Source organism: Vicugna pacos, chromosome 16 (genome assembly GCF_048564905.1).
Source record: "Vicugna pacos chromosome 16, VicPac4, whole genome shotgun sequence".
Taxonomy (NCBI): domain Eukaryota; kingdom Metazoa; phylum Chordata; class Mammalia; order Artiodactyla; family Camelidae; genus Vicugna; species Vicugna pacos.
Genome location: NC_133002.1, coordinates 47,286,627 through 47,391,971, shown reverse-complemented (window position 1 = coordinate 47,391,971; position 105,345 = coordinate 47,286,627). Strand labels below are relative to the sequence as shown.

The window sequence follows — 105,345 nt, the reverse complement described above, 5'->3', positions numbered from 1 at the left end:
AATAGGCATTTCTCCAAAGAAAAACATGAATGGCCAATAAGCCCATGAAAAGATACTCAACATTATCAGTCCTTGTAAATCAAACCACAAGGAAACACCACATCATACCAACTGAAAAGGCTATTATAAAAGAGACAGTTACAATTGTTGCCAATGATGTGAAACTCCCATCCACTGCTGGTGGGAATGTAAAATAATGCAGCTGCTTTGGAAAGCAGCCTGGCAGTGCCTCAAAATGTTAAACATAGGACCAACATAAGACCCAGCAATTCGACTTCTAGATATCAAGAAAAATGAAAAAATGTGCACACAAATATGTGCACAAGTATTCATCGTGGCATTATTCATAACAGCCCCATATGGAAGCAGCCCCGATGTTTGTCAGCTGATGAATGGGTAAACAAAACAGTATATTCATACAGTGGAGTTTATTCTCCAATAAAAAGGAATGAAGTACTGATACATGCTACATGAATGGACCTCAGAAACATGCTAAGAAGTCAGACACAAGGCCACATGATTCCATTTATGTGCAATGTCTTGAATGAGCAAACCTATAGAGACAAACAGTAGCTGAGTGGTTGCCTAGGACTGGCTGCTGGATGGGGTTGAGTACAGTTTCTTTGAGGGGATGATAAAATGTAAAATTAGATTTTGGTGATGGTTGCATAACTCTGGGTATACCAAAAACTGATCTATACTAAAACCAGATCTGTACTCATCTGGTATAGATCAGTTAGATGAGGCTGAGGACAGAGGCCTAGGACTTCCATGGGAAGAAAGTTGTCCCTTGCCTGGCTGAAAAGACCTGGGCCAGTGGGTCATTAGCTCAGCTGAGCTCCCAGGATCTAGTGGCCTTGGGTTGCTTCCAGGCTAACCAGCTAAAGATGTGTCTGGCTGGGAACTGAGCCGTGGAGGGTGTGGAAGTCCCAGGAGCCCTGGAGTGGGGGTGGGGAACAGGATGGATCCATTGCTCCCGTTTTTAAGAGACTTCGCTTTCACCCTGTTTCCCTTCTTGTGGAATCGGACCCCAGACATCTGCTAAATGAGTTTGTGCCTCGTTCAACGAGTGCTCCTCGTCTTGAACCAGTGTGGAGAGGGTGGCCTTAGGCCTGCTCAGTGTTACAAAGATAGGGGACAATTCTAGCACCACCTTCAGGACCCCCGACTCTGTCCCTCCCTGAGGACTGTGCCTCTTTCTGCCCCAGGAGCCCTGGGTGGAAAGGGCATTGGAGCTCCCCTCAGATCTGAGGGTGACTGCCTGCCCTCCCAGCCCTCCAGCCCATCCAAGGCGAGGCCGAGGCATGGGCTGCTCCCTGGTGGCCAGACAGGGAAGGACTCATTCCTCCTCACAGGTAAGGCGGGTGGGAGCCTAGCAGGGCTCTGACATGTGAGGGACTGGATTGGCTGGGCAGAGGGACAAGCGATCTGGAGGTGTTCTGGGCTGTGCAAGCAGAGGGTCAGGCTGGCAGGAATGAAAGAGTAGATGAGATAGGAGTGGAGAGACCGACCAACCTTTTACACACATATACATTGAAAAAGTAATAAAATGTGTCATGTGGCAAAAGGATTAAACAGTATAAAACGCCCTATTTTAAGTCTTCTGCCCCAGTGTCCCAGTACCCCCACTGGAGGCAAGCACTGTTTACATAGCCTTTAAAAAACACACACACACACACACAAATGACATACACTATACTCACTGATGTGACCTTTAAAAAATTTCAATACAAAAAAATACAAAAAAATACGTATATATTTTGCAGAACACTCTGAATCAGCACCAACACATCTCCCTCATTTTCTTTTTTGGCAAATGCTTAATATTTCATCCTATCAATGCAACTTAATTTCTTCAACCAGCCCCCTATTGTCTTCAAAGAGCTCCCAGCCTGGTGGAGGATAAAGACAGTGTGACACACCCAGTGAAGCGCCTGCTGAGCATTTATGAGCTCAAGCTGTGAATGTGCTACCAACCCTCTGGATGGCGCCCCCAACCTGCTGCTCCTGCCAGCAAACCCCCACACCATTTTGGGTAAATCCAGATCCCAGAGAGGAATTCTGAGCCTGACACTGGACCTGCTGCCCTGACATACGTGTTCCGTAAGATCCAAATTGATGGTAAAACGGGTCCTGGGAGGAGGAGAGTGACAAATCTTACCTGCAGCAGCCGGTGTTTGGAGGGGGTGTTAGAGGGAGTGAAGAGGGGCCTGAGGGGCTGCAAGCTTCAGCTCCATGAGGGCCCATCTCTCTGGGCAGGTCTTGGAGCTGCTTCCTGGGAAAGGTTGAGAACCTTCTGATATTAAGAACTGAGTGGAACAGAGGCTGCACCTCCTGCACTAGCTGCTCACTGAGCTGGGAATAAGGCAAGGGGGCACCGCAGCTTGAGTCTGCAGCTGGTGGCAGGGGGCGGAGAAGGGCAAGCTCAGTGGACTCCCACGGTCTCTTTCAGTCCAGGCTCTGGACTTTCTGGCCTGGCAACCCTCCTCTGTCCCCTTCCCAGTCTCTAAGCAGCTTCTCTCAGACCTGACAGTCTGAAAAAAATCTACACCTGCCTCCAAAAGGACTCAGAATCCTTTTAGAAATTTCAGTCTTTAAAGAGCCCACCACTCCTGGCCACCGCACAGCTCCATTCAACCCCTCCCTGCAGACAGGCAGCCTGAAAGGTTGCATTTCCTGGGGGATAGTGGCAAGAACACTCATCTGGGAGTTAGGAGTTCCTGGTTCTAGTTCCAGACCTGTAGTCCTACTGGCTATTGATCTTCTCAGAGTCACTTCCGTTTGCTGGCTCTCAGTTTCCCAATATGCAAAATGAAGATAAGCCTGGTCCTGTCCTCCTGCTGCTACCACCTTAAGGATCCCATAGGGATCTCTTCACACATCCACTAGGCCCTGCCCCAAGGCCAGTCCAGGCTCATGTGGCCCATCCCTCCTTCAACTTCCTGATCTTTTAGCTCCTCAAATCTTCCCAGCTCTTTCTTTACCCTTCCTGGAACTTCATATATGTATTTCTTCTGCGTGGAATGCTTTTCTCCTCCTTCTTCCCCTCAGTTCCAACTTAATTCAGATTAAGTGTCACTTCCTCTTGGAAGCCTTTGGCTGGGTACCCTTGCATTTCTTCACAGCATCACAACTACAGTTGACCCTTGAACGACAAGGGTTTGAACTGCGCAGGTCTACTTATACACGAATTTTTTCCAATAAATAGTGCTACAGTGCTACACGAACCTCAGTTGGTTAAATCCGCGGATGGGGAACCGCGAATACAGGAGGGCCAACTGTAAATTTGTATGTTGACTGCCCGTGGTTCAGCACTGCTAACATCTGTGCGTTTTTCAAGGGTCAACTGTACAATGTAAATTTTTATAAATTTATATTATATAAATTTTTGTTTATATATATAAGTTTCTAGGTCTCTCTGGGAGAGGAGTGACAGTGCCCGGTACAGAATCAACTCCAAATACTTATTGGATGGTAAAGTGATTTGCAGGTGAAAGCGCGTTGTACCTGAAGGCGCCAGTGAAGGGCTGTGAGTCACATCCGGCTCTGGACTTCTAAAGTCACTTGGGTCACGCGCTCTGGCACCACGTGTGATCAGAAAACACCCACAAGGGCTGGTCTGGGACCCGGAAGCTGGTCGCCCAACCGCCGGCGGGTGCTGTACCTTCAATTCCACGTGACCTGAGGCCCGCAGCTGATTGGACGCAGCCATCCTGCCCCCGGTCCCAAGTCCGCATTGTTTCCCTGCGGGGCCGCCGCCGGACTGAGACTGCTGGACCATGGGGGCGGTGGCGGTGGCCGCGGCTCTGGGGCTCCTGCTCCTGGCCACAGCGGGGGGATCGGCTGGGGACGAGGCGCGGGAGGCAGCGGCCGTGCGGGAGCTGCTGGCCCGGCTGCTGGGGCCTGGGCCGGCGGCCGCCTTCTCGGTATCGGTGGAGCGCGCCCTGGCGGCCGAGTCCGGCCTGGACACCTACCGCCTGAGTGGCGGCGGCGCGGGGGCGCAGGTGCGGGTACTGGGCTCCACGGGTGTGGCGGCCGCCGCGGGGCTGCACCGCTACCTGCGCGACTTCTGCGGCTGCCACGTGGCCTGGTCCAGCTCTCAGCTGCGCTTGCCGCAGCCGCTGCCCGCCGTGCCGGAGGAGCTGACCGAGGCCACGCCTAACAGGTACCGCGGCCGACCCGGTTGGTAGGCTCCCCTGCAGCTGCCTGCAGCCTCCAGCCCCCGGGGCACCGGCGGATGCTGACTTCCTCGACCCACACCGGTGCCAGGCTGCTGGGAAGCGCTGGTCTTAGGGCTGCACGACTCTGGCTTCAGATCCCAGCTCTGAATCTAAAAGCCATGTATCCTTGAGCAAGTTACTTAGCCTCTCTGAGTCTCAGTTGGTTTATCTGGAAAAACGATAAAATGTAAATAATGACATCTACCGTGCCGTTTTGGCTGTGAGGATTGCATGGTGATGAATGTAGAATTTGTGGTGCGTAATTGGAGCGCATTCCTTTCCTATACCACCTTCTCTTAGAAGATGCTTACTGAGGAATGACACCCAGCCCGCTCACAGGCCTCTGTTCTAGCGCTTGCCCCACTGGAGATGGGTCCACACATCTGTCTCCCCATTAGACTGTGGGGAGAGAGGGCCCCCTTCCAAGACAGGCGCCAACTTTGCCACTTGGCACTTAAGCACTGTACACAGAGTAGGAATGAGAATGGAATATGCTCTCCAAATATATGGGGGTGCTAAATGGCCCTGGAGGAGTGCTGGACACAGGTGAGTGGGCACCCAAGAAGCTCAAGCATCCAGGTCTCAGCTCCACCTGGGGTGGATCCCAGAGTAAAGCAGTAGCAGGGCCATATCTGGAGCCATTCCCCGGTGGGCTAAACCTGGGGTGGCATGGGGGTTTGTCCACGGCCAGGCTCCAAGCTCTTCTAGGGCAATGGACCCTCAGGGGTGAGAGACATCCTCTGTGCCCCCAGGGACGTGCCCCAGCTCATGCCTCTGCCTGCAGGTACCGCTATTACCAGAACGTGTGCACACAAAGCTACTCCTTCGTGTGGTGGGACTGGGCCCACTGGGAGCGGGAGATAGACTGGATGGCGCTGAACGGCATCAACCTGGCACTGGCCTGGAGCGGCCAGGAGGCCATCTGGCAGCGGGTGCGTGCCCACCACACCCCTGGCGTCCCCACCTCCCCCACATCTGCGTGGTCTCTGGCACACAGACAATAAGGGCCCCAGAAGCACTGGTGGCTTGAGTGATGGCTCCAGCTTTCCAAAAACTTCCATGGTTAAGACAAACACACAGGAGTGCTTACCAAGGCAGAACCCGGCACCCTACTCTTAACACCCAAGAAGCTGGCCTCCCCTCTCTCCCCACCCCCACATCAATCAGTGTGCTTTGATGGGTTCTGCCTCATTAGCAGGTCTTGATTTGCCTTTTCCTTACCCTCCTTATTCATGGCCCTAGTTCTGGCTCCCATCCCCTCTCTCTGGCCCCCCACCAGAGCCTCTGAACAGTGTCAACCAACAAATAATGCAAATAAGTTTATTTGGAGTCTTACTAATTGCAATTTGGGAGACACAGGCTCAGGTAGCCCCGAAAGAGTGTTCCAAGGAAGAGAAAGAGGCACTTATTTAAAAAAAAAAAAAAGCCATGAGATTGGTAAAAGTTGCCTGACGAGACTTGTGACTGATGACACATATTAGAAAATATTTGTCCTTAGGGAATCACTAGCTGTTTTAGGGTTGGGGGTTCGTGGGTAAGTAGATAGACTGTCACCTGTAATTTTAGGGTAAAGGTCTGATAAGTATCTTGAGTTTCTGGCAGTTTCCCTGGATGACTTTATCAGCTCAAATGGCCACATTCCATCCAAGCTGAGATGCGGCATGTCGCACATCATTAATGGCCTCCAGGCCCCATTTCGGAGAGTGCTCTAGGCAATACCCACTCCATTCTGATTTTCCTTTCCTGGCTTTCCAAGTCCACCAGAGTGTCCTTTCTGAAATGCAAATCTGGTTGACACCTCCTGCCACTCACCCACTCAGGAGTTCCCCTGTTGCCTTCAGGCTTTGCCCAGCGTGGGAGCTTCCAGACTTGGGCCCTGAGGGTTCTGGCCACACTTGGAGCTGTGTTAGCTCCCCGCAGAGCCTCACTCAACCATCATTCTAACCCTCCTTGCTTCATGAAGCTTTCTAAGGCTCTTCCCCATTTTGGGGGGAACCCCTTCGTGCCTCGCTTCACCACTCCACAAGGGTGACGTATTAGCAAACTCACCAGCTCACAGATCTATTTCTCCTGGGCTCCTCGCAGGCAGGGATGGAGTTTTATCTCGGTAGTTCTAGGGCACAGCACAGAGAAGAGGTACATGTATGTTTGTTGAATGAATGAATCAATGAATAGAGATGAATGTATTTTTTTTTAACGGAGGTACTGGGGATTGAATCCAGGATGTCATGCATGCTAGGCACGCGCTCTACCACTGAGCTATACCCTCCCCACCACTGTCCCCCTAAGATGAATGTGTTCCTATGTGTGGGGCTCGCCCTCCTCCTCAGGTGTACTTGACCTTGGGCCTGACCCAGTCAGAGATCGATGAGTACTTCACTGGTCCTGCCTTCCTGGCCTGGGGACGCATGGGAAACCTGCACACCTGGAGTGGCCCCCTGCCCCGCTCCTGGCACCTCAAGCAGCTTTACCTGCAGGTAAAGATGGGGAAGGGAAGGGACACAATTGGTACTGGGCAGTCACAGGCCTAGGGAGGGTGGTATATGGCCCACCTCAAGGCTCCTAACTGGACGATGGGGCTCTGTGTGCTCTGGGAGAGTGAGGGCCTCCCACCCCAGGGCCGCACGCACCACTGCCCTCCCGTTCCTCCCAGCACCGGATCCTGGACCGGATGCGTGCATTTGGCATGATCCCGGTGTTGCCGGCATTCGCAGGACACGTCCCCAAGGCTCTTACCAGGTGATGTGCCCCCCTCACCCCCAACTCAGCTCAGAGGGAGAATGTATTTTCCCCTGCAAGACATGATTTAAGGAAAAAGATAAGCTCTGGAGGCAGGCCTGAGCTTGATTCCTGGTTCTGTTACTAACTGGGGCTGATTAGTTACCACTCTGGGCCTCAGTTTCCTCATTTGTAAACTATATTTGTCTTGGCACAGAGTCTTAGCAAATGGCAGCTCTCAGTGGTAGTAGGGGCACAGTGGTCTCCTCTGTCCTTCCTGCTCCTCTGTTCTTCTGTGCTGCCCACCCATTCTCTCCTGTGGCTAAGAAAACTCTTCAAGGCCCAGCTGAGACCTCCCCTCCTTCAGGAAGCCTTGCGGGGAACCCCCAGCATTGATCATCACTGCCTCCATGGTGCCCCTATGAGCCCCTAGTTCCTGCTGCCCTCATAGCACTCAGCACATGCTGCTGGCCTCGCTGGCCACCCCTTGGCCTCCCCAACTGGGTGGCAGGAACCTTATTGGCACATCCAGCAAATGTCCATCAGGCTGTCTGGGGCTGCCAGACCAGGCTCAGCCCCTGGTGGGAGATACATTGCCAGGGGAATACGGAACAGTGAAAGGGCGAGAATATACCTGGGCCCACGTCTCTGTCAAGGTCACTTCCACTTGGGGAAGGGGGGCAGCAAGGGCTCAGAGCAGAGGTGGTGTCATTTGTGTCAGCCGGTAGGTGCAGGAGAGACAGCAAAAGCTTTCCAGACAAGGTGAAACTTAAAGGATGTTGAGGAATAACCAGATGCACAGACAGGGAGGGAGGGGGAAGGACTCCAGGCAGAGGGCACAGTATGTGCAAAGGCACAGAGGCATGAGAGACCCAGGAACTGCAGATAGGTTAGCGAGGCTGCCATAAATACCGTGTCAGCCTCTAGTAACTATCTGAACTATCACACGTTCCCCCAGGGTGTTCCCTCAGGTCAATATCACCCAGCTGGGCAGTTGGGGACATTTCAACTGCTCCTACTCCTGCTCCTTCCTCCTGGCTCCAGAAGACCCCCTATTCCCCATCGTGGGGAGCCTCTTCCTGCGGGAACTGACCAAAGAGTTTGGCACAGATCACATCTATGGGGCCGACACTTTCAATGAGATGCAACCCCCCTCCTCGGAGCCCTCCTACCTCGCTGCAGCCACCGCTGCTGTCTACCAGGCCATGATCACAGGTTCGCTGCCAGCAGGGGGAGGTGGGGAGGGAAGCCCCCCACTCCAGACCCTCAAGGAGATGGGGATGGCAGAGGTCAGTCAGGGTGGGAGAAGGGCTGGGGATTATAACACCTCACTGTGACACACAGCACTTGACAGTTCCCTTCTACACACACATCTCATTTCATCAAACTGAGGTTGAGAGGTGAGCTCTGGAGCTGGGCACGCTTTTCAAACGCTAGCACTGCTTGCCTGCAAGACTTGCAACAACTTATCTCCCTCCCGGTGCCTCAGCTGCTTCCTCTGTAAAAGGGGGCTGCCTCAGGAGTAGAATGACACCCTGCCCAGAGTAAAGCATCTTTTAGTGCTGGCTGTTGAAAATGTTTTATTTGGTCTCCACCTCCATGCAGACGTAGGTCACGCAGGCCAGAGGTTAGGTGATGTGCCCAAAGCTGGTAGGTGCCTTTCCTGGTGCACTAATGGGAACCCAGCGCTCCTTCCTGCCACTTACACAGCAGGGGCAGAGAGGGGCCAGGTCAGGGAGGGCTTGTGGACGCCTCAGTGTCAGCCAGGCAGGGGACCAGTTGGCCCAGGCTTCCCTGAGCAGCACTGCTCCAGGTGCGATCCAGTCAGACCAGCAGCAACAGCTACTCAGATCTGCGGATTCTCCGCACCTCCCCCACCTCCTGAATCAGAATGGCGGGCGCTGGGGCCCAGCCCTCTGGGTAATTCTGTTCCTTCATGAAGCTTCACTGCACTATCCTGGCACTCCCAGTGGTGGGGAGGAGGAGGTGGGAATAGTATGTGTGATGGAAAGGAATGCCCTCCTGGTTGGAGGGTTACAGGGGAAGGGGTGTCCTGGGATAGAGTCATTTAACTTCTCAGGACCTCTGTTTCCTCATCTGAAGAATGGGGTGAACACTTCCTTGCCCCCTCTCTTCTCATCACCCTCTTTTCTGTCCCCCCAACACCCCAATCGCAGTGGACCCTGATGCTGTGTGGCTGTTCCAAGGCTGGCTGTTCCAGCACCAGCCCCAGTTCTGGGGACCTGCCCAGGTTGGGGCTGTGCTGGGGGCTGTGCCCCTTGGCCGCCTCCTGGTTCTGGACCTGTTTGCTGAGATCCAGCCTGTGTACATCCGCACGGCCTCCTTCCAAGGCCAGCCCTTCATCTGGTGCATGCTGCATAACTTTGGGGGGAACCACGGCCTGTTTGGGGCCCTGGAGTCTGTGAATCGGGGCCCCACAGCCGCCCGCCTCTTCCCCAACTCCACCATGGTTGGCACGGGCATGACCCCTGAGGGCATCGGCCAGAACGAGGTGGTCTACGCCCTCATGGCTGAGCTGGGCTGGCGGAAAGACCCAGTGGCAGATTTGGGGGCCTGGGTGACCGGCTTTGCAGCCCGGCGGTACGGGGTCTCCCATGGAGACGCAGAGGCGGCGTGGAGGCTACTTCTCAGGAGTGTCTACAACTGCTCTGGGGAGGCCTACAGTGGGCACAATTACAGCCCACTGGTCAGGCGGCCATCCCTACGGATGGTTACCACCGTCTGGTACAATCGATCAGATGTATTTGAAGCCTGGCGGCTGCTGCTAAAAGCCACTCCCACCCTGGCCACAAGCCCAGCCTTCCGCTATGACCTGGTGGACATCACTCGTCAGGCGGTCCAGGAGCTTGTCAGCTTGTACTATGAAAAGGCGAGGACCGCCTATCTGAACAAGGAGCTGGTTCCCCTGATGAGGGCCGGAGGCATCCTGGCCTACGAGCTTCTGCCCGCTCTGGACAAGGTGTTGGCTAGTGACAGCCACTTCCTGCTGGGCAGCTGGCTGAAGCAGGCCCGGGGGGCGGCAGTCAGTGAGACCGAGGCCCACTTCTATGAGCAGAACAGCCGCTACCAGCTGACCCTGTGGGGGCCAGAGGGCAACATCCTAGACTATGCCAACAAGCAGCTGGCCGGCCTGGTGGCTGACTACTATGCCCCCCGCTGGCGGCTCTTCATGGAGACGCTGGTGGCGAACCTGGCCCAAGGCATCCCCTTCCAACAGCACCTGTTTGACAAGAATGCTTTCCAGCTGGAGCAGACCTTCGTCCTCGGGACAAAGAGGTATCCCAGTGAGCCCCAAGGTGACACGGTGGACCTGGCCAAGAAGGTCTTCCTCAAATTCTACCCTCTGTGGGTGGCTGGCTCCTTATGACAGATTAACTACACTTGGGCCATATTCTCCCCAAACTCCAGGCCTGGGCAGCTTCCTGGGCCCTGGACCTGAACAACCGTCACAGGAATTCCCCAAGCCTGGGTGAAGGAACTCAAGACCTGCCAGTGGGATCAGCCATGGAAGGTTTGGAGGGGGTGAGCTGCCTTCCTCCACCCCCAAATTTGGGATCAAAGAGCTGTTTTAGTACCACTTAATAAAGTGATGAATCACCTGGACCTGTGTGTCAGAATGTCAATGCCGCAGTGCCTGGGAGGACTTGGGGCTACAGACACTGATACTGGTGAGGCCCGTTCTGCCTGCCCCCTTGCTTCAGCTTCCCCATTTTTAATATCCCTGACCTTTGAACTGAGAATGCCAAAGCATTTACTTCCACATCCTCACCAACAAACTCTGGCAACTAGAATTGTCCTTGTAGGACAGAGGCTTGCCAGGGGAAGATCTTCCCAGGGCATCTGGTGCCCACACAGGAGCCCACACCTCCTGTTTGCAAAGCTTCACCCGCCCTCTGACCTACACCCAAAGAGGGATGTTCCAAGCAATAGCCTCATCTCTGACTTGACCTAGAGTAGGTTGTGGAGGGCCAGCCAGTGACCCAAGGGAGGGCTCAGCCTTGAGATTGTGTTGTAGACATAACAAAGGGTGGGGACCCCAGAGGGGAGGGGAGGGGCAAAGCAGGTGATATACATCCCAGAGACCAGAGCCCAGCATTCCTGGTGCCTCTCCCTATGCACATCTGCATGGAGCGCACCGTGGTGTTCATCACTGGCTGTTCCTCTGGCATTGGCCTACACCTGGCCCTGCGTTTGGCGTCAGACCCGTCCCAGAGCTTCAAAGGTACATGAGAGGAAGGAGAGGGTGGTGTGGAGAGAAGGGAGCAGCTGCTGGTCCAAGGGAGCCTAGATAGTCGTAAGCCCAGAATTCAGAGCCTCCTCCTCTCTCTGAACCTCCAGTGTATGCCACGCTGAGGGACCTGACAACACAGGGCCCACTGTGGGAGGCTGCCCGGTCCCGAGGGTGCCCCCCGGGCTCCCTGGAGACGTTGCAGCTAGACGTGAGGAACGCAGATTCCATAGCCGCTGCCCGGGCACGCGTGGCCGAGGGCCGCGTGGACGTGCTAGGTGAGCATCCCCGCAAAATATATGCAGAAGCGTTCCTCACCCTGTGTCCAAACCAAGATGTCCCGAGGCCCAGGGGGCACGAGGGGAGAGGCGGGGCGGGGGGCCGTGTGTGAGGCGGGCGACGTGGGGGTCTCTCTCTCCGCAGTGTGTAATGCAGGCCGGGGCCTGATGGGGCCGCTGGAGGTACACAAGGCTGACGCCGTAGACTCTGTGCTGGACGTGAACCTGAAAGGGACCGTGCGGATGCTGCAGGCCTTCCTGCCAGACATGAAGCGGCGCCGCTCGGGACGCATATTGGTGACCGGGAGCATGGGAGGGTTGATGGGTGAGTGCAAAGAGGCTGGGGCCAGAGGCGCGCAGGAGGCGAGGCTCAGCGGGAGAGGCCGGGGGTCTAATAAAAAGCGTGGTGAGACCGCTGCGGGCGCCTGGGGCTCCCAGCACATCTCCTCCGGGACGCGCCTCACAGCCTCCTCTCCCCTCCAAGCGCTTCCCTTCAACGCCGTTTACTGCGCCAGCAAGTTCGCAGTAGAAGGTTTGTGCGAGAGTCTGGCGATTCTGCTGCAGGCCTTCGGGATCCAGTGAGTCACCGCCCCGCCCCCGGGACTCTCTGAGCCCCGACTTTGGGAACCCCAGCACCTTATCTGGTTGGAGCGGCTCTCAGGCGTTCTCCCTGGCCCCTCCCTAGTGCGGCTCCCGTTTGTTGTGCGCCAATCACAGTACTAGGTGCTTGGTGCGCGTCCTCTCACTCCACCCTCCGGCCTCCGGGTGAGGTGTATGTATTGTTATTGGGCAGCTCAGGCCCAGAGAGGTTTGGTGATTGGCCCAAGGCCACACAGCTGTAAGTGATCCAGCCAGGTTGGCATTCTGACATCAGAGCCACTTTCACACCCTTCAGGAGATGTGGTGGCGCTTTTCGGGCAGTAAACCACGTTCCAACGCTCCCGTTATCCTAAGCGCCGGCTCCCTGCGCTTAGCCGCCCTCCCGCCCGGGCTCCCATCCGCCCCCTGCCCACTCGCAGCTCTCCGGCCCGCAGCTTGAGCCTCATCGAGTGCGGCCCGGTGCACACCGCCTTCTCCGAGAAGCTGGAGGGCGGCTTAGGCGGGGTACTGGACCACGCGGACGCCGAGACCCGCGACCTCTTCTCCCGTTACCTGCGTCACTGCGAACAGATGTTTCTTGAGGCGGCGCAGGACCCGGAGGAAGTGATCGAGGTGAGCGACGGGCAGAGCTGCGGGAGCGGGGTCTGCGCTAGGGTCTCCCCACCCAGCCCCCGCAAGCACGCTTCTTCCCGCCTCCCCAGGTCTTCCTCCAGGCGTTGCGCGCCCCGCGCCCGTCCCTGCGCTACTTCACCACCGAGCTTTTCCTGCCTCTGATACAGCTGCGCTTCTCCGACCCCAGCGGCTGCAGCTACGTCGCCGCCGCGCACCACGCAGTGTTCGGGGACTCGGATGGCGCGGGGGGCTCGGACGGCGCCGGGGGCTCGGATGGCGCCGGGGGCTCCGACAACGCCGGGAGCTCCGACTGCGCTGGGGTGGAGGCTGGAGCCGGAAAACGCTGAGCCTGAACTAGGCGCTCCTCTCGCGGCCCCGCAATAAAGGCTTGGTCCGTCGCAGTCTCCCGCGCTCTCCTTTGCGGCTCCGAGGGGTGTGCGGTTTTGAGGGGTGGAAAGGGGCTCCTGACTGCACTGCACTGGAGTGCGCAGAGGGTGGGTGATCAGGAAAGATCGTGTTAGCCCGGGTTATACCTGCGGAAACCAAGGCCGAGAGAGGGAAGGAGCTAGCCCAGGGTCACGTCTCAAGTCCCCCTCAGGGCAGACACAAGAGTGGCCCCTGGATTCTAGAGGGGCGTCTGCAGCAGTAGGAGTTAGGCGGACTTGGGTGTGGGGAGAGTCGGCTTGTGACTTGGCTCCCACGAGTCACAGGACCTTAGGCAATGTCCTTCCCCTTTCAGAGTCGGTTTTCTTATCTGTACAATGGATATAATTCCTGTCATAGAGTATGATGAGGATTAATTGAGATAATGCCCAGAAGAGCTAGTATAGAAGTCTTAATAGCAGGCACAAGCTATTATTATTACTACTGGTGGTATTACTATTGTAATTGTGTTCCCAAAGGGAAGTCAGATGTGTAAAGAGGAAACAAGGCTAAATGAGCCAAAAGGAGACAGCCCCACTCACCCCCAGCCTTGCCCCCTGCCCTAGATAACATTCAGCAGGAGAGGTGCAGCCCGGGAGCTGCCTCTCACCAGGAGGGCTAGCTGAGGCTCCAGGCCTGACGAATCTGTCCAGTTTTCTGGCCTCCTTCTGGAAGGGGAAGCTAGTGGAAGGAGCTGGAGTTGCAGAGCCAATCTCCTTCTAACTTCCTTTAAGGTTGGGTGCTGGAGGAGCAGTGGAGGTACAGACTATGTGGGGAGGTTGCAGGCAGAGAAAAGCGGTAGTGGTGCCCCTTGAGGGGACTTAATAAAGAAAATACATTAGCTGACTCGTCAGGTATGAACACACAACACTGGCCTTTGCAAGACAGTAATAATGTCCAAGGGCATCCTCTATTGGAGGGCAGCTTTTGCATTAGGGACCTGAGGACAGGCTTTGTTCGTTATCATTTAAGGCTTGCAAGGTGTAGTTAGTAAGGGCATCTGTGTGTGCTATAACATCCTCCAGGCCAATGGAAGGAACAAAGACAGTGGCCAAATGATTGTAGTAGTGGAAAACAGAACGTGCCCACCTGGCCTTGAGGAGAGGAGGTGGCAGCTTTAGGAACTTGACCTGCTTGTGCCTACCACACATGTTTCTGGGGAGGCAGCACTGTCAGGCATGAGGAGATGGACAGGAGGCAGGATATTCCAGACCAGGACTCCCACCTTCTCCCCTCCTTTAATGATGCACGTTCCATTCCCAGTATGTTTCAACATCTAATCTCTCACTGGTTGGGAATGCTGATGGGTGCCCCTAGACTCCTTTGGCAGTTGCCTTGGGCACTGTTTAGAACTCATAGGTTCTGCATTAAACAAGTCACTGTATTTCAAGGGCAATCAGGCATCCTTGGCAACCCACTATCCAACCTGGGCTCCACATTGGCTGCTCTTTCTATGCACCCAATCTGCTGTATCTACTCAAGTGTCAGTTGCTAGGGCTTGTACCCAGGCTAGCGTATCAGCTTCCTGATGGCCAGGTAATGTCGCACCCTGTGAGCCAGGATGTGGAAGACAGTGAGGACTGCCTCAGACTCTTGGAGACAAACTCAAATGTCTTTTCACACATCTTGACCCTACAAAGGGCTTATTTATGATCATCTATCCCTCCACCTCCCCTTGTTTAAGCCATAAGATTAATCCCTTTAGAACAGCCCAACTGTTAGCGCAAAGGGGTAACAGCTAGGCTCATGAGTGATGATGATCAGCCAAATGGTTCTCAGCTCAGCCCACTGGCTGCTGCAGTTTGTTCCTGTTTCCATCCAGATGGTGTCAGTGTTGGGCAGAATAGCAACTGCAGTCCATGTGGGTCAGTTGCCCCAACTACACTCATCTGTACACAAGGCATCATCGGGGATCCACTGCCTGCTCCACCCTACCCCTGCCTCTCCACAGGCAGCAGGGCCCACCACAGGTATAGAGGCGGGGGCATTTGGAGATCTACATAGTCTTCAGGGCCTATTAGCACTTGAAATTCTAGAGGTAGTGGGCTGGCAGACAGGGTGCCCCTCTGTTGTAAATAGGCCACTTATTCAACGAGGGGGTTGAACAATGGCAGAGGTGGGCTGATAGAACATGTACTCAACCCATCCCTTGATAGGAAAGGAATTTCCTATCATGAAATGCTGTTCCTTCGAGAGAGGCTCTACCTGGTGGAGTGCTATGCACACTACTGGGAGCTCTGGGGGTAAATCAGGTTTCTATCCCCTTCTGGAGCTAGGACTAAAATCCTAGGGGTCCTCTCTCCTTCTGCTGTCTCTGCCACCATGCCCAACCCATCTATTCTGTAGTCACAGACACATCTAACTCAAATGGTAGCCCCACTTGGGAGATGTCCAGAGCTTTGATCTGCTTCATTAGTATTTCGTCTTCTCAAGGGTGGCTTGCTGCTCTGATCCCCCATCCCACATGTGCCCCCTCTTTACCAGGCCTTGTCAGGGGTGGGCGCACTGTGCCAGGTGGGAATAAAGTCCTCCAAAGCCTCAGTCCTCCAAAGGCTTGCTTCTCTTTCACATTCTTAGCGGCTGGAGAGGCTTGTACCTTATCAATCATAGCTTCTGTGACAATGTGTGTCTTACCCCAGCAAATGACTCCCAAAAACCTTACGGTGGTGCCTGGGCCTGGAATTTTCTGAGGGTTTGCCACTCAACCTCTCCCTCACAGATGTTCCAGCAAAGCCTGCAGACTGTCCTGCAGCAGAGACAAGTCTTCACATGTCAACATTACAGCATCAGTGTAACAGGCCCATCTTACTGATGTGGGGAAGGAGAACAGGGACAGGTCTCGGGCTCCCATCCCATGGCGTGCAGTGGGACTGCACAGATAGCGTTAGGGAAGGACTTGAAAGGTCCATTGTTGCCCGTCCCACATGAAGGCAAATTGATCTTGTGACTCAGTGGCCAGGTGTATAGTGAAGAAAGAATTTGCTAAACCCAGTACGGCAAGGTACATTCCTAGGACAGCAGCCAAGGCATCAAAGATTGTGGCATCTCTGGGCACAGCCACAGGCATGGGGGTGCGACTTTGTTCAGTTCTCCCTAGTCCATGAGTCATCTGGCTTTTTCTACAGCCATACCGGGCTGTTAAAAGCACTGTGGGCAATTCCCACTCACTACAGTCCTGGGGTAGTTTCTTCTCTTCCCTTAAGCCCCATCCACCCAGGCAATTCACATTGTTTGACAGTTACCGCTCTTCCCCAGGGGTGGCAGACTTATTCCCAGTTGATGTTTCCCCCATCACTGCTTTGATTACTTAACTAGGAGGCAGAACTCACCGACAGAGGTTTGCAGAGTTTTTGATCTTCTAGGATGTTGATACCCAATACGTTCTCTGGTATTGGAGTGATAAAAACCTCATATTCTTGGGGTGTTGGGGGGCAGGGAGAACAATCAATTTGCTGTGTCAAAAGGACCTTCCTTACTATAACCACTTACCCTCCATAATTCAGTGGTGCCAAGGGTGCCAGAAAACCTCTGAGGGTGACCATGTACTAGAGTCCATCGGGCTCCAGTGCCCACCAGAGCTGCCACCTTTTGTTAATTTCTGGAAGATCAGCGAGTAGTGAGCTCAACACGAGGCCTGTGATTGCCCGCAATAGTTCCCACCTGGAGGCAATCTTGGCCTGCATCCTATACCTGAATGGGTGGGAAGCACCCACCCTGAAAAGGACTGTATCCCTGAGGTCTCTGCTGGAGCAGGAGGGCCATCAGGGATGATAGGGGCAGGTGGGGCAGTTCTAAATTGTTGTTCGAGTTTTAAAGCTTTCTACAGGCCGACCAACACGGTGCCGGATTGCTGGTTTATCTTTTCTAGTGGGGTCCTGGAAGCAATGAGGTCAAAACATATTTGCTTCCAGATTACTTTTACCAAATCTTTTACAGCCCTTTGGGAGAGCCCTTTGGGTTCTCCAACTCCCTCTCTGTCTTGGGTCTCTCCCGCAGGCCAGGATTTGTTGGTTTCCTCCAAATCACCAATGGATTGCCCAACATCAGAAATTTTGTGTCCCGTGACTGTGCCTGGCATGGATATTGGCCTCTGGTACCAGGTGATGGGAGTGGACTGGATTATCCTGGCTTTCATTCCTGCAGTGAATGTGGCCTGATCAGGGCCTTCAAAGACAGGGGCACAAATGGCCTGTCTAAGCCTCAACTCCCTAAGAAGTTGTTTTACTTCCTCTATAGATTTCCAGGGTCCTACATGCCCAGGGAGACCCCCGCATTGGGCCAAGCCTTCCTGCAGGCTAGAACAATCCAATCTATAAGGGAGTGAGGACTTTGAACCCCCAAGTCCTATGCAAATGCTACAGGAGGACAAGCTGTGTAGTGATGTTGCTCATTTTCTCTGCCTCCTGCCCAGTCAGAAGTGCCACCCTCCTGCCCTCATCCCATAGCTACACTAACCATGCTTGGGTACTTTCCCTGGCCTTTTGCTGGAATTTGGGAGCAGTATCAAGGATCTCAGTGGATGTTTATTCTGTCACCATGAACGTTTCATGAATTGGGGGTTGACCTGCTGGTTGGGGTCGCTGTTGCTGGGTTTTTGCTTTCCTTTGTATCAGGGATCCGATGGCATGGGGGGCTTTGTCTATTTCACCATCAATCACCATAACACCCTCCTCTTCCCTCTCCTCATTTTCCCAGGGATTCCACCACTTACCATCCATTCAGGCTTTGTCACAAGTGCTTGGTCTTGTGACCAAGACAGTCTGTGACCTCCTAGTTTTGCAAAATGGCATGGTAAGGTCTCCAACTCATCCTGCTTTCCCACCTCGCCTGCCAGCCCCAAAGTTAGTGGAGCAGGGGACATCGCATGTTCTTCTCTAATCTCAGCTCATCTTCTGACTTTCTAACTTGAGTTTCAGCCTCTAATTGGGCATCAGTGGCCAGTGACCTGCCCACAGCAGCGACCAGCCAGCTTTGCAGACATTCATCTCCCATCTCTGCCACGGCACACTGTGCGCGAACCAGTGCATTAGACCAGCCTGCGTTGCCCAGGGTTTCCCATGTAAGTGCCTCTTTCCCAAGGCCCATTTCTTCAGTCTTCTAGCCAGTTGGCCAACTTTTGGTTGGTAAACTGGCCCTGTACACAGAGGGCAAAGAGAGACTGAATTAAGAGGCCACTACTCCAGATTAGCAGGTGGCAGGTTCAATAAGCAAGAAAATTTACATATGAAGCTTGTCCTTGGCAGCCGCAAGACGAGTAGATCTCTGCACCAGCCTGCCCACCAGAATCTTCAAGTATCTATAGAGCCCTTAAATAGGTTCAGTCATGTATGCCGGCCAGTTGGTCTCAACAACATATTGCTCTCAAGGCTGTCCTTTTTTTTTTTTTTTTTTTTGGTGGGGTTGGGGGAGCACAGGAATTAGGTTTGTTTATTTATCATTATTTTTAAATGGAAGTACTGGAGATTGAACCCAGGACCTTGTGCATGCTAGGCATGAATTCTACCACTGAGGTATACCCTTCCTGCTAAGGCTGTGTCCTCGAAACAGCTCCCACTGTGGGAATTGTGGGCAGGCTACGTTCCAAGGACAGGGGAACGGCGAAGAGCCTCCAACTGCCCATGTCCAGCTCAAGAGCCAACTGGTGGTTATGTCCTCTAAATGACCTCCTCTAGTAGTGACTCTGTGGGCATATGAGACTGTGTGTCCAGATGTTTCAGGGAATTTCCCGACAGCCTTTGCAGTTTGCTTCTTCAAAATGGGTCCTCTCTTTAAAGCCCAATTTGAGATGTCTCTGCAAGAAGCCTGGTCTCAAGGACTTTGTGGCACTAAAACTCTTCCATCCTTAACTTCAGGGCCAGATCCAGGTTCTGTGGGGCCAGAGGCTTATACATTTTAGGGAGACCTCTTTAGGAATACAACAAGACCACAACATTAAGTATAAAAGTGAGTATTCATTTAGTTAGGAAAACACACCACAGCATATTATTGGAATCTTGTTCCCCTCTCTTTCGGGATCTCCATGGACAATTTACCTGAAATATTTCCTGATGGCAACCGGGCTTCGCTCCCTTCTGAGACTACAATGCCATCCTCTCCAGCACTTATTAGCCTCACCGTAAACCCTTGCCAGTGTCTCCCATCCTCACCCCTATCTTCTGCCAGGTCTACTGAGTTCACACGCAGAGCTCTCCCTCTCCTCGTCTCTCCGAAAAACCGGTGTATCACTGGTTCTGGGTGATGTGGAGAGCACTGCACAGGAGCCACGACACATGGCCTCTGTCCCTACCTCCCTGCATGCCCTTGGAACATACAGGATCTCAATTTCTCCATCTGTGAAATGGGGACACGGACAGAGTTGTCCTGTGACCTCCCACAGAAGGATCCTAAACTGGGAGAGCGCCAGGAGGGCTCTGGGGACGCCGAGTCCTAATTTAAGGGCTACTCTATAACCTCTCTCCGTCCCCATGATTTATTAAGAAGGAAAGTCAGGTGTTAGTTCTGCCTTTGCCACTGTTTCCTAGGAGACCTGGATCTCTTTTCTCAGAATCTGAAGGGAATCCGCGAAACGGGCCTTCCCGTACTCCGCCCAATCCCAGTCAGGGTGCGGTCTGAAAATAGTTCTAACGCGTCTCTTAAGTCTCGACTCTTTCGCATCAGCGACACGCGCCCCACCCCATGAAGAATCTCGCGAGAATCCCTCCCCGACGCGAAGTTGAGATTTTTGCCCTTTCTCGGGTTCCGTAGTTCGGAGTCGCAGCTCCGGAACTAGTGTTAACGGGTCGCAGCCGGAGAAGCCTCCGCCGTGGTACAAGCGGAACCAAAGCCGGGAGGTCTCAGTAAGTAGGAGACCGACCCGAGCCTGACCGTCCCCCTTTAGTCCCCTCCTCCGATTCCTTGAACATCTTGCTGCCGCTCAGCAAGAGTGCCCAGGATTTCTGGATCCCCAGTCCTATGGCTTAGGGGCTCCTGTCCAGTTTCCCCTACCCAGGATTTTGATTCAGTTCAGCGAATTCACTGCTCCATCTGAGAAATGATAAAACCGAGACTTAGAGCACAGCCCAGAGGCGCCAATTACCAGGCCCTGTCTCTTCCCCCGGGTTCTTCTCGATCCGCACTGACATCCCGTCCCTGCTCCAGGTCCCCTGTCTTGGGTCCGAATCCCCTTACAGTCTTCTGCTTTCGCCTCGTGCCACACAGTCACCCTCGCCTCCTCTCCCTGACTGTCTGCAGGCCTGGGCAGCATGGCCGTTTTCCGGTCGGGCCTCCTGGTGCTGACGAGACCGCTGGCCTCCCTGACCCCTCGCCTGGCTTCCATCCTGACCTCGGCAGCCCGGCTGGTGAATCACACGCTCTATGTACACTTGCAGCCGGGCATGAGCCTGGAGGGCTCAGCTCAGCCCCAGTCCAGCCCGGTGCAGGCCACGTTTGAAGTCATCGATTTCATCACGCACCTCTACGCTGGTGCCGACGTCCACAGGCACCTGGACGTCAGAGTTCTGCTGACCAATATCCGAACCAAGAGCTTTCTGCCTCCCCAGCCCAGCTCAGTCCAGAACCTGGCCCACCCGCCGGAAGTGGTGCTGACTGACTTCCAGACCCTGGATGGAAGCCAGTATAACCCGGTTAAGCAACAGCTAGAGCGTTATGCCACCAGCTGTTACAGCTGTTGTCCGCAGCTGTCTTCGGTTCTGCTCTACCCTGATTATGGGCCTGCAGTACTGCCCGTGGAGTCCCTGGATGTCCCCTTACCCTCCGCCATCAGGCCAACCTCCCCCGTGGCCAGGTCTGCAAAGCAGCCGGTGCGTGGCTACCACCGCGGGGCTGTAGGTGGCACCTTTGACCGCCTGCACAATGCCCACAAAGTGTTACTCAGTGTCGCGTGCATTCTGGCCCAGGAGCAGCTTGTGGTGGGAGTAGCAGACAAAGACTTGTTGAAGAGTGAGTGGGACTCTGATTAGGGCAATCTTAACCCTCCCCCAGGCCAAGACTGAGGAAGGGTGGGGCCGTGCATTACTTCCCACCCCTCCCAAATGTCACAGTGCCTGGCACTCCCTTAGTGCTAAGGGAATTTTGTTAAAATAAGAAATGCAGCTTTCTAGGTGTGTGGTCTAGTCACCACTCAATCAAAATCCCCCAAATGTGGAGCCAAGGAATCTGCACTTTTAACAAGTTCTCCACATGGTCAATCCTAAAGTTTGAGTTCCTGGGAATAAATGGATGAATAAATTGCAGATTACAGTGCCAGAGACCGTAAGAGGGGCCTTGTGGATGGCATGGTTCTTGGAATTCTCCATCTGACTCTGATGCCTACTGGCACTGCTAATTCTCTGCACACGTACCAGCCCTTGTAGGACTATTGTGCCTGCTGCCTCCTCCTCACAGCTCCCCCGTCACAGACGACTTCCCAGCTTACCCCTTTCTCCCTGCCCCTACCTCCCCTCTGGAGATAGGATGCTTAGGGACACTCTTCCCCCAACTGGCCCACACTCTTCCTCCCCAGTAAAAAGATCTCACTGTTTTTCTGGGCTCCTTCCCCAGGCAAGGTGCTCCCTGAGCTGCTCCAACCCTACTCAGAACGCGTGGAACATCTGAGTGAGTTCCTGGTGGACATCAAGCCCTCCTTGGCTTTCGATATCATCCCCCTGCTGGACCCCTATGGGCCCGCTGGCTCTGACCCCTCTCTGGAGTTCCTGGTGGTCAGCGAGGAGACCTATCGTGGGGGGATGGCCGTCAACCGCTTCCGCCTTGAGAATGTAACCCCTGAGGGAGACTGGTAGAGGGAGTGGATGGGGACGGGGAAGGCCATTGGGGGCTGTTGGAAGTACCATGACCCCAGAGGAGGGAAGAGGGGCTCAAAGTGGTGGGAAGAGGCAAGTTGGAACTGGTTCCCAGCCTGCCCTCAGAGGCAAGCCCTACCTCTGGGGTAGGCAGGGAAGGGTAAGGCAACAGGTTTGTCTAGCTTCGTCTCACCCCTCCTTCCCTCTCCTCACTCTTCCTTACCTCAGGACCTGGAGGAGCTCACCTTGTACCAGATCCAGCTGCTGAAGGACCTAAACAGCAAGGAAAACGAAGAGGACAAAGTCAGCTCCTCCAGCTTCCGCCAACAGATGCTGGGAAACCTGCTCCGGCCTCCGCATGTAAGCCCGCCTTTCTCACCCCCTCCACCCACCGGTGTGGGTGGGCCGGGGATGCTGGAGAGGAGAGACTGAAGGGTTCAGCCTCAAGCCTGAGTCTGGGGACCCTAGTAACTGTGCTCCCTCTTATCTACCCCTAGAAGAGGCCAGAGCTCCCCCCAGGTCTCTACGTGATTGGGCTGACGGGCATCAGTGGCTCTGGGAAGAGCTCAATAGCTCAGCGGCTAAAGGGCCTGGGGGCCTATGTCATCGACAGTGACCACCTGGGCCATCGGGCCTATGCCCCGGGCGGTCCTGCCTACCAGCCGGTTGTGGAAGCTTTTGGAACAGGTAATTACATGGGAAGGCTGGAGGTGGCCTGAAGTGAGGAGATGACCTGGCCCCCTTACCTAGTCCTCTGTCTCTGTCATCCAGATATTCTCCATAAAGATGGCATTATCAACAGGAAGGTCCTAGGCAGCCGGGTGTTCGGGAACAAGGTAAACACACACCTCTCCAAGGGCTCTGCAGCTGCCGCTAGACCCAGAGGTTGGGACCCAGCGGATCTCTCTAGTCTGGCCCGGAATCCCAGTTTCCACTCCTGTTCCCAAGTACCTCCTCGGGCTGGCTCCATCTCTGAAGGAAGGTAAAGTCTGCCCACCCCTGTTGTTCCCCTCCTCAGAAGCAGCTGAAGATACTCACTGACATTATGTGGCCGGTTATCGCAAAGCTGGCCAGGGAGGAGATGGATCAGGCTGTGGCTGAGGGTAAGTGGAGAAGATGAGGAGAGCAGCCCTGGGCAACAGTTAAGCAGATTCTCCCCCAGGAGCTTCTCTACCCCAAACCAGGCCAGACCATGCACTTTCCCTGGGACTATGTTTCCTTAACCCTCTGACTGGTAGCAAGTGGTAGGGGGCTGCTGGCAGTGACTGGGGTCTCTGCACAGGAAAGCATGTGTGCGTGATTGATGCTGCCATGTTGCTTGAAGCCGGCTGGCAGAACATGGTGCATGAGGTGTGGACCGTTGTCATCCCTGAGACTGAGGTATCTGGACCCCACCCCCATACCACCCCCACTACAGACCACATCTAGCTCTGAGCCAGTGGGCTGACAAATACCTTGTCTGCCCAGGCTATCCGACGCATTGTGGAGAGGGATGGCCTGAGTGAGGCTGCGGCTCAAAGCCGGCTGCAGAGCCAGATGAGTGGGCAGGAGCTTGTGGACCAGAGCCATGTGGTGCTGAGCACCCTATGGGAGCCACAAGTCACCCAGCGCCAGGTTAGAGCCCTGGGAAAGGCTGGGTTGTGGGGAGTCTCCAGGGAGCACCTGCCTGATCCTGTCCTCTTTTCTTCCCAACGTTCTGGCCTGCCCCAAAGGTGGAGAAAGCCTGGGCCCTCCTGCAGAAGCGCATCTCTGAGACACCATCAGGCCCATGACTGACAATGAGTTCTCTGTGGGGCCACATTGGCCCCTGAAGTGGAAAAGAGATCCAGCAGTGAGGACAGATGGGGGCCTTGAAGCTCACCCTAGCTTGAGCCTAGAGGGCTCTGAGCTAAGCAGGACAGGGCAGGGCTGGGCCTGCTGGACACAGAAGACTACCCGGCTTGCTGGTGTTTGACCGACACTGACGATGTGGCTCTGGGAGGAGCAGGCCTCCCCTGGTGTTCCATCCTCACTCTTCACAGGTCTGTGGTACCCATGGTGGGCTGGGGCCAGGGCAAACACTGAAGCTTGTAACAAAATTAAAGGTGAATGTTACCAGGTCCTGCCTGTATGGTGTCTGCTTCCTGCTCCAGTACCTCTGGTTATCTTTGCGACCCTTGAGCCCCAAGTACAGGGCTCAGGCCTAAGCTGGAAGCCGGGGGTGCAGTGGCTAAGAGTATGGCTTTTGCCATGCTAGTCAGACTGAGGCCAGCGTTGGCCCTACTGACTAGCTGTGTGCTTCTGGACAAGTTCTGGACTTTACAGGTACCTCAGTTTCCTTATCTACAAAGTAGAATAACTTGGCTAACAGGCTCTTTGAAAGCGTTGTTCCACAAGTATCCTGCCAGACTCTGGGCGAGGTGTTGGAGGAGCAGCCTTCAACAAGCCACGCTGGGCCTCTGGCCTCACAGAGCTTGCAGCCCCGCAGGATCGGACAGGGTGGCCAGGACTCAAGTCCGGGAAACTCGCCCCGGCAGCCAGCCGGCAGTGCGCGTGCGCGCAACTATCTGCGACACTGCAGGCAAGCCTTTTGAGATACACGTTTCACGAAATGTGCTTCATGTGGCAACGGCAGGGACACCAACCCTGAGAAAGGGCGAGGATGGACGCGGAGAACGGCCCCAAGACCGCCGCTGACAGCGGTGACGCCCTGCCGGACCCCTCTCCACCGGCTGGGGGCGGGGATATTGAGTGGCCTTCGGTCCGCGCAAGCGCAGTACTCCGCCCCGCCCTCCGCCTCTGGACCGCGGGTTGGTGGGTTTGGATCACGTGGGTGCGCCTTGCCTCTTCCTCACCGCAGGGGGCCCGCCCGCGGGCAGGTTTCCGGTTCGGTGGGTCGGAGATGACGGAGCCGGGCGCCTCTCCAGAGGACCCCTGGGTCAAGGCAAGCCCCGTGGGCGCGCACGCCGGCGAGGGGAGGGCGGGTCGGGCTCGTGCACGTAGGGGGTCCGGAAGACGAGGGGACTCCCTGCAGTCCCTAGAGCTCCCCCCGCTCTCCGGGCCCCGGGGCTGCAGAGAAGACAGCTCTCACCCGGCATGTGCCAAGGTGGGAAGACAACTGAGGCGTGTGCGCGCGGGTGTGAGGGGATGGGGCTGGGGGGTTGCGGGGGTGGAGGGAGCGGACGGCATCCTGCCGAGGGTCAGCGCTCCTGCGGCCTAGCCAGTCTTGGCTCTGGGGAAATCCTGCAATAGCCCGCGCATCCCAGGTGTGTGTGTGGTGTGGGTGTGTGTGTGGTGTGGGGGTGGTGGTGGTGGTGTGTGGGTGTGGTGTGTGTGTGTGGTGTGTGTGTGTGTGTGGTGTGGGTGGTGTGGGTGTGGTGTGGTGTGTGTGTGTGGTGTGTGTGTGTGTGTGTACACCCCCCGCGCAGGGCCAGAGGTCTGACGAGCTTCTCCCTTGCTCGGTGCCGCAGGTGGAGTATGCCTACAGCGACAACAGCCTGGACCCCGGTGAGTGCCTCCCCCACCGTCTTCGGCTCTGGAGGGAGGGACACTCCCACTTCAGCCTTATAGACCAGCGTGGCCTTGCCAGCCACACCTGAGCAGTCCACTGTCCCTGAGCTGAGCGGTTCTGAGCAGCAAGCTGGAGGACAGGGCAGGAAGCATCAAAGGGTGACACCTAGTTCTCTCTGCCCTGGAGCAGGGAAGTGATGGTAGTAGTGACAGCTGGCCACTCACCATCATCACGTCCAGATGCCACTTTGTGAGCCAGGAGGTATAACTGCAGGCCCGTGGAGCAGTGTAGACACTAGGGACGAGAGTATTGTGGCATGGGACGACAGGAAGTGGGTGCCCAGTTTGGCTGGCTTTTGGGTTGAGGGGAGAAGTCAGCATTTAAGGCTTAGGAAGCCATTGTGCCTACAGATGTCCGAGAGCCTAGCAGTGCCCTCTTCTCCTCTCCCTGAAACTACCTCTTAGTGATTGGGGCCTCTCTTTTTCAGGGCTTTTTGTAGAAAGCACCCGCAAGGGGAGTGTAGTGTCCAGAGCTAATAGCATCGGTTCCACCAGTGCCTCTTCTGTCCCCAACACAGGTAGGCAGCAACATCCTCCTAACCTGGGGGACCAACTATGCCATCGTTCTAGGATCTTTCCTAGGCAGGGCAGTTCCAGCCATCCACATGGGGGCGCTGGAGCCCTAGTGCTAGATGCAGGGTCTCCATCTTTCACCTCATCTAGATTATTAGGTTCTTGTATTCATCTGCCATCCATGGGTACGAGGTTCTTCAAACCAGCTGGGAAAAGTGGGCTAGCTGGGCCCCACAGGACCCCAGAATGACCTCTTCCTGCTCCTAACTCCGAGGGTAGACGACGAGGACAGCGATTACCACCAGGAATCTTACAAGGAGTCCTACAAGGACCGGCGGCGGCGAGCACACACGCAGGCAGAGCAGAAGAGGAGGGATGCCATCAAGGTGACTGGGGAGGCCTGCACCTCAGGCAGCACAGGGAGGCCCTGCGCACTTCAGGTCCACTCTGCCCTGACCCTGTCAGGCAGTCCCAAGCAGGCTTGGGGGCAGCTAGTCTAGGCCCTGGACATAAACATCTGTCTCCCTCCTTCCCTGCTGGCCCCTTTGAGTGTGTGAGCATAGAACTTGGTGTCGTGGAAGCTTTGCGTCCATTTGCCTTAATCCTCAGTTAAGGAACCTCTGTTTCCCCTGCTCTCTCCACAGAGAGGCTATGATGACCTCCAGACCATCGTCCCCACCTGCCAGCAGCAGGACTTCTCCATTGGCTCCCAAAAGCTCAGCAAGGCCATCGTTCTGCAGAAGAGTATGGCCAGGAGAGCACTGGAGGGGTTGGAGCCCAGGGGGCTGTGAGAAGGCTGGCACCTTATACTTGCTTTCAGCCTGGCCCTGGTGGGGTGGCTGTAATGGGAGATGTGGGGTCTGGGGTACAGAGAAACAAAATAAGCTTTGTCCTTCTGGTTAAGTCTTCCTCTGTGCTTACCCACTCTTCCCACCTCCACCCCAGCCATTGACTACATCCAGTTTTTGCATAAGGAGAAGAAAAAGCAGGAGGAGGAGGTGTCCACACTACGCAAGGACGTCATGGCCCTAAAGATCATGAAAGTGTAAGGGGGATGCTGGGCTGGGGGAACCAGTGCTTCTGAGGGGACTGTGGGGCCAACCTCAGTTCACACCCTCCCCTTTGTTCAAAGGCCACATCAAATAATACTGCCACTCCCCCAGGTGGCCACTTAAGAGGCAGGACTCTGCCTCCAAATATTGCAGATACTCTGGAAATGCTTGTTGGGTTAATGAAAGGAAGGTTGGAGAGGGTGGGTCACCACTTCAGACCAAGTACCTACATCTCTGGGAATCCCCTTCCCCAGGGAGTACGAGTAAGGCTGTTACTCCTCCTGGGCCAGTAGAGCTGCTGCGGCCCCTTAGCCCTGGCTTGCTTGCTTTCAGGAACTATGAGCAGATTGTGAAGGCACACCAGGACAACCCCCATGAGGGGGAGGACCAGGTCTCTGACCAGGTTAAGTTCAACGTGTTTCAAGGCATCATGGACTCCCTCTTCCAGTCCTTCAATGCCTCCATCTCCGTGGCCAGCTTCCAGGAGCTGTCGGCTTGTGTCTTCAGCTGGATAGAGGAGCACTGTAAGCCTCAGGTATGGGGCAGCAGCGGGCACAGGGTTAGGGTGTGTGTGGGGGGGGGTCTTCCCTCTCCCCTCAGGCAAAGTGGCCCAAGCCATTGTTTGTTCAGAGATAGGGCAGCAGCTTTTAGGTTTCTTGAGGGTATTTCTACAAGTCTGTATTCTTGTTTCCCTCTTTGCTTTCTAACCCAGATTTTCCTGTTAAGGTTTCATTTGGCAAGAATGGTTTGAGCACTCACTCATGTAAGGCCTGGCTCTTGGCCTTTGTTTAGCATCATGACCACCTCAGGCCCTCCTCGTTTGCCCAGCTTGTAAGCTCTGATCACTTGCAGCAGACTTACTTGGGGTTTGTTGAAAGATTCCTGGCCCCTAACCACAGGCTCGCTAAAGGACTTTTCCTCCAGGTTTCTGATTATTTGTGATAGAGGGTGTGTTAATGGTTGCACTGAGTCTTCTGCTTTTGAGGCCTGGTTACTTTTTCTGAGACTTGTAGCTGAGATTTTTTGTTTCCTAACATTTTTCTAAATATAATTTTTAAAGGTTACACTCCATTTACAGTAATTACAAAATATTGGCTATATTCCCTGTGTTGTACAATACATCCCTGTGGCGTGTCTTGCACTCAGTAGTTTGTACCTCCCACTTCTCCACCTCTATGTCACCCCTCCTCCCCTGCTGGTAACCACTAGTTTATTCTCTGTATCTGTGAGTCTGCTTCTTTTTTGTTATATTCACTAGTTTGTTGTATTTTTTAGATTCCACATGTAAGTAAAATCATACAGTGTTTGTCTTTCTTTGTCTGCCACTTAGCATTATGTCCTGCAAGTCCATCCATGTTGCTGCAAATGGCAAATTTCGTTCCTTTTGATGGCTGACTGGTGTTACAGTGTCTGTGTGTGTGCATACTGCATCTTTATCCATTTGTCTGTTGATGGACACCTAGATTGCTTCCGTATCTTGGCAATTGTAAATAATGCTGATAGGAATGTTGGGATACATGTATCATTTAGAATTAGTGTTTTTGTTGTTTTTTTTCGGATATATACACAGGATGGAATTGCTGGACCATATGGTAACTCTGTTTTTAGTTTTTTGAGAGATCTCCATGCTATTTTCCACAGTGGCTGCACCAATTTACACTCCCACCAACAGTGTACAAGTGTGCCATTTCTCCACATCCTCGCCAACATTTATTTATGTTCTTTTTGATGATATTTTGATAGGTGTGAGGTGGTATCTCCTTGTGGTTTTGATTTCAGTTTCCCTGATGATTAATGATGTTGAGCATCATCTTTTCACGTGCTTGTTGGCCATCTGTATTTTCTCTGGAAAAATGTCTATTCAGTTCTTCTGCCTATTTTTTAAATCAAGTTTTTTTCTTGATGTTGAGTTATATAAGCTGTTTATATATGTTGGATATTAATCCCTTATTGCTAATATTATTTGTAAATATTTCCTTCCATTCAGTAGGTTGTCTTTTTGTTTTGTTGACAGTTTCCTTTGCTGTGCAAAAGCTTTTAAGTTTAATTAGGTCCCATTTGTTTATTTTTGCTCTTACTCCCTTTACCTTAGGAGATGGTTCCAAAAAATTCTGCTGTGACTTATGTCAAAGGGTGTTCTGGCTAGGTTTCCTCTAGGAGTTTTATAGTATCCAGGCTTAACATTTAGGTCTTTAATCAATTTTGAGTTTATTTTTGTATGTGATGTTAGAGTGTTCTAATTTCATTCTTTTACATGTGGCTGTCCAGTTTTCCCAGCACTATTTTTTGAGGAGACTGGCTTTTCTCCATTGCATATTCTTGCCTCTTTTGTCATAGATTAATTGACCATAAGTGCATGGTTTTTACTTGTGGGCTTGCTATCCTGTTCCATTGATCTGTGTGTCTTCATTTTTGCACCAGTACCATACTGTTTTGATTACTGTAGCTTTGTAGTGTAGTCTGAAGCCAGGGACTGTGATTCCTCCAGCTTTGCTTTTCTTAAAGATTGTTTTGGCTACTCAGGATCTTTTGTGTTCCCATACAAATTTGTAAATGATTTGTTCTAGTTCTGTGAAAAAAATACCATTGGAATTTTGAATGGGATTGCATTGAATCTGTAGATAACCTTGGGTAGTATGGTCATTTTAACAATGTTAATTCTTCCAATCTAAGAACACAGTGTATCTTTCCATCCCTTTGTGTCATACTGTTTCATCAGTATCTTACAGTTTTTGGAGTACAGGACTTTTTCTTCCTTAGGTAGGTTTATTCCTTCGTTTTTTATTCTTTTTAATGCCGTGTTAAATGGGACTGTTCCTTTATCTCTGATACTTCATTGTTCATGTATAGAAATGCAGCAGGTTTCTGTGTATTAACTTTGTATCCTGCAACTTTACCAAATTCACTGATTAGGCTCCAACACTTTTCTGGTGCCATCTTTAGGATTTTCTATGTATAGTATCACATCACCTGCAAACAGTGAGTTTTACTTCTTCCTTTCCAATTCGGATTCCTTTTGTTGCCTTTTCTTCTCTGGCGGCTGTGGCTAAGACTTCTAAAACTGTTGAATAAAAGTGGCCGGAGTGGGCATCTTTTTCTTATTCCTGATCATCCTTTTCTTGTTCCTTTCCAACTTTTTTATTATAAAACACTTTAAACATACTGCAGCATTAAGAGAATTTTACAGTGAACACTCATATCCCCCCCAACACCTAAATTCTCACAATACCTTTTTTGTATTTGCTTTATCACGTAGCTGTGCATCTCTCCATCCCTGACTCCATCCTGTTCTAGGGGCATTGCAAAGTAAGCTGTAGACATCAGTGCTTCCCAGAGGCTTCTTTTTTTAACTGTCACCTAAAGAGCACACCTGGCCTGGGCAGGTGTCACTGAGCAGCTCCATGCCCTGAGCATCATCTCTCTCTTCCTCTGCTGCCCCCGCCAGACCCTACGGGAGATTGTGATTGGCGTCCTGCACCAATTGAAGAACCAGCTTTACTGACCGGCTCTTGGAACCTGCAGAACAGCCAACAAGAGGCCTTGAGTCTCCTACTTGGCCGTGGAGCCACTGGGCTTATGCGACTGGACTGTGACACCATACACCAGTCAGCTGCTTTCTCCTTGGTATTTGGCTCCCCAGCTCCCACTGACCCCACCGCAACCCCATCTTCAATGGGGCTGTGGTGTTTTTATTATGAAAGCTTTGATTAATTTATTATATTGACCATAGATCTCAAACCTACCTAGTCTTCCCCTCTCCTCATAAAAGTCCTTGGGATGGGTGTCTGCTCTGGGCAACCCAAAGAGCTCCTGGCTTCTCCCCTTTTTCTAAGCCTCAGATTTCTGCTCATATATGGCAACTACTGCCTGCCTGTTTTGGTCTCTCGGGCAACATTTAGCCCAAATTTGGCCATTTGGGCAGTAGGTGGTTCGGAAGAAAGGAGTAAGAGGAGATACTCCCCATAGTCATGAAGGGTGAAAGGGTGCCTCATGCCTAGGCTAGGGTTGCCTGGTCAGCCCAAGGTGAGGCCAGAGCTTTCGCTGGCCAGCTCAGGGTAGGGCTGCCAGGTTCCTGCCCTCATCTCCTACTCCACTGCCTCCCCTTCTTTTCTACTCTGGGCAGTAGAGGGAAGCAGACTACCCCCTACGCCTGCCCTCTCTGTCCCCACAGGCAGTAGCACTGCACAGCAAAGCCGAGTGGCACAGCACTACATATTAAATGTTTTTATTTTTTTAAACACCAACAATGCAATTTTGCTAAAGTTAGTTACAATTTTGGAAAATTAACAGGCCTCAAGACCACTCTCAGCATTTTTGTCAAGTGTATCTGGGTCCCCACCATCTCAGTGCTGCCTGCATTTCTCCCAGGATTTGGGCTGGGGTGAAGAGGGGTAGAAAGATACTCTAAAGATCTCCTGGGGTTTAGAGCCCAAGAGAGTCCTGGGTGAGGCCCTGAGCTCCTTGAATACCATGCATGGTAGCCTCTCTCTCTGCCCTTGTCCCCCAACCTCCCTTTTGCCTTCCTCAGGTTTGATATCCAGGAGGTTTGATTATCCAGAGGAAATTAAATATTTTTATATCAAATTATATTACAATAAATATTGCTAAATGCTTTCCTTTAGCATTGTTTCAAGTCTAAGTGTTAAGCTCAAGCAGTCAAAATGTGAATGATGAGTGTGACCATCCCCTCGGGGCCACCAGCACCCCCTCCCTCCACACAGCACTCTGGTGTATGCTCAAAGGAGGACAGCAGCAGGAAACAAGAAAGCTGACCTAAACAAGGCGGCCAGCCCAGGGCACCTCTGTTCCCAGTCCTGCTGGAGGGCCTCTCAGGGGTCTGGGAGCATGACATTATGATCTTCATCTGTCTCTATCCCGACTTCCTCCTGTGGGGCAGCGAGACAAGCAAATGAGACCTCCCTGGATGAAGGCCCCAGGGGAGCAAGGAAGGAAGAACACCACTTACAAAGAACTGCTTCTTGCTCTTAGGGTATCCTTCAAGGATTGCATCAGACAGCTCTGTTGCCTGCCAAGAAACAAAACCGCCCCTTTTCAGATGGGAAGTACTCGGCACTGCCTGACAGATCTGTGATAGGGGACAGCTGTTTCCCTGGTGGCTGCCATTTTCCTGGGCCTGCCTGTAGCTCCCATGCACTCACCATCCTCTTCCGCTTCCGCCACTCCTTGCAGTACCTCTGTCTCTCTCTGTACACCTAGACGGGGAAACAGATTCCTCTGACCCCCTCAGCCCTACAGCAGCACTCATCTTCACTGTGGGCCTGCACAGGCAGCCCTCCCTGCTACCCCTCCCTCCCAACCCACCTGCTCTTTCTCTTCTGGAGTCACATGGTTGGTGGCTGCTTTAATGTTCCTCAGTCTCTCAGTGTAGCCAGCACATTCTTTCTTCAACTCCTGGATCTCTTTCTGCATCTCCGGTGTGGTCAAGGCACTAGTTAACTCCTTCAGCTCTGAAACCACACCTCCCTGAGGTCACTTGCCACCCTGAGGTAGGTGACCGGGCATATACTTTGCTCTGGGTTCTAGACACAGGGTCCAGAATGCATCCCATATTCTGGAAATTAAGGCTTACAGAATTATTTGTTCATTCTAGTTTTCTTTCTTTCTCCATCTACAAATGGGGGCAGGGGGAGGTACGAAGTTGAGCAGACTGTAAGCTGTAGCCAGCTAAAGAAACAGGAATAAGGGATGTGAAGTGTGGGAACCGTATACTGACAATCATAGTGGGGGAGGCAAATGCATGTCTTGCCTATTTCTCTTCAAAAGCCATTGGCTGTTAGACATTTATTTTAATTAAAGACAACTCTGCAATCAACAGATCCTTAACTTAGTAGTCCTGACCTCTGGCCTGACCCTGACACTAGGGGCACCGTCCCAGGGGCTGCCCAGTCCTACCAGCCTCCATGTGGCGGCAGCTCTGCTGCAAGCTCTGCACGTTAGCAGTGAGGGCCACGATTTTGGCATCCAGGCCTTGGAGGTCAACATCACTGACCATGTCAAACTGGTCCTGCCAGAGACAAAAGGAAAAACAAGCAGACTGGTAAGACACACAGGATGGGAGCCCACATCTGGGAAGGCAACATTCACATTCATTCAATCTGGGACTCCCCAACTCTCCAGAGGGCCTGGGAAAATAGTGGGAGGGTACTTTTGAGAAATCATTCAGTTTAGTACTGGTCCCAACAAAAAGCTGTAAAAGAACAAGTTGAAACCTGATGCTTGTCCTCAAGGGGCTTCTAGGTTGGCGGGATACTGAATAGGACAGAAATATCTTTCAGTTTGCTGGTAAAACCACTCACTGGGCTGAAGGAGTAAAGATTTTTGTCAAGGTGATGATGCCTAATTACAGGTTTCCACAACAGGAAGACTCTGGACAAGTGCAGAGGCACGGTGGGGGGCATTTAGATGAGGGACTCCAGTGAAAGTCTGAGGAGCCCCTCCCATGAGACTAGTGGCTAGAAAAGGCCTGTGCTGGGGCTCAGTGAGGTCTTGTCAGTTGGCAATGGGAAGCAGGATGGAAAGCTGGAATGCCAGCCCGGGCAGTCTGGATTCTACATTCAGGGGAGGGAAACCTTTAGAGCAGAAGGCAGCAAACTACAGCCTGCAGGCCAAATCCTGCCAGATGCATGTGTTTGAAAAAAATTAACTGAAACATAGCCACATCCATTCATTTACATATTGCCTATGGCTGCTTCTGCTCTACAATGGCGGGCTTGAGTACTTGTGACACTTGTGTAGCTGGGACAAGAGACCATCTGGCCTGCAAAACATGAAAATGTATGCCTGGCCTTTTGCAGAAAAAAAAAAATCTGCCAACTTCTCCTTTAAGGGATCAGCAGTAGAATAACATAGTGAAACCTATTTTAGGAAAATTAGCCTTATGGTGGTTAAATGAGGATTTAATATCTCCGAGGACTTGATGTCTCTGGGATGTTTAGATCCTGTAGCGGGGCTGAGTAAAGGAAGATGAATGAGGGGGGACAGTATAGCTCAAGCAGTAGAGCGCATGCTTAGCATGCACAAGGTCCTGGGTTCAATCCCCAGTACTGCCTCTAAAGATAAATAAACCTAATTACCTCTCCCCTCCAAAAAAAAAAAAAGGATGAATGAGAAATGGGGTCTGCCCTAGAAAGAGCTTCAGTTTCATAAGGGACATAAGTAAAGAAAATAATGAGTATGCCTCAAAAGAGGTAAGTGCCTGAGGAAGGCAATTATTGAAATCCTAAGGGATTAAATAAGAGTTAGCTGGGCAAAGAGGAAGAAAGGACTCAAAAACTCTGGGCAGATATATTTTAAGTGGATTGGCTGGTTGTTTGCTTTTTAATTGAAACACAGTTGATTTAAAATGTACTAGTTTCTGGTGTACAGCATGGATGGACTTGGAGGGCATTGTGCTAAAAGAGTAAGTCAGAGAAAGAAATACTGTAAGATATCACTTACATGTGGAATCTAAAATACAACAAACTAGTGAATATAACAGAAAAGAAAGTCAGATGTAGAGAAGTAACTAGTGGGTACCAGGGGAGAGGGAAGGGGTAGGGACAAGATGGAGGTGGAGGATTAAGAGGTACAAACTATCAGGTATAAAATAAGCTATAAGGATTTATTGTACAACATGGGGAATATAACCAATATTTTATTGTAACTATAAATGGAATATAACCTTTAAAAATTTGTGAATCACTATATTGTATACCTGTAACATAATATTGTACATCAACTATACTTCAATTTTTAAAATGTGACATTGTAGTGGGGAGGGTATAGCTCAATTGGTAGGGTGCATGCTTAGCATGCAGGAGATCCTGGGTTCAATCCCCAGAACCTCCATTAAGTAAATAAACCTAATTACTTCCCTCAAAACAAATTTTTTTAATGTGATATTGTAAAATATATTAAAAAGAAAAAAACCTCTGAGCAGAGGAAACACAATGGGCAAAGGACACAAGAGTAAAACACATCTAAATGGTCTAATATTGATGGGTGGAGAAATAATAAGGATGAGGAGGCTAGAGGCAAGCTGGGGCCAAATCTCCAGGTACTTTTTATCTGTTCTAGGGAGCACCAGAGTTTTCAGTAGGGAAACGGCAAGGCTAGATTTGCATGTACATAGATCATTCTGGCTTCAATGTTTAAGATGTGTTTGACAAGGCCAGGAGATCAGTTAGGAGGCTACTGCAATAGATGAGGAACACCTGAACTAGAGCAGTGACATATGGAAAGGAGAGGACAGTCAAGAATGGGAGAAACAGCCGGACTTGATGGCTGACTAGGTATGTGAAGTAAGGGAAATTAAGAACAACTCCTCAGTCTCTGGCCTGGGGAAAGAGTGATACCACAAGGGAAAAGAATGCAAGAGGAGCCAGTTTAGGGGAAGAGATGAGCTATTCTGCTTTGGCAATACTGATTCTGAAGGGTCTGAAAGGCATCCAAGTGGAGGTCTGGGCCGGAGATACACAAAGTTAATGTGTGTTTATGGAGGGCGTAGGAGACAGAAGGAAAATAATTTGGCAGATGGTGGTTCTCATCTAGATGATTCGAAATAACTTCCAAGTGTAAATGGGTCTCGATAGCAACAATTTGGGATCTTCTGTCATATTTCTATTGTAAATCTATCATATTTCAAGTCTGGAAATCTCATGAAGTTTGGATCACAGTAAGGGGAGTACATACTTAGAATTCAAGTTTGGCTCGGGCCCTTTCAATGGTGAATTCCACGGGATGCCTCAATTCTCCCAAAGAAAGTTCATACTAGGGACGGATCCACCTAATGCCGTGCTGTCACACAGGTGCTAATCTGCACAGGTTTCCCTCACCTGGTCCGCAAAGTATATCTTCTGCTTGCCATACGTCTTCTCTTTGATCTTGCCTTGTTGGGCCAGCTGCTCTAGAGCCTTCACCACCGCCTGGCAGAGGGAAGGGGACGGAGCCGTCGGGGGAGTGACTTGGGGCCCGAGCGGAGGAATCTCAACAGTGATGGGGGCAGAACCTTAAAAGAGCCTTAAAAACTCAAGGTTAGAATGGAAGCCTCGAGAGGCCAGGAGCCCGGGCTGACTGGAGGGGGTCCCAAAGTGGGGAATCCCAGGAGAGGGTCCTCACCGCCTTGCCCAGTCCGTGTTCCCGCTGCAGGTTCCCGAACACATCCTGAGCGCTGTAGGGCCGGTTCTGCTCCTGCAGGTACCTCAGCAAGATCCCGGGGGCTAACCGAGAGAGACAAGGCAGGTGGGGGGGCCCTCAACCGACCCCTGTCCTCCCTCCTACCGAGTCTCCCCGCGCCCACGGCCCCGTTACCTCCCGCCGCGGCTTCCGCCCGGCCTTTACTCATGGCCTTTCCCGCCGCCAGACTCTGAAAACCGGAAGTTGCAGTTGCTCGGGCAACGTCGCCTTCCGGCGAGGCGCAGGGCGGGCCTCAAGCGGTGATTGGCGGAGAGAAACCTTGGCAAGGAGGGGAGCGGACCTCCCCGGGCACCGTAGTTCACGTCCGCCACGAGCTAGGGAACCCGGATCGGGCCCGGGTCTCTGTTGCGGGGTTTGGGGCGCGCTTCGAACCTCTCCCTTCCCGCCTCAGAACAAGACTGTAGGGAATCATGCCTTGAAGTTTCGGTACCCAGTTTCAGCGGGCGCTGAGCACTCGTGACCTTGAGCTAGGCCGAGTGTTCGAACGGGAAGAAATCCAGCAGCATCATCTGCTGGGCAAGCGACTTGCTCAAGGTCACAGGGCCAGTTACCCACAGAGACGTGTTCTGTCCAATGGCCCGAGGCTTTCTGTCGGTTAGTCTTAACATTTGTTAAACAGGAACAGGTGCTTTCAGGAGGGGGTTGTGAAAACCCAGTACAACGCGTAAGCGCCTTGGAAAGAATAACGAGGCCCTTAATTGCCCGTTACCGAGCTTAGCACACAGGGGGCGCTCAACACATGCCGTAGTTGAAGGGAGGGTCGGGAGTGGGCTGCTCTTAAGCCACAAAGTTTGCAGAAAAGTTTCCTTTTGGCTGAGACAATCTTATGGCAACACCTGGCAGGTGCTTTCCACTCCTGCCCACAGTGGCCAATGGGACAAAACCTGAAATAAGTATTTCTAGTTTTTGAGGTCAGCCGAAGGCCAAAGAGCAGCTGTTCCTGCCCCTCAAACAATCCAGAGAGGCATGGTGCTACTTTTTAAAACCTCTTACCTAAAACCTCACTAGCCTTTGAAACCAGTACTTGTCTTCACGTGTTTAGGGGACAATATAATTGAAAATGATGGAGCTGCAGGCTTGATGCAGCCAGGAGTGCCAGTTATACGCACGTCTGAGCTTTCCTGGGGAGGGGAAGTGGCCTCACACCATGATGACTGTTCTGACCAACAAAGGAAAAACAGAGTCACACAGACAGCCCTCACAAAGGGCTTCCTCTTTTGAGGCTGTCACCTCCTCAAATTAATCACACCTCAGATTAACAAGAAAAGACCTATCAAGGGTAAGATACCATTCAACATGTCTCTTAAAGATTGTTCTCATACAAGATTTATTCTCCAGCACCCCTCCCACCCTCATCCCCATCCCAATTCACAGTGGAGGACTAAGGAGATTCAGAGCAGGATCTGCACGTTCAGGAAACACCGTCCCAAGATTTTGCTCTCCTTCTTTCCCTCCCTCTTACCAACTCCCAAGAACTGATGCTACACACACTCATGCAAACACACAAAATCCCACACCTCCTGTTTTTTTCCACATCAGAGCTCACCTGTAAGACATCTGGGCTCCGAGAAGAGAGGTGTACACGGTCTGTCTGAGAACCCTAAAGTGGGGAGAGGCCATTACCCTAACTTCATACAAAGGGAACTGACTATGAATCAGACACCTAGTTCTTCTCCCGTCTCATTGTTGGCTATTTTCACCCTGGCCTCTACTCTATCCATCAACCAAGAGCAAACATATTAGCACACTCCCACCTGCAGCACATGAAAATGGGCTCTGTCCAACATCTCTCACCCAGGTATGGGGGTGTTGGGGGAGTGGTCCCTGAGGATCAGCAAAGGGTTAACGCAGAGGGAAAGAGAATAGAAGAGTCTGGCTTAAGCTTTGACTGGGGAGGCACAGGTTTAGATCTAATTACCATTTTTTAGTTTTTTCTCACATGATTTCACTAGGGGCAAAACAGATACCCCTTTACGGGGGCTCTGCTGATTATAGACACATTCTTGCTAACTGGGCTCATCCTTACAACAGGCCCTGCCAAATCGGGAAGCAGTTGAAAATAAAAGTATTAAAGGAGCTGAATAGGGAGTGACAATAGCTGGTGCAAGAAGAGCTGGTGGCTCCTGGGATGAATGCCACTGAGCCGTTTGTAAAGTGCTACTCTGACACTGCCCATGGAATTATTGCTTCTCCAAAGGAGGAGCAGAAGGAACAGGAACATGGAAATGGGCATGGTATGGTATTGCTTTGCTCATTGCTCAGGCTGATAGGCAAATGGAGCCAGGGGTTAGCAGCACCACAGATAACCAGGCAGCTCCAAAAGATTCAGTGAGACCATGAGATATGGAGGCACTCACCCTCCCAGCCAGCTGACCCCATGGCCCAAGGTAATGCAGAAGAGGCCCACTCCCACCTCATGTTCACATTTCTTAAATTTCACAAACAATATTTTGGAGCACTGGGGGTTAGGCCTCAAGAAATGAGGATGGGCTGGGGCAGAGGGAGCAGGCCTGCTCTGCAGAACCAAAGGACAAGCTTGATTAGAAAAAGACAGATCAAATCATGGCTTAGCACAAGAGGATAACAATGGAACTCTTCCAGCTGCTGCCTGACTTGAAGCTCTAGGGAGATGATGAAGGAAGGGAAAGGATCTATCACTGAGGGCCACTGAGCACCCATACCTAGAAGCACACAGTAGCATCCTCTCAAAAGGGAACCAATACCCCTGACTACTTTGCTCCCCAAAAGTACCACCACCCTGATGGAGAGAGTGTCCCTCAGGGAGCACACTCTCACTTCAGTGACTTGAGCTCAGAAATGGGCACCCAGCTGGTAGCAGGGGAGTGAGTATCCTCTCTTAGCAAGCCTCTGAGCATCAGCCAGGCCACCGAGCATCAGCCAGGCCACCGAGCATACAAATATAATTCAGGGGATGGAACCTGGGTTCTTCCCTTGCCCCTTCACCTTAAGTGGAATGGGGAGAAAAAACCTAAACCACAGTGACCCCCAAGGGGAGTCTGCCTCAGTGGCTCCTGGAACTGGCAGGGTCCAGCTGATTCAGCTCTGACTGGTCCAGAAGTTCAAAGTCATCCCCCTCAGCATCAGTGTCCAGGTCTGAACTGGGGGCCCGGAGGAAGCCTCTTGTTGCTCTCCGGGGAGGTAGGCCAGAAGGGCCTGGCTGGGAGGCCCCTGACAGGGCCAGCTGGATCATGCCCTGGGAGACCAGGCTAGCAAGGTTGCTGGTGAGGTTGGATCCTCCAGGCAGGGCACCAAGCAGGAGCTCTGGCAGTGCAGCCTCGTCCCTGCCGGCAGGGGCGCCCTGAGGCTCCTCGGCCCCTGGTGGGGAACGGTACATCAAGCTGGGCATCCCGATACTGGTATCATCTTCATCATCCAGGCCAGCAGGATCCACATTAATGGAAGGGAAGTCTGGAAGGTCTCTGGCAAAGGATTCCTCTGGGTCACTGTGACCATCTAGGTCTGGAAGAACAGAGGAGTGTCTGAGACATGGCAACTCCACAAAGTCACCCCCATGTAACCAATTTTTCCACTCTGGATTTCTGGCACTGGTCGGCCTTCCCCCTCCACTTAAAGACTGCTGTGGTCTCTACTGGGCAAAGAATTTCCCCTTTCTTCCTCCACTATGTCCCCCGAGAGTCTAAAACCTGAGGCTACTAAGGGGCTGAGGATTTCTAGGAGAACAGCAGTACCATCCTGGCTGGAGCCATACCCCTAAGGCTGCATGGCCACCTGATCCACAGCTCAGAAAGCAGGAGGGGAGGAGGCACTATCCCTGCTGCCCGGGAAGCTAAGAGACAACAGAGCCACTGCCAACTTCCAACTGTCCAAGCTTCCTCTCACCTTCAGAGCCTTCTGTTAGAGGTGTTTGGCCCCGTGAAAGATTGAATGTGCCATTGTCTGTGCAGGAGACCTCAGCATCTGAGTGCTCAGAGTCTGTGATGGCCAATTCCCTGGCAACAGTAGAATCATCCAGCTTAGGAAAAGAAAAGACCAACAAGCCTGAAGAGATGATGCCATTAGGAACAGGTGTAACAGTTCCCCAGTTACTTTACCAGTGAGCTGACCCTAAAGGCCAGCAGTGTAACCAGGCATAGGCTGGGACTTCAAATTCCTGACCCCTTTTAGGCTGCTCCCCCAGGGAAAACACCCTTATTCATCAATCTTGAGCCCAGGAAAGGAAGCAGTCTTGGGTATCAACCAGCCACTTACTCTTAAACAAGTAACTGATCCAGAGAATACTTTTCACAGGTGGCCAGGAGGATACACACACTGCCTGACCTAAGGCGGGCTGTTTAAAAGATGATCACGCCAGTTCCAGAAGTTCTGCCATGATGGTTAAGGGTTAAAAGGAGACATGGAAGAGGATGTGCTGGTCACCAGGCTCAAGTTGAGATCTACATACAAAGTCCGAATAAACACTAGCTTCTCTCCTCACTGCTCTTGGGAACAAAGAAGGTGGGGTCTTCGAGAACACACAAGGAGCTTAAAAACCTGATTACTATCTATACATGGGCACCAGATGGTTAAAAAGGGAGCTTAAAAAAAAAAAAACTGGCCAGTGATACAGCTTCCACATGCAAGATACCTGAGGACAGAAGGCAGCAAGTTCCTCTTCGCTGTCACTTTGGTTGTCCGTGGCACGTTCTGGGTGTAGAGCTCTGCGGCGCACTATGTGGAAAGAGCAGAAGACCTTGTCGCCTTCCCTTGAGGGGAACACCCACCCACTCTGGATTTCAAAGGCATAAAATGAGAATCTAAGAGAACCCCCTAAGCCTACATACCAATGCCTAGGGTGGAGATGCTGAGCCTAAGTGGCAAGATAAGCTGGTAACACAGGAGAGAAAGATGTCTCTTCCAACATCCCACCCTCGAGAACTCCGCCTTTTCGTTCTGGTGAGATGATCAACTACCAGGCTCATCAACAACTCTCAGATCAGCTAGGCACAGACTGAACATCAGTGTGTCCAGTGGACACTATCATTGAGAGGGCATAGGGAGATGCCCAACCTGGGTTAAGTCAGGCTTTTAAGGACTAATATTATTCAACTGGCTGCACCAGGGGGAGCTTGGCTTTGGTATCCATGTGCAAGGCTCTTTGAAGGCCAGGGCTTAATGAAACACCCAACCTGACCAGACCAGGAAGAGAGGAAAAAGTTTGCACAACGGTCATTCGTGTGCTGGAGGATCTTAGGCTAGTACACTTCTGGCTTCTGAAGTCAGCTTTAAATCCCTTTTGGAAGGCAGCTTTCAATAGTGAAAAAGAGGCCCAGCTTAGGAATTTAAAAGACCTGCCTTGCCATTTACTAACTGTGAACTTCAATTTCCTCCACTAGAAAAGGATAATACCACCCTCTTCTCAAGGCTATTGTAAAGGGTAACTAAGATAACGTGTGCAGAACAGCCAGCACAGTGCACAGGCACCCAGAAAGTGCTTCATAGAAAGCAGCTAACACTGGGAATACCTTCACAGTCTTTATTTGACTTGGGAGAACTTTCCTCAGATTTGTTTAAAATGAGACTGTCTAGCGTTCCAAATGGGAAAAATTGGTAAGCCTGCATAGATTTCCCTGGAATAGAATATCACTTTTACCTACCACCCCCCCTACACACCAATCACACCCTACTTCTCCCATTTTCAGGGACCTCTGAGCTTCTCCTTCTCTTCCCCAAATTTCCCAAGTGGAAGGAAGCCTCCCCTTGACACTTACATTGTCTCTCTCTCTGCTTGGACATCATGTAGCCACGGACACTGAAGTCCAGCCGCTGCAGAGCTGGCTTCAGCCATACATATGCTCGATCCCACAGTCGGTGGTACACAGCAAGGGGCCACATCATGACAGCGACAACTGAGAGGAGTGGGAAAGAGTGGCAAAATGGCGAAGGGGCTGCACGAAACAGTCCTGTCCCTGTCCCTCTGCCGTTGTGTCCTTAGGGTTTGGACAATTAGTGTGAAACAGTTCTGCTTAGTTCTGCTGGTCCTCTTCCTCTGCCATCACTTGCATATGGGTGTCACTGAGCCATACACAAGGCCAAATGGTAACAATGCCTCATAAACTACACAAGTCATGTGAGCTTCCGATACATAACGGCCACAGCCCTCACTACTCAGTTCTTCCAGTCTCAAGCAGAGTCCATGCCAGTATGAAGTAACTTAATGTACAGAACAATGCTGCAGGGGAAAAAAGCGCCCAGGGTATATACACTCAGCGTATACAATACACTGAACCTAAAAGTTCCCTTCTAAGATAGGGACAGATAGTCCTTTATAGTTGGTAATACAATATATGTTGGTGGACCCTCATCAGTTTCTAAGGCTGACTTAGTAAGAAAAGGACTTTCTAGATGGGAAGCCTGATACAGACAAGAAGATATTTTCATGACACTAAACAGGAGATGAAAATACAAAAAGATCATTTCCTAGAGAGCTGAAATATAAACGTACTCGCCCTATACCCAGTGTTAGCTGTGGCTGGAAAAGCTATGAGCAGGGTAAGCTCACAGGGGAGGTACATGCCATACTTACGCATTAAGTAGGACAGCAGGAGCCCAGGGATGTAGCGGCCCAAGACAGCCAAAAAGGTCAGTATCCCACAGCTCAGCAAGCAGAACTGGGGGAGTCAGGAAACAGTATTAAGTTTCTGCTACATGGAGTGGACAGGGGTGGGGACAAGGAGTGGGGGAGGCAGATGAGGTGGAGATGTGACTGAAATGATTCTTTATGACCTCTGAGTAAAGCATGGACATGTCAGAATGACATGTACCTAGCCACTGCTGCATTCAATGGTGATTCCGTTTGGGAGGAAAGGGAGGATATCCACTACTATTCAAACTCCTCTCACATGGCTAACCCCACAGGGCTGCACCTTTCATGCTGGGAAACTGGTTTGAATAGGACTTAGCCAAAAATTCTCTCTGAAAACAAGGGTTAGTGGTGGGCTTTTTAAGTCAAAGTAAAATAAAATTAAAAAACCCAACCACCTACCACATGTTTAACATGACACAGAGTGCACACAAACAAGCTTTCTTTCCCATCTTACATGGACACTATCAGGCAGGAAGATGGCCTAATCTACGTGGCAAGCACCCAAAGAAGGAGACATCAAGCTCTTGCCTTAGTTCTAGTGGCTGGTCAGAGGCACCTTCCTACAACTTCCTTTTGTCTCCACAAACACCATGGCCTTTTCTTTCTTGAATGAGGGTAGGTTGTAAAAGGGTTGTTTCAGTTTAGCATGAACTCAGCTGAGAAGCCAGAAATGAGAATGAAAAAGGGAAGAAGAGTCTTACCTTGCCTGGGTTTTGCTTTTTGAAAAGCAAAAGATTCCTTATGAAAATGGTCCCACTAACCCAGACTTCAGCTACATGGTGGCAGAGCTCGGGCACGCTGAGCAACCGAGGGTGCACAAAGCCCCAGCTATGGGAGAGAGAAGGGGGAGCTGTGAAAGAAGGGTGTTGAGGGTTCCCCCCCATCTTGCTGTGAAGGCAGCCAGTGCTTCCGGGTTTAAACAGGGGCTGGGGAGTGGCTAGTCCTAGGTGTTCTGGAGGTGAAGCATGACTCTTCTTGGCTCACCAGGTTGAAACTTGACTTTAAGGACTAGGAGGGCAAACTTGTTCTGACAACTCCACCCTGTGAGCAAGCAGCCCAATCCACGTGTGTAAACCTGCCACCAGCTCTTTGTGCTCAGAAACATCTTTCCTGTGCTCAGACCATTGCAATTCACTGTGATTGCAATCCAGGGAAAAAAGTAAAGCACAGTCTGATACCATTGCTGCAGGGTGGGGGGACAATGGTGGATGTGCCCCGCAGAGAGAAAACAAGTAAAGCAAAACCAAAATAAACCATAGCAAAGAAAATTCCTTGGATCACACATACGAGATGAATGAACTGAGAAATGAAAGCAGGAGCTGTAAGCCACAAGAGGAATCTTTGGCTTGCTGATGCCAGGAACCAATGTGTTTTCTGACCAGAAACTTTAAATAGCCAGAGGTCACAGAAAACACTAAAAAATCTGGTATAAAAGCCAAGAGACAATGCTAAGTTTTCACCGTAGGGCTGAATAATGCAGCTAATTCATTGGCATGTCAGGTCATGGGGCACCATAATGCTTCTTTTTCAGAAACATCTCCTGTAAGTATCAGAGGATACTAGCCATCTCCACATACTGCTCCCTGAACTTTAGGATTTGTTAAAATGATTATTTGCAACAGACTAGGTTCTCAGCTTATACTCTGTGTCCAGAACATGGAGTTAACAACATGTAACCAGAATATCACAAGAGAATCAATCATAGCAACAACAAGGGATTTAATTAGTGTTCCATACCTCTCATTGTCTAATGCGTCGGGTCTTGGCACTACAATATTAAAACAAATACCAGCATTAGTTGGTAGGGAAAACTAAACATGAAAATGTTAGGCTATTGGTCTGACAGCTCAAGTTTTAATAGGTTTGGGGAAAAGAAAACAGTCATAGCCAATAAAAAGGAGACACCATGTTATACTGCCGAGTTAGGGAGCTGCAGACAAGGGAATGATGGCTGATGCCTTCTCATTTCTCCATCAAGGCGGGGTGGGAGGTGGGCATCCAGATGGAGCACTAGGATCCCTTCTAATTACTACAGCTGGGGGCCAAGATGCACACAAAAAAGGTCCATCCCAACTCTCAGATGTGTCTGGGTTGCACCAGGTTACTAAGGTATAACTACTCAAACCCTAGAAATCTGCCTATTTAAAAAGAGATCCATTAGCTACAAACAATGTTCTAAAGTCTTTTGAATTCACCACCATAACACAGGTGGATGAGTTATATGACTCCTTGAGTCTCTGCAAAATAGGATGGGAATGCAGTTAAAAGTTGTACACTCTGGTTTGAATATCCTGCCAACACTTAAAAATTACATATCCAAAACCTACATCAATTTTCCTTACTCTCACTCCCCACCCACACCAACTGCCCTGAAGCTACCTTTAATTGCTAACTATAATGCCATTCTCCTACTCTCCTTGCTTTGAAATCCCAAAGCTGGCTTTTATCCCTTACTCTTCTAACCCCATGTTTATCAGTCTTGATGTGTCTTCCTTCTTCACAGCTCTCCAAGCCATCATCATTTGTTTCCATTGACACCTCTCTCTTTCTCACAAAGTCTCCTATCAGGTCTCCCTCTTTCCCCCTTTCCTCCTTCCATGTGGTCTGGTAAAATGCTATCAAATTAATCTTTAATATCATCTCAGCATATAGCTTTAATAAAAGAATCTTCAATGACCACCCACTACCACAGGATAAAGTCTAAACTTCCAAATCTAACTTTAAGGCTCTAAAAAATCAAATCCCAACATACTTTGTTTTATTTCCTATTATTCCCTTTAATGACCTCTCCACTCCCATGAAAATGATCAGTTCCCTGCTCTCAGGAAATGCTTTGCAGCTTCTGGTTCCTCAGACTAATCAAGCCTCTGATCTCTCTAGAAACACACTTATTTCTCTACCTGTGCAAATCTTTTGTTTCCTTTAAGACTTAAGCTAGGGCCAAAATACATAACAAACATACTGATTACATACTGCACTGTGACATTTCTGGTGCTGTTCTATAACTTTTCTTATGTTCACGTATGTGTAAATTCTGAGAAAAGGAACCATATCTTAGAGTACTTTATGTAAGTCATAAAGCCTAACTTAGTGCTTTGCAAATAAATAATTTAAAAGAAATTCCTCAGGGGTGGATATAGCTCAGTGGTACGCACAAGGTCCTGGGTTCAATCACCAGCACCTCCAATAAAGAAAAAAAGAAGAAATTCCTGAGAGGCAAATTGATATTGCCTTGATAATGATATAGTACCCAGTGAGGAGATTTTTTTTTTTTTTAGAATTATTTTTTAACAACTTGAGGACTACTTTATTCCTGAGGGCAAGAAAATGTTAGGTGGTAGATACAGATTGCCTGAGCTCAGTAACAATGGGAAGGGCGGAACAAACCTCTTAGGAACTACAGGCAGGGCACTAGCCCTTCAAGTGTCTCCTAAAAGCAAATAACTCAGACATCAAAAGATATTCCCAGCTCCACATACTCCCTCATAAACCCCTACAACTAAAGGTGAAAATTACAGAAAGGTCATTTCCGGTTCAGACTGTTCTAAATGCTACCAAACTCACCTTTTATTTCAGGCCAGATTTTGTTCTTCCATTGATCTATACACACAATGATCATGGAGCTGAATGCAAGTAAAAACACAAGACGAAGTGATGTCAGTGCAAAGAACCTAAAGAGAAGGATAAACAGAAGATCATTATCCAATTAAGCTAATTTCAGAAAAAAACATGTGCACTAAAGGTTCTGTGGTAAATAGACTTACGTCCTAGCTATACATCTTGGGAAAACTACCTAAACTTTCTAGACTTCAGCTAGTTTACCCATGGTTCAGAGATAGTAATTTGCTTCTGTAAAGGCAGAGGACTAAACCAAATAACCTCTCAAAGCTCCTCTCAACTTTCAAGTCTGTGATTCTATTCATTTTGGGGAGAAATTCATTACTATTAACAAGTTGTTAAAATGCAACCAAAATCTTTCTACCAAATTAGACCCTGGTATAGGACAACAAACTGACAGAGATGCATTAAAGAGCATCTAATAAACAACAGGGTCCTACAGTATAGCACAGGGAACTACATTCAGTATCTTGTAATAAGTTATAATGAAAAAGGATATGAAAAAGAGTATGTGTATGTGTTTGTATATATATATATATGTATGACTGAATCACTATGCTGTACAACAGAAACTAACATAACATTGTAAATCAACTACCATTCAACTAAATAAATAAATAAAAAGCAAAAAAAAAAAAAAAAAAAACCTGAAAAAAAAAGAGCATCTAATTCAATTAGACTTCCTTTTACAGATGAAAGAACTAAGGCTCAAAAAAGTAAAAAGACTTGGTCATAGTCACAGAAAGTGAGCACTGAAGCTACATCTGGAAGTCAATTCTGTAGAATTAACACCAAACCTTCTCAAACTCTTCCCAAAAAACTGAAGAAGAACACTTCTTGATTCATTTAATGAGGGTAGCATTACTCTGATACCAAAGTCAGACAAAAACTCTACAGGAAAACTACAATATACCTTATGAATATAGACACAAAAATCCCCAATAAAATATTATCAAAATGAATTCAGCAGCATATTAAAAGGATTATACAACATGATCAATTCTGGGATTTAATCCAGCAATGCAATGGTGGTTCAACATAAAAAAAATCAATTATAATGTATCACATTAATAGAATGAAGGAAGAGCTAGTTCTTATTTGAAAGAATCAATTATAAAGAGATATTTACAAAAAATCTGGGAAATCTGAACACTGACAATACATCTGAAGCTATTAAGGAATTTTTTGGGTGTGATGATGTTACAAAAGTTATGTTTTTAAAGAATATCTTTTAGAGATACATACTAAAATATTTATGAATGAAATGATATAATATCTGGGATTTGTGTCAAAATAACAGTTTGGCAAGTGAAAGGGTGTAAAAGAAGATGAAACAAGACTGACCATGAGCTGATAATTGCTGAAGTTGGATGATGAATGAGTACATAGGATTCTTTATGTTATTCTCTCTACCTCTCTATGTATTTAAAAATCTTTCACAATAATTTTTTTAAGTTATTTCTTACAAGTCTTCCTATCATACCACTCCAACGCCTCTAGGGCAGTACCCTGCAGTGTCAGTGGTCCAGTGACTTTACCAGGCTGTGGGAACTAGGTATAGAAATAGAAAGTAAGCCTTTAGAAGTTCTTATAGCAATCTGGCCAAGTAATTTTGAATATAAGAATGTATCTGGGCTTATATTTTGTAGATCTTTTTAAACTTAATTTATCTAGTAACTCATTTATATTTTATTTTACAAAAGTATTGATTTGAAACAGACTGGGAAAACCAACACTAGTCTTTCACTGCAGATGATTCGAGAAACACTATTCTAAGATCTAGCTGGAAGCCAAATGCATCACCAGAGAGGTGGTTTAGCAGGGCAGTGAGGCATAACGTTTAAAGTTAGATTGACTTGAGTTTATTTCTTTGAACAGTCACTCTTCATCGTGTGACCTTGAATAAATTAGCTTAATCTCTTTAAGCCTCAGTTTCTCCATCTATATGTGATGTTAACAACAACAAATCTCGCTGGATTGTTTGCAGGTATTAGAAACAATATACTTAAACACTTGTAAAAATATCATAGTTGATCTTGCTAAAAAGATGAAGAAAATACAAGGTAACTAATACATGCCTAACACATAGTTCTATTTAGTTTTAGGATGTAGAAAGGTTATTAGCTACCATCACAGCAACTGATCAAACAAGGGTAAGGATGACCAAAGGCTGGTTATAAATGACCTCTCCTCTTCTCAACTCAACACATGACCTAATGACTTGACATATCCACAGAATGATACTAAGAGTATAATCTTTGTATTAGAAAAAAGCTTTATCTGTGTGTACCAATGAATATATACATATGCATACAGAGGAACTTTAATTTTGGTCTCCAGACGTTTTTGTACTGTTTTCAATAAACATGAATCCATGTTACATAATTTCTAAAACTATACAAAGCATGAGGGATGGAAGAAGCCAAGAACTTAGAAATCCAATCACCAATGACAACTTTATTCCAATATTTCCACTCCATCACTTAAAGGATACTGTAATTATACATGAGATTAAGGAATGAAAGTAGTTTAACAGAAATGAGCCTCCACAGCTGCCCTGGGCCATCAATCTTCTCTCCAAAGCCATCCTAAAAAAAAGGAAATCTAACAAGGCCAGGGATAAGGGCTCAAGAGCACTTTGCTCCCCAGTGCTGCTGCTTCCACGTCCCAGGAGCCAGATGTGGCACGTCTCTGTTTTCTCCAGAGTACTTGAAAGGGCTCTCTGGGGAGGCAATCCAGACTCTCTGCAATCTCCACTTCCCAGATCATGATGACTACCACAAATATACATTGGGGCAGGGAAAGGATATTAAGCTCTCCTAAGAAAGGTCAGTTTTCCAGAGATGATGGCAATAAAAATACTGTTTCCCCAAGAGAGGACTATATTAGTAGCCTGTTATAGCCCCCACCTATGCTTCACCTCAATTAAACACACATTTTTTAATTGCCCATTATATGCCGAGGCCTTGTGGTAAGTAGCACAGTTATGGAAAAGGAGTAAAACATGGACCTTATTCTCAAGTGTATTAATGTCAGTATGTGTTTGTAATACAGCATGACAAGGTAATAACAAAGAGGACATCTAAGCCAGAATTTTAAAGACAAATGGTAAGGCAACAGGGCAAAAAGGTATGGGGAAGGAGAGGACATTCAGATAGGGAGAACAGCCAGCTGGCATGACATATTTAGGGAACTACAAGTATTCTGACTGAACTGAAACATAAAGAACAGAGGGAGGGGATAGTACGGGGAGAGAGGCAGTAGTCAGATCATGAAGGGCCTTTTATGACAAAGGGCATTGGATTTTATCCTGCAGATGAAGGTGGATCAGCAAAGACAAAGGGTGTATTCTCTGGGTTATGAAGGCTAAAACTCTGAGCATCTGCTTGAACAAAATTAATCCTGGTCCATAATTCAATTTTAGAGCCAAATATAGTATAACCTTTTCTTGAACAAGCCAATGCAGAAACTTAAGAGGAAGAAGAGTTTTTCTGTGTGGTGTACAATAACTCTTGGGAAAACAGTTTCTTCCATATAGATTAAAACTTATTTAATGGAAAAATGACCTCTAACCACTAGAGTTGACCTCTTCAAGGTAACCAGTCAATTAATATCAACTATTATTAATTCCCATAGGGGTATGACCATCAACTATAAAAGAATATGGATAAGCATGTGCTCCTTTGCTTCAGCCCTCGATACTAAATTCCTAAACAAAAAGCGAGCATCAGTCTCAGACCGGTGTGTTTGGGATATACTGAAGTCACATTACACCTATCATTTTATGGAGGTAACCTGGAAGCCTACCTATAAAAAAAAAAAAACTATGCAACTCTGTACAAGGACAAGACAAAACTGAAGATAAAGTACTTGTGAGACTCGTATAGGTAAGCAATGAGGAAAAATAAAGGAGGATTCTCATTTAGTTTAGTCCTGCAAAGTCTATTCATGCAGGCCAAAAAATTCACATGCAGATGTAAGTGTACAAGTTTGATAAGACAACACGCAAAACATTTTTCAGCAACTATAATCAGCATGAGAACTTCCTAACTGAGCAAAAACAACTACAAATGCAGTCAACTCTGGATACTATTCATATGTGAATTATCTGTGTATTGCCCACAGCCCATTACTCCTTCTACCCACTGTCAGCTCACAAGAGGTTTTTCCTTAATGATATTTATTTTTCTTACTTCTAAAGGCAAGCATGTTTATTGGGGAAAGTTTAGAAAATATAAGTAATAATTAAGGAAGAAAATAAAAACAAAATTAGTACACTATCACCAGTATAAAAGTCTTGCCCTGCCTCCCAAAATTTTTTTTTTAACCTACATCTGTCCAAGCCTCTAGATCCAACTACCAGTTCACAGGAAATACACAGAGGAGCACAGGGGAATGGGTTAAGCCACAGGGATATAATCAGCAAAATCCAATCTTTTGGATACTTTACAGGACATACTGGTTTCTTCAACAAATAAATTACAAGGAGGAAAAGGATTGAAAGGGAATCAACAAAGTAAGAGAGATGTAGAAAGAAAAAACAGAACAATCGGTCACAATATGTGGACTTAATTTGGCTCCTAACCCAAATGAACTGTTTAAAAACACAAAGTGACATTTATGAGAAAATTGGAAATCTGAACACTGACTGGAAACATTAATTTTTTACATGTTATAATGGTAGTGATTTTTTTAAAATTTTTATTTATTATTTGTATTCTTTTTGGAGGGGGAGGTAATTAGGTTTATTTATTTATTTTTTAATGGAGATACTGGGGATTGAACTCAGGGCCTATGAATGCTAATAAGCAGGTGCTCTACCACTGAACTATACCCTCCCCCTCCGGTAGTGATAATTTATTAAAGTCTTTATTTTTCAGAGTCACATACTGAAAAACTTACAAATTAAATGATGTGACATCTAGGATTTGCCTCAAAACAAGAAAGGAGGAGGTGAAAAAGAACTGGGTATAGAAGACACAAAGCTGGCCATGAATTGAATATTTTTAAAGCTGGGTACATGGTGATACATAGTATTATTCTGTCTTACATAAATGTTTTAAATTCTCCATAGTAAAATGTTTAAAAAATAACCCTTCATCCACATACATACCCCAAAATGTTCTTTTTTAATTCACATATAAAAACTCCATGGAAGTATATAGCATAACTGGTTTAAAAACCTTCTCATTCCTTTAACAATACATAGATATGTTCTCCTTTATCACCAGAAAAGCATTCAAAAACTTTAATATGATTACATCATGCATAGATACAATTAGTGTTTTAAACCTGTCCCTAATCGAACTAAGATGTTTCCAATTTTTGATGTAATAAAGAAGCTGAATTATATATCACTGAGCATAAATCTTTGACTTTATTTACAGTTAACTAAATGGAAGTACTAGCTAGTACTAGTACTAGTACCTTTTTTTGGTAACAGCATTATTGTGATGCAGTTTGCACACCATAAAATTTACCCTTTCAAACTGTCTAATTCAATGGTTTTTACTATATTCAGAGTTGTGTGACCATCACCATTATCTAATTTAAAACATTTCATCACCCTCAAAAGAAACCTCCCCATTTCTCCCAGCCTCTGAAAAGGCAATAATTTTTTAAGTATCTTAAAACGTATTGCAGATTACTTTCCAGACAGGCTATCAAATTTACATTCCTATCAACCAAACACCAGTTTTTCCATATTTTGCCCAGAATAAAATACTACCATTTTTAAAAGCCTAATAAGCAGAAATTAGCAACTCGCTGCCATTTATATTAGATTTTTGTATTGCTAATGAGTAAAAATTTATATATCCATTGATTTATTATTTTTTGGCTTTTTTGTCCTTTTATAAATTACCCATTCCCTTTATTAGGGGCTAAAATCCAATTAATTATCAGTCTAAATAAAACATTCCTTAGAAAAACAATCTGGTGTCCAGAAAAATCACGAGAAATTACAAAAATAAACAACTCTTTGGGGTTAACTATACCATGGATCCTCATCATTAGCACAGGTAAATTAAAGTTTGCTGTAATCATACACGAAATAAAGATCACATGTCTCTTTTCAAAGAATACACTATTTCTGGGTTCCTTTGTTATTACAGAGTAAGCCTGTCTCAGTGGCACTTCAGAACAAAGCATCCCATCCTACAGGGATAGAAAGCCCATTGTTGTACAGCACTTGTGGCTGCTGGTTAATGAGCCAGTCACTGGTAAATTAGAATGAAAAAAAAAAAAAATAACCCGACCTATATCATGTAGTAGTAGTTGTTGCTTGCACAAAACCATAAACCAAACCAGCTAGCTGCAAATGACCTGCGCTACGTTAATGGGCAGAAAGCACCCAACCTTACAATTAGAATCGATAAAAACTGACTGCAAAACAGAGGCAAAAAAAAGTAAGCCAAGGCATCTCTGCGAGTCTTCCTGGCCACCAAAAGCAATAAGATCTCTCCAAAGACTATCATCAGAAACATTTGTTCAATAGATTTCATCTGAAATTTGATGTGTAGATTTTTCTTCACAGAACAAATGTCTTATTTTAAATAGGCCCTTCCTTCCATTTCCTATTTCCATTGTTTTTACTCAAATTCTAATCTTTTAAATCAGAACTGCTGTATACCTTTAATGACTTTTTGGGTCATTTTTTTAATGGGCAGGGGCGGAGAGAGGAAATAAATTTGCAAACTTTTCAATTGTGAAAACAACAGATTCCATAATATTCACTAGAACATAGTATGGTTAACTCAGACTAGTGACTGTAAAAGCAGATCCCAACAGAGATCTCTTAACAAAAAAAACAGGTTATGGAGTGTTCTAAATCAATATTCCTAATTTAAAGACCACCTAGAGTCACAGAATGTTAAGAACTGGAAAGGAGCTCAGCAGTCATCATCTAGCCCTCCTTGCACCATGTGCTCTTCACAGAAGGAGTAGGAGCTCAGAGATCACACATGTTTCCGGGGCTCCTTTGTCCTCCCCTTAACTCTTAGGTATGAGTCCAACCAGAAAGTTACTAGAACTTGTTCTTTTCTGATCCTGTCAGGATACACTCTTTCTGACTCATACTCTTCCCCCAGATCAGTCACTTACAGGTGGTGCTGAGGCTAATGTAAATACAGGTGACTGGTAAGGAAGGCCTGACATTTCCGTTATTATACTGGAGAAAATAACTTATCAGTGACCAGAAGCAATACAGGCTGGAAGATCTCCGATACGATCACTATAGTTTTCCTGGAACCTGAAAATAAGAGTCAAAGTCTTGAAATGCTCTAATAACAAGGCATCCACATCTACCCCTATCTTTCATGTTTTTTTTTAAATTAAGATGTCAGAGGGCACATTCACAGATACAGAAAAACCTCAACTGAGAAGATAAAACATTGAAAATTAAGTGCTACCTACCTGAATTGATGATTTGTTTGTACTCCTATCCAGTCTTCTAATACCTCAAAATGTATAAAACACCTCAGTTAATGATGTATCATTAATCAAAACAATGAAGGAAAAATAAAATATTCCAGATTTGACTTCTCTCTGACTTGAGCCAACAATCCTCCTGCATTTCCTAAATAAAGTCTGAGAACTAAACAGTCACTCTTTGACATTCCTAAGCAAAATGTCAACACCCATATTCAATGTGATGTTACTGGGATGTGAAGTCTTTTATTTTGAACCTCAACCCACGTTCCAAGGAAACTCATTTCCTAAAACAATCCTGTGAACTCCAATGCCAAACTACCCTGGCCTCTAGAGACTTAACACTATCAGTCATTCCGAACCCTTCACAGGTAAGAGTCCTCTCCATAAACGGCATACCCAATTGCTCTGTCGCTCTCAAGAGTCACACCCTCATTTCGCTACATCTCTCCCCCACCTACTTAGAGCCTGATGGGAATGTAACAAGAGGAACTGCCTTCTGGATACTCAGCAGGCAGGCTATCAGAAAACGCCAGAGATAAAGACCAATCACAACAATGCTTTAAGAGACTCAGAGTAGGAAAACGGGATCTGAGTGAGATCCTAAACATAGTATATTAGTAAACTTAAGTATACACTATCGGAGGCCAGCAATTAAAGGTAACTAACATTTAAAGATGTCTCAGAACAGCTCCTTCTGTGCAGACTTCAACCCCACATTCAACTTCAAAAATCTCTCAGGCAAGAGGCACGTGTAAAGTCCTCTCCTCAAAAGTAACAACATACATGCTACTGATCTATTTGCATTAATAAACCCTTGGTTTATCAGGATTCATTTAAATCCTGATAAAGTTTTTATATATCGGTCAGTCGCACTTTGATACAAACTGGTTTAATGAGGATCAACTTTTTTTCCAAGGAGTACAATTCCAATGTAGAAAATGAAGTTTGATTAAATGGTCTGGGGTTAAGATTGGGATGGGGAGGCTGAGAGTAAAGTAAGAAAAGGTCATTTTGGAAAATGCTCCAGAATGAGGTGTTAACAGTTAAGGGTTTTTGACAAAGAGCAACAGGAGGGAGGCAGGTACCTGGGGATCAAGGAAGAAGCGCTACCAAAAATAAATGAAAAATGTAGGAAAAGTTTATCATCAAGTTTCCCTAAGATTTTATAAGCAACAAATGCCAGAGACTGCTGTGACACCTTTATCCTGGGTCTCCTCTCAACTGTCAGAGGATTGATGTAATAGCTGGGTATTAGGTGTTCCTGTCAATGAGCTTGGAATTGTTTGCTTTGCTCTAGCTCACTGGAAAATCTTCTTCAGACAAAGGATAACAAATGTTTTGGTTTTAAAACCAAGAATTTCAAAAGGAAAACTATTTTTAGGAAAAACTTTTTGGGGGGAACGATACACTTTGCTCTGTTTCAGGCTTATTTAGAAATGCTTTATTTCATTCCACTGTAGAAGCCCTCCTACACTTCGGTCCCTTGGAATTTGATCAGTAATATGTCCCTAGTTATGAATAAATTCAAACTATGCTTGGGAGATCCTCTGAAGACCTAAGACCTCTTTAGGTGATGGTAACTGAGAGGAGAAGCAGTTCCATTTTCAAAGAGCATGACACAAACAGATTCTACAGCATATTTATAGCTTTCCAGCTCAGGAAAACTCACACGCACTATTAATCACCCTCAATTTCCCTGCCTATAAACGTGGCTAAAGAATGCCTCCCTAATTCCTCGAACAGGAAGGAGTTGCCATCGTAAGTGGCTTTGAAACGGGTGAAATCTCACAATCACTATTTCCTAACTGTTCTTCAAAAGCGTATAATTTTCTTTCAAGTTACAGCTACGGAGTCTCTCACTGACGCTCAGACTTCACAAAGTTCCCTGAGTGGGAGAAAGGATGTCTATCTAACATGCTAATTCAGATCGCTCAAGCTTTCCTTATCACACCTATGGATACCTATTCAAGATCTCACGCCTCACGCATCTAGCCCAAAAATAACTACTAAAATCTCTGGAGACAGTCTTCAAACCACATTTGAGCAGACGAGAGAAGGAGGTGATGGCCCTAAAAGGGCACAGCTTCCCATGGCTAAAGTGAGGCGCCCTCGCTCACTGCGAACAGCTCAAGATGTTACTAGAAACTCCTGCCAGATGTGCGGGGCGAGGATGCGGGAGCAGGTAAAGCAGGGAAGACAACTGGAAGGCAGAACTGCGGTGCCAAAGCCGCAGGCGGGATGGAGTGGAAGGAGGTGAGGCAGAATTAGGCAGGTACAGGAAGGAGCCAGTGCAGCGAAGAAAACAGGGGAGGCGAGAGATAGAGCCCTAGAGAAACCTGACGAATTCGCGCCTCGGAGGGTTTCCGAGGGTCCAGTTCTCTCACCAGAAAGCCGCGTTCAGCCCCAGGCACCACAGGGCGCTCCTGGCTGGCCGCTCCCACACCAGGGCTGCCTGCACCCGGCTCAGCAGAGGCTCGTAAGGCCCCAGCACCTCCACCAGGGCCCGCTGCGCCGCCTCAACCTGCTGGTCCCGCTCCCAGGAGCCTGACACAGTACGGCGGCCCCTGAAAGTCGGCCCCGAAGTAGGGCCTGGGGCCACGGCCACCCCCTCTGCCTCCGCCATCTCCCCCCGGCAGCCACAACATCCGGGGCCACGGCCCGATAGTCACAATAACACCAACTGCGCAGGTGCGCGATTTGGCGGGGGAGGCCGCTTCCCTCCACTGCGCGCCTGCGCGCAGGCTGTAGCTCGCGTCCACTCAGAGGAAAGAACACTGCGTTGAAGTACGTCCCTGGTGCCGAGTCCAATCCGGAGAGGCGCACGCGCAGTCTGCGTGACTGAAGCCAAAGGAATAAGGACGTGCCATCCCAAGAACTCAGTTCTCATTGGAGCGGAGAAAGTTCGTGGGCGGAACGGGTTGTTTGGCGCCTGCGTCGCGCGGCTAGCTGCCTGGCTAGCGGCGGCTTTCCTGGCGGGAGCGGTTGCAACGCCCGTGCTTCAGGAGCGATGCCGAGGGAGATCATCACCCTACAATTGGGCCAGTGCGGCAATCAGAGTGAGCGAACCTCCGGCCCCTCCACTAGCCAGGTTCCTTAGATTCTGTGGGATCTCGCTGCGGGATCCTGGACTCCATCTACCCTTACCAGGATCGTAGCTCTCGGAAAGGCGGGTCATTCCTGACCCAGTGTCCAGTTGCCCAACCCCAAGGGGCCCTTCCCTGCCCAGTCGCTGGCATACAGCCCTTTCCTCTGACACGGGAGACTCCCGAGGCTTGATTTCCTATCCCTGGACCCAGGCGCTCAGTCCCCCAGCTCCTAGTTGGAACCTGCCCGGACCCATATATCCTCTTTCTCCCCCGCCCGCCCCTCCCCCCAGTTGGGTTCGAGTTCTGGAAACAGCTGTGCGCCGAGCATGGTATCAGCCCCGAGGGCATCGTGGAGGAGTTCGCCACCGAGGGCACTGACCGCAAGGACGTCTTTTTCTATCAGGTGCCCCCAGCGACTTGACCAGGGCCGGCAGCGGCCCAGGGGGCCCGAAGGGAAGGGCAGCGGCTTGGTACTGGGAGACCAACTGGGCAGAGGAGCCAGGGCGCTGGCTTGAAGAGGGAGGGCAGGCAGGAGCCAGAGTTGGGAGGACTGGGAGGGCCCTAGCTGACTGGGCTCCCTCCTTGACAGGCAGACGATGAGCACTACATCCCTAGGGCTGTGCTGCTGGACCTGGAGCCCCGGGTGATCCACTCCATCCTCAATTCCCCCTATGCCAAGCTCTACAACCCAGAGAACATCTACCTGTCAGAGCATGGAGGAGGAGCTGGCAACAACTGGGCCAGCGGATTCTCCCAGGTCATTTGCTATTCCCTTGCAGAATAACACCCTTCCTGTGTGGGAGCAGGCCCTAGGACTTCCCAGAGAGACGAAACTAGTTGGAGGATGTATGAATGAAAAGACAGAGAGAGAGAGACATGGCTGAGGAGAGTTCTTTTTTCTAAGCTAACTAGGTAACGTAGAGACTGCACTAGCCAAGTGCCGTGAGTCAGGCTGTACTGAGTGCTTTACGTATATTAACTTACGTAAACCTCCCAACAACCCTAGAGGTAGATACTACAGGTCTACAGTCTCTGTGGATTTACAGAACCCAAAAAACTCTGAAACCAAAAGATGATTTATAACTACTCATTTAGCACCAAAACCAAATCTCAGTGGAGACAGGCTATTTTATAATTTCTATCCAATTTATTGTCATTACTTATACCTTTCAGTGCAAAAATATTAATGTATTTGATGCCATATTACCTTCCTAGAATCTGAAATATTTGACTTCTGAAAGATAACTGGCCCCAAGAATTTTAGAACAGGGACTAGACCTGTGTTATATACCTTTACTATACAGATGAGGAAACTGAAGTATAGAGTGATTTAGTAACCTGCCCAGAGTCACTCAGCTAACTAGAACTAAGGCTAATCAAGGAACCCAAGCAGTCTGGATGTAGAGGGTTATGAAACCACTGTGCTATAACGTCTCTCAATGCAAATACAAAGCACGACTACTAGGCTCCAAAAAAGGACTTTTAGGTGCTATAAGAAAAATCAAGGGTGGCTATTCTGAGGTCAGACTCCTTGTCCCATAGTCCCGTCCCACTCTGACCCTCCCCATGTCTGTACAGGGAGAGAAGATCCATGAAGACATTTTTGACATCATAGACCGGGAGGCAGATGGCAGTGACAGTCTAGAGGTGAGCGTCTCGGGAATGCTGATGGGAGCCGACAAGGGGAAGGCTCGGCAACGCCCTTTAGAAGCCACATGTTTGGTACGAGACCCTCCCACGTATCCTTTGCACTGGACAGCAGCCATGGGGCCTTGCTGGAAACAAAGCAGAGTCTCCCAAGCTGTATGTGTTGGGGGAGGGAAGTAGAGGAGAGGGCCCAGGAAGATAGGGTCCAAGAAATTATGAAATGGGTCCAGTTTGAAATGCTGCCACTGATACCTAGACACTGACTGCCCCTTCCCCACACAGGGCTTTGTGCTGTGTCACTCCATCGCTGGGGGAACAGGCTCTGGCCTGGGCTCCTACCTCTTAGAACGGCTCAATGACAGGTCAGTCTGTGTTTTAAGAGTCTGGGAGGACTTGGTTTCCCAGGTGACTGGGAGGCCCTCCAGATAAACCTTCCTATTCACTGGAGCAGGAAAGGGGCCCTTGTTTTCTCTCTTGTATTGAGGAAAGACAAGGTACAATAATCAAGAACCTGATCCTACTCCCAGTGGTTGGAACCAGAGTCTAGCATCTAGTCTTTAGATGCAGATTCAAGGAGTATGGCCTGTTTAGAGTTAGAACCCTAGATCCTAAGATGTCTCTGCCCTTCCCCTGCTTTGGGGAGTCAAGTCTCCATTCTCTGCTGTTCTGTGACCCATCCCCAATTTCCCTACCCTGATTTAGCTGCTTTCTGACAGTTGTTGGGAGCCCCAAGATTACCAAGCCTCCAGTCTGTTGCTCTTGCCCATCCTCTCAAACTCCACTAGGTACCCCAAGAAGCTGGTGCAGACTTACTCAGTGTTTCCCAACCAGGATGAAATGAGTGATGTGGTAGTCCAGCCTTACAACTCACTGCTCACACTCAAGAGGCTGACTCAGAACGCAGACTGTGTGGTGAGTCCTGGAGTCTACCTTTCTCCATGCCCCAACCCAATGTCTGTTTCATCATTTTCACTTATTTTTAAAAGTCCTTTTTGAATCCTCCCGTGCAAGTCCCTTTTGGATGGGTCTTTGGCCATGAAGCACCAAGGAAATTAAGCTTCAGAGCACAGACTCAGGCAGAGCTCTTGTTCCTTCTGTCCCCGTAAATTTGTCACCCACTTCTGTCCCCCCAGGTGGTGCTGGACAACACAGCCCTGAACCGGATCGCTACAGACCGCCTGCACATCCAGAACCCATCCTTCTCCCAGATCAACCAACTGGTGAGCCCCCACTCCTGGACTCATTTGGACTGGAACCCCTCCTTGCCAGAGCACCATCTGGGGAAGGGAGGCACCCCGACCCCTGGGCAAGACCCATGACACGGCACCCCTGTCCCCAGGTGTCCACCATCATGTCGGCCAGCACCACCACCCTGCGCTACCCTGGCTACATGAACAATGACCTCATCGGCCTCATCGCCTCGCTCATTCCCACACCACGGCTCCACTTCCTCATGACCGGCTACACCCCCCTCACCACGGACCAGTCGGTAAGAGCAGCCCTCGGGCCCAGCAGGCCCTGAGGAGCCTTTCTCTTCTCCCTGCTGCACCTGGAGCCGCCTTTGTGGCCCCCAGAGGCCCTGCGCTCAGGGTCTGGCACAGACCGGGCGACTGTCTGGCTGCCTTGCTCTCCTCTTCCCTCTGCCTGTGGCTCCCTGCGGGGCCTGGGCTGTACGGGGTCTGCATAGGCTCCCGCACAAGGGCGTGAGTTTGCTGAGCGAGGAGGGCTGAGATGCCTGATCCCACAGCAGAGGCTCAGTGTGAACCTAAATGTGAGGACACTCCCCACAGAGCCCAAACTACCCCAAGTCCGATGGGGACATGTGTTGCTGCTCCTCTCTGTCCGTGCATCTCTGGACTGTGCCCTGAGTGCTGGCCTGGTCCCTGTGGCCACTCTCCCCTCAGGTGGCCAGCGTGAGGAAGACCACGGTCCTGGATGTCATGAGGCGGCTACTGCAGCCCAAGAACGTGATGGTGTCCACAGGCCGGGACCGCCAGACCAACCACTGCTACATCGCCATCCTCAACATCATCCAGGGGGAGGTGGACCCCACCCAGGTAGGTGAGGCCCCTCCGTTCTACCCCCGGAGCCCACAGGGGTAGAGGAGAGGCTACCACCACCACTCCTGTGCCCATCCCAGGTCCACAAGAGCCTGCAGAGGATCCGGGAACGGAAATTGGCCAACTTCATCCCCTGGGGCCCAGCCAGCATCCAGGTGGCCCTGTCCAGGAAGTCGCCCTACTTGCCTTCTGCCCATAGGGTCAGCGGGCTCATGATGGCCAACCACACCAGCATCTCCTCGGTGAGCCTCACAGTTTGCATCTGTTTTCTCATAATCATTGTCCTGGTTGTGCCTCACCCCTCTGCATCCCTGCTGCCTCTGCTTCTGGCTTCTTTACTGTGGAGATAAACCAGCCTCAGTTCCCTGGCTCTCTGGGCCATGTTGCTCCTTGATGTTCTTTGTGACCCCTGCTTTCTGCTCACCCTAAGCTCTTTGAGCGGACCTGTCGCCAGTATGACAAGCTGCGGAAGCGGGAGGCCTTCCTGGAGCAGTTCCGCAAGGAGGACATCTTCAGGGAGAACTTTGACGAGCTGGACACATCTAGGGAGATTGTGCAGCAGCTCATTGATGAATACCACGCAGCCACGCGGCCAGACTACATCTCCTGGGGCACCCAGGAACAGTGAGTCCCCCAGGACAGGGACCCTCATCTGCCTTACTGGTTGTCCCAGGTCCTGCCTGACTACCCACTCAGAGTACAGATCAGGGACCTCGTACCTCTTTCTTATAAACACACACACAGTAGTCTCTTTTGTCCTGGGGACACATTTACTTCTCTTATGAGACTATTTATGTTTAATAAAGCACTGGATATAAATCAAGTCACTGGTCTCTTTGAAGGCTTGGAGAACTGGGGGCAGGGGGTGCCTGTTCATCATTCCAACAGGGTCTTCCTCTACTTCCAATACCTTCAACTCTAAGCAAGCAGCCTCCCCCATTTTTCCCTCTCCTGCCTAGTACTGGAGAACATGGGTGGGGTTGACCCTGAGACATTCCTTTCCAGGGCAAAGAGGTCCACAAATGCTACCTTGTTCTCTATCTCACACTCTGGGTCCCAGTCCCCTCCCACTCTTCCCTGTATAGGTGACCATTCCACCAGTTTCACTTTCCCACATTAGAGTGTCCTGCTGGTCATCATGGCAAAAGGCCTGAGACCACCACCCCCACCACCAAGCCCCAGACAAGCAATACAGTCAGCCCACATGCGTTTCATCTTCCTGCACTGGGGGCAGTGCCAGATATCTAATCCCGGAGAGCCCTAGTCAGGCAGCTGGAGTCTAGGACAGTGAAATCAGGAGATCAAAACCAAAGCCTAGACTGTAGGCAAGGCCAAAAGTGAGCCCATACCTAAGGCACCATAATTCTGTTCTCAGGTGATCTCCAGTTATGTCAAAGGCCAGTGTCTTCTACTTCTGGTACAAGATTGCAGAGAGGAAAGTAATACATAGTGGCCTAAATCTTCAGAATCAAAAAGGCAAAGCAGGTTGTCACTTGACTGGTGATTTGTCAGGGCCCCTCTTAGGCCCTTATACACCTCAAAGGTGAAGACTGTAGCAACAGGAATTAACATGCACGTGGACACTGTGCTAAGTACCTCACATGATTTTGTTTAATCCTCATGACAACCCTATGAAGTAGTAGATATTATTATTAACCCATTTTGTAAACGAGGAAGCTGAGGCTAAGAATGGTTAATTTATCAAGCCACCCAGCTAGTAAATAGAGTTGGAGTCAAACCCTGGTCTGACTGACTGGCATCAGTGTTCCTAACCATTGTATGGGCCAATGATCATGCAGGGGTGTGGGGACCTTGAACGCCTGTACAGATTGTGCTGCTGCAATCCAGGGGAGGATATGGTGTCAGCCTCAATGGACTTCAGGTACACCTTCCAAGTGTCCCTATCACCCAAGTCAGGGTATCTGGGGACCTATGCCTGCCTTCTTACCTTCGCCACCGGGATGTCTGGGGCCAAACCCAGAGGGTCAAGCCCAGGGGATCAGAAGGACTGGGGCTGGCAGAGTGTGTGGAGGTGAAGCACCAGCCCAACAGAGTGCCTGCAACTCCCTGTGGAGGCTAAAGTATCTAGGAGCTTTGGGTGAACTAAGACTTTGTTTTCTCTTCTTACAATTGAACTGGGGACACACTTTTCCTTCCATGAACCTATTTATCTTTAATAAAGCTCTGGATGTGGACAAACTGTGCAACATACAGGCCAGACCTTCATAAACAAAGGGGACACTTACAGGACTGATGGGCAGAGGATACACAGTCACAAGCCAGGCCCTGGGCAGCCTGAGGGGAGGCAGGGGAGCCACAAGCCTGTCACCAGTGCCGTCAAAGTACAAGCCTGTCACTTTCGGATGCCAGGGTCTGTAGGAGGCTGACTTGCAAGGGCTAGCCTACTCAGTATCAGCCACCTGCCTGTAGGGAGGAAGGGGACTTCAGGGAAACCTGTGTGCACTGGGTCCCTTCCCAGCTCTGCCTCTGAACCCTGCACCTCTGTGTACCTTGCCTTGCTCCTGCCCCACCTCTGTTGACAGCCTTTCATCACTTGGGGCATCAGCACGAGTGGCTGGTGCTGAGTGGGGGATCATGAGCTGGCAGATGTGGTGAGGCTGCTATATGTGAATGGCCAGCTGGCCTCCCTCCAGGCCACAAGCAAACCCAGGGCCCTCATTTGCAAGACCCATTTAAAGAGTGTGGAGCCCCGGGGAGAGGAAACATCTAGGCAGTCCAGAGGAAAAGCTGTATTTGGACAGCACTACAGTCAGCCACCCAAAGGCGTGAATACCCTGCGCAGTGGGCCTCCCTGGGAGGGAGAACTGGACTTACAAAGATGCCTCCTTTTTCTGATTGCTGAGTGTCTAAGCGCAGACAGACACCTCAATGCCAGCTTCAGAGCCAGGCCCCTCCCCCAGGGCTATTTCCAGATCACCCATCACCCCACACTGGAGCAGGCCCTCCCTGTTGTTGGCCATCAGCAGACCTCAAAATGTGTCAACTAGAGGGCAGCGAGGAGGCCAGGTGGAAAGGGAGGGAGGCCTCTGGGAATCAGGGCAGCAGGTGGTGCTGGTGGTGAAAAATCCCTGTGGTCTGAGAGCCTGCCAGCCACAGAAGTAACTGTCCCCGAGGAGAGACAGGGCTGCTGCGGAAGAGCTGGAGAGAGCAGAACCCTCAGGCCCAGAACAGGAACTGCTTTCTGACTAAACAAATCAGAGAAAATGAGCCATTTAAAGGTAATGTTCCTAGAACACTCCAGTGTGATGTGGCCCCAGGGAACCTCAAACATGCGTGAGACAGAGATCTGGTAGCAGGAAGCACTTAAAATAGAGTGGTCTAAACGAATCTGAAACTTAGGGATTGTAACTTTGGAAAGAGTACTGAAATGAAGCCAAGAGGTAATGAGCACAAGGGTGGGCAGGGAGCTCCCGCTGAGCGCAGCTACTGACAGAGGTGGTGGGTCAGCATAGTAAGCCTTACCCGTGGTCTCTACCAGTCAGTCACAAGTGTTCTAGCAATCCCTGGAAATGGGCACTCTGCAGCCCTGAGTCAGTGAAAACCCAACATACAGTCCCTGCTCCAGTCACGCCCACCTCTACCACTTTCCAATCCATCTTGAGTATCTTAAGCAGGTAAAGGGCTGTCCTAGAAAAGTAACAGAACATTTGAAATTGACATTCTGAATTTACTCATCTATAATTTTTAAGTTGAAATTAAATTTCCTAGGGCCTGATCACTACAGTGTAAACTGGTAAAATAGTTTTTTTGCAAAGCTGCAGGCCGTGTCAGTCAGGGTCTAACACCTACCAGAGACCCAGTTGGAAACACCATCCCCAAATCTGTGGCATTGCTATCATGGTGACCTTGGCTGTGGAATCCAGAAGTAGGCATTTCTTCCTGCTAACCCAATAACCCTCAAATCCAGTACTGAATTATTAATTGGGTGACCAACTCATTCTGGTGTTAGCACTGAAAGTCTTGACACCCAAGAACCCCCTCAGATTTGGTTTTAAAACTAAAATTCCCCCATTCCCTCATTCCTGGGAAAACGAGGACAGTTTCACCCTGAAATAAAGAATACCAGAGGGTGTGGGGGATATAGCTCAGTGGTAGAGCATGTGCTTAGTATGCACGAGGTCCTGGGTTCAATCCCCAGTACCTCCTTTAACTCCAAAAAATAAACAAGTGAAAAAGAACACCAGAGAGAATGACTGGAAAATCTCAAATCAGTACACATAGCGGGGAGGGTATAGCTCAAGTGGCAGAGCACATGCTTAACATGCATGAGGTCCTGGGTTCAATTCCCAGTCCTCCTCTATAAATAAATAAATAAACCTAATTACCTCCCCTCTCAAAAAAACCAACAAAAACAACAACAACAAAAAACCAACATCAAATCAATACATGTGAGTAATCAGGGCTGAGTTAAGGCCTAGTTGACATTTTTTCATTTGTTCATTAATTAAGCAAGCATTTATTAAAAATAAAGACCAAGTTGCCCATTAAGCTTCACAATGGACCGTACTTAAGGGGGTTCCCAATTTTATTGGGGGTGGATAATATAATGTAATTTATATTATATACTTATAACATTAATAATATCATTTTTGCATGTGATCACACATTTTGTTTTTCTTTTTTTAAATTAAATGTCTCAAAATACAAGTTGTCCAATTTTAAGTTCTATATGTAAAAATTATAATACAAAACAATACTGGAATCATTACTGAGCATTTAATATACACTAAGCACTGTTCTAAGCACTTGACATATATGAGCTTATTTAATTTTGACAACAATTATACAGATAGGTACTGTTTTAGCCCAATTTTTACAAACAAAGAAACTGAAGCTTAGAGGAAGGTGAAGCTCAGAGTTACACACCTGGTAAGCAGCCTATCCCCATCTGGAAAGAGAAGACTTGGGAGGAGATGTGATAACGGCCAAATATGCGATGGGCTGTGAGCTGCAAGAGGGAGAGGACTCATTCTGCGACATTCCAGGGGGCAGAACAAGGACCAGTAGAGGGAATTACCAAGAGGCAAGGACCAGCTCCACAGCAAGAAGAACTTCCCCATGATCAGTACTGTCCTTGGGTGGAATGAGCAGCCGTGTGTACCATGAGTCCCTTCCACTGAACTTGGTCAAGCAGATTCTGCACTATGACTTGCCTAGAATGGATGGATCCTAGGAGATGGATGAGGTGACCTTTAATGTGCCTTCTAGCCTTAGGGAGTTAGGAATTTCTTGAAAATCACTCTCTTTTATAATAAACTATATTCATTCAAAAACAAATATATTAAGGGCTTACCATGTGCCTGAACCCTTTCGAGGAACTGGGGATACCTAGATGAATAAATTAAGGTGACAAATCTCAAAAAATTCACAGCCCAAGACATCTACACAGAAAAGTGACAGTCAAGAGAGTAAGCAAACATCAGTGGGATCACAACAGTGTGTGCTCAATAAATATTTGTTGAATATTTGCAAGAACGAAAGGCTATAAGAGGCCAGTGTGAGAGTCGCACAGAGGAATGATCATTTGACAGGGTCTGAATTCCAAGGGAAATCTTCCCAAGAGGCCATGTAAGGGAAGGTAGAAGGACTAGCATGTGCAAAGGCCCAGGCTGGGCAGGGGAGTGTGAGGTGGAGTTCATCTCTCTTCGGAAGCTCAACCACTCCCTTCCCATCAGTGGCTGGGAGGGGACACTCATACCAGGCAAATGAGGCCACCAGGGCTCACCTGGGGCTAAGGGAAGACCAAAGGCAGAGAAAGGGGGTTGTGGTCCAACCCAGATATGACAGCAGGCTTCACAAAGAGAAACCAGTAGGGCCCTGAATGCAGGGGAGCAGTTAATGCACTGACATCCAGAGGGAAAAGCCTGGTAGGCACAGGGAAGAGCACCTGAGACAGGAGGGAGGCCTAAAAACAGGACAGTGGGTTCTGGAAACTGCAAAGGCTAAGAGCTGCATTTGGGGGAGCAACAGGAGACCAGATCAGGGAGCTATTCCAAGACCAGGCAGGTCACGTAGGGCCTTTTGTGCCATGTAAAGTTTGGACTTTATTCTCTGAGCAAAGGGGAACCCCTGAAGGCCAGCTGGGAAGCTCCAGCTACCAGCCTGCCCTTTCTGGACTTTTCCACCAAATTACCCCCATCCCCCCCACCCCTGCTTTCTATTCCCTCTTGTTCCCTAACTCCTTCTTTATTTGGCAAATCTGATATCAAAACTCTTGTTTACATCCTGCCACTCCAATCTGAAGGTGGACCCTTAGATGCTGTTGCCGGCACACTGAGGACGTGCTCTTTATCATTTTTTCTCAGGAACCATGGCCTGCCTTGCCCTAAGCTGCCCCAGACCAGTTCTTCTCCGCAGACATGACCTGCCTCCTTCCCTCCCCCCAAACCCTCAGATCATTCCTGACCAGGCTCAGACTGGCCTCCACCCTGTGCTCAGTCCCAACATTCCCCTTTGTCTCCAGTCCACCAGATGCATAATTTCACAATATTTTGTTAGTGTTATATTTTTGTCATGTAATTTCCCTTTCTAATACTCTCAAATACAACCCCATGTATTCAATGGAATGCTTAAGCATTCTTGCAATAATTAAGTTCCGACAAATAAAGACATTTTTGAAATGTACTCTCTTCATTAGCAGTTAACTCTGTAATAGGTTTTCTTGCTCATTTTTAAAGCAAGCAAGACACGTGGATATGAAATGTGGATATTCTCTATTAAAAATGAAAATATAAAGGGAAAGACAGGATATAAAACTCTAGCTACAGACTGATTCTTTTTTTGAAATGATAGATTGATGGGAAAATACAAAAAAATATACAGGGAGGTCTCTGACATCCTTCACCCAACCTCCCCTGACGTTAACATCTTGCATAACTATAGTACAATATCCAAACCAGGAAACTGACATTGACACAATCCACAGAAAATATGCAGACTCCACCTGTTTTATATATAGTTCACTCACTTGTGCGCATAGTCCTATGTAATTTTATCACATATATACCTTCATGTAACCACCACCATCAACACGAAACTTAGTTGTGGCAACGTCCCACTACTCTCTCACAGCCACCCTTTTATATCCACACTTAACCTCCCTTTCAGCTTGATTTAAGTATGAGAAAACATTAAATGGAGCACAGAAAAAAATTGCTGAGAGAAAATACATCAAAATGATTGTCAATAACCCTCCCAGACTTCAGACAATACTACAGAGTTACAGTAATAAAAACAGCATGGTATTGGTACAAAAACAGACATATGGATCAATGGAACAGAACAAAGAGCCCTGAAATAAACCCACGAACTTTGGTCAATTAATCTTTGACAAAGGAGGCAAGAACATTCAATGGAGTAAAGATAATCTCTTTAGTAAATAGTGTTGGGAAAACTAAACAGCAGCATGTAAATCAATGAAGTTAGAATATTCCCTCACACCATACACAAAAATAAACTCAAAATGGCTTAAAGACTTAAACATAAGACAAGACACTATTAAATCTTTTAGAAGAAAACATAGGCAAAACATTATCTCACATACATCTCAGCAATATTCTCCTAGGGCAGTCTACCCAGGCAATAGAAATAAAAGCAAAAATAAACGAATGGGACCTAATTAAACTTAAAAGCTTTTGCACAGCAAAAGAAACCATAAGCAAAACAAAAAAACAGCCTACAGAACGGGAGAAAATATCTGCAAAAGATGAGACTGACAAGGGCTTAATTTCCAGAATATATAAACAGCTCATACAACTTAATAAGAAAAAAACAAACAACCCAATCCAAAAATAGGCAGAAGATCTAAACAAGCAATTCTCCAGTGAAGACATACAAATGGCCAATAGGCACATTAAAAAATGCTCAATATTGTTAATTATCATAGAAATGCAAATCAAAACTACAATGAGGTATCACCTCACATAAGTCAGAATGGCCATCATTCAAAAGCCCACAAACGATAAATGCTGGAGAGCGTGTGGAGAAAAGGGAACCCTCTTACACTGTTAGTGAGAATGGAGTTTGGTGCAGCCATTATGGAAAACAGTATGGAGATTCCTCAAAAGACTGAAAGTAGACTTACCATATGATCCAGCAATCCCACTCCTGGGCATATATCCAGAGGGTACCTTAATTCAAAGAGAATCCATTACTTTCATGAGAAAAATAGCTGAAGAAATTTAAAACATATACTATAATATTTATAATAGTGTGATTCAACAATTTTCAAATTGAAAAAAGATCTGATAGATTTTAACTTGTATTAAAGTGTACCAGCAGATCAAAATAGGCTTCCTGTACAGGCATAAAATTTTTCCCATCTCCCAGAGCAATTTATAAAGTAAAACATCTAAGCATTGTTCATAATTCTATCTTAGCTTGCCTTTAAGGTTAAACCTAAATACAGTAAAAAAAAAAGGATATCATTTCAGTTTCTTATTGATAGCATAAAAATTCATCACAAATCATAGAGGCATAAAATACTGATTTATTGTTTCTCTTGATTCTGTTTGTTGATTGGAAAGTTCTTTTATTGGTCTCCTCTGGCTCACTTGGGCTATTACAGATGGCCTGAACAGCTGGAAGGTCCAAATTGGCCTCATTCACAAGTCTAGCAGTTGGTGCTGAGTAGGGAGTCTCAGTTCTCATGACCTCTCAACCTCCAGTAGACTAGACACTGGTCTAGGACAGTGTTCCAAGAGGGCAAGCCGCAGTGCGCAAGCAGTTTCCCTCCTGTGCTTGTGTGATGCACACCAAGCCCAAAGTCAATCAGGGAGGGAGATACACACGGGCTGAATATTAGGGGTTATCAAATGCAACAATCTACCTCAGATATGAAGGCTTATCCCTTTATAAGAATTTAAATATGAGCAAAATAAAATATTGCTTTGGGTCCAATGGTAAGGTTAAGTAAGACAATTACTAGGCAATTTCTAATCTGCATGTGACTATGATTCAATGAAGATAATAGAAAAGGCCAATTTCCCCATGGCTAACTCAAGAACTAATGCCTTGCGGGGAGGGTACAGCTCAGTGGTAGAGCACATGCCTAGCATGCACAAGGTCCTGGGTTCACTCCCCAGTACCTCTGTTTAAAAAAATTAACAAACAAATAAACCTCAAATTACCTCCCCCATGAAAAAAAATTTGAAAAAAAACTAGTGCCTTATTAAATGAATTGAATAATATAGTTACATAATCAACTAGATGTTATGTTCATTTCCCCACCATGCCCTAAATTTTGTATGTCTATTTCCATACATAGAAAGTAATATAGATAAGAAATTCTCTTTTCTTAACATTCACCAAACATAATTTAGCTCTTTATTTTTTAAAAAAGGTTTCTTGTTTAAAAACAAGTATTTGTGAAAACTCTAATTCCTAAAAGTTGTACATTAGATTGACTTTTGTCTCAGAACTAATTTCTGCAAATACAGGAAATATAAAAATGGATTTTTTTTATTTTAGTGAATGTTTCTTTCACTATAAAGCAGACTCAATACATGTTATACAACTGATTTTTTAATGGGTGTTCCCTCCAAAGTCTGACCAGTCCAATGCACACAACACTTCGACAAACAAGATTTAAGATTCACTGAAGATTTGAGGGAGCAAATGTTTCAACTGATCTTGAGACTGCAGTAGATCCCCAGACATTTGCTGTGGAGCTTGCTCCCTCAACTGGAAGATGCTGTCTCCAGAAGCATCTTTCTTTGGCTCTCCTCATTCCAACCATGCTGGGCTTCCTTCAGGTCCTTCGACCCCAGCTTTCTCCTTGTGTCTCCTCCTCTGAGATCTCTCCTCCTCACTCCACTTCCTTCATCAGCTGGCTCCTTACCCATCCTCTGAGTCACTTAAGTGTCACTTCTAATGAAGACTTCTGTCTTCTCCATATATGTTCCACCAGCACCCTGTACTTTCCCTGCCATAAATGTCACCACACTTCATTATTTTATGTTTTTAGCTTTGTTTTTTCTCTGAAGAGGGCAAGGACTGACCCGTTTATTGCCGTATCTCTAGTGTCAGACACACAGTGGACACTCGAAAATGTCCCTCAGGTGAATATAAATACCAGGCAGAGAGAAAATGAAAGAAGAAGCAGTCTAGACAGCCAAGTTCAGACTCAAGATTATGTGCTTTACCCAAAGGTGAGGCTATCAAGTCTTGACTCCTAGTCTACTTTTATTTCAAATAAAAATCTGACCTGTTTAGATGGATGAATTCCTAGACCAACACAAATTTGAAGGGAGAAAGGAGAGAGCTACTAAGAATTTTCAAGTAAAAGCAGTCAGGACCAGCACTGTCATCCTGACAAGGAGAGAAGAAACAGAGTCATTACAAAAAGCCATAAGACCCACAGGCTTGGAGGAGAACACACCCTCAAGAGAGTCAGTGGGCAGCACAGCCAAATCCAAAGGGTAGCGCTTGTCCAGGTCCCTTGAGTCAACAAGAAAAGATTGAATTTTATTCCGCATGTTCCATTTAAGAGAAAATAATATATTCAATTATGGGAACTAAAGAGATAAACCTGGTTATCCAGAAAATTCACTTATCTACATGGAAAATCTTTTTTTTTTCTTTTTTTCTTTTTGCCTGGTAAAACCGTGAGGGGCTCCTGATTTTTCCACTAAAGGAGGCAGTATCCTTCCTCAGGGATACCAGCCCCCTGTTCACTGCTTTCCTGGCAATTACTCCACCATATTTCAATGAATGATTCACTTCTTTGTCTTCCCCGTTGGCCTATGCATTTCTTGTGGGCTGAGATACAGTCTTTTATCTCTGTATCCCTGACGTCTACCAGAACCTAGCACACTGTAGCTGCTAACCAACATTTGTTGAACAAATGAAAGAATGGTGTCAAGGCCAGAGCTTCTATTCCCCGCCTTTCCTTTAACAAGAAGACATTTAAAGACTTGCCACACAATCATATAATAGTGTACCCCAGGATAAATTTGTGTGTTCACCACCCTGGCTACAGACCAGGAACGCTGTGACTCTAATCCCAAATTGTTTTCAAAGACAGAGGGAAAAGGGAGCAAGAGATGTAATTTCTGCAACTTTAGAAATGAATTTTTTTCATTTCCTTTAATGCATGACTTAAGAAAAGATATCCCTGGATTCTTACACTGAATTGCTTTATGGCATCAGGAACCAAATGGCTTGATGTAGCTGAATTTCTGATATTTGATCCTTTGGAAATTCTCCCAATGGATATATTGTACAAGGTGTCATAAGCACCTGAATGGAAACAAACTAGTGACTACAAGTATTTTACTTCCTGCAAGATCAAATAGCCCTGAATCAAGAACTGGATCTGTAGACAGCTGCACCAAAACAGAAAATCAGTGGAAGGGACAGCAGCAGTTTCAAGGCCCCACCTGCAAAGTAAGCTGGGAAAGGGGGTGTCAGAACTAGCATAGCAGGAAGGTCACCCACAGGGTAAAACAAAGTTGCCAACTGGATGTGTTCCTCTGAAACAGCTTGGCAGCAGCTTGCCTTGCTCCAGGAGCACCGCCACAGTCGAGAGAGAGATGGCCACAAGTGGGTGGTGAGGAGTGAGAGAGCCTCAGGGACACCAAGCCACAGCTGGGCCAGTGAGGAAAACGCCAGACCAACAGCCCCAAATCTTGCCCGAAGACTTGAAAATGATCCATTTTCCTTTCCCTAAACTACAGTCCTCCCTCAGAATTCCCACTCCCAATATGTCCCATTCGTCCTTAAGATTCCTGAACCTAGAGAGACCTGCTCCCCAAAACTTTTCTCCTGCCCACTTAGATTCCAGTTCTGGAAATGGTACTATCCTGAGCATCCCATCAGCAGGGCCCCCAGGATGGAAATGAATCACACAGGGCACTGACCACAGGGATGGTATGGTCCCCTAAGCTTCACGAAAACGGTGAAGTGGCACTGATCATAGTAGGGCTTATGTAAGGGGCTAATGAAGACTGGACTCCTACCTCTGCTTCTAGACATAACCATTGACAATACAGCTTAAGAGGATCCCCCCGCCAGAGCCAGGGGACAACTGAAGTGTATTCCCTGGAAATTCTTGCAACCTCACATTCTCATGGATTGTAAATTGACTCAGTCCTGAGAACACTATGATACTCTGCTTTTCTGGAGTCCAATTGTGTTCAGGAATCTCACCACAGGTACTGTTCTGTCCCAACCAGCTGTGCTCCCTTGGACTCACACTTTATTTTTCTGTATGCACTGCAATTGTCCCTTGCTCATTAAACAAGTCCCTGACCACTACCTCTAACCCACATGTAAGTGGACGCCTCCTGATAAGTACTATTGTCAGGGGACGCGGCAGCTGTTAATCCATAGGCCCTGAGCCACCAAGTCGATCTCTGCCACCCCTCTGTTCTCCATTCACTTGTCACCCTGCCCTGTGAACAGCAAGTGCCCTATAAACCTAGGTGTTCCCTCAGCTTCCCCGACACCAATAGATCTTAACCTTTGCTGATTCATGGATCACGTTGAAAATCTGCTATGAACCTTCCCCCTGGAAAAAAAATAAATGTATGGATTTGAAAATAATTTTAAGGGGTTCTTGACTCATAAAGCCCATCCTTGGGCCCCCAACCCAATGCTAACAATTCTTGATGGCAAGAAATGCTGACCCTTCTAAAGAGACAGGCAGTCAGAAGAGTGAGGGTTGAAGCTTCATTCTCTATGTGTTCTCCAGATACATAAAAGCCTGCAGAGGATTTGAGAATCAAAGTTAGCCAACTTCATCCCGAGGTCCAGCTGGGTGCTGTCCTCACCTGTCCGCCCGAGCTCAGGCAGCAGCTCCTCTCTGAGGCTGACACAGGCCCCCCCCCGCCTTGCCCACATGAACACGCTCCCACCTACGGGTCTAGCCCAGACCTTAAACACCTTCCCCTGTGGCCATCCAAGCAAGCCTGGTGACTCTGATGCTCACCTTGTCACCTTGAAATAGTGGATGAAAAGGACTTCTCCAGGTCTGCCGGGCTATGCCTTCCTTGTTTCCTTCTCCCTTCATCTCTCTCCCTCTCTCTCTCACCCACCCAACCACATACACATTCCAGCTGTCACTCAGGAGAAGAGCCAGTGCCCGCATCTCAAGGTCTCCCTGGAGCAGATCTCCAGGAGCACATCTTCAAGCAGGATTCTGCCAAGCTCAGTGATGACTGCCACCGGGCCCCTGGCCAGATTACATCTCCTGGGTCACTCTGACCTCCTCAAACGCCACAGCCGTCACTGAGCTGGTATGCTCATGATGACATTCTACTCCAACCCTCTGCCTCAAAACAAAACAAAACAAAATAGCTTTGATCTTGGCCCAAAACGAAGTGGTCACCACACACATACACAGGGTTGCCACCAACCTTCCCCAACCTATGCCAAAAATAATTACATATTTCTAACAAAGACTGACCATGAACATAATGAGGTCTGTGGACCCAAGAGATGGAGAGAGATCTCCCTGCCCTTCCATGGACTAGAGACTTATCCATTCCAGCTTTTCCCAATCATGGGAAAGCCTCCTCCTCCCCGCAAACATATACCCATCCTTCTTGCATTAGCAAAAGAAACAAAACTCTAAGGTACCAAAAGACCTCTCAAGATGGACCTCAGAGTCAGCTCTTGATGCTGTGCACTACCACATAAATTTCTAATTCATGCAAATAATGTGTCACCAGAGTTTTATTCCAAGATCCAGTCCAATTCTGGCCTCTCCCTACATGCTGTCAAGCAATGCAATGTAATTAAAATGTTATCATAGCCTACGGTCTCAGATTGTTTTTATTAACTAGGTTTGTGATCTTGGGCAGGGCACTTCCTAACCCTGGGCCTGGGTTTCATCATTCATTCACTCAACAAATATTTATTGAGAAGCTAGTAAGTCCAGGCACCGTGCTAAGTACTAAAGACAACAAAGATGAGCAAGATATAGCTGAAGAATTTCCCACTCTATTGTTTATATGTTAATGTAAATAACTCATCATGATCAGGGCAATAATGCAGGTTGGACAAGGTACAGGAAGAAAACTGGGAGGGGAGCACCTGTATCTGATTAGGCACATAGGGGTCTATAAAAACAAGGGGATTGGGCTTCCAGATGAAAGAGGCTATTATTCTAAGATTGTGATGTATTCCGAAAGGGCCCAGAAGCCATTTGGATATTTTGCTTCAGGGAAAAGTGTGCAAACCACCCACCACCTTAGTGCAGATAAGGTGTTTACCATTGGCAATGTACCATTTGGCACCAATACTCCTTTCAAATTGAACAGAAGCCAGATTCTCATTATCAGCCTTTTGCATTATCCAATTCTAAAGCTCACCTAGGAAGATTTGGTGAAATCAAGTCTCTTCCAATTCAAAGGTCAGAAAACACATTATGTATACTTGTGCCATACGGATACTTAACCAGCTGATGAAATAAACACATCATTTAAGAGGGGGGCGGGAAGCCAAACCTAGACACACATAAAATGAATCCAACATAAGGCTTCCTTTCAAACAAAACTAGAAAAAAAACCTATTGATCTATTATTGCCGAGAGCTCAATATTCACCCTGAGAGACTATTGAACAAAAATGTGCTAATTGTGGCTTACAATTAAGTCAAGCACTTGATTTAGTTAATACTATCTAAATCTTCAAATACTAAATGGAACAGAGTTATGAATTCCTAAAAGGTCAATATGAATCCTTCCAAGTTACTTCCTTTTTCTATTTACCTGTTTTTTCTATTTTTACCACAATTAATACGTTTTGATGTTGTCATGTTCAAACCTGGTAGAGGTTATTATTTTACGTAGAATAAAGTGTGCCCTCTCCCATTAAAATATTGATTAAGTTTTTCCTATCTTCCCAAGGTAGTGTGAGGAATCTAATACTGCCACGTCCAGACTAGCTGATGAGTCAGGTTCTATCTACAATTTAGTGCTTGGATTTTGTTTTATCTTAAAGTAGAAATACAAGTGAAATACAAGGATTCCCCATTCCATTATTAATTCTTCATCAGTTATATCTACATCTATATATATATATTATATATATATACATATATCAAAAATTTTATGTGTTAAGAAGCCACCTCGATGGTTGCACATCAATGTGAATGCACTTAAAGCCACTGAACCGTCTACTTACAAATGGTTAAAATGGTAAATTTTATGTGATATGTATTTTACCACATTAAAAAATAAATGATTAGTGGGGAGGGTATAGCTCAGTGGTAGAGCACATTCTTAGCATGCATGAGGTCCTGGGTTCAATCCCCAGCACCTCCATTAAATAAATAAATAAAATTAAACCTAATTACCTCCCCCCCCAAATTTTTTTAATGATTTAAGATGATAATTAAGATGAAATTAAGATGATAATGATAATTTTTAAAGTGCAATTGACTTGTACTTGATTACAGTAAAGCAACAACAGATGCCACTTGCAGAGAAGGGTGACCAGTAGGTTGGTCACTGGGAAATCCCTCTTGAGGAAGTATTTTTTCTCATAAAAGTGCCTTTTAATTGACCACTGTAACAGCCATTTGTCCTACACAAGCACCCAAGACACTCCCCTAACCCACAGACTCCAAGTCACATAAGGAAGTTTCCTGGTGCTTGTGTTAAAAAAAAAAAATGCAATTGACTTGTATATGTGAACCTGGTATCTTGTAACCTTTCTAAACACCCTTATTAGTTCTAATAGCTTTTGGATTTTCTATGTACAATCATGTCTTATGTCTTCTGTAAATAGAGTTTTATTTCTTCCTTTTTTGAAAAAAAAAATCTCTGTATTAACAAAGCAAAGGCTACCAGAATATAAAATCCTTTTGTCTGTACCCTCAAACACTTCTAAGATATGCTAAAGAGGAAGAATCACAGATGTCAACTCAGATTAGAGAAGATAAGATTAAAATCACTTTGATTCCAATACATGAGAACAGTTTGAAAATAATTTTGCTTCGACATGTGATTAACAGAAAAACACCTAAGTCACGTACCCTTCCTGAGCCACGGAGGAAATCTGGCGGAGGGAAGTGGACACAGGCTGTTTCCAGAGTTCCTTGGTTTATCAGTTTCTTATTTGATCACAGGGTGATTCAACCAGGGTGTGCTGTTTCAACCTGTTTGGTCTTGGTACAACTAGAAAACACACTTGCTGACTGGCTTCTATCGCCAATTTACAGATGAGGTTGGAACAAGTAAGAGAATGGACTATGACAGTTTTCACTCAGGAATCCTCAGAATAGTCACAGATCCGAAACCCCTCACAACCACAACAAGAGCCTGCACAAATGGATGGTCTGAGACCTGCAGAGCCCAAGGGTCAACTGCAAGTCTTGCACTGGAGAGGTAAGGAGCCAGAGGGCAGGCAGGCCAGGACTAAGAAAACAAGAGCTCCAAAATAAACAAACAAAACCCATTAGCAAAAAGTGCTAAAGGGTACACCTGAAACTAACACAACATTGTAAATTGACTCTGCTTCAATTAAAAAACAAAATTTTAAGTGCCCAAAGGGCTGGATTTTCCAATTTTCAGTTAGACTGTTAAATAACTATTCTTAGAACTTTATCGTGTTGATTTTTAAAAAACCAAATGATAGAGAGCAGGAAACTAAAACCATGTCAAAAGGTAATTTTTAATAATCTCCTAAATAGTTTTCATTAGCCAAATACATCAGCCTGGTATAGCTGGAGAGATGTATTGCTAGCGTAATAAGCATCAGTAGAGTCAAATGGACTACAGATTTCAAACATACACATAAAAACAATGGGAGCCCTAGAGACAAAGGAATATTAACTTAGTCCCAGATATTTGATGAGATCAAATTATTAAATATAACAACATATAAAAGCGGTAGTAGAAGACATTACATCTCACCATAGTGGAAAGTTTTTTTTTTTTAAATTTCATCAGAAAAAAAAAATCTAATGAAATTTTGTACATGGCTGGGACAAGAAGATCTTAAAAAGGAACTCTGACAATCTGAGGAACACAAATATAGCACGACTTAAACAGAAATCATGTTTATAGTAAGAAGGAGAAAAAAAATACAACTTTTACAATAGAAGAAAGGAAAATACAAACCATGCACAAAATAATTACTTCTAATTTTTTTATTTGTTTATTTTGTTATTTCTTTTAATGGTAGTACTGGGGATTGAACCTAGAACCTCGTGCATGCTAAGCATGCGCTGCACCACTGAGCTATACCCTCCCCCTGCAAATACATTTTTTGCAAAAGAAACAAGCCTCAGTTTCCTCATTTACAAAATGAAAAGTTGAAATAGACTGCGTATTTAGTGATCAAAAATGTTATGTGTTAAGAAGCTATCGCAAATTTTGCACATCAGTGTGAATGTACTTAATGCCCCTGAACTGTACACTTAAAAATGGTTAAAATGGTAAATGAGCTATAGGTGTGCCAGCTGTGATGGGAGCCCCCAGACAGAGAACTGCCTCTACCCTCCCCTTTCCTTAGGCTGCAGTACAAGGTCATCGTCATCACTTTCTCTGTGACACTGTGGGGGAAAGGCTAAGAAGGCCTAATTCCTAAATGATCTCCATGTCCCATCCGGCTCTAGCGCGCTGTCACTGTACCGCCAATAAATCAACACTGTAACTCACTGCAGCAACAATTCGAGGAGACAGAACTTCCGTTCTACCCAAAGAAATAACACAGATAATGAAAATGACAGAAACATTTCTATCTTTCTAAAAGCTACTTTTCTGGAAAGCACATTTAAAGAACATCAAGAGAAAAAAATTAAGTACATTTTAAAGCAGGCATTCCTAGAAAAATGTGTTTCTGGGGCAGATTTGAATGAGGGCCTAAAGTCACACATTTGATGGCTGAAACTGTAGTTGTCAACAAGTACATGAATGTGGCAATTAGGGATAACATGGATATGTACTAAGGATAGTCATCAAACCCTGCAAATGCCACCATGAAATAGTTTCCAACAAGGGGTACACAAAAGAATACAAAAAAATACATAATAAAGTTTAAAAATTTAGTAGGGAGGGTTTAACTCAGTGGTAGAGTGTGTGCTTAGCATGCACAAAGTCCTGGGTTCAACCTCCAGTACCTCCATTAAAATAAATAAATAGATAAACTTAATTACCACCCCGCAAAATTAAAAAAAAAAATTTAAAGTAAACTGATAGTAAACATTAAAAATAAAATAAATTAAAAATTTAAATTTGCCCCATCCTTTTCCAATGGGTATGAAAATATGTATTTTAAATTTTTATTTTTATTTATTTATTCATTTATTTAAAAAATATTGCAGAATTTCTTTTACAGAGGCCCTGATGGCATGCACAAATTTACCTTAGCATTCAAGTAATTCCTAAAAGAACATTCTCAAATTTATACTTGGGGTAAGTTTTTTATTTAAAATCGGTTTTGAAGTATATACGATCTTTCTACCTTCTATGTTTTTAAATGTCCAAAAATTAAAAGTTTGAAAGTTTAATTGTGAATTAGATCCTTTTAATTTTAAAATGTTTAGATTTTGTTATGTGAAGTGTGTAGCTTAGTGTGTAAGTTAGTTCAGCCTGGTCAGTCATTCTATCTTTTCAGGGCTCTTGCTTCAATAAGAGAAATAAAAAGACTCAGTTAAGTATATTGTTGAACAGTGCTCCTGAAACTTCACTGTGCAGACAAATAACCCAGGGATCTCCTGAAAAATGCAGCTTCTGATTCAATAGATCTGGGGTGGGATCTGAGATGGTCTATTTTGTTAACAAGTTTCCAGGTGATGCTGTTGCTGCGGGTCCAGGACCACACATGAAGAGCACAACTAGAGAGCAATAGCTTTCAAACCGAGGTGCAGGGGATTCACCCGGAGAGCCCCATTAAACCAGACTGTTTGGCCCCACCCTCAGGGTTTCTGACTTAGAAGGTCTGAGGCAGAGGGGGGGCAAGTGAAATTCTGCATTTCTATCAAATTCCTGAGCAATGCTGATCCTGCTTATCTGGGAACCACACTTTGAGAATCACTGCTATCAAGGAAAGAATATTAGATTGTGAGAGAGAAAATGTGGGTTTAACCTCCACTCTGCTACTAACTGGCCCCCTGACTCTATCAGGTAGAAATGCATTCAGGTGCAATGAAAAGAATATTCAGTTAACTGTAGCTTAAATAAATAGTAGTTTGGTTTTTCTCACTTGGTAAATCCGGAGGTGGGCAGTCCAGGGTTGGGGTAGGACTATTAGGAAGACATTAAGGACATGTGGCCTTCCTATCTTAGTGCTGCACTATCACTCTATTTGGCTTTTGTGCTCACAGGCACAAGACAGATGCTGAACCAAGTTCCAGGCAGAAGGAAGGGTGCAGAGCGATGGTGGAAGGGGCACTCCACTGGACTTGCCCTTCTGAAAAAGTTTTCCCAGGAGTCTCCGCTCCGTGACTTCTGCTTACATCCCACTGGCCAGCGCTGAGGCAACCATAGACTAATCACTGGGAGGTGACTAGGGAAAGGAGATTGGACGGGCTGACCAACATCTCCTGTAGTGATCTCAGACACAGACACAGATCTTCATATAGTATCAAGACTAACAGAAGCTCCAAAACATAGGACACATTGTAGCTCTCTGAACCCTAGTCTCCTCACTCATAAAGTGTATCAGATGCACTACAGGCATTTTGGGTAAGGCAATTTATCACTGTGTGGGACCAGCTGGTACATTGCAGGATCCCTAGATACTAAAAGTCAGTCTGGCCTGCCCCCGCCTTTGTGATAAAACTAAATAGGCCTCTGTTGGTGGGGTGGGGCCTGGGAGGGGACTACCTCCCAGGATTTCTGGGATTGGAAACCACTGTACTAGATGGTGTCTGGTCCAGAACTGTGATTCCTTCTGGCCTCTTTAATAAAGGCTAGTTTGGGGGTTTTTCTGATGCCTTGGCTACACAGCAGGAGCACAGGTCCCCACTCCCCATCTCATGGTGCGTAGGCATTCCTTCATCTCCTTATTACTACTTTTAAACAATTCCTCTTTTACCTTGCTGAAAAAGCCCTCCTCCACCTTTGAGACACTGGTTATCCAACGCCAGCACACTCTGCTACTATTTGTTCCATAGACCTACCTACTTCCAAATCACCCTTCTACAGTCTCCAGACTTTCCTCTCCAGTCCAAGCCTCGCCTTCAGCCAAAGTGGCATTTGTATCCAAATGGATAGTCCTGATTAGACTGGCTGTTCCTTGACCTGCTCACCTCCAGTGCTCTTTACCACTTCTCTCCTTGTCACCCACACTATGGACAGACCTCAGCACTTACCATCCCACAAACTATTCCTTAACCTTCAACTTGACTGCTCACTCTTGTACCATCACTCCCCACACCTCCGCCTTCTCATTTATTCCCTTTGTCCCATTCTTCCTCCTAATGTTGATTTCGTGCTCCCAAGCAATCCGGCCCCTTCTTAGCTTCACATTCTTCTCCCTGCAGTCTCGATAATCTGATCCAACCCTCCTTTATTTCCCCGATCTTCACCTCGTCCTCCTAGGAAAACCCAGCCCCGGCTCTCACTTATCTGCCCTCTGACTCCTACACTTGGGCAGCTGAACACTGCCCAGAGGCAGCGCACACCCACAGAGACTCTTGCCTTGACATCCTGCTGGTCTCTACTGCCTCAGCCCTTTCCACCCACTGGGCTGGGAGTGCTTCTTCTTGTCCCCGTCAGCCCTCTCCTTGTTCCCTACCTTTGTCACCTCCCCTCTCATTCTCACTCTCAGCAGATAACTTCACTCCTACTTGACGGTGAAAATAGAAGCCATCAGGCAGAATCCCCGTCAACTTCCTGCCCCCCAACTCCCACCCTACTAAAACACTTATTTTTATCCACTCTCATCCTTTCCTCCCTTTCATTGTGGGAAAAGTTTCCTTCCTGCAGTTAATCCCTCCACCTGAGCTTGCATCCCAAAAGCTCCAGTCTCCTCAGGGACTTGGTTCTCAGAATCCCCTCTGTCCCTTCAGTATTTCAACACCAAAGCTTCTCCCATGTTCTAAAAAGCAGTGTTCCCCAGACACTACATTCCCATCTCCTCTGTACAAGTCTCCCCTTCTCTGTTTTCCAGCCTTAGAGCTAGAGTTCTTAACCTTTTTCACACCATGGATGTCTTTGGCAGTTTGATGGATGATGTTTCTGAATGCATATAACAGACATAGAATTACCATGGAAACAAATTATACTGAAATACAGGTGTTACAATATATTGATAACATTTATGACATAGTAATACATATGCTCCTTTCACTTTACTTTTGTGTGTCATCCATGAACACATTAAATAACAAAATCTTGACGTGGGTCTAATCACGCCCATATTCACAAGTAGTGATGATTATAAACAGTATTTTGCAACATCTGCATCAACTTTAATGTGATCTAAAAATAGCTGTGAGTTTTACAAATGACAAAGTCACAGGTCTGCTAATGCTAGTGATGTGTGACAATTACAGTTATAATAGAAGAGAAGGCTAAACTTTAATTAGAGGTGGGTGAAAAATCAACTTGGAGGGGATCTGTGAGCCCCAGATTAAAACCCCTGTTTTAAAGTCTATGCTCCCTGCCCACCTCCTCATCTTCTATTCATGCCTTAGTTTTATGATTCCTCAAATATTCATTAGTGTCAACTATGTATAAGGGTAACTAACCTTTTGCAGTCTAGTTTTTACTCTCACAGCCCTTGGTCACTATCCCCACCAAAATCACCAATGGTCCCTCAATCTAGAAGGATCTTTTTTTGTCTTGTTTTTGAGGGGAAGTAATTTGGTTTATTTATTTTTAATGGAGGCACTGGGGATCAGAACCTCATGCACGCTAGGCACGTGCTCTATCACTTGAGCTATACCCTCCCCTCAGAAGGAAGCTTTTCCATCTTCGTATTACTACTCCATCTCCCTGAAGACTTGGATGTCAAATCATTTCCCCCTTGGAACTTTCTCTTTCCTAGGCTTCTGCACTATCCTTTATGGCTGTGCCTCCAGCTGCAAGTAAAAACAGAATTTTTTTTAAAAAAGGGTAAATATAAGGAAATATCCCACACTTTAAGAGGTCCAGATATGAAGAGGCACCAAGGCTGATTAATTTGATGGCTCAGCAGCAGCATTAGGACCCAGGTGCCTTCCATCTTTCTGCTCTTCTACCCTCAGTGTAATGGCTTATCCTCAAGGCACTCTCTGCACAGTGAGAAGACGACTACAGCCCTTTCCCAGTGCCATATCCAAAGGTGACAACATGCAGTGGAAGAAGACAATGTATCTCTTCTTATCTATTTTTAACCAGTGAGACCCTCCCTAGAAGCCCCCAGAAGTCCTTTCTCACATCTCATTGACCTGAATTATAACCTTCCTAAATCAGTCCCTGGCAAGGAAACTGTGAGAACGGTAGTTGGCTTGGATTAATTGGGATTGATTGCCGAACCACTGGAGGAAGGGTGGGATGCAGAGCAAAGTGTGGGCTCTGCCAGGAATGAAGAGAGGAGGCAATCAAACCTCACTGACATGCATTAGTTTTTCTTCTGCCTTTTTTGCTTGCTCCTTCCTTTTTCGCTGCAATACAATCTTCCTACCCCTTACATGCTGTATTCTGTCAGGTTCTAGTCCAGTCCTCTTCTGATCTATGACCTTCCCACCCTATGCATCCTCCCTGAGTGACCCTAAGCATGCCTATGGGTTTAACTGCCCCTTGGGTACAGCTGACTTTCCACCTAGACCTGGCTCCTTAGCTCGAGGCCTGGATATTCTCTGTTGCCTACTGACCCCCTACCTCCATCTGGATATTCCTCAGGCCTGTCAAACCCAACCTGTGCAAACATTTCTTCTTCTGGATTCCTTGGGTCTCCATACACAGCCCTACCTTCACCCATTGTTCCAAGATTGAAATCTGTCCACTCAGACTCTTCCCTCCCCCTTACCTCCACTCCGTGTTCAGTCATCTTCAACTCCTCCAGATTCTCTCCACTCAGTTTGCCTAGAATCTGTCCCTTGGGCAGGGCTCTCCTCACTTCAGGCCTGGCTGGTAACCTTGCCTCTTGCTCCGCTCATGCAAGCCTGTCTCACTGATTCCAGTGGGCTCTTTCTAAAATGCAAATCTGTACAAACTACTATCTACAAAACAGATGAACAACAAGGTCCTACTGTATAGCACAGGGTACTATGCTCAATAGCTTATAATAACCTACAATAAAAAAGAACATATATATAAAAATAAAATAAAATGCAAATCTGAGTCTGTCCCAGCCCTGTTCAAGATCCTTCAGTGGCTTCCTTGTCTTCAAGGCACACCCAGGTCTGGTCCCTGCTGACTTGTCCAGTTCACTACCTGAAACTTTCCTTGTTCCCCCCTGAACTCAATATGCCATCTCCCACATCTGGACGGTACACATGCCGCTTCTTCCACACCATAAACTTCCTCAACACACACACACACAAACACACACAAACACACACACACACACCCCATTTTTCCTTCCACATGCACTCAAAAATACTTTTATTTTTTTTCAAAAATACTTTTATATTTGATTTGTCATAAGGAACAAGACCTTGCATATTGTTCTATACCTCGTTTTTGTCAGCTAGCATGGTTGTCCACCTTTCCATGCCTGTGAGAGCTCTACCTTATGTTTCTTACAAATGGCTCCTTTGTACTCCTTCATAGAGCAAAGAGGAGTTTATTTAACCACATCTCTGTTGATGGACACATGGACATCCCAGTTGTTTGCCACCATTATAAACACCACTGTAGCAAACATCCCTGTACATATATCTTTGTGCACACATCCCAGCATTTGTGTCATCAGGGATCCAGGTGATTCCTTGAAGTGGAATTGCTGGATCAAAGGTTACGTGCATTGAACGTATCAAGAGTACTGCCAGTTTCCCTCCAGAACGTATCCATTTATACGCATTGAACGTATCAAGAGTACTGCCAGTTTCCCTCCAGAATGTATCCATTTATACAACCACCCATAGTGTATACAAATAGTATATAAAAGCACCCATTTCTCAGAATCCTCATCAACACCAGATATTGTCAACCCTTAAAATTTTTGCTCATGGAATTTATTGCCTTCAGTTTGTATTCTTCTGATTACTAGTGAGACTGAGCATCTTTTTATATTTTTAAAAATTTGTCATGAACTGTTTATTCTTTTTATTCATTTTTTTTCTGAGTGTTTTTTTCTTCTTGATTTATATCCCCCCCACCCCATTTTCTCCACCAGACATTCAAGTCTGGGTGGAGAAATTCCCACCACACATTCAAGACTTAGGCCAGGGACGACCTCTTTCAAAAGGTCTTCCCTAGTTCTCTGGCCTCTCTTTGCCCCCGTCCCCAAGTTAAGCCCGAAATTCTGCACTCTGTACACACTAACATTGCTGTGTGTTTATCTTCTCCACAAGATCATGAGCATCTGGCTCGGTTCCCTCTACTACCCCAGCTCCTATCAGTGGGCCCTGCATAGCGTAGGTTCATAATAAGAGAATGAGCAAATAATCAGCAAGTAGGACTACTTTTAGGCTTATTTCCTTTTTCCTATTCTTTGAGAAAACAGTACAGAAGAGAATAGCCTGTTTTGTTCTGTTTCACATACACAGCTTCTGCTCTTTGCCTTCATTGTTTACATTTTTCTCTGGCTTCATTTGAACATTAAACTCCCTCGGGTCATAGGATCCCAGTCTCAAGACCTGAAGCTGTTCTTCCTCGCAGTCCCTGAGACACACTCTCATTTCCTCTACCTCACACCTCTGCCTCCTTACCACCCAAGGTACCTGTGCTCTTGGCATACTTCAGGCCAGACATCCAGGAAAGGCCAGAAATGAAGATGCATCCAAAATAATATCTTATTCAACCTGGAATGTCCAATAAAGGCTAAGGATATTTAACAAACTTGTTAGTTGACAAATGCTACATTTATTATCAGATGCAGACCAAAGCCTCAGACAAAGGACAGCCCCATCCCACCATATTATCATAACCTGGATCGGAGAACACGGAGCCAAGCAAATTAAGCTCAACGCTCACTAATCAAGCCCTGGGTCAACCTTGAGATCCTAGTCTGAAATCTATGAGAAGGACCATGAACCTGGACTTTCTGCTTAACTTCAATAGAAGTCAGATCTGAAACCCTGAATTTGTAGGATCATCACAAAGTAATTAGGTTTAGGTTTTCCAAATTGATTTAAAGCAACTGCTCATTTTGTTCTTACCCTGAATAAGATCTTTCATCCGTAGCAGCAGCCAAGCTATACTTCAGTTCCGATTGTATCTAGTGATAATAACAGCGGCTAATATTTGTTGAGTGCTGACTATGAGTCAGGCACTGGGCTAAGTGCTCATGCATCATCTCTTTTAACCCAGATAGACAGGTCAGTTCTCAGCAGAAATGGGAAGCACAGCCTGCTAATAACTGGGAGGATTTATGTTCAGCTCTGCTAATGCCCACAAGCATCCCAGTTTCCAACCCATTTCTACAGACCAGGAAGAGCCTCCAGCTTGTCAGAGATGGCTTCTCAGAGAAAACTTACACTGCAGCTTCTCCAGCTCAGATCAGTTCACACGTTCTAACCTGTTTGCCTATAAACTAAGATTTGAAAGAAGTTTTCCCACTTCCGGGAGACTAGAAGTAGGAGTGAGGCACTGTTAGTAAGTAAGTAATCAAGAAAAGGCTGAAATTAAACTCTCGCGTTTCACCACTGCTTACAGCTTATTGTTTTAAAGGAGGCGTTCCAGACACAAGGAGGGGAGGCCCAGCAAGTTTACTCTCATCTCTGAAGCCTTCCCCTTCACCTGGGCAGACTCGGAGGGAGGCCTGGCAAAGCCTCTCAAGACATGAAGCCCTAAGGAGCGGTCCTGTCGGGGAAGTGGAGCCGCGAGGCTAACCAAGTTTGTTAACCTCAGACTTCAAAGGGAGCAGTCAGACCCTCCCTGAAAAGGCCGGGCTGCCCATCCTCCTGGAGGACCCTCGAGATCTTCCGAAGGCCCTGCAGGAGCTGGAGGAAGCCGGCAGGGAGGCCCGGTGGGGTCAGGGGAGGGAAACTGAGCCGAGGCCCAGGAGTGGGGCGGGCGTGGGGCAAAGCAGAGCCTTCTAAAGAAGCCCAGAAGATTCCTGGCGGCCGGGGCTGGAAAGCGGCCGAGTTCTCTTTTAAAAAGAGAGAGAAAAGAAAACAAAAAAACCTCGTCTGAGCATGACTCTTGGCGACGGTGCTTCCACCAGCGCCTCCGCAGCGGCTCCCAGAGAAAGCTCGCCAGACAGGGACAGACCCACAGCCCAGTGGAGCGGAAGGGAGGCCAGAAGCCGGCCCACGTCGGAGCGGGGGCTTGGAATGTTGGATGGGGGGGATGGGGAGGAGGGACTACCGACTCTGCAATAATCGGTTCAGAGACAATTGGCCATCCATATGGAAAAGATAAAGTAGATCCCTATCTTACAGCAGGCCTCCAAATAAGTTCCAGATGCACTAAAGACCTACAAGGAACAAGCAAGACTACTATGGCGCGTTTTGGGAAGGAAACATAGAAGGGCAGCTTTGTAATACTGGGAGAAGGGACAGGTTCTGTAATAAGGTATAAAAACGTGCAAAACGAACGTAAAGGAAAACATTGATAACTGTTTACATTAAAATGAAAATCATCTCGGGGGAGGGTATAGTTCAGTGGTATGCTTAGGGTGCATGAGGTCATGGGTTCAATCCCCAGTACCTCCATTTAAAAAAAAAAAAGATAATAAACCTAATTACCTTCTCTCTAAAAAAAAAAACAAAGAAAATCATCTCTAAGGCAAAAGACATTGTATGCAAAGTGTAAAGACAAGCCATAGACCCATAATATTTGCAACCCATAAGACCAGAAAAATCTAGTAGAATATTTGAAAACATCTAAGAGAAACAGCCCAATAGAAGGGGGAAAAATGGGCAAAGGAGATGAACAGGCAACTTCAGAAGGTCAGTAACAAAAGAAAATCGAATCCACTTTACTTGTAACTATAACTGGAAATCACAACCACGAGATCCCATTGGGTGTCTGTGGGATTAACAAAAAAATAACATCTGAAGGGGGGAAGGTATAGCTCAAGTGGTAGAGTGCATGCGTAGCATACACAGGGTCCTGAGTTCAATCCCCATTATCTATTCTGAAAATAAATGAATAAACCTAATTACCTCCCCCCAAAAAATTGAAAAGAAAAATAAATATAATTAAATTTTAAAAAATAAAATAACATCTGATAACCCAAGTGTGGAACTGAGTGCAGGAAAATGAGAAATCTATTGCTGGCAAAAGTGTAAGTTGGTACAACCATCTAAGAAAATTAGGTCAAACCCTATAAAGTTGAAGCTGCACAGGCTCTTGGTAGAGGTGTTTTCCTTCATGTTCACAAGTGGACAAATCCTGTACTTGTCTGATGTGTTTGGGAGTAAGTGGAAACAATCTAATCATCACTGTATGGAAAAAGAATAAACTGGTTTTACTCATCCAATGAAATACCATAAAGCAGTTAAAAGGAATGAAATAAATCTACATGTATCAACATGGCTAAATCACAAAATCTAATTTAGGGTGAAAAAAAGTTACAAACACATATTACACACTGATACCATTTATATAAAATTTCAAAACAAAAACTATATAGAAAGAATACAAAATCATGATTGTATGTTTAAAATTTTTTGTAATTTAAAATAAAGTAGAAACCACAATGACATACCATTTCATATTCATTAAGATGGCTATTATTTAAAAAAAAACAGTAACAAGTGTTGGCAAGGATATGGAAAAATTGGAACTCTTGCACATTGCTGATGGGAATATAAAATGGTACAGCCACTGTGGAAAATGGTATGGCAATTTCTCAAAAAAGTAAAACCGTATGATCCAGCAATTCTGGTTCTGGGCATATACCCCAGAAGACTTGAAAGCAGGAACTCTAACAGGTATTTGTACACGCATGTTCATAGCAGCATTATTCACAATAGCCAATAGGTAGAAGCAACCCCAGAGTCCATTGACAGATGAATGGATAAACATAAAATGTGATATATGCATACAACGGAATATTATATAGACTTAATGAGGAGTAAAATTCCGATATATGCTACAACATGCAGTAACCTTGAGGACATTATCCTGAGTGAAATAAGCCAGACACAAAAGGACAAATACCGTGTGATTCCACTTACATGAGGTAGAGTAGTCCAATTCATAGAGACAGAAAATAGAATGGTGATGGGGGTGGCGTTACTGTTTAATGAGTACAGCTTCAGTTTGGGAAGATGATAAAGTTCTGGAGATGACTGGTGGTGACAATTGCAAAACAATGTGTATACACTTAATCCCATAGAATTGTACACTTAAAATGGTTTAAAATGGTACATTTTATGTTAGGTATATTTAAATTAAAAATAGAAATATTAAAAGAAGAAAATTGGCTTGAATCCAGCCTCTCTACCTAGCAGAGCCGGCAGAGCGGCTCACCTGCCTACATAGCCAGGCTGACTCCAGACACCAGGGCCTCCCCTCTCCTCTTTCCCTCCCCTCCCCCACAACCGGTCGCTACCCTGCGGCCCAGCAAGTCTCACCGCGCAGACGCAGAGCTGGGGTGGGTTGGTAGGCGGGGGCGTGGCCTCACTCTGCGCCTGTGCCGATTCCAGCTGCGACTGCTGTGGGGGGAAAATGACGCCCAGGTTGGGCTCCTGGGTTGCCGGCCGAGGGGAGGCCTGCACTGCACACGCGCAGACTGAGTATCCGCGTCTAAGGCCGAAGGGAGCGCGCGCTCCCCACATCCTGCGCGCCTGGCTGCCAGGCATTCGTCTCTGCCGCGACTCCCGCCGGGCCCGGCAGCGCTGGCGCGCCCACATCTGAAGAGCGATGCCCCGGGAGATCATCACCCTGCAGCTGGGCCAGTGCGGCAACCAGAGTGAGCGAACGAGCGCCGGGCACCGCCAGTCTCCGGTTCTGCCCCTTGGGCCCCACCCAAGTGCTTAGCATCCTCCAGCCTCCCCCCCTTTCCCTTCCATGAACCCCCTGCCCTACTGCGCATGACGAACCGAGTCCCAGACCCCCAGAACGAGAGCCATACCTCCAACCCTGGGTTGTCACGGCTCCCAGCCCAGACGTCTTGGGTTTATCCTCTGAATGTGACAGCCTCTGAGCCTCACCCTGGGCTTCTGAGGCCTTACGGCTCTAGCAGACCCAGGCGTCTCTCCCCATCCCCTAGTTGGGTTCGAGTTCTGGAAACAGCTGTGCGCCGAGCATGGTATCAGCCCCGAGGGCATCGTGGAGGAGTTCGCCACCGAGGGCACTGACCGCAAGGACGTCTTTTTCTATCAGGTGCCCCCAGCGACTTGACCAGGGCTGGCAGCGGCCCAGGGGGCCCGAAGGGAAGGGCAGCGGCTTGGTACTGGGAGACCAACTGGGCAGAGGAGCCAGGGCGCTGGCTTGAAGAGGGAGGGCAGGCAGGAGCCAGAGTTGGGAGGACTGGGAGGGCCCTAGCTGATTGGGCTCCCTCCTGGACTTGCCTTGACAGGCAGACGATGAGCACTACATCCCTAGGGCTGTGCTGCTGGACCTGGAGCCCCGGGTGATTCACTCCATCCTCAATTCCCCCTATGCCAAGCTCTACAACCCAGAGAACATCTACCTGTCAGAGCATGGAGGAGGAGCTGGCAACAACTGGGCCAGTGGATTCTCCCAGGTATCCAGGTGGCCATCCCAGGGATCCTTGATGTTCCCTTCCTGGGGCAGGGCAGGCACAAGCAGCCTGAGGATTTGACCAGATTGACAATAAATATGAGACAGTTACCCTGATAAGAGAGACAGCCAGGGAGAGGTTTATGCAAATTTTGTGCAAATGATTTGCAAAAAAGTATTTCTGGGGCAGGTGGGGGTGGTATAGCTCAGTGGTAGAGTGCTTGTCTAGCAAGCACAAGTTCCTAGGTTCAATCCCCAGTATCTCCATTGAAAATAAATAAATAAAACGTAATTACGCACCCCCCCTAAATAAGCATTTCTGGGGTGAGGACCATGCTGAGGCTCTGCTTGAGGTGGCAGCAGTGTCTGAGGAGGGTAGAGTTATTGGTGCTGAAAGGAGATGCTCTCTGGAAACTTCATCCTGACCTTCCCTCCCCATGTGTCTGTACAGGGTGAGAAAATCCATGAAGACATCTTTGACATCATAGATCGAGAAGCAGATGGAAGTGACAGCTTAGAGGTGAGGCTCTGCCCCACTGAAGGGGGTAAATAATGTTGAAAAGTGCTGGGTTGGGGGGGAGACGGTAGCTCAGTGGTAGCATGCAGGAGGTCCCGTGTTCAATCCCCAGTACCTCCATTAAAAAAAAGAAAAAGAAAAGGAAAGTGCTGAGGAGAGGTCAGGAGGTACCCTGAACAATGTGTGTTGGGGGCAATCCAATTCAAAACTCTTTTATTGAATATCAGATGTGAGATAAATAAGGTACAGCCTGAGCCCTCAAGGAGATCCTAATCTGGATGGCTTCAGTTCCTTAGCCACGAGTCTTCCTTCTCAAGGAGCCTCATCCTGGATAGACACAGAGGAAGCCTTGAGACATGAGTGTGTTGGGAGTAGGGAATGAGACAAGCCTGAAGCCTCTCCCCCAGATCCCTGGAGATTGCCTCTCTACCCCTCCCTATGCAGGGCTTCGTGCTGTGTCATTCCATTGCTGGGGGGACCGGTTCTGGCCTGGGCTCCTACCTCCTGGAGCGACTGAATGACAGGTGAGCCTGTGTTTGGGGAGAAGGCATTAGCCCTGGTTCCCTGAATAATGTCTTTCCTTTTTGTCACTTTTTCCTTTTTGACTGGAAGGCCTGCCACCACCCCCTTTGAATCATAGGCAGGAACAGGACCTGGCCACCCAGGGAACATCCTGGAAGCAATAACTCCCTGCAGAAGTCTTGCCTAGGGAGAGGAGGGGATATACAAAGTTTGATGCTTTAGGCTTATCTTTTTGGCTCCTGGGCTCCGAAGCTCAGTTCTACCCTCACTGGGCAAGACTTTTTGTAATAGACCTTGGTGGCACTGGGAAAGGAATGGTTCCTGTTATCCCTAGAGAAGACAGAGATGGGCAGTGATGTGAGTCCTTACAGCTCACTGTGCCACCTTCCCTTTCCCTCTTCCTTACCCCCAGGTACCCCAAGAAGCTGGTGCAGACTTACTCAGTGTTTCCCAACCAGGACGAGATGAGCGATGTGGTGGTCCAGCCCTACAACTCACTGCTCACACTCAAGAGGCTGACCCAGAACGCAGACTGTGTGGTAAGCACGGAAGGAGGGAGGGGAGACTTTTTTCCTATCTTCCCCAAACCAATGAGACACCTGCATCCTGCGCTCCCCAAGCCCCTACCCAGAGAATAAGGGAACCAAGAAAGCCATACTTGGTGGCCCAAGTTATGAAATAAAGACCTGATCCCAACTTTCTTATAGTCCCTTTAGGCAGCAAGATTCACAAAAAAAGTGAATATCTCCAGCCACTTAGCCTATTTAATGCCCACTCATGCTTGCATTCTCAGCCCAAGGGTCACTTTCTCAGCAAAACCTACTCTGACCACCCAGTCAAGGTCAAATTCCTTTGTGCATATTTCAGGCTGAACTATACTTCTCTGTTGTTTTATATTTGATGTCAGTCTCCCACCTCTAGATTGTAGACCTGGTGAGGGGGAAGACCATGCCTGTTTTACTCTCCATGGTTTCTCCAGAGCCAGGCACAATGCCTGGCACATCTTGGACAATCAAATATTTGTTTGAAGTGCTGTATGGTAGAAAAGTGTCTCCTGATGTACCAGAGACTGTACTTGCCTTTTAAATTAACACACCTACATCCTAGTTTTGGAGTTTAGAGGGGAGCTAAGCTAATAACTTATTTCTCTACCCCCTTTCTCCTCAAAAAGGTGCCGTGACCCTCTTCTGTCCCCCCAGGTGGTGCTGGACAACACAGCCCTGAACCGGATCGCTACAGACCGCCTGCACATCCAGAACCCATCCTTCTCCCAGATCAACCAACTGGTGAGCCCCCACTCCTGGACTCATTTGGACTGGAACCCCTCCTTGCCATCTGGGGAAGGGAGGCACCCCGACCCCTGGGCAAGACCCATGACACGGCACCCCTGTCCCCAGGTGTCCACCATCATGTCGGCCAGCACCACCACCCTGCGCTACCCTGGCTACATGAACAATGACCTCATCGGCCTCATCGCCTCGCTCATTCCCACACCACGGCTCCACTTCCTCATGACCGGCTACACCCCCCTCACCACGGACCAGTCGGTAAGAGCAGCCCTCGGGCCCAGCAGGCCCTGAGGAGCCTTTCTCTTCTCCCTGCTGCACCTGGAGCCGCCTTTGTGGCCCCCAGAGGCCCTGCGCTCAGGGTCTGGCACAGACTGGGCGACTGTCTGGCTGCCTTGCTCTCCTCTTCCCTCTGCCTGTGGCTCCCTGCGGGGCCTGGGCTGTACGGGGTCTGCATAGGCTCCCGCACAAGGGCGTGAGTTTGCTGAGCGAGGAGGGCTGAGATGCCTGATCCCACAGCAGAGGCTCAGTGTGAACCTAAATGTGAGGACACTCCCCACAGAGCCCAAACTACCCCAAGTCCGATGGGGACATGTGTTGCTGCTCCTCTCTGTCCGTGCATCTCTGGACTGTGCCCTGAGTGCTGGCCTGGTCCCTGTGGCCACTCTCCCCTCAGGTGGCCAGCGTGAGGAAGACCACGGTCCTGGATGTCATGAGGCGGCTACTGCAGCCCAAGAACGTGATGGTGTCCACAGGCCGGGACCGCCAGACCAACCACTGCTACATCGCCATCCTCAACATCATCCAGGGGGAGGTGGACCCCACCCAGGTAGGTGAGGCCCCTCCGTTCTACCCCCGGAGCCCACAGGGGTAGAGGAGAGGCTACCACCACCACTCCTGTGCCCATCCCAGGTCCACAAGAGCCTGCAGAGGATCCGGGAACGGAAATTGGCCAACTTCATCCCCTGGGGCCCAGCCAGCATCCAGGTGGCCCTGTCCAGGAAGTCGCCCTACTTGCCTTCTGCCCATAGGGTCAGCGGGCTCATGATGGCCAACCACACCAGCATCTCCTCGGTGAGCCTAGTCTCCTGGTCTTCTTTGGCCACTCCATTCCACTAGCCACTTTCACCATTCTCCCCCAATTCCATTCCAACCCCCTCTCTTGCACTGGCTCCGATCATGGAGATTTCTTTCTCTTTCAGCTCTTTGAAAGTTCCTGCCAGCAGTATGACAAACTGCGGAAGCGGGAGGCCTTCTTGGAGCAGTTCCGCAAGGAGGACATCTTCAAGGAGAACTTTGATGAGCTGGACAGGTCCAGAGAGGTTGTGCAAGAGCTCATTGATGAATACCACGCAGCCACGCGGCCAGACTACATCTCCTGGGGCACCCAGGAGCAGTGACTTCCTCCCCATGAAACCTCCAGGACAGTAAGCACAGCCCCCATCATGCCTGGTCTCTCCAGCCCCAATTCCTCTCACCAACGATCTATCAAGGTTCTTCTCCAGCTCAAGAGAGCTCCTCTCTTCCATGCCCTGACCTATGATATGCTTATTTAGCTCTAGTAAAGTAATAAAGCTTGGTTGTGAATATCGTCAGGGCTTGGTCTGTGAATATAGGGGATGATGAAAGGCTCTCCACGTTGCCTTACAGCTCCCAGGTATGTGTTGGTAGAATGGTCTTTCCTTGCTCTGGCTTCTTACCACTTAATCCCTTTCTTTGTGTGTCCACTATTTCCATTAGCATCCATTGCCTAGAACCAGGCTGTTTTACTGGGGCCAGCCTACTCTCAAGACTACAGAGGGTTACTGAGGTCTGCTCAGTGCCTAAGCTCCTGCCCCAGGGTAGATCAAGATTGCCCAGATTGCCTCAGCCTCCTCCACTCAGGGCAGAGGCTGTAGGGGCTACTGAAAGAGGGCCTGCAGCATTCTGAGGTCAGGAAAGCTGAGGCTCTGGATTCCAGGCCCTTGGCCATTAGACCCTCAGGAGTCAACCCAATTCAACCCAATCTGATAAAGCAGGAACGGACAGGAGCTCAGGGTCTGAGCCCATCCTAATAAATTCTTTATCTGTGCCAGAGAAGTTCTTGGGTTTGATCCTGCCCCAAGCTTCTCTCCATTCAGGGCCCAAAGCAGTAGGCACATTAAAGATGGACCCAAGCAGGGCCTAGAATCTGGACACCAAAGTAGGACTGGGTCATGCTGATCCTGATGACTCACTGCCCTCGGGCCTCAGGGACGCCACCAGGCCACCCCTATGCCACTCAATGGAAGAGAGGGTGAGTAATTGCCAGCTTCCAAAACTGCTCTCTTGCCTGCCCCACCCACCACCCTAGGGCAGCATACTGGCCAGGAAGAGGTTAAATGCAGAAGGTCAAGGAGGGTGGAGCCCTGTGGTGCTCAGACTCCCCTGCTAGTAAAAACCCAGAGTGTGGGCGTCCCCAGGGGTGGAGCTCTGAGCTGTGAGGCTCCAACTTGTCCCACTAACAACACTCCCACAGGAAGGGTTTGTGTAAATAAGGATTTTTTTTTTTTGCTTCTCTTCTACAAATAAATTAAGAAACAAACTAGAAAATTGTCTGCACCCATTGCAGTCCTTGGGTGTGGGGTGTGCCCTGTCCCTGCAGGGCCAAAAGGGTCCATGTTTCCCTGAAATCTCAGAGCAGTCCAGGTCCAGGCTGGAGGCAAGAGGAAGGTCATGACCTCTTGGCAGGCTCAGTCCTGCAGCTGCCCCAAACAGCCAGACTGTCCCTGGGGCTCATCCAGGCCCGGGTGCTGGCTGGGAGGGGAGGTGTCTGGCAGGTCTTGGCATGGAGGAGAAGGGCTGCTGCTGGGCCTCTCAGGGGAGGGGTTGGCCAAGTAGGCATTCACCAGCTGCATGATCTCTTCCACCTAAGACAGGGCAGAGGTCAGAGTACATCAGGGGCCACTGGGTCCTCCTTCATCTCATCCTCCGCCCAGGCTCCCTATCAAGGCCTTACATGAGCTGCTGCCACAACCTTTCCATCCTCATCATCACTCTCCCTCACTCATTATGTGCCAATCACACTTACTTCTTTCTGCTCCTGTAATATGCTAACTTTATTCTCACATCAGGGCCTTTGCACTTGCAAGTCCCTCTACCTGGAATGCTGTGGCCCCAGATCTTCCTTTGGGTAGCTTAAATGTCACTTTCTTTGAGTATCTTTTCCTGACCATTCTACCTAATGCTATGGCTCCCTCCAGTCACTTCCTGTCACACTACCCTCTTCTTTGTAGCATTTATCACTATCTTAAACAGTCTTTAATTCCTTGTTTAGTGTCTGATCCCTGGCTCCAGTAAGCAACTTGATCCCTGTTGGATCCCCAGGGTCTAGTCTAGAGCTGTACCTGGTCCATGCTCAGTATTTAATAAATGTTTCTTGACATCCTTTTCCTTCCTCCTTCCGCACCCTCTTCCCACTCACCTGGGGACTCTGCAGGAGCAGCTGGCTCTCTCCCACCCTCAGTGCCAGGGTGTGGGGGCCCATTAGCTGGCAGGCGGCCACATGGCCATAGCTGACACTGTGGATGGGCTCTGTCTCACCCGGTCGGGAGAGGGACATGGCCTTGGCTCCCAGGCCCAGGCATAGCTTCTGTGGAGTGCCCCCACCAGGGTCCTGCAGACAGACAGGCAGAGTCAGGGTGGAAGGAGGGGACCCTGCAGCATTATTTTTGGTGGGGAGAGGCTGTGAGCAAGAAGTTTCCCGGTTCCCCCTTAGGAGCCACAGTGCATGGATGGAAGGGGGCTAAGGCTCCAGAGAGGTGAGGGCCCCAGGGCCAGTGACTCCTGGAATTTGAGATGGGCAGCTGTGCTGGGTGTAGGGAGTAAAGTGACCCACAGTGGGGGCCTGTGGCTCTGGGGCAAAAGTGTGGGGCTCGGGCCGCCAGAGTCCCCTTCTCCCTCTCCCCCTCACCGTGCTCAGCTCCAGAACGTCATACCGAGCAGCGCCGAACCCTGGACACTGTGCCGCCAGGGCCAGGTAGGCAGCCATGGCCTCAGCTCGGCCCATGCCCCGTAGCCGCTTCCAGCCTCCCAGCACAGCAGCCGCCGTGCCGGCGCCACCTCCTCCCTCGCCGGCCATGCTTCCCGCCGTGCGGCCGGCCCCGCCGCGCCGGGCCCGCTCTGCCCGCCTCTTGGCCAGGCCTGGGCTCCAGATCGCCCCGGCCAGCAGGGCGGCGGAGGGGGTGGGCCTGGGGACCGGGCGGGGAGGGTCTTCAGGCGGCGGGGCCGGGGTGGGCAGCAAGCAGTCGAGGCGCGGCAGGGGCGCCCGCGGGGAGAAGTCCCGGTGCAGGCTCTGCAGGCGCAGCGCCGCCAGGGCGCGCAGCGTGTCGTCGGGCGGGAGCGGCCGGCCGCGCAGCAGCAGAGTGTGAGCCTACGGGGAGGCAGCGGGCGTCAGCGTGGGAGCGGCAGGTACCTCGGGGTGTGGAACCTGAGGTCTGGTTTCGAGCACAGCCTCCCCCGGGGCTGCCATAACGACCAAATGGGACGGCCCAGAAAGGGAGGAATTCAGGCTCAGGGATTTTTGCGGGGCATGGATGCCAGAGATTCTCACCTGCTCGAAGAGGAAGGGCAGTTCTTGACCATCTGGGGACAGCCCCTCAGGGTGCAGAGGTCCGTGAAGACGCAGACATAGTCTCCAACCGGATTCCGGCAGGTCCTCCAGTCCGACTTCCTCCGCCGCCAGTCTGCAGAATAGAGAAGGAAGCAATGCGGGACATAAGCACCGCCGCAGAAGGCACCGGCCACGGGGAAAGGGGCGGGGCCAGATGTTTGGGGCGGGGCTCGAGCGGAGTGGACCGCTGAGGTGAGCCCTGGATCCTGACTGCAAACCGCCAGTGGGCAGGGATCCATCTGTGAACCAGCAAAACATAACTGCGCTGGACAAGTGGCAAGCACTCGGTAAACGTTTGCTCAGGGATTGACCGAAACTGAGAGGCAAATGGGCTAACGGAGAGCAGGGCTGGGGCTGGACATTTACTTCTCAAACCTGGTGAGCACGTCGGCCACGAGAGTCCCCCCAGCCAGGGCTCGCTCCTGGGCCCCCCGCTGCTCGTACAACGCGAACGCATTGCGGCTCCGGGTCAAGCCCAGCCGCCCCACCAGCTCTCTAGCAACCTGGAGTGGAGACAGCATAAGAGGAAAATCAGACCCAACCCGTGCAGGCGTCTTGCCTGTACTTCTGGAGGGGCTGATCCGACTGGAGGGGTTTTTCTGGTCTCTTAGTCCCGCCACACACAGCCCTTCCCAAATGATTTCACAGACTCAGAGCCAGGCATGGGAAGCTGGGAGGAAGGTTGAGTTTTCAGGGTCTTACCTCTCCCGCCGTGGTGTGGGAGTCTATAGCCACAGGGCAGGCACCAGCCCCAGGACAGTGCACGGTGCACAACAGCTCCTGCCTTCGGCTCAGCGCGGAAATCTCAGCCAGCGATGGCACCAGCTCTCGGCCGCGTGTCCGTCCCAGCGCTTTCCGGATGAAGCGCGCAAATTCCGCCAGCTCTGAGTCCGGGAGCGCCTTCTCAGTCCTGGGTTAGGGAGAATCCGAGGATCAGTGCTCAGAGGGCTTTCCTTCTCCCCTTCCCCCTCGCTTTATTTTATAGTTTATTTCATCTCATAGGTTCCCTCCCCTCCAACTCTAAGTTCTTTGAGGGCATCGAGACCAGTTCTCAGTCTATCCTTGATATTCTATATGGAGCTGAATTACTTTCTAGGGCCCCTGGCAGCTTCCTCCTAACTGCCCACTCCCTCTTCCCAAAGTTTCCATGATCCTCCTTTGGGTTGAAATCCAAACTCCAGCCACATTCCGCTTTCCAACCTAAAAGCCCTGGCGCTGGACTGCATGAGCCCCGAGGAAAAACAGCCTTTTAATAATTCCTCTGGCGAAAGTGGGAGCCTTTTTATAATCCCCCCCAAGCGGGATATGATCTTATAATTCCCACAAAGGCATTGTGCATATTAGCAGCGGCCCTGACCTTGGGCAAGTCCCTTTCCTTCTCTGGGTCTAAATTCTCCATCTTCCAAACCCTTTGAAAAGGCCTGTCATTCTTTTCTAGCCCTGTGACTCCCTTGCTTTGGCCTTACCGCTCTCCTCCTCCTCACCTCTCCAGATGCCCCAGGAGATGCCCCCGTACAGCTCCCCCAGGCCGGAAGGTGCAGCTCATGCAAGTGAGGAGCTGCCAGTACCGCAGGGCTGCGGGGTCTTGGGTAGCTGGGGGACCCGGGGGACCCGCAGGGCCCGAGGTCTGCTTAGCCAGCTGCAGGAAGAGTTCGTCGCGGAGCGCGGGCAGGTCCCGGCAGGTCTGGAGCACACCCTGCATCAGGGGCCCGGGGCGCCGCGCCCCCTCCAGGGCTTGCAGCGCCAGGAACAGCCGCACCGCCTCCTCCCGCAAGGGTGCGTAGCCTGGACCTGTGGGAGGGTGGGGGCGGAGGGACGGTTTGGAGAGGGGACACAGAGCTGGGCCCTGGGAGGAAGACATGAATCAGGGGAAGGTCAGAGGGAGTATAAGGGGACAGGGTGTGGCAAGGAGGGGAGAGTATGAAGGACAGGAAGAGTGAAGGGAAAGCAATGGTCCCCACAGAGCCAAACTCAACCCCTGCCTCCCAGGAATCTCCCCTTGCAGATCCCCTAAGGTTGCACTTTGAGTTAGTAGCTTGGAGGGTTAGACTAAGGGACACAGGGTCAAACCTCAGATTCTATAACTGGGTACTGAGAGCCATCACCATAGGCCAGAAAACAGGCTGGATGGGGAGTCAGAAAACCAGAATTCTCCTCTCAGCTCCCCTTAATAATCTAGCTTGGGACCTGGACCTGTCATTCCCTTTTGGGGAGAAGTATAACAGGATGAGGTCAGTACATTCTCCCGCGGTGGTGACTTTTCCAGCACTTGTAAAGGTAATATGCCATGGTCTTGAGAGTATAATAAAAGAATAGAAGAGATCGTATAAAAAGGAACATCAGTAATCAGAATGAGACCCATAGAGAAAGTGGTCAAAGGGGGCCTTATTTTCTGTGCTGGCTTCTCTCCCTCTCTACTTCGAGTATCAGTCTGCTCAGCTCCTGGTTTCATCTTCATCTTTTAAAAAGTGAAGGGCTGGGCAGGCCCCCGAGGACTCAGGACTCATTGATCCCTGTCAGTTGAGGCATTCAGATTCCCAATCCAAGGGACTTGGGTGATGGCACCGCTCACCTGGGGCGCTGACTCCGTAGGGCAGAGGGAGGAGTGGGGCATACAGGGCCCCACTGGTGTGCCTCAGAATCGGATTCCGTTGGTAAATAAGTGCTACGGCTTCTGCGTCCCCACAACTCTCCTAGAGATCAGGGAAAGGATCACAGTGATGGTGAAAGAGGCTCCTCAGAAACCTAGAAAGCTTATGGGTCCACCACCCTCCTCTTTCTCCATGGAGGACCCTCCTCGCACCTGAATGTCCCTGAGTAGCAGCTGGGTGGGGGTCTCCAGCGGTGCCTTGGAGGCAATCACTTCGCGCAGCGCCACTCCCCAGCGCTCCGCCTCGGCCTGGCGCGGCGAGCAGAGCCGGATGCTGTGCTTCCGGCCAGACACGGTCACTGACCACAGACCTGGGAGAAAGAGGCCGAGGAGGGCAATTAGGCCTGGCTGGGGCCGCTGCCCAAGGACGTAGGGGAATCTCCATGAGGTCTCACCGGTCTCCTTGGGCCTGCGCTCCGGGCCGGTCACCGAGCACAGGCTGGTGAGCACTAGACTCCCGAGGCGCCGCGCCGCCTTCCCGCTGCTGCTGAACTGGTCCAAGGAGTCCCGGGTGAGCACGAACCAGGCTCGGCGCGGGGGCAACCAGGGCCGCGCGCCTCCTCCGCGGGGTTCGCGATACAGCCAACCTGAAGACAGGAAAAGGGGGGGGATCATCAGGAGACGACATTATGCCCTGGAGGGTTGGGATTGGAGCCTCCAAGAGTGCATGAGGTGGATCCCCACCTTTCACGACGATGTCTGGGTCGTCTTCTGGAGGCCCCTTCTCCGGAATGAGGCTCCTCGTCTCCTCCCAGCTTTGCAGCCTGGGCAAGAGGGGAGGGAGGGTTGGGCGAGGCTGCCGGTCCTGCACCCCGCCTCCAGGGGGCTCCTTACTAAGGGCTCCCTAGACAGCGAGGGGTGCCTGCTCCCGGGAAGGGCACCCCTCCCCCAGGCTGTGGGAACCGCTGGGCCGTTCTGACCTCGCACCAGAAATAGCCTGGACCCCCCCTTCCTCCCCGCGCCCCCAGCCGGACCGCCCCCCCGGGACCCCGGCCAAACCACAGCGTCCGGCGGTGTAAGGCCTCTCCCTTATTGCACAACCGCTGGAGGGAAGACAGCGAAGATGGGGGTCCCGGGAAGGGTTGGGGTCTCCAGACCATGGGATGCAGGGGCCGAGCTTACCTGTCTGAGACTGGCCCGCTCCTCACAGGCTGAGTCAGCGTCACGTCCAGGGGTCCCTGGGGAAACAGGCAGGGCAGCCCTCAGGCTCGAGCCCTGCTCGCGCGGGATGCCCGTGGCTTCTGCCCCAGGACAGCGTTGCTCCCGGGATTGAGGAATCAAGGAATCGGGTGTGACTGTGACTGAGCGAGCTGAAGCCACTGGGCTGGCCCCTTCCACCAGTCTCTACAGAACAGACCAAGCTAAGAAGCCAAGGCTCTTGCCTTCTCTCTGTTACTCTTTAAGGATGCAATCAAGAGCTGGGGTAAAGTGGAAAGAGCACTGGGCAGAGAGTCAGGAGACCTGGATTCTAACAAACACCAGCTCAGCTACTAACTCTGATCGCAAACTCGCTGTGGAACCTTAGCAAGCCCTTTCCAGTCTTTGGGCCTTAGCTTCCCAATCTTTGAAAGTGAGAAGTGGATGAAGTCTTTTCTTGCTCTGGCAGGCTCGAAGTCAACCCCTCCTCCTCATTTTCCCTTCGCTGGCTGGCGGGCGTGCAGGCTGGCAGGCAGGCGGTGGGCACAGAGGTGAATGAAGGGAAGAGGGACCCTTTAAGTATAGGGCTTTCTCCAAGAGCTTCTTATACCCTCCCAGTTACCCCTGAGACTCAGTGGTAAGCAAAGACCCTGCCCCCTAGCTGGGGCTCAGCCCAGGCTAAGGAATACTCTCCATGGGAGATACAGCCTGGGATTTTGCCCTCCCCCCACCCACCCCCTGTGCCCTGGAACTTCTACTGTAGACTGGGGTCTAAAAGAGGCCAAAAACCCATCCAGGAGCCAGGTCAGGTGGGAACTGTGCCATGGTCCCATTGCGTCCAGGCAGCTAAAGCCAGGAGGGAGAGGTGGGGGAGGGGGCCAGGGACACCTGTCCCCAAGCTCCAGGGAGGAGGGTGGGGTGGAGGTGGAGCATAAGGGAGGCAAACGCAGTGGTTCACAAAGCCGACCCTGTCCAAGTTGGAAGCTTGGGGACACCTGGGTTCTGTGCCTTCCTGGGGCACAGATCCATTTATTTTCTAGAGGGCCTGAGAGAGGCTCTCGGCCACACTGCCATGGGGCAGGTGCTGACCCCTCTCTTAGACCAAGTCCCCTAATCGCAGTCCCCTGCTTTCCTCCCTCCCCCCCTCTATATTTATCCGCCCTCCGCCTCCGCCAGGTGCTGGCGCCGGCCCCGGCGGTGCAGCCCGCCCTACCCGGGCACTGAGCCACAGGGCCTGCTGGGGACCCCTGAGCGGGGGATGGGAGCCTGACCCAGGCCACAGCACATGCGAGTCTGGTTGCCCAAAGTCTGGCTGCTGGCGCACAGGGGCATCAGAGAGGGGACGTCAGGGGATGATAGTCTCCCACACCAGTTGAGCCTCAATTTCCCCATAGGGAGATTCGACAAAACCGGGGAGATGAATTCTCTCATCCTTCCCTCAGGGATGCCCCAGGAGCCTCACCAGGGAGGACAGACAGTTCTGTCCTGAGTGCCAGGGTAATGATGAGGTGTCCTGGAAGAGTTATGGCCCCCAGCTCCTATTCCATGGGGTCCCTGCCACCGACCCCAATCTGAGGATGCCTTCTTCTCCTCGCACAGGTCACTGCGGCGGGAATTCCCGCATCTGGCCCCAGAACTCAGCGCTCATGAACTGGGAGCAGAGCGGACCCAGGCGTCCGAGCCACCCAGCCGGCCTCGCCACATTCCTCGGCGCTGGCGGAGGCGGAAGAAGACGGGATGGGACGCGGGCCCGGCGGGGAAGGGAGAGGCAGGGCCAGGTCGGGCCAGGCGTGACGCCTCCCCTGCCTCAGGGCCCCCAGCAGGTGGACAGCGCCCAGCGTGCAGCGCGAGGCCCACAGGCACATCCCGAGGCGAGCTGCTGCTTAAGCTCTGGGGGCTTCTGGCCCCCAGGCAAAAACCTCTCCCGAGTACCCTGTCCGAAAGAGCACGGCTTTGGCTGGAGTCTGGAGCAGGCTCAGGCATGACGGCCGGTTTTAGTGAGAGGGATTGAGACAAGGCTCCAAACCCCCCGGGACTTACCCTCCCGCCGCCCGCTGGACTCGGGGTCCGTAGCTCAAAGGTCTCCTCGTCCTCGTCTTCGTCCCCGTCCCCGCTAAGCTCGCCGTCCCCGTAGTCCCGGTGCAGAAGAGTAAAGCCTCGACGGCAGCAGAGGAGCCACCACAATCCCCCGGGGAGAGGCATCCGGGCGAGCAGCCGGGGGATGGGGGCGCGGGCAGCCGGGGCCGAGCTGCAGGGGGTCAGAGAAACTGGCGGAGCTCCGACCCGAGCAGGGGAGAGATGAGGCGGGAGGAGGGGAAGAGAGAAGGGGACTGGGAGGAGGCGGTGTCTGGCGCTGGGGTGCAAGGGGTCGCTAGCTAGAGCCTGCGGGGGGCTCAATGTCTGGGCCCCCAGAGGGGGAGGGGGGGAAGCGTCCAGGGCCCGAGGGGGAGGAGGGAGCAATGTCCGGAGCTGGGAAGTAGTGTCCGTTGTAGTGTCCAGCCCTGTGGGGGGCAGTGTCCGGTGCGGTGTCCGAGGTGGGCAGTTGTCCAAGCTCCTAGGAGGGTCGTGTTCAGTAGGGCGTCCGGTGGCCGGGGCCCGGGCCGCGCGCGCTGCGCTCCCTGCAGCCCCGGGACTGGCGCGCTAGGGGAGCGAGCACAGCGCCGGGACCCCGCCTCCCCAGCCCCCTCCCCTCGGGGCCCCCCTCCCTCTTCTTTCTCTCCTCCCTTCATTACAGGGCAGGGTCCAGTTTTCGTCACAGTCTCCTCTGACCAATCCTTGTGCCTGGCGCCGGGCGCGGCCACCAATCAAACTACTTGAACTGCGACGGGTTGCATCATGTGCCTCTGGCTTGGTGACAGCGGGGAGGGGCAGGTGAATGAGGAGAGAGGGGGCGGTGCGATGTTAGCCACGCCCCATCTCTGAGGTTGGACGCGGACTGCTAGTGACGTCACGGAAGCCCGCCTTCAGGCTTTTGTTTTAACTCTTGGCTCACCATTCAACAGATTAAAAGCGCTTTTGAACAGGAGCTTTGGAGAACAAAGTGCCCATAGGGCATAGAGGAAGGCTTCGTTTGCTGCCCTCTGAACCTTTGTCTTGTTTCAGGATTCCGGAGAAAGGAGAGTTTTATCTACCTGCTCCAGGCGCAGTCCTAGAAGTAGCCCTCCGCCCTTCGATGAACGAGTCCAGTTCCTCGATCTGAGTCACCTCCGTTTTGAGGTGAAGAAGCTGAGGCAGAGACTCCAGGAAAGTGCAGACCAAGGCCGGAAATAAAATCCAACTTAGAGCGCATAGCTCCCTGAGCTCTAGTTGGGAGAAGAACTTGAGATTTTAAGGAGTTCTGTGGTCTTCGATTGGAGTGGCGGCCTCTCAGGGTGACTACCCTGAGGTTCTGTATAGGAAGGGGTTAACAGGCTCCAGGAGGACGGGGTGGGGCCATGGACGGGGCGGGGCCAGGGAGACTGCGGGCGCGCGCGTGCGTTGCTGACTCAGCGGCGATTCCCGCGGTCTCCGGTGGAGGGTTCCAGGTTGGCCCCCAGTGGCTGGCGTGTGGGACCATTTGAGGATCGGCGCCATCTCCGGGCCTTCCTTGGATCTTGGACCCTGGGGGCGGTGGCTCTTGGTCTCAGCCGCCGGAGGCTCTGGAAGGCTAGCCTAAACTGAGCTGGGCGGGGCGGGACAGGGCGGGGACAACAGGCCAGCGCCTCCCCGGAGACATCCCCGCCACGCCCCGCCCTTCTCGCCCTGGGTCCCCAGACTCCAGGCCGGAGTGGTCTGGGCAGCTTTTCTGACCGGATATTAAACTGCGAGAGTTGTCGCACGTGGACACCATCCTGCCTGTGGTGACTGTGTAAAACAAAGACCAGGAATCAATCAAGGCCATCCCAGCCTTGCCCTCGCTACAGATGAGAGTGACCTGCGCTGAGGTTTCCTAAGGATGGAAACACCACAACCATATACAGTTTTCCCTGTCTGGATCCCGGGCTCTTGCCTGCAGGGAAGTTCTTTCTGTTGTCTAACCTTTCTCTTTCCGGCAGGCTCAGTGCATTTCCTCTGACCCTGTCCCAGGGAAGATGGAGAATGGCTGTCACCTCCACCCCCACCACTCCCGTGATAACTGCTCTTTGGAAATTTGCAAATTGGAATTCTCTCCTTGGATCTTCTCCAAGGTGAAAAACTCAACTTTTTAAATTACTTTTTTCCTCTCCATCAGAGAACCTTCGAAGGGACTCTAGAGTGGTAATCGAATCCAAAGCACACCCAAAACGGGAATCTC

General features: G+C 49.0%; 9 protein-coding genes and 1 non-coding gene across 19 annotated transcripts; 7 read left to right on the top strand and 3 right to left on the bottom strand.

Annotated features, from left to right (window-relative positions):
* Positions 1–3,673: 3,673 nt before the first annotated feature.
* On the top strand, positions 3,674–10,562 carry NAGLU (N-acetyl-alpha-glucosaminidase). Its single transcript, XM_006199225.3, has 6 exons — positions 3,674–4,165; positions 5,005–5,152; positions 6,551–6,697; positions 6,874–6,959; positions 7,897–8,153; positions 9,116–10,562. The coding sequence occupies exons 1-6, from the start codon at positions 3,780–3,782 to the stop codon at positions 10,324–10,326; spliced, it is 2,235 nt and encodes a 744-aa protein (XP_006199287.2). The 5' UTR covers positions 3,674–3,779; the 3' UTR covers positions 10,327–10,562.
* A 511-nt stretch (positions 10,563–11,073) lies between these two features.
* HSD17B1 (hydroxysteroid 17-beta dehydrogenase 1) lies at positions 11,074–13,078 on the top strand. Its single transcript, XM_072940072.1, has 6 exons — positions 11,074–11,181; positions 11,298–11,465; positions 11,611–11,790; positions 11,950–12,043; positions 12,500–12,677; positions 12,767–13,078. The coding sequence occupies exons 1-6, from the start codon at positions 11,085–11,087 to the stop codon at positions 13,022–13,024; spliced, it is 975 nt and encodes a 324-aa protein (XP_072796173.1). The 5' UTR covers positions 11,074–11,084; the 3' UTR covers positions 13,025–13,078.
* A 6,746-nt stretch (positions 13,079–19,824) lies between these two features.
* Positions 19,825–23,976, top strand: COASY (Coenzyme A synthase). The gene is made up of 10 exons (XM_006199224.4): positions 19,825–19,936; positions 20,331–21,038; positions 21,639–21,853; positions 22,106–22,237; positions 22,375–22,564; positions 22,649–22,713; positions 22,896–22,980; positions 23,160–23,257; positions 23,345–23,491; positions 23,590–23,976. The coding sequence occupies exons 2-10, from the start codon at positions 20,342–20,344 to the stop codon at positions 23,647–23,649; spliced, it is 1,689 nt and encodes a 562-aa protein (XP_006199286.1). The 5' UTR covers positions 19,825–19,936; positions 20,331–20,341; the 3' UTR covers positions 23,650–23,976.
* Positions 23,977–24,661: 685 nt separating this feature from the next.
* On the top strand, positions 24,662–31,612 carry MLX (MAX dimerization protein MLX). 3 transcript variants are annotated; one of them, XM_006199220.4, is made up of 8 exons: positions 24,669–24,800; positions 25,327–25,363; positions 25,855–25,944; positions 26,219–26,325; positions 26,584–26,683; positions 26,885–26,984; positions 27,325–27,526; positions 30,437–31,612. In XM_006199220.4, exons 1-8 carry the CDS (start codon positions 24,759–24,761, stop codon positions 30,491–30,493), a joined length of 735 nt encoding a protein of 244 aa, XP_006199282.1. In that variant the 5' UTR covers positions 24,669–24,758; the 3' UTR covers positions 30,494–31,612. The 3 variants fall into 3 exon arrangements, with proteins under 3 accessions (XP_006199283.3, XP_006199282.1, XP_006199281.3); XM_006199219.4 differs by having other exon boundaries at positions 24,719–24,962; XM_006199221.4 differs by lacking the exon at positions 25,855–25,944 and having other exon boundaries at positions 24,662–24,800.
* Positions 31,201–37,354, bottom strand: PSMC3IP (PSMC3 interacting protein). 3 transcript variants are annotated; one of them, XM_006199222.3, is made up of 8 exons: positions 36,301–37,354; positions 36,109–36,209; positions 35,826–35,915; positions 32,905–33,016; positions 32,314–32,459; positions 32,151–32,204; positions 31,958–32,017; positions 31,201–31,877 (listed from the first exon to the last, which is right to left on the bottom strand). In XM_006199222.3, exons 1-8 carry the CDS (start codon positions 36,332–36,334, stop codon positions 31,821–31,823), a joined length of 654 nt encoding a protein of 217 aa, XP_006199284.1. In that variant the 5' UTR covers positions 36,335–37,354; the 3' UTR covers positions 31,201–31,820. The 3 variants fall into 3 exon arrangements, with proteins under 3 accessions (XP_006199284.1, XP_031541385.1, XP_072795408.1); XM_031685525.2 differs by having other exon boundaries at positions 31,201–32,017; XM_072939307.1 differs by lacking the exon at positions 32,151–32,204.
* A 140-nt stretch (positions 37,355–37,494) lies between these two features.
* On the bottom strand, positions 37,495–85,887 carry RETREG3 (reticulophagy regulator family member 3). Of its 3 annotated transcripts, none has more exons than XM_072939303.1 (10): positions 85,854–85,887; positions 68,737–68,782; positions 46,355–46,461; positions 44,528–44,558; positions 43,492–43,618; positions 42,731–42,815; positions 41,916–42,053; positions 40,793–40,875; positions 40,048–40,180; positions 37,495–39,666 (listed from the first exon to the last, which is right to left on the bottom strand). In XM_072939303.1, exons 1-10 carry the CDS (start codon positions 85,870–85,872, stop codon positions 39,209–39,211), a joined length of 1,227 nt encoding a protein of 408 aa, XP_072795404.1. In that variant the 5' UTR covers positions 85,873–85,887; the 3' UTR covers positions 37,495–39,208. The 3 variants fall into 3 exon arrangements, with proteins under 3 accessions (XP_072795404.1, XP_015090646.1, XP_006199280.1); XM_015235160.3 differs by lacking the exons at positions 68,737–68,782; positions 85,854–85,887 and adding exons at positions 53,822–53,865; positions 56,224–56,355; XM_006199218.4 differs by lacking the exons at positions 68,737–68,782; positions 85,854–85,887 and adding an exon at positions 56,224–56,506.
* On the top strand, positions 56,730–61,455 carry LOC102537351 (tubulin gamma-1 chain). The gene is made up of 11 exons (XM_072939304.1): positions 56,730–56,895; positions 57,216–57,328; positions 57,515–57,682; positions 58,504–58,572; positions 58,855–58,934; positions 59,358–59,484; positions 59,706–59,792; positions 59,912–60,061; positions 60,477–60,629; positions 60,713–60,874; positions 61,063–61,455. Exons 1-11 carry the CDS (start codon positions 56,847–56,849, stop codon positions 61,258–61,260), a joined length of 1,356 nt encoding a protein of 451 aa, XP_072795405.1. The 5' UTR covers positions 56,730–56,846; the 3' UTR covers positions 61,261–61,455.
* Positions 64,728–64,799, top strand: TRNAT-AGU (transfer RNA threonine (anticodon AGU)). The gene has a single exon. It is a non-coding gene; the product is annotated as a tRNA-Thr (tRNA).
* A 3,380-nt stretch (positions 85,888–89,267) lies between the features above and the next one.
* TUBG2 (tubulin gamma 2) lies at positions 89,268–94,250 on the top strand. Its single transcript, XM_072939306.1, has 11 exons — positions 89,268–89,557; positions 89,858–89,970; positions 90,167–90,334; positions 90,782–90,850; positions 91,292–91,371; positions 91,782–91,908; positions 92,569–92,655; positions 92,767–92,916; positions 93,332–93,484; positions 93,568–93,729; positions 93,858–94,250. Exons 1-11 carry the CDS (start codon positions 89,509–89,511, stop codon positions 94,053–94,055), a joined length of 1,356 nt encoding a protein of 451 aa, XP_072795407.1. The 5' UTR covers positions 89,268–89,508; the 3' UTR covers positions 94,056–94,250.
* Positions 94,251–95,158: 908 nt separating this feature from the next.
* Positions 95,159–103,757, bottom strand: PLEKHH3 (pleckstrin homology, MyTH4 and FERM domain containing H3). 4 transcript variants are annotated; one of them, XR_012059763.1, is made up of 13 exons: positions 103,113–103,756; positions 101,058–101,113; positions 100,620–100,699; positions 100,331–100,522; positions 100,089–100,246; positions 99,858–99,978; positions 98,770–99,076; positions 97,988–98,195; positions 97,652–97,788; positions 97,226–97,358; positions 96,612–97,045; positions 96,098–96,289; positions 95,159–95,543 (listed from the first exon to the last, which is right to left on the bottom strand). XR_012059763.1 is itself a non-coding variant. In XM_072939301.1 (13 exons), the coding sequence occupies exons 1-13, from the start codon at positions 103,272–103,274 to the stop codon at positions 95,367–95,369; spliced, it is 2,382 nt and encodes a 793-aa protein (XP_072795402.1). In that variant the 5' UTR covers positions 103,275–103,757; the 3' UTR covers positions 95,159–95,366. The 4 variants fall into 4 exon arrangements, 2 of the variants coding, with proteins under 2 accessions (XP_072795402.1, XP_072795403.1); XM_072939301.1 differs by having other exon boundaries at positions 96,587–97,045; positions 103,113–103,757; XM_072939302.1 differs by having other exon boundaries at positions 96,587–97,045; positions 97,661–97,788; positions 103,113–103,757.
* Between the last annotated feature and the right edge of the window lie 1,588 nt (positions 103,758–105,345).

Bases quoted from the DNA above. Each gene is read 5' to 3' on its own strand.
- NAGLU (XM_006199225.3), top strand. From the start codon at position 3,780: ATGGGGGCGGTGGCGGTGGCCGCGGCTCTGGGGCTCCTGCTCCTGGCC. The intron at 4,166-5,004 runs GTACCGCGGCCG...CTCTGCCTGCAG, and splicing joins ACCGAGGCCACGCCTAACAG to GTACCGCTATTACCAGAACG. The intron at 5,153-6,550 runs GTGCGTGCCCAC...CCTCCTCCTCAG, and splicing joins AGGAGGCCATCTGGCAGCGG to GTGTACTTGACCTTGGGCCT.
- HSD17B1 (XM_072940072.1), top strand. From the start codon at position 11,085: ATGGAGCGCACCGTGGTGTTCATCACTGGCTGTTCCTCTGGCATTGGC. The intron at 11,182-11,297 runs GTACATGAGAGG...CTGAACCTCCAG, and splicing joins CCCGTCCCAGAGCTTCAAAG to TGTATGCCACGCTGAGGGAC. The intron at 12,678-12,766 runs GTGAGCGACGGG...CCGCCTCCCCAG, and splicing joins ACCCGGAGGAAGTGATCGAG to GTCTTCCTCCAGGCGTTGCG.
- COASY (XM_006199224.4), top strand. From the start codon at position 20,342: ATGGCCGTTTTCCGGTCGGGCCTCCTGGTGCTGACGAGACCGCTGGCC. The intron at 22,565-22,648 runs GTAATTACATGG...TCTGTCATCCAG, and splicing joins TGTGGAAGCTTTTGGAACAG to ATATTCTCCATAAAGATGGC. The intron at 23,258-23,344 runs GTATCTGGACCC...TTGTCTGCCCAG, and splicing joins TTGTCATCCCTGAGACTGAG to GCTATCCGACGCATTGTGGA.
- MLX (XM_006199219.4), top strand. From the start codon at position 24,759: ATGACGGAGCCGGGCGCCTCTCCAGAGGACCCCTGGGTCAAGGCAAGC. The intron at 26,326-26,583 runs GTGACTGGGGAG...CTCTCTCCACAG, and splicing joins AGAGGAGGGATGCCATCAAG to AGAGGCTATGATGACCTCCA. The intron at 26,985-27,324 runs GTAAGGGGGATG...GCTTGCTTTCAG, and splicing joins GCCCTAAAGATCATGAAAGT to GAACTATGAGCAGATTGTGA.
- PSMC3IP (XM_031685525.2), bottom strand. From the start codon at position 36,334: ATGAGTAAAGGCCGGGCGGAAGCCGCGGCGGGAG. The intron at 32,205-32,313 runs GTGGGTTGGGAG...TTCCCCGTCTAG, and splicing joins CTCCAGAAGAGAAAGAGCAG to GTGTACAGAGAGAGACAGAG. The intron at 32,018-32,150 runs GTGAGTGCATGG...GTTTCTTGGCAG, and splicing joins GGCGGAAGCGGAAGAGGATG to GCAACAGAGCTGTCTGATGC.
- RETREG3 (XM_006199218.4), bottom strand. From the start codon at position 56,462: ATGGCGGAGGCAGAGGGGGTGGCCGTGGCCCCAGGCCCTACTTCGGGG. The intron at 44,559-46,354 runs GTGAGTTTGGTA...TTAATATTGTAG, and splicing joins AATCTGGCCTGAAATAAAAG to TGCCAAGACCCGACGCATTA. The intron at 42,816-43,491 runs GTAAGACTCTTC...TGACTCCCCCAG, and splicing joins AAAAGCAAAACCCAGGCAAG to TTCTGCTTGCTGAGCTGTGG.
- LOC102537351 (XM_072939304.1), top strand. From the start codon at position 56,847: ATGCCGAGGGAGATCATCACCCTACAATTGGGCCAGTGCGGCAATCAG. The intron at 59,793-59,911 runs GTGAGCCCCCAC...CCCTGTCCCCAG, and splicing joins TCTCCCAGATCAACCAACTG to GTGTCCACCATCATGTCGGC. The intron at 60,062-60,476 runs GTAAGAGCAGCC...CTCTCCCCTCAG, and splicing joins CCCTCACCACGGACCAGTCG to GTGGCCAGCGTGAGGAAGAC.
- TUBG2 (XM_072939306.1), top strand. From the start codon at position 89,509: ATGCCCCGGGAGATCATCACCCTGCAGCTGGGCCAGTGCGGCAACCAG. The intron at 90,851-91,291 runs GTGAGGCTCTGC...CTCCCTATGCAG, and splicing joins ATGGAAGTGACAGCTTAGAG to GGCTTCGTGCTGTGTCATTC. The intron at 91,372-91,781 runs GTGAGCCTGTGT...CCTTACCCCCAG, and splicing joins CTGGAGCGACTGAATGACAG to GTACCCCAAGAAGCTGGTGC.
- PLEKHH3 (XM_072939301.1), bottom strand. From the start codon at position 103,274: ATGCCTCTCCCCGGGGGATTGTGGTGGCTCCTCTGCTGCCGTCGAGGC. The intron at 101,114-103,112 runs GTAAGTCCCGGG...CTGTTTCCCCAG, and splicing joins GTCCAGCGGGCGGCGGGAGG to GGACCCCTGGACGTGACGCT. The intron at 99,979-100,088 runs GTGCGAGGAGGG...CCTGATCTCTAG, and splicing joins TGCTACTCAGGGACATTCAG to GAGAGTTGTGGGGACGCAGA.